The 120151-nt window shown below is 35.5% G+C and overlaps 2 protein-coding genes across 2 annotated transcripts in view; both read left to right on the top strand.

Moving 5' to 3' along the window:
* The first annotated feature begins 25687 nt into the window (after nt 1–25687).
* Nucleotides 25688–96723, top strand: DYNC2H1 (dynein cytoplasmic 2 heavy chain 1). Its single transcript, XM_082843969.1, has 34 exons — nt 25688–25905; nt 30644–30814; nt 31248–31383; nt 38497–38615; nt 39613–39757; nt 40510–40742; nt 43074–43208; nt 43314–43427; nt 43545–43656; nt 43993–44117; nt 45130–45305; nt 47637–47832; nt 58703–58798; nt 62916–63068; nt 63903–64001; nt 65056–65195; nt 65272–65500; nt 66383–66510; nt 70431–70546; nt 73514–73641; nt 78986–79135; nt 79924–80129; nt 81120–81275; nt 81365–81479; nt 82022–82192; nt 83172–83554; nt 85268–85400; nt 85501–85618; nt 87208–87320; nt 89079–89198; nt 92219–92369; nt 94093–94298; nt 95500–95682; nt 96244–96723. The coding sequence occupies exons 1-34, from the start codon at nt 25711–25713 to the stop codon at nt 96430–96432; spliced, it is 5340 nt and encodes a 1779-aa protein (XP_082700095.1). The 5' UTR covers nt 25688–25710; the 3' UTR covers nt 96433–96723.
* Nucleotides 96724–118913: 22190 nt separating this feature from the next.
* The window catches only part of LOC309964927 (cytoplasmic dynein 2 heavy chain 1-like), a gene marked incomplete at its 3' end in the record, with an annotated part of 13398 nt that continues 12160 nt past the window's right edge, over nt 118914–120151 (top strand). The window contains exon 1 of the mRNA XM_082844101.1: nt 118914–119508. Within this exon, the coding sequence (XP_082700227.1) occupies nt 119242–119508 (267 nt within the window). The 5' untranslated portion in view covers nt 118914–119241. The remainder of the gene's footprint in view (nt 119509–120151) is intronic.

Here is a 120151-nt window from a genome sequence, read left to right as displayed (position 1 = left end):
CCCCTTAAATACATGTTTCTTTATGGGCCATCGATCAGCCTCCCACTTACCCATCCCCACTTCTCCGTCGTCCCTGACCTCTGCTTATTACTTTTTCTCTTATTAAAACTTAGCTCCACCATTTCTGTTTCACAGAGCTCACCTTTCAGAGAGTAGGTGATCGCTGACCTAGTAAAGAGGAATTTGAAGGACAATTCTAAGGGATTATGCAGTTCCCTGTTACTTAGCATCAAAAGAATGTTGTTCTAGAATTCCGTAATCCTCCAACCCAATTAAAAGTGCATGAGGCAAAAAAAAATTTTCTTTTAATAAGATCAATTCTCTAAAAAGAAATAGCATCTGTAAGTAGAGGACAGAGAACTGTTAAAACTCAGTGCAATCAGCAAAATCTAGACTGTCAGAAGATCTACAAGAAAAATGACGAGATTCCACAACAAATTATTAGAAAGAGGGAGAGAGAAGGAAATTTTTAGAAGGTACTTTAAAAATAGATCAATCACTTTTTGTATGTGGTTCTTCTTTGAATCTTTATTCAAATGGCATAAACAATGTTTTGGCATTTATGGGACAATTGGAAAATTGAACATAAGCTGATATTTGATAAAAATCTAGAACAGTCAAAATTATGTGTGACAGCTATCAGTGATGCTTGGGGTTTGGGTTGGGGTGGTGATGGAGGGGGAAGACTTGACTGCAAGAGGCACAAGGGAACTTTTTAGATAATAGTAATATTCTATATCTTGATTAAGGTGGTGGTGTATATACTTGTCAAAACTCATTGAACTGTACAACTAAAAATGTATGCCTTTTATTGTATGAATGTCATTCCTCAGTAAGGTTGATTTAAAAGGTGCCTAAAAAATCCCACAAAACAAAACAAAGGACAATAACAAAACCCTATTAGACATAACCAAGCTTATTTCTTCAAGAAGTGAGCTACAAAAGCTAAACATCCCTTTTCCCAAATGGGACAAAGGAAATGGGATAAAAATCTAAAGGAGAGGCACGAAGACCTCAGAGGACAATGTTCAAGGGATATCCTTACAGGGAGCAGAATGAAGGCCTATTTGAAGGATAAGAAACCCTCATAATGCCTGTCTAGCAGGATACCAGCATTGTTACAGACCCGGGACTATTGCACATCTTCTTTTCTAAATAGGAATATTTATTGTGGTTATCGTGTCCCTTCTCCACTGTTGTTTATTGCATGAGAGTGGGGAGCAGATAATTGTCTCTGAGTTCACAGGTGACTGGACCATAAAGAGCCACTTCCAGATGTAAGGAAGAAGACCCCATCACACCTGGATATTCTGGAGATTCAGCTGAATGCACTGACTGAATAGGAGCCTGCCTGCATCTATAGAATTCTCTGAAAAAAAAATACAATTGTGAGTCTATGTATGATATTCACTCATTCAATCTATTACTCAAACAATATTTAGTGATCACTTAAACTAGGAACTGCTGGAATTAGGGATATAAAAGGCAGGTATGACTCTTGCATTCATGATGCTTACAGTTTGGAGGAGGAAATATATGTAGCCTATTTACGTTTAAAAGAACATTATGAACAAAGAATAGGGTCAATAATCTATGCTTGTTAGTGATATTAAAGGGAAGGTGATTTCCCTGGAAATCACTTAGATCATTTTCTTCATTGCTTTCCCTGATCAGTACATAATGCACCACTATACCTCCATTCTCAAAATAAAGCATTCCATTACTCCAATTGCTCTAATAGAAGGGGCATCACTGTGAGCAGTATAGAATTGCCTAGTTAAGTGGTTTTAATCTTTTCTGCTGTTCACCAACACACAGATATACATTATTTTTCATCAAGAAAGCACCTAGGGCTTCCCTGGTGGCGCAGTGGTTGAAAGTCCGCCTGCCGATTCAGGGGACATGGGTTCGTGCCCCGGTCCAGGAAGATCACACATGCCATAGAGCAGGTAGGCCCGTAAGCCATGGCCGCTGAGCCTGCGCGTCCGGAGCCTGTGCTTCGCAACGGGAGAAGCCACAACAGTGAGAGGCCCGCATACCGCCAAAAAAAAAAAAAGAAAGCACCTAGAATGGAGAAACAAACTATGACAGAGTACTGTGGTTCTTTGTTGTGTGCTATAATTTTTTTTTAATAAATGTAAATTAGAAGGAAAGGGAGGGATGAAGCATTTACCTTAAATAGAAACACATGTGTTCTGGTTTCAGCTCCAAAGACACTCAGTGACTTTAGGTAAGACACAAAGCTTCCTTTCTCTTTCATCTTATTTTACTGTTACATGAAGTTTATAGAAAAAATAACTAAATAATATCCATCCATAAAGACAGAGGACATATATTTATGCCAAATGGGGCAGTGGGCAAAAGGACTGAAACTGAGCCATAGCTTTGATCTATTTGACATTTTGGTTGTATATTCATCCCTTAGCTTGGGGGGTGGGTTATAGCATGAAGCTATGAAAAAGATCGTTTAAAATTGTTGTATCTATATCAAAGCAGCCAAAAATAGTGCCCTGAAATATATTAATTCATATATCCTGTACATAGTCTATTTTTTTCTTAACACTTCTTTAAAATAGGGCATTTCAACTTGCCAGAAAAACAAACAATACAAAAATTAAGTGATCTGTGGGATGCCACTTATTATTGGGGTCCTGGATCTATACAAATACTCTCCTTTCCATACATTAACATTGATATTTTTCAAAATAACCTTATAGGTCAAAATTTTGTAAAATACTTCCATATATATAAACCCAGAGATAGAAGACTATGGAAATATCCTGGCAGTCCAGTGGTGAGGACTCTGTGCTTTCACTGCCACGGGCCTGGCTTCCATCCCTGCCTTGGGGAACTAAGATCCCTCAAGCCACGTGGGGTGGCCAAAAAAAAAAAAAAAAAAAAAAGACTATAAGAGACAAATATGGAGAGACAAATAACAGTAGAGAGACAAATAACAATGAAAACACAACAATCCAAAACCTACCTGACACAGCAAAAGCAGTTCTAAGAGGGAACTTTACAGCAGTACCATCTTACCTCAAGAAACAAGAAAAATCTCAAACAACCTATCCTTACACCTAAAGCAACTAGAGAAAGAAGAGCAAACAAAACCACAAGTTAGTAGAAGGAAAGAAATCATAAAAATCAGAGCAGAAATAAATGAAATAGAAACAAAGAAAACAATAGTAACTATCAATGAAAGTAAAAGCTGGTTCTTTGAGAAGGTAAACAAAACTGATAAACCTTTAGCCAGACACATCAAGAAAAAAAGAGGTCTCAAATTAATAAAGTTAGAAATGAAAAAGGAGAAGTTACAATGAACACCACAGAAATACAAAGGATCATAAGAGACTACTACAAACAACTATATGACAATAAAATGGACAACCTAGAAGAAATGGACAAATTCTTAGAAAGGTGCAATCTTCCAAGACTGAACCAGGAAGAAATAGAAGATATGAACAGACCAATCCCAAGTAATGAAATTGAAACTGTGATTTAAAAACTCCCAACAAACAGAAGTCCAGGACCAGATGGCTTCACAGGTGAATTCTATCAAACATTTAGAAAAGAGCTAATACCTACCCTTCCGAAACTCTTCCAAAAACCTTTAGAAGAAATAACATTCCCAAACTCATTCTACGAGGACACCATCACCCTGATACCAAAACCAGACAAAGATATCACAGAAAAAGAAAATTACAGGCCAATATCACTGATGAGCATAGACTCAAAAATCCTCAACAAAATACTAGGAAACTGAATCCAACAACACATTAAAAGAGTCATACACCATGAGCAAGTGGAATTTATCCCAGGGGTGCAAGGATTCTTCAATATACACAAATTAATCAGTGTGATACACCATATTAACAAATTAAGGAATAAAAACCATATAATCATCTCAATAGAAGCAGAAAAAGCTTCTGATAAAATTCAACACCCATTTATGACAAAAAAATCTCCAGAAAGTGTGCATAAAGGTAACATATGATGGCCATATATGAGAAAACTACAGCAAACATCATTCTCAGTGGTGAAAACTGAAAGCATTTTCTCTAAGATCATGAATAAGATAAGGATGTCCACCCCCACAACTAGTATTCAACATAGTTTTGGAAGTCCTAGCTATGGCAGTCAGAGAAGAAAAAGAAATAAAATTAATCCAAACTGGAAAAGAAGAAGTAAAATTGTCACTGTTTGCAGATGACATGAATCTATACATAGAAAATCCTAAAGATGCTACCAGAAAACTATAAACAATGAATTTGGTAAAGCTGCAGCATATAAAATTAATACACAGAAATCTCTTGCATGCCTATACACTAACAACAAAAGGTCCGAAAGAGAAATTAAGGAAACAATCCCATTTATCATTGAATCAAAAAGAATAAAATCCTTAGGAATAAATCTACCTAAGAAGGCAAAAGACCTGTACTCAGAAAACTATAAGATATTGATGAAAGAAATCAAAGATGACACAAACAGTTGGAGAGATATATCATGTTCTTGGAAGAATCGATACTGTGAAAATGACCATACTACCCAAAGCAATGTACAGATTCAATGCAATCCCTATCAAATTACCAATGGCATTTTTCACAGAATTAGAACAAAAATATTTACAATTTGGATGGAAACACAAAAGACCCCAAGCCACCAAAGCAATCTTGAGAAAGAGAAATGGAGCTGGAGGAATCACAGGCTCCCCAACTTGAAACTATACCAAAAACTACAGAAATCAAGGCAGTATGGTACTGGCACAAAAACAGAAATATAGATCAATGGTACAGGACAGAAAGCCCAGAGATAAACCCATGCACATACGGTCACCTAATCTATGACAAAGGAGTCAAGAGTATACAAGGGAGAAAAGATAGTCTCTTCAGTAAGTGGTGCTTGGAAAACTGGACAGCTACATGCAAATGAATGAAATTAGAACACTCCCTAATATCGCACACAAAAATAAACTCAAAATGGATTAAAGATCTAAATGTAAGGCTGGATACTGTAAAACTCTTAGAGAAAAACATAGGCAGAACACTCTGACATAAATTGCAGCAAGATCTTTTTTGATCCACCTCCTAGAGTAATGAAAATAAAAAGAAAAATAAACAAATGGGACCTAATTAAACTTAAAAGCTTTTGCACAGCAATGAAAACCATAAACAAGATGAAAAGACAACCCTCAGAATGGGAGAAAATATTTGCAAATGTAGCAACCGACAAGGTATACAAACAGTTCATGCAGCTCAGTATCAAAAAAAACAAACAACCCAATCAAAAAATGGGCAGAAGATCTAAATAGACATTTCTCCAAAGAAGACATACAGATGGCTAAAAAACACATGAAAAGATGCTCAAATCACTAATTATTAGAGAAATGCAAATCAAAACTACAACGAGGTATCACCTCACCCCAGTCAGAATGGCCATCATCAAAACATCTACCAACAATAAATGCTGGGGAGGGTGTGGAGAAAAGGGAGCCCTCCTACACTGTTGGTGGGAATTTAAACTGGTGCAGCCGCTATGGAGAACAGTATGGAGTTTCCTTAAATAACTAAAAATGGAGCTACCATATGATCCAGCAATCCCACTCCTGGGTATACATCTGGAGAAAACCATAATTCGAAAAGATACATGCACCCCAATGTTCATTGCAGCACTATTTACAATAGCCAGGACATGGAAGCAACCTAAATGTCCATCAACAGAGGAATGGATAAAGAAGATGTGGTACATATATACCATGGACTATTACTCAGCCATTAAAAAGAATGAAATAATGCTGTTTGCAGCAACATCGTTGGACCCAGAGATTGTCAAACTGAGTGAAGTAAGTCAGGCAGAGAAAGACAAATATCATATGATATCAGTTTTATGAGGAATATAAAAAGAGGGTACAAATGAACTTATCTACAAAACAGAAATAGTTACAGATATAAAAACACACTATGGTTACTAGGGGGTAAGGCGAGGGAGTGATTAATTGGGAGATTGGATTGACATATACACACTACTATATATAAAATAGATAACTAATAAGGACCTACTGTATAGCACAGGGAACTCTACTCAGTACTTTGTAATGAGCCTATATGGGAAAAGGATCCAAAAAAGAGTGGATATGTATTTATATATGTATAACTCACTTTGCCATACACCTGAAACTAAGAGAACATTGTAAAGCAACTATATACCCGTAAGAAAAAAAAATGAAAAAGAAAACAGTATAAATGGGATGTTAAAACAGAAATTCCTACCTTGGAGCTTTAGTAAAGCCTACAAGAACTCCTAGTGTTTTCAAGAGGCCCAGCAGTGCAGAACTATGTAGCATATGCCATGTTCCCCTTACATCCTAAAGCAGTGTGCTAGAGCACATCAGTTACAGCCTGACACTGGCTATCATCCACTCCAGGACTCAGATTGAGAGAGTAGCCACTACCTGGAACATTGTTTGTCATGATGACAGAGGGAAAGGAAAACATGGTGAACATGTGTTTTTGGATGGGTGGCAGAGAAAACCACAAGTGAGTGCAGGGAGCTTGTGTTTAGGTATTTTCTTATAAATATTTTCACAGCCTTAAGCATACATGGATGTCGTGTTTTTGTCTCACTATATATACTTCCCAAACTTGATATTAGAAAGTTGGCATAGTGGAAATGGTTTCTTAAAATAAGAACCACGATTAAAGTGATGTATTTGCCGTTTTTAACTTTGCAACCTTGGATAAAACACTTAATTGTGTTGTGATTCAGTTTTGGCATCTGTATAATATAATAATAATATATGCTTTATCTAGACATCACAGCATTGTAATGTTGAGAAAGTAAGGGACTTCCCTGGTGGTCCAGTGGTTAAGAATCTGTGCTTCTACTGTAGGGGGCGTGGGTTTGATCCCTGGTCGGGAAGCATCCCAAACAAAAGACAAACAAAGAAAACAGTAAGAAAATACGAAGGTGCTATCAAAACTTCTAAGGGGAACATAATTATGTATCAGCTGGAGTCCTTAGTGTACAGCCAACCAAAAGTCAAGTTCTACTAGTCTAGAAAGGATATTTACTTAAGATAGTCCACATAATCAAAGAAGGATTGCAAAGAAGGAGGCGTGCCCCGGTCCGGGAAGATCCCACATGCCGCGGAGCAGCTGGGCTCGTGAGTCATGGCCGCTGAGCCTGCGCGTCCGGAGCCTGTGCTCTGCAACGGGAGAGGCCACAACAGTGAGAGGCCTGCATACCGAAAAAAAGAAAAAAATAGCGTGATCTACACAGGGCAGTTTGACTAGGACTTAGCAAGTTCTTCGGCTTTGGTTAGGCATCACTTCTTTGGAAAGTCCACAGGTGACATGTGGGCATTTACTGAAGGCCCTCCCTACTCAGCACTGAGCAGATTAGTTCACATGACTCTGCAGCCTAGTCAGCGAAGGCAGTGATTCCTAGAAAGGCAATAAATGATCTGCAAATAGTCTCAGACATTTACTTCGCACCCACACTGCTCTGGGCCCTGAAAATGACGATGTTGGCATTTCTTATCATTGAGTCTGATCCTCTCCAAGTGTTCCTCACAGATCTACTCCTTTATCTCTAGCCTCACAGAGACCTCATCCGAGATCAACCTCTATCCAACTCTTGAACCGACTCTAGCCAATTGTTATGGCATAAACTCTATGCTCTGCTTCTTTCAGGGCCTGGACTTTTAATTTGCAAGGGCCTTCTTGTCTCTAAGGAAAATATGGCTCATAAGAAACAAAAATTTTGTCTTTCGAATGCATTTTATTTATTTATTTTGTTACTATCATGAGGTTTCAAGAGCATATTTTTAAAGTAAAAAAAATTAAACATTAACTGATTTTCATTTCTGACTTTACCATCGTATTTCTCCTCGAGGCAATAAGAATGACACTGATTAAAATGTTCATGAACAAGAATGTTCAGAAAAGAAAAGCACACAAAAATTTTTTCAAGATATTTTCTCTCTATGGGCTAAACAACCAGAGAATTCTCAGATATGCTCATGGAGCCAGCCCTGTACACACCTTAAGAGAAAGTCAAGGCCTGAGCGACCTGCAGATTCATTCAGTGGAGCTCCAGGTTACTGTGTCAGGGAGTGCTATGTGTTCACTGAAAGTCATTCTTTCTTATCCTGGAGACATAGTAAGATTATATTTCCTGCCCTGCCATGAAAATCTCCTGCCTTAGGCTGCTCTTTACCTGCCAGTCAGCCAGATTCAAATCACTCAGGAGAGGATTCTATCATCCCAGGGAATAGTGGAGCCCCAAAATGGAAGTAGTCTAGATCCCTCAATCATCACATGGAAGATTGCCTGCCAAATACCACACTGAGCTGTCAAGTGAAGGAGAAATATGATTCTGCTACGTTAAGCCACTGAAATTTCAGGGTTGTTTATTGTAACATTTGCAATACCTTGACTGTATTTGTCAGGACTAGGCTATGTTACAATAACACCAAAATCTCAGCATCTTATCAAATGAAAATTAATTTTTTGTTTACAGTATGCCATCAAGAAGACTCTAGTCATCATAGCTAGGCTGATAAAAACTTCATCTTGACTTATGCTTCCATGATCACCACAGCAGTGGAAAAGAACTATGGTAAATCATACATTGGCTTTTAATGTTTCTGTGCATATGTGACATATCACTTCTATCAAAACAAGTCAAATGGTCATGCTTATCTTTAAAAAGAACAAAGAAATGGAATCCTACTATGTGTCAAGAAAATGGAAATCCAGACATATTTGGTAAATGACAGTAATGACTACCACATGAATACAGACATTGGTGTTTGGAAGGAGGGTGCAGGAACATAAAATATGTTGTATAGAATAAGTAGGCAGCAGGCAAGAAAGAAGCAGAGTAGCAGGCTGGTTAGCTGGACAGCCCTACTGTGCCTTGGCAAAATATTTAGTAAAACTGACCCCAATGAGAAGTAGAAGTTAACCATGAACCTAGTGAGACTCTAAATCTATGGGAAGTAAATGGAGGCAGAGTGATAATGTGTCAGTTACAGTTATCTGCCTTTAGCAAGATATTATGTGAAAGAGGGGAGCTCAGATGAGAACTGTTTGGTTTTTTTTTAGGAGAGATAGAAGAGTACTAAGGAATTCTAGAGATCAAGGTCCTTTCAGGATTAGAAAAGCTGACTGCTCCTAGATCCTAAGTAACAAAAGATAAGACTGGAAAAAATTTAAGTGACAAAGGCACTAAAATATCTCTCAGTTAAAATAAAATGTGACTCAATCTTTTTGCAAAGATCAAATTAAGGTTTTTAATCTTGCCATCCAAACTTGTTGCTGCAGATAGCCTCAAGATAGCCATCCTTAATTAAGTTGAGAGTGAGGGGCATATGTATGAGGAAGCATCATTCTCGAGAATTATATATGTATAAGAAAGAACTAGAAAGTGGAATTTAGAATATGGAAGTAAAAGCAAACATGTTAGAAAGTCTGCTAAGTTTAAGGGAATTGTGTTGTTCAAGAAACTAGGTACCTGGACTAAAAAAGACTTTGAGCCTTAAAACAACCATCAAGCTCCTAGAATTTCCCCAGCAGGAAGACTGGATGTCTTATTTTTTTTGGTTTATAGGTTGCTGGGCCATGCGGAGCCACATTTGAACCTGTTGGAAAGGACTGTGCATCACATGGAAACCTTAGATCCCTTTCCTTTCTCTAATAAAGGAGTCCCCAAAATATATATTCATTGACTTCACAACTCAATTCCTGACAAGGACACTAGATATATGATAGGAATAACTTCACTGGTGCTGAAACCACGCATCTCGGATTGGGACTTGAACACATGGGCTGGGACTCGAACCTAGTCAAAACCCAGATTGGGGCTTGAACCCATTGTCTTTCAGTTGAAATCACATACCTGGTCTCAGGGCTTAATGAAGCTCAGGTTCTTTATGTCTCAGCACAGAAGGAATTCAGTGAGAGGCAAAGTGATAAGTAAGAAGTGGATGTATTTAGAGAGATACATATTCCATAGACAGAATGTGGTCCATCTCAAAAAGCTTGAGAGCGGCCCCAAAATATGCGGTGGTTGGTTTTTATGGGCTGGGTAATTTCACAGGCTAACAAGTGGGAGGATTATTCCAACTATTTTGGACAAAGGGCAGGGATTTCCAGGATTTGGGCCTCCTCCCACTTTTTGGCCTTTTATGGTTGGCCTCGGAACTCTGTCATGGCACCTATGGGTGTGTCATTTAGCATGCTAATGTATTACAATGGACGTACAATGAGGCTCAAGGTCTCCTGGCAGTCAAATCTTCCACCATATCGTACCTAGTTGGTTCTACCAGTTTTTCTCCTGTCCTCAATGGCTATGTCATTCCTTTAAAGGTTGTGCCCTGCCCCCTTCCCTCCTGTTTCAGTTTCAGTGAATATATTTCTTAGTGGTGTAAAATTTCAAATTTTATATTTGTTAGATAACTCAAAGGTGCCAAGGCAATGCTTGAAAAATGGGAATTGCTACTGTTACCTAAAATCTGGGTTCACCTTCTGGTGGGTGTCGAGCCAATAGATACAAACAAGCCAAAGATTGAGAGAAGGAAGTATTTATTACTTGCAGCAAGTAAGGAGAACATTGGGGATCTTTCCCAAAGCAGTGTCTCCCCTAACAGCAAATTCAGGGAAGTTTTAATCTAAGGGTACATGCATATTCATGAGGGGCCTTGAGCAGAGGAGAATTCAGCATAGAATTGGGGCAAAGCTTGACAGAGTCCAAGTTTTAGTTGATTGAAGTCAGGAGGGTCAACATCATCATTCCACCCTCTACCTGGATGGGGGCCTAAGTTTCTGCAGAACTCAAAGATATGTTATTATGTGTATCACTTGAGGAACCAGGACCCTGCCCAAGGCTGCACTATTTTGTCTTTTTTTAAAAAAATAAATTTATTTATTTATTTTTGGCTGCATTGGGTCTTCATTGCTGCTTGTGGGCTTTCTCTAGATGTGGCAAGCGGGGGATACTCTTCTTTGCAGTGCGCAGGCTTCCCATTGTGGTGGGTTCTCTCGTTGTGGAGCACAGGCTCTAGGCACATGGACTTCAGTAGTTGTGGCTCCTGGGCTCTAGAGTGCAGGCTCAGTAGTTGTGGCACATGGGCTTAGTTGCTCTGCGGCATGTGGGATCTTCCTGGACCAGGGCTTGAACCCGTGTCTCCTGCACTGGCAGGCGGATTCTTAACCAGTGTGCCATGAGGGAAGTCCTGCACTATTGTTTCTTGACTGTTTCTCCCTAGTTTCTGCATTCCATCCCTGAAGATCATTAATTACTGATACTTGTTCAAGGGCAAGCATTGCCACCTGGCTTAGATCACAAAATGGCTTAGGCCAAAATGGGTTCCTATGTCAAGAAAGCCATTCCTGGTTCTCTTTCTCTGAGGACCCCCTACCCTCTCTGCTTACATTACTTGGCCTCTTTTCTTTAAATTTATCCTAAGCTACCCTGCTGAGTAAACTGTTGCTGCCAATTATTTGATGTTCTATTCTCAGAGCAACAGGCTGTGATGTCACAGTGTTATTCTATCATAGAATTTATTCAAAACAGATGCTAGACTGTGAAGCAGAAAGCTCTGATTTAATTGCATGTAATTTAACAATCTTTCTATGTAAATAAAAATGGAAATAGAAATAGAAGCTAAAAGACTCAAAATAGCAGTTTATGTGAACAATTTTTCTTAATAGTTACCATGGTACAGGGCGGAGTCCAGATGGCAGAGTAGGAGAACTAGGAGTTTGTGTCCCGTCACAACTAGGGCACCTAGTAGGCACTGGTGGGGGGCCTTGGACCCCTAAGGGGACAGGAAGAATCCCCACGCGACCTGGTAGGATGTGTGTTGGGGGGAAGGAGGCGGGGAGGAAAGGTGGAGGTGTGATGGGACCAGTGTCCCTGAGGGGCAGCAGGGGGAGGGGAGGGGTTCCCACCCTTGGAGGGGACCACTCACAGGGAGGGGATAAGCGGGGACAGGGAGAGACCTTCGGGGGTAGGGGAATTGGAGGGGAATATGGCCAGCGTCTCCCCCACCAGCTTGGGCCCCAGTGAGCCTGCTGGGGTCCTGGGTCTGAACCTTCGCCCTCTGTGGCCCCTTCCGGCTGTGCAGGTCCTGGGGTCATGGGATGGAGGGAGGGAGGAAGAAAAGTGGAGGCAGGATGAGACTGGCACCCCTGAGGGGTGGCTGGGGGAGGGGAGGGGCTCCCATGCTTGGACGGGCCCACTCACAGTGAGGGGATTAGCGGGGACAGAGAGAGACCTTCAGGACATTGGGGGATCAGAGGGGAACACGGCCATGGTCTCCCCTACCCACTCGGGCCCCTGCGAGCCTGCTAGGGTCCCATGCCTGAACCTCTGCCCTCCAGGGCTCCCTCCTGCTGTGCAGATCCTGAGCTTAAATCCTGCACCCCATGGCAGGGCCTTTTCCAGCCTCACAGGTCCTGAGCCCAAGCCCTGCCACCCCCTGCCCCCTGCAAAGGCCTTTTCCAGACACAAGGGTCCTGGGCCCTGGGGGACCCCACTCCACCAAGGCTTCTTCCGGCTACGAGAGTCCCGACATGAGCCCTGCCCCACTCCCCACCCCCCCACCAAGGACTTTTCTTTTTTTTTTAGCTGTTGTGGTTCTGCCTTGTTTGTTATTTCATTTTTCTTTTTTCTAACACTTCTTAAGTTTTCTAATTTTATTTTATTTTTTATTCTTTATTATTGTTCTGCTCCTTTTTGTTTGTCACCTTTTTTTTTTTTTTGCCATACCGCGAGGCTTGTGGGGTCTTGGTTCCCAGGCTGGGGGTCAGGCCTGACCTACTGTGGTGGGAGCACCAAGTCCAAATCACTGGACTAACAGAGAACTTCAGACCCCAGGGAATATTAAATGGTGTGAGCTCTCCTGGAGGTCCTCATCTCAGCACCAAGACCCGGCTCCACCCAACTGCCTGCAAACTCCAGTGCTAGATGCCTTGGGCCAAACAATCAGCAAGATAGGAACACAGCCCCACCCATCAAAAAAAAAAAGAGATGACAAAAAAATATTTTACACACGAAGGAGCAAGGTAAAAACCTATAAGATCAAATAAATGAAGAGGAAATAGGCAACTACCTGAAAAAGAATTCAGGGTAATGATAGTAAAGATGATCCAAAATCTTGGAAATAGAATGGAGATAGGGATTGAGAAAATACAAGAAATGTGTAACAAGGGCTGAGAAGAACTAAAGAACAAACAGTGATGAACAACACAATAACTGAAATGAAAAATACACTAGAAAGAATCAATAGCAGAATAACTGAGGCAGAAGAATGAATAAGTGAGGTGGAAGATAGAATGGTGGAAATAACTGCTGAGGAGCAGAATAAAGAAACAAGAATGAAAAGAAATGAGGACAGGGCTTCCCTAGCAGCTCAGTGGTTGAGAGTCCACCTGCCGATACAGGGGACACGGGTTTGTGCCCTGGTCCGGGAAGATCCCACATGCTGTGGAGTGGCTAGGTCCATGAGCCATGGCCGCTGAGCCTGTGTGTCTGGAGCCTGTGCTCCACAACGGGAGAGGCCCGTGTACTGCAAAAAAAAAAAAAAAAGAAAAGAAAAAAAGAAATGAAGACAGTCTCAGAGACCTCTGGAAAAACAGTAAATGCACCAATATTCGAATTATAGGGGTCCCAGAAGAAGAAGAAAAAGAGAAAGAATCTGAGAAAATATCTTAGCCACCCAAGCCCAGGAAGTGCAGAGAGTACCATATAGGATAAACCCAAGAAGAAACATGTCAAGACACATATTACTCAAACTAACAAAAATTAAATTCAAAGAAAAAATATTAAGAGCAGAAAGGGAAAAGCAAAGAATAACATACAAGGGAATCTGCATAAGTTTATCAGCTGATGTTTCAGCAGAAACTCTGCAGGCCAGAAGAGGGTGGCAGGATATCTTTAAAGTGATGAAAGCAGAAAACCTACAACCAAGATTACTCTACCCAGCAAGGATCTCATACAGATTTGACAGAGAAATCAAAAGCTTTACAGACTAGCAAAAGCTAAGAGAATTCAGCACCACCAAACCAGCTTTACAACAAATACTAAAGGAACTTATCTAAGCAGGAAATACAAGGAAAGAAAAAGACCCATAAAAACAATCCTAAAACAATTAAGAAAATGGTAATAGGAATATACATATCCATAATTACCTTGAATGTAAATGGATTTTGTGTCCATTAGAATGCACACAAAAATAGGACCTGTGTATATGCTGTCTACAAGAGGTCCACTTCAGACTTAGGGACATATACAGACTGAAAGTGAATGGATGGAAAAAGATATTACATGCAAATGTAAATCAAAAAAAAGATGGAGTAGCAATACTCATATCAGATATACTAGACTTTAAAATAAAGACTACTACAAGAGACAAGGAAGGACAGACACTACATAATGATCAAGGGATCAATCAAAGAAGGAGATACATCAATTATAAATATTTATGCATCCAACATATGAGCACCTCAATACATAAGGCAAATGCTAACAGCCATAAAAGGGGAAATTGATGGTAACAAAATAATAGTGGGTGACTTTAACACCCCACTTACACCAATGGGCAGACATCCAGACAGAAAATAAGGAAACACATGCTTTAAAAGACAAAATAGACCAGATAGACTTAATTGACATTAATAGGACATTCCACCCCAAAGCGGCAGAATATACTTTCTTCTCAAGTGCTCATGGGTCATTCTCCAGGATAGAGCACATCTCGGGTCACAAATCAAACCTTGGTTAACTTAAGAAAATTGAAATCGTGTCAAGCATCTTTTCTGACCACAGTGCTATGAGATTAGAAATCAATTACAGGAAAAAACCTGTAAAAAACACAGGCACATAGAGGCTAAATAATTCACTATTAAATAACAAAGAGATCACTGAAGAAATCAAAGAGGAAATAAAAAAATACATAGAAACAAATGACAATGAAAACACAACAACCCAAACCTACGGAGGCAGCAAAAGCAGTTCTAAGAGGGAAGTTTATAGCAACTCAGTCTCACCTCAAGAAACAAGAAAAATCTCAAATAAACAATCAAACTTTACACCTAAAGCAACTAGAGAAAGAAGAACAAAAAAACCCCCCAAAGTTAGTAGAAGGAAAGAAATCATAAAGATTAGAGCAGAAAAAAATGAAATAGAAAAAGAAAACAATAGCAAAGATCAATAAAACTAAAAATTGGTTCTTTGAGAAGATAAACAAAATTGATAAACCTTTGGTCAGACTCATCAGGAAGAAAAGGGAGAGGATTAAAATCAATAAAATTAGAAATGAAAAAGGAGAAATTACAACTGACACCACAGAAATATAAAGGATCATAAGAGACTACTATAAGCAGCTACGTGCCAATAAAATAGACAACCTGGAAGTAATGGACAAATTCTTAGAAAGGTACAACCTTCCAAGACTGAACCAGGAAGAAATATGAACAGACCAATCACAAGTAATGAAATTGAAACTGTGATTTAAAAACTCCCAATGAACAGAAGTCCAGGACCAGATGGCTTCACAGGTGAATTCTATCAAACATTTAGAGAACAGCTAATACCTACCTTTCCGAAACTCTTCCAAGAAATTGCAAAGGAATGAACACTCCTAAGCTCATTCTACAAGGGTACCATCACCCTGATACCAAATCAGACAAAGATATCACAAGAATGAAAATTATAGGCCAATATCACTGATGAACATAGACTCAAAAATCCTGAACACTAGCAAACTGAATCCAACAACACATTAAAATGATCATACACCCTGATCAGGTGGGATTTATACCATGGATGCAAGGATTCTTCAATATATGCAAATCAATCTATGTGATAAACCATATTAACAAATTAAAGAATAAAAGCCATATGATCATCTCAATAGATGCAGAAAAAGCTTTTGACAAAATTCAATACCCATTTATGATAAAAACTCCCCAGAAAGTGGGCATAGAGGGAACCTACCTCAACATAATAAAGGCCATATATGACAAACCCACTGCAAACATGATTCTTAATGGTGAAAAACTGAAAGCATTTCCTCTAAGATCAGGAATAAGACAAGGATGTCCACCCTCACCACTATTATTCAACATAGTTTTAGAAGCCCTAGCCATTGCAATCAGAGAAGGAAAAGAAATAAAAGGAATCCAAATTGGAAAAGAAGAAGTGAAACTCTCACTGTTTGCAGATGATATGATACTCTACATAGAAAATCCTAAAGATGCCACCAGAAAACTACTAGAGCTAATCAACGAATTTTGTAAAGTTGCAAGATAGAAAATTAATGCACAGAAATCTCTTGCATTCCTATACACTAACAACAAAAATTCAGAAAGAGAAATTAAGGAAAAATCCCATTTACCTTTGCAACAAAAAGAATAAAATACCTAGGAATAAACCTACCTACGGAGGTAAAAGACCTATAGTCAGTAAACTATAAGACACTGATGAAAGAAATCAAAGATGACACAATCAGATGGAGAGATATACCATTTTCTTGGATTGGAAGAATCAATATTGTGAAATAGACTACACAACTCAAAGCAATCCCTATCAAATTACCAATGGCATTTTTCACAGAATTAGAACAAAAAATTTTACAATTTCGATGGAAACACAATCCTGAGAAAGAAAAACAGAGCTGGAGGAATCAAGCTCCTTGACTTTGGACTATACGACAAAGCTAAACTATTCAAGACAGTATGGTACTGGCACAAAAACAGAAATATAGATCAGTGGTACAGCATAGAAAGCCCTGAGATAAACCCATGCACCTATGGTCACCTAATCTATGACAGAGATTAGAGGACAAGTCTATGACAAAGGAGTCAAGAATATATAATGGGGAAAAGATAGTTGCTTCAGTAAGTGGTGCTGGGAAAACTGGACAGCTACATGTAAAAGAATGAAATTAGAACACTCCCTAACATTATACACAAAAATAAACTCAAAATGGATTAAAGATCTAAGTGTAAGACTGTAAACTATAAAATTCTTAGAGGAAAACGTAGGAAAAACACTCTTTGACATAAATTGCAGCAAGATCTTTTTTGACCCACCTCCTAGAGAAATGGAAATAAAAACAAAAATAAACAAATGGGACTTAATTAAACTTAAAAGCTTTTGCACAGCGTAGGAAACTGTAAAAAAGACAAAAAGACAACCCTCAGAATGGGAGAAAATATTTGCAAACGAAGCAACTGACAAAGGATTAATTTCCAAAATACAGAAACAGCTCAGGCAGCTCAATATGAAAAACAACAACAAAAAACAAAAACAAAAAAAGCTCAATTGAAAAATTGGCCAAAGGCCTAAATAGACAGTTTTCCAAATAAGACATACAGATGGCCAAGAGGCACAGGAGAAGATGCTCAACATTACTAATTATTAGAAAAATGCAAATCAAAACTACAATGGAGTATCACCTCACCCCAGTCAGAATGGCCAACATAAAAAATCTACAAACCATAAATGGCAGAGAGGGTGTGGAGCATATGGAACCTTCTTGCACTGTTGGTGGGAATGTAAATTGATACAGCCACTATGGAGAACAGTATGGAGGGTCATTAAAAAACTAAAAATAGAACTACCATATGACCCAGCAATCCCACTACTGGGCATATACCCTGAGAAAACCATAATTCAAAAAGACACATGTACCCCAATGTTCATTGCAACACTATTTACAATAGCCAGGATAGGGAAGCAACCTAAATGTCCACTGACAGAAGAATGGATAAAGAAGATGTCGTACATATATGCAATGGAATATTACTCAGCCATAAAAAGAAATGAAATTGAGTTATTTGTAGTGAGGTGGATGGACCTAGAGTCTGTCATACAGAGTGAAGTAAGTCAGAAAGAGAAAAACAAATACCGTACGCTAATGCACATATATGGAATCTAGAAAAATGGTACAGATGAACCTATTTGCAGGGCAGGGATAGAGATGCAGACATAGAGAATGGATGGGTGGACACAGAGGGGGAAGTAGACGGCAGGATAAACTGGGAGATTAGGGTTGATATAAATATAGTACCAAATAGATAGCTAATGGGAACCTACTGTTCCCATTAGGATCTCAGCTCGGTGCTCTGTGATGACTTAGATGGGCGGGATGGGGGGGTGGGAGGGAGGTCCAAGAGGGAGGGCATATATGTATACATATAGCTGATTCACTTCATTGTACAGCAGAAACTAACACAACATTGGAAAGCAATTATACTCCAATTAAAAAATTCTAATAAAAAATAGTTACCATGGTATAAAGCTTTCTCTTCAGCACTTTACATTAGTGTTATGTATTTTTTAAAATAATATTAAAGGGTATTTAGTTGCAAATCTAAGGAAGACTGTTTTCTTTTAAGCTAGATCATGCACATGGTAAAGAAAGCATCATCAAAGCATCTAAAAGAATAACTTGCCTGAATTGTCTCATAAAAGGAGATTCCAATAAAGAATGCAGTGCTGCCACCAAAAACTAACCAGGAGAATTCAGGAGGCACAAAAGGAGGAGGGAGGAGATGCCAACCCAAACATCCTGTCAACTTCCTAGAAACCTTCACACTGGAATCTATCTTGCCTGAGAGATCTGCACACCACCAGGATAGACTTTGATTCAGTCCAAGTATGGGCAACAAGCAAGATGACTGGCCAAAGACAACCTGGAAAGCAAAATCCGTTATCATAAAACGTGAGACTGCAAGCCACGTGGCAGAGCAGCTCTCCTGGGCTCCCTTATCCTACTGCTCTCCACCTGGGTGCCCCTTCCCAATAAAGTCTTTTGCTTTGTCAGTACATGTGTCTCCTTGGACAATTCATTTCCGAGTGTTAGACACTCTTGGGCCCTGGAAGGGGTCCTCCTTCCTACAACAATTATAGAGGAAAAGATTACCTATTATAGTAATACGTTTTGAAAGTTTTTTTATACTGAGAACCTTAAAACAGTAGGTACACTGGCATACTTCATTACACTTATACGTTTTGAAAGTTTTTTTATACTGAGAACCTTAAAACAGTAGGTTCACTGGCATACTTCATTACACTGAAAATTAAAAGCACTATATTTATTAGACAAATGATTATCATGTAACTAGTTATAGGTGCAACAGACTTTATTAAGACAACATACTGTAAAACAGCTTTACAAACTCACATGCTTACAGGGGCAAGTAGGCTATGTAAATTAGTGAAATGGTCAGGGTGTGAGACAGTGGGGTGGGTGAGTACACATCTTATCTGTAGCAGTCTGGATGGGCTAGATTAGGGCAGAGAAACAAAGTCAATTGTTCAATTGTTTAAGACAACCAAATTTGTTTGTTGCTCACACTACATGTTGGTCAAGGGTCAGCTGGGGACCCTGTTCTTTGTCATTAGAACAAATCTATCTAGATTTGACGTATCTATCAAATGTCACTATCTAGAACATTATTGGTTACTACGGCAGAGGAAAAAGAAAGCACACAGTTTATCTTGCTTAGTCCAAGCAACAATTTTTCCTTAATTTGAAATATGTTAGAAGGTATGGTAGTCATTAGAACTGTTCTCAGATATTTTATAGCTTTCTTTCTTTCTGTGCACAAGGTACAATAGCACTTTCCTGCCTACTTGCAATTAGATGTTACTATGTGGCTTGGTTGGCCAACAAAATGTAAATGGAATTGATGTGCATAAACTTTAAGAGCCACAAGGTTTCTTTTCACTCAATACCAATAAGATATATTTTCAACTACAACAATTGTGACTATTCAAGAGAACTCTTATATAAGGTAATTTAAAACAAAGCTCAAGAAGTAGAAACAGTTACCAAAAAGTTTACAATTAACTTTGATATTTAATTTTTAATATATAATGAAGCACCAGCATTCAAATAAATAGTATTTAACATCTGATAGAAGACTCAAAATATTTATTTAATCATAGTGTCTGTATTTTCTTATAGTGAAACCCAAGAGTATTGTCTGCAAGGAGCTCCACACTTTGATTTTGTTCTCCACCAATGTCTGTTTCTGATTCTCTTTGTTAGTGGAGATTGGGGAAAATCATCCCCACATTACCACATTTCTGGCCCATTCCCCCACCTCCTCAACCATGTCCAGGATTAGTCTGGGGAATGGAAGCAGACAGAATTGCAAATGCAAGAATCATCTTCATTTATATGTATGAACTGATAAACACTAACTCCTTTATTTACATGGCTCCTTCCTCTCCCCCTATATTTTCAGTACAATTGACTACAGGAAGTATTGGGTCCCTATTAGAGTCAGGTGTAATGGTTAATGGCTATTTTCTGACTTAGGAGCAGAATTTGGAGAAATAGACTCCCTATTATTCCACAGGGACACATAAAAATGTATAGAGGTAAACATATTTAAGTATTTGAGTTGAACATTAAATGTCATATTAGAATATATATTTCATTGTACTGGTGATTGAAATCTGTAAATACTATGCCCTAGAGTAAGTTTCAGCTTCTCTAAGTGTGAAGAAGAGGTTCCGAAATTACATTCTTTCATGTATAGCTCCCCCAACAGTGTCCAAGGATAGTAATTAGATGACTATTCTTTTTTTTTAAATTTTGTAATCTTTGGCTGTGTTGGGTCTTCGTTTCTGTGTGAGGGCTTTCTCTAGTTGCGGCAAGTGGGGGCCACTCTTCATAGTGGTGCACGGGCCTCTTCACTATTGCGGTCTCTTTTGTTGCGGAGCACAGGCTCCAGACGCGCAGGCTCAGTAGTTGTGGCTCACGGGCCTAGTTGCTCTGCGACATGTGGGATCTTCCCAGACCAGGGCTCGAACCCGTGTCCCCTGCATTAGCAGGCAGATTCTCAACCACTGTGCCACCAGGGAAGCCCAAGATGACTATTCTTTAATATGAAAAATGATATTATAACAATCCTATGGTATTTTTTCTTTCAATTGAATAAGAGTATAAAGAGTATATTTAATAAGTGGGGCAATATTTTTTAACCATCATTATGTTTTTAATATAATTTGCCCAATATTTGTCAAACATAATGGATAAAACAGAAAACGTTTTTTTTCCTCTATTCACTTTCATAAAATAGATACAGATAACTTAGAGATCATCTAGAACGGTGGTACCCTGGGGAAACTTGAGTTATTTTTGGGGGTCTGTGAGGTCAAACTATTTCCACAATAGTAAGACATTTTGTGCCTCTTTCACTGTGCTTGACATTTGATGGTGTAAAAGTAATGGCGGGCAGAATTCTAAAACAGCCCCGAGGTTTCACTCTCTTGTGGGCACACCTTGGATAACCTTCTCATCTTGAATGTGGGCAAATCCTGTGAATATAGTGGGCTACCACTTCCATGCTTTAGTTTACTACTCAGTTAACTCTGAGTTATTAAAGGAGATTATTCATTGGGCTTGATCTAATCGGGTAAAACCTTAAAAGGAATGGGGCCCTTTGTGTTATAAGAGATTTGAAGCACAGGAGAGATTTGATGTGTAAGAAAGTTCTCCATTGTTGGCTTTGAAGATGCAGGTAAAGAATGCAGTGGCCTCTAGTTGCTGAAGGTGCCTCCAGCTTATAGCCAGCAAAGAAATGGGGACCTAGGTCTTGCAACTTCAAGGAATCTAGTTCTGTCTCAGCTATATGAACTTGGAAGAGGACCCTAAGCTCCAGATGAGAACTCAGCCTGGCCAACATGTTGAACTAAGCCTTGTAATACCCTTAGCAGAGGACCAGAGATGCAGTTCCCAGACTACTAATGGACAGGACTTCAAGCTAATAAATGGGTAGTGTTTTAGACCACTAAGTTTGTAGCAATTTGTGATGCAGCAATGGAAAACTAAAATAGTGGCTAAACTGCTGACACCTTGGCACAAATCAAGGCACCAAAATGTTTTAGTAGTCATCCATTCTTCACTTCCATGTACTCACAGGAAAAGATTCCAGTTTCACTTACGAATGTCCTCAATGATAGAGTAAATAATTTTATCAGATCTCAAAACTTGAGTACAAGTCATTTTAATATTCTGACTGATGAAACACCATAAAGCACTTCTGCTGCATACTGAAGTACAGTTTGCCTTAAAAAAAAGAACTTGTGTGACTGTTCGAATTGTGATCAAAACTAGCAGCTTTTATCACTGAAGGCAATTTTTACTTGAAAGAATGACAAACTATGATTATTAAGATTTGGGTATTTGGCAGACTTTTTTTTCCTCAAAAATGAATGAAATAAGCCTATCATTTCAAGGAAAAAACTGACAGTATTTGTTGACAATGATGAAATTCAGGCTTTCATGCAAAAATTAGAATTTTGGAAAACTTAAACTCTCTACTGTAAGTTTGACAACCTCTCCATACATAAAGACTTTTTCTTATGATATCAGTATTATTTATTAATGAATGTAATTTTTAAATATTGCACAGTAAAAGGTATCAACATTTAGAAGATCTGCATAGCTCAAATATTTTCCAAATGATCAATGCATGATGTTACAAAATTATGCATGGGTAAAATATCCATTCAGAGTGCAAGTGACCAATGGATTTTAATGTAGTTGAGTATGAAATGTTGATTGATATGGTTCCAGATTCCAAATTGTAACTGTCCTTTAAGAAACTACCATTTGTGGAGTTTTGGTTTAGTAACAAAGAAGAATACTTACAGTTATCTGAAAAGATTATAAAGTTCTTTCTGTTTTCCAACTACATTATCTGTGTTTTCTCCATATACTTCAACTAAAACAACATATTGCAAGAGATGGAATGCAGAAGTAGACAGAGGATCTCCCACTAAGGAATATATTAAAGAGATTTGCAGAAATGTAAAACAATACCACTCTTCTGACCAAATTTATTTTTGTTTTGGGAATTATAATTATTTTCATAAAATATGTTATTTATGTTAACAAGTCATGGGCTTATTATTTTTAAATTGATGAATAAATGAATATTTTAAAATTTGTCTCACATTGAATGACTATTATAGTAAATGTTGATAGAAATAATGCAGAGAAACAAAAATTTTCTGGAAGCTTCAATACTTTTTTAAAGTATAAATAAGTCCTGACACCAAGAGGTTTGATACATGTAAATACCGAAAAAAGTTAGGAATCCTTGGTTCAGAAAGGTTTTGTGCCCTGGCTCACATTATCTGTTTGCATGCCACCTGCTAACCAACTTTTAAACAAATGCTCCACATTAATTTTTTTTAAACAGCACACTACTGCTGATATCAGTTACTCATTGGTTAGTGTGGCCTAAATTGCGATTAAAAAATAGACCCACACATGTATAATATAAAATGGTTCAAACACAATAAAGGTTACGTGGGCCTCTCACTGTTGTGGCCTCTCCTGTTGCGGAGCACAGGCTCCGGACGCAGAGGCTCAGCAGCCACGGCTCACAGGCCTAGCCGCTCTGTGGCATGTGGGATCTTCCCGGACTGGGGCACGAATCCATGTCCCCTGCATCGGCAGGTGGACTCTCAACCACTGCGCCACCAGGGAAGCCCAATAAAAGTTATTTCTTGCTTAACAATTGCTGGCTTTATGCCACACTGTGATTCAGAAGCCCTGGTTCAGACTCTTTCATGGTTCTGCCATCTCTTGATGCTTTGTTAGCTGCATCCAGCTGGCAAAGGGTAAAAGTATACTTACTTCTTTAAAATCTTGCCTTGGAAGTGGCACACACTACTTCTGCTCACATTTCATGGTGAGAATTAGTTAACGTCCACACCTGGATGGCAAACACTTCTTAGCTGCGAAAGGGGAGATATGATGTTAGTGGTTAGCCTGCTGCTACCACTGTGAAATAGTGTCTAGAGATTGAGAATTGGATTTGGGTATGAATCTTCATTCTATAACTTACCACCTCTGAGATTCTTTCTTCTTTATTGAAGCTTCATGAGTACAGGGACTTTATCTGTCTTGTTTTCCACTCTAGGCCTAAGTCTGGGTATATAGCAGTGAACAAGATACACAAAATCCCTATCCACATGGGGTTTACATGTCAACTGGACATCTAGGTTAAAATGTTTTTTGACATCTGGGTTAAAATTGATGAAAACACTCAAATTTCATATCTTGTGGAAGTCCAAAGCCCATCCAAGATTTCTAAAAATTCCTGGGAGGATGAGATTCTCATGATTTCAGCTGCTTTCTAGACTCATCTCCCTACATGTGTTGCCTTTTTATTCACTTTTATTCACATTGCCATGGATGCTTAATTCAGCCATTTCACACATCTCCACCAAAATAACTCACCCAGACTAAGCATTTGTGAGTAATGGAGACTTTCCTTAAGACCCTGGTAAGGATCATAATGCTCATTGCAGAGCAAGAATCTCTGTATCCATATTAGCCATTTTTGCTTTCAAAATCCTTTTTCGCTATCCAGTCACCCTGGGTTGCTATTTGGATTTTTTCCCATCCAGCTGCCAGCATTCTACCTCACTGACTCCCTTCCCATCTTTTGGATGATTTCGTAAGAATTTGAATTCATTTCCCTTTATAATTTAAAGCACTTCAGCTTTCTTTAGTTTCCATTCCTCAAACTTAATCAAGATGCTCAGCAGATAAAAAGACTTTCTTTCTAATTCTAAAAGACTATAGTAGTGATTACTGAGTGCAAATAAAACAATTGGTATGTGTTTATTTTCCCTAGGATAATGGCTCAAATCAGGGTTGAGATGATGACTGATTATGAGGGCAGAGACTATGGTCTCCAGGGCCTAGTTCACTACTTGGCATATAGCAGCATGCGGTAAATATTTTTAGAAGATAATTATTGAATTCGGAGACTCTTTGATGAATATTGGGATAAATGACCAGCAATTTAGTAGTTTGTAGTGATGCCATGGGGTAGAAAATGATGAAGGCTGATTTCACGTCTGTATTTCTTCAGCATTTGGTTATGCTTGTTATAAAACAAATTAACAAGTATCACTGCCTGTTTTGGTTATTTTACAATATGGCTGTGTGTTCTGATAACGATTGTGATGAAAAATTGGAGATATAATAACATTTTTCTGAAATAATAGGATAACAAAATTAAAATAATGGTGGGAAATTAACACAGAAACGAGAAGAGTAAGATGGAGAAAGTAAATTAACGTTGTATTGAACTCCTATTCTTTATCAGCCTCTTTAAAAAGCGGTGTTTAAGTAGTAATCTCTTAAAGTCCTCATTATAACCCAGATAGTATTTCCCTATTTTACAGATGTGGAACTTGACGTTGACAGAGTGGTTTGCTAACGAGTGAAGGGGAAGAGGGAGCACTAGAACCCCAGCCATCCTAAATCCTTGTCATATTGCTGCACTTGAAGACTAGAGGTATCTCTTCTAATTATGCGTTATAAGAAGTCAGTAGAAAGCATTAAAGGCAGATTTTGCGACCTGACACAAACTTGCCTGAATCCTTTGCAATCGAGGACCGCGGCGAGCAGCTAAGGAGCTCCTAGATGATCGATCCTCTCCGAGAGCTTTGCGTGCGCGTGCCCGAGATGGTAACGCCCACCGCACGTCGCCGTAGTGCTCCGTCGCCATAGCGACTGCCCGTGGCAACCGCGGAGCTCCGAAGGCCCGCAGGCGAGCTCCGGATTTGGGCTGAGTTCTCATCTTCTCTTTACTTCTGTGCCGACTGTTTTTTTCCTCCTTCCCTCTTTGCCTCCCTCCCTCCCCTTTCCCCTTCTCTAGAATCATGGCGGGTGGAACCGGGGACGTTCGGAAGCTTTTCATCTTCACTACTACTCAGAATTACTTTGGACTGGTGTCGGAATCCTGGGACCAGCCGCTGCTGTACAACAGTCCTGAAATCAACAACTTCTTGGACGACGGGAACCAGATGCTCCTCAGAGTGCAGCGATCCGACGTCGGAATTTCCTTTTCCAATGTGGTATGCTTCCCTGCACCCCTGCCCTGACCTACCTTTACGTCCTCGGGCTCAGCCAGAAGGATGTCGGGTCCGTTTCTGCCTTCCTGTTTGGATCATCTTAGAGGGCCCAGTGCTGTCCCCGCTTGATGAGCTGCGCTGGCCTCGTGCTTCAGCGTGTAGTTTCCAAGCTTGGATCCCCCCTGACCAAAGGAGGTTCCCAGTCCACGCACCTGAAGAGAACAATTCTAGTCTTTCTAGTTTTTTTTTTTTTTATACTACAGATAGGTTATAGTTAAAAATAAAATATTTACCTTATTTATTTAAACATTTTTTCTTTCTCCACCCTTTTGAGGTTCTTCGAGGCAAATCCTAGTGTATCTTTTTTGGATTATATACGAGTTTAAATTTACTCTAGGGAAAGAATAGTTAGGAATTCAAATCTTTTAAGAAATGATAAGGCAGAAAGTTTAAATTCTTTTTGTTGTGCCACATATGATGTATTGATTTATTCATTATTATTTACTGCTGCCTCCACTGGCAAGATTGTTTAAGAAATGGTTGCATTTGCAACCAGGAGATACACACACACACACACACACACACACACACACACACACACACACACACACACATTCAGAGTAATACATAGAAAAAAAATTGCCTCACACATTACCCCTGCCTCACACTGAGGCCCTGCTCAGTAAATGGAGGAAAATTAACAAGTGATAGTCATATATTAAACCTTTTCCTCTTGTGTTCATGGGTGTCCCTAGGTCTAACAGAGTATTTGACGCACAGCAAGCACTGAATGCGTTTTTTGTAGGATGATTGTATCATTCACCCTATTATGAATTTTTGGTCTTGGATTTCACTCAATTCTATTCAATCGATGTATTTTGAACTCAATATATGCAAGGCACTTTGCTAGGTTTGGTGAGTTTACAAAGATGTAAAAAGCATAGATAATCATAGCTAACGTTTATTTTCCCTTTACTCTCTGTCAGGTGCTGTTCTAAGTACTTTGTGTGCTTTGGCTTATTTAATAGTCACAACAACACTATAAGATAGAAACTTTTGATTTCCATTTTGTGGCTGAGGAAAGTAAGGCACAAAGGTTACACCCTAAGCATTAACTACTCCACTTCTCTAATAGGTTAATATAATTCAGAACAGGACCCCCTGTGTCTGTCTTCTAGAGCCTCACTGCAGTGGCCTAGATTGACATATACTCAACAAGTTATAAAATCAGGGCACACAGTTGTAAATGCCACCGAAAGTTTAGATAGAGTGTAATGGGAAATTAAGATCCCACAAGCTGTGTGGCCAAAAACCAAACCAAACCAAAACAAAACAAACAAAAAAAGAAAATGGAAACTATAACTTTTAGTTAAGCTAGTAGAGTCCAACAGTATATTTTATCTTTAGTCATACATCACACTACAGATTTTTAGTCATATTTGAAAATGTTTTGTTATATCTTAAGTTGTACTTTAGATATCTAAGAATCAGCATGATTGAAGAAATTAACAATTACTGAGTACCTACTATGGGTCTGGCATTGTCCTGGGTGCTGGGGATAAAGTTATGAACATGTCAGGGTTTATCTCCAAGGAGTAACATTCAAATGGACAAAAATGGGCTAAACACATGCACACAGGTATATAATGTAACATAATTTTGGGTATTGATAAGTGCTGTTAATAAAAATAGAGTAATGTTAAAGTAGTGATGGGCATGGGGAGGGGAAGTGCATTAAAATAAAGAGGGAGAGAATACCTGTCTGAATTAGTGACTTTAGAAGTGAGATTTAAATGATGACTTGTAGGCAGATTTAGAGGAAGAGTTTTCTAAGGAAAAGAAATGATAAGTACCAAGGCCTTGAGCTGGGTCTTATCTTGGTTTTAAGGAGCTGGAAAAAAAAAATCCAGAGTCATTGCTGAAGTTTAATGAATAACCAAAGAATGTGAAAGTTACAGTATGGGCTGATCATTTAGGACCTTGTACACCATTTAGGTTGAAATAGGAAGTCGTTGGTAATCTTAAGCAAGAGAGAGGTATGATCTGTTTTATGCTGTAGAATAGAGGTTGGCAAATTTTTTCTATAATGGGCCAGATAATAAATATTTTGGGCTTTGCAGGTCATAAGGTCTCTGTCACAACTCCAGCTCTGCCATTGCCATGAGAAAGCAGCCATGACAATATGTGAATGAATGAGTGTGGCTGCATTCCACTTTATTGATGGACACTGATACTTGAATTTCATATCATGAAATATTATTATTCTTTCGGTTTTTCAGAAAGTGTGGAAATAATTTTTAGCTTGTGGCCTGTACAAAACAGGCAGAAAGTTGTGGTATGCTGATCCCTGATCGATCCCAGTAGGTGATAGAGGTATTTTGCAACCTCAAAAAAGAACCAACTTTACACCTTAATAATTATCAAATTATAGTCAGTTAAGAGGAAATAGCAGTTGCCAATGATAGGGAAACTTGGAGGAGATGTGGCTAGGAGTGCTCATTCTCAGTTTTTCTTTACTCAGGGAATGATGAGCAGCTGTAGCCAACTTATCCTTTGCTTTAACTCTGACTTTGGCTAGGGCAAAGCTCATTGTCCTGATGGATGCCCCAGGATGGCTTGGACAGTGACTATAGATACTGTTTTCAAAGTATGATGTTAAAAGATGTATTTTCTGGGGCTTCCCTGGTGGCGCAGTGGTTGAGAGTCCGCCTGCTGATGCAGGGGACATGGGTTCGTGCCCTAGTCCGGGAAGATCCCATATGCTGCGGAGCGGCTGGGCCCGTGAGCCATGGCCGTTGAGCCTGCGCGTCCGGAGCCTGTGCTCCGCAACGGGAGAGGCCACAACAGTGAGAGGCCCGTGTACCGCACAAAAAAAAAAAAAAAAGTATTTTCTGAATATTCTTTCTTCAGATAGGTGGGAGGAGGGAAATTTAAGGGTATGGTCTATTTAATTACTAAGGAATGAATGTTTCAAATCTACTTATCTGCAGCTTGTTATTCTCGCTTGTAATTGGAATAAAATGATCATGCTAGCAATAGAATTCTAATGCGTGAAAATGAGAGTTTGAGAAAAGCAGCAATACTGAGTAAATGCCAATTCCTTCCTAGTGGCTAAAAAAATACAATGATTAGGATAAAAGAAAAGTAGCACAAAAGCTCACTCACCCTTTTTTTTTATTGGAGTATAGTTGCTTTACAATGTTGTGTTAATTTCTGCTGTGCAAGGAAGTGAATCAGCTATATGTATACCTATATCCCCTCCCTCTTGGACCTCCCTTCCACCATCGCACCCCCTCTATCCCACCCATCTAGGTGTCGAAGAGCACCGATCTGAGCTTCCTGTGCTTTATAGCATGTTCCCACTAGCTATTTTACACATGGTAGTGTATATGTCAACCCTAATCTCCCAATTTGTCCCACCCTCCCCCTCCACCCCGTGTCCACATGTCTGTTCTCTAAGTCTACGTCTCTTTTCCTGCCCTGCAAATAGGTTCGTCTGTACCATTTTTTTAGATTCCACGTATATGTGTTAATATACGATATTTGTTTTTCTCTTTCTGGCTTACTTCACTCTGTATGACAGACTCTAGGTCCATCCACATCTCTACAAATGATCCAATTTCGTTTCTTTTTATGGCTGAGTAATATTCCATTGTATATATGTACCACATCTTCTTTATCCATTCATCTGTCGTTGGACATTTAGGTTGTTTCCTTGTCCTGGCTATTGTAAATAGTGCTGCAGTGAACATTGGGGTACATGTGTCCTTTTGAATTATGGTTTTCTCAGGGTATATGCCCAGTAGTGAGATTGCTGGGTCACATGGTAGTTCTATTTTTAGTTTTTTAAGGAACCTCCATACTGTTCTCCTTAGTGGCTGTATCAATTTACATTCCCACCAACAGTGCCAGAGGGTTCTCTTTTCTCCACACCCTCTCTAGCATTTATTGTTTGTAAATTTTTTTTTTTTTTTGCGGTACGCGGGCCTCTCACTGTTGTGGCCTCTCTCGTTGCGGAGCACAGGCTCCGGACACGCAGGCTCAGCGGCCATGGGTCACCAGCCTAGCCGCTCCGCGGCATGCGGGATCTTCCCAGACCAGGGCACAAGCCCGTGTCCCCTGCATCGGCAGGTGGACTCTCAACCACTGCGCCACCAGGGAAGCCCTGTTTGTAGATTTTTTGATGATAACCATTCTGACCAGTGTGAGGTGATAATCTCGTTATATGACAATTTAGTAAAAAGTTTGATCTCAAATACTTTAAGGAAAAAATGTTTGTTCACATAAAGATGATTTTAGGAGATGGACAACCTAAGTTTGTTTTGGTAGTTCTGAGTTTATATTGAACTTAGTTTCATGTAAGAGGGTAATTAGCATCCTTGTTATAGAGTTTCTGGAGTGAAGAAGTATACTACTCACCAGTGTGTACCTGGGGCACACAGCTTTGATCTGTAGTATTACTGAATCTGTCTGGAGTGGATGTTAACAATATTCATATAGTGCTTTTTGTTTATAAACCATTTATCAAAGTAGCTTTATGATACAATCACATATAAGCGGGGATACATTTTTAAAACCCAGGTTTTTTTAAGAATTGGTTGTAATATACTATAATTATTTCTAAAGTATAGTTTTTCCAAGGGGTAAAATTACAGTAATATAACATTTTAGGGAAATATATAAATTTTCAAGTATTAACTTTATGAAAATAACATTAAAAATCATTTGTTTATCACTTTAGATTGATTTTGCCGACACAAAAGATAAAGTGCTGGTGTTTTTCAAGCTGCGACCTGAAGTAATTACTGATCAGAATCTACATAAAAACATTCTTGTTTCATCTATGTTAGAATCACCTATAAATTCCCTTTACCAAGCAGTACGGCAAGTATTTGCGCCAATGTTGTTAAAGGTGAGTAAATTAAAGTAGCTTGTATGGTGGTTGTTGTTTTTAGCCTAAGTATTTGGGTAAATGCTTTCATACACACAAAAGTAAATATTTATTATTTTATTTACTGGTAATATCATTAGTATTTTAGTTTTTAAGTTAAAACATTTTTTCTTTGTAATTAAAAAAATTTTAATGTAGCCTTTATTGGCAAATAGAGAAATTGGAGAAAGATATAAAATGCAATCTACATCAGCTCTTAAATTGCTGTAGTAAATGATCTTTATAAAGTTTTAACTGTTGAAAGGACTTTTTTCCCTCCCTTATGAGATGGAGGTAGTGTCAGGCTTTGAGTGAAACAGATATATTTGGACTTAGTTCTTTTGAAAGTGTTTTAGGAAACCAATTTGATTGGCAAGATTTTGAACATTGTATGCTCTTGTCTGTTTTTATTTAGGATCAGGAATGGAGCAGAAACCTTGATCCCAAACTTCAGAATCTTTTGAGTGAACTAGAAGCAGGCTTGGGTATAGTTCTACGAAGATCAGATACTAACTTATCAAAACTGAAATTTAAGGAAGATGACACACGAGGTATTTACCCATAGTTTTGTCAAAGAAAATCAAAACAATTGCCTTATTAATACATTAGTAAATTAATATACTTCTTCAAAGATTTCTTCCCACACTTTGGATCTTCTCTGAGCTTGAACTGCTTTTAAATAAATAGATTTACATATGGATTTGGAGAAGAGGAAGATGTGATCTTTAATAATGTGCAGTTCATGGAAATAGAAAGTATAGTTGATTCTCATTATTTGCAGTAGTTCTGTTCTATAAAGTCACTGTGAACACTCAGTTAGCGAATACTGAAGCATTGCTCCTAGGGTCCCGTGAGCCTCTGGTCATGAGATTTTCACCAACTGCTCAACACATAACCTTGTTTTAGGTGCATTTGGTTTGGACACGTTATTTAATATATATTGTTGATGAATTGTCATTGAGCTTAAGGGCAACAGCACTGCAACTCTTGCCTGAATGAAGCTCATCTAACACAAGTATTTTCTCTGTAAGGGACTTCACAGTGTTCTTGTGCTAGGAACACTAGACAGCACTTCACAACCATGCTTGGGGGCCATTTTAAACAGCAAAATCACCAACAAAAGCACAAAAATGTGAAAAACATGGTATTACATAGACTACAGAAAAGACATTTGTTTACAGTAGGTGATAGAAAATAAGAAAGCAGTGTTGCTTTGTTCATCCTTAGCTGGGAACATATGCGTTGGGCAACTCACATTTTTCACAGCTCTGTGCATGTCTGCAAATGACCACAAAAACATTGAGAGTATTGTATTGACTTTGGATACATATAAATGTTAACAAGTAGGTGACTTCATAAATCCAGAATCTGTGAATAATGAGGATTGATGCTAATTGTATATTTGTGAAGATAATAAGCCAATGACTTTTATTTTAAAATGTATTTTTTTCCTGAAGCTAATTGTAATTTTGTGGCTATAGATAAATTATTTCATAAGAACAATTAAGATGAAATGCCTGACATACACAAATCATTAGTTTAAAATATTAGTTGTAGTTTTATACTTTGAATAGTAAAATAGATGTTTTTTGAATCTCATACAACCAGAAAGAATAGTGAATTTACTTCCAGCATGGGATTAAGCAGCTAGAGGTTGCGTATTTCATTGGGAAAAATAAAACTATTTTAACTTGCTTATTTTTTCTTCCAGTTTTACTGAGATATAATTGACATACAGCACTGTATAAGTTTAAGGTGTGTAGCATAGAGATTTGAGTTAAATACATCAAGCAATGATTATCACAATAAGTTTAGTGAACATCCATCACCTCATATGGATACAAAATTAAAGGAATAGAAAAAAAGTCTTCTTTTCTTGTGATGAGAACACTTAGGATTTACTCTCTTAACTTTCATATATAACATACAGCAGTGCTAATTATATTTATCATGTTGTATATTACATCCCTACTACTTATTTATCTTTTGGAAGTTGTACCTTTTGACCACCTCATACAATTCCCCTTCCTCCCATCCCCCACCTCTGGTAACTACAAGTCTGATTTATTTTTGTTTGTTTGTTTGTTTGTTTTTGATGTATAATTGACCTACAACAGTATGTTAGTTCCTGTTACACAACATAGTGATTTGGTATTTCTGTACATTTCAAAATGATCACCATGATGAGTCTAGTTACAGTGTGTCACCATAGAAAGATACTGCATAGTTCTTGACTGTATTCCCCACAGTATACATTTGATACCAGTGACTCCTTTATTTTGTAACTGGCAGTTACAAAATAAATCTTAATCTCCCTCACCCATTTCTTTCCTCCCCCACCCCCCTTCCCTCTGGTAAGGGGGGTTCTCTATATCTGTAATTCTGCTTTTTTTTTTTTTTTCAAATATTTCTCCTGCACAGTGGGCACAGCAGCTGTTGCTTGGACTTCTTCAGGAACTTGTAGTGGAAGCTGGGCATGGTGGCTGGGCACTGGTGAGCACATGGTGGCCCTACAGCTTGTGCCTCACTCCAACCACAAGCTGGGTTTGGCTCCTGGTGGTGCCAAATCTCTATAACTCTGCTTTTGTTTTATTTGTTCATTTGTTTTGTTTCTTAGATTCCACATATAAGTGAGATTATACAGCATTTGTCTTTCTCAGCCTGACTTATTTAACTTAGCATAATGTCATCTAGGTCCATCCATGTTGTCACAAATGGCAAGATTTCATTCTTTTTTACGGCTGAGTAATATTCCATTATATATATATATATATATATATATATATGTACACACCACACACACACACACACACACACACACACACATACATATGTATATATATATATATACACCCCACATCTTCTTTATCTGTTCATCTGTTGATGGGCACTTAGGTTTCTTCCATATCTTGGCTACTGTAAATAATGCTGCTATGAACATAGAAGAGCATATATCTTTTTTAATTAGTGTTTTTGTTTTTTTAAGATAAATGCCCAGAAGTGTAATTGCTGGATCATATGGTAGTTCTATTTTAAATTTTTTGAGTAATCTGCCTATTGTTTTCCATAGTGGCTGCTTTACTTTACCTTCCCACCAACAGTGCATGACGGTTGCACATCCTCACCAACACTTGTTATTTGTTGCCTTTTTGATAACAGTCATTGACAGTGTGAGGTGGTATCTCATTGTGGTTGATTTGTATTTTGCTGATGATTAGTGATGTTGAGCATTTTTCATGTGCCTGTTGACCATCTGTATGTGTCCTTTGGAGAAATGTTTATTCAGATCCTCTGCCTATTTTTTAATTGGGTTGTTTTTTTTTTGATACAGAGTTGTATGAATTCTTTATATATTATAGATATTAACCCCTTATCTGATATATTGTTTGCAAATATCTTCTCCCATTCAGTAGGTGGCCTTTTCATTTTGTTGATAGTTTCCATAGCTGTGCAAAAGCTTTTTGATTTTATGTAGTCCCATCTGTTTATTTTTACTTTTGTTTCCCTTGCCTGAGAAGCCAGATCCAAGAAAATATTACTAAGACCAGTGTCATAGAGCGTACTCCCTATGTTTTCTTCTAGAAGTTATGGTTTCAGGTCTTACATTTAAGTCTTTAATCCATTTTGAACTTAATTTTGTGTATGATGGGAGAGAAAAGTCCAGTTTAATTCTTTTGCATGTAGGTCCAGCTTTTCCAACACCATTTACTGAAGAGGCTGTCTTTTCCCCTTTGTATATTCTTGCTTCCTTTGTCATAGATTAATTGCCATAGGTGTGAGTTCATTTCTGGGGTCACTGTTCTTTCCATTGACATATGTATCTGTATTTGTGCTAGTACCATACTGTTTTGATGACTGTAGCTTTGCAGTATAGTTTGAAATCAGGGAGCATGATAACTCCAGCTGTGTTCTTTCTCAAGATTGTTTTGGTTATTTGGGTTTTTTTTTTTATGTTTCCAGACAAACTTTAGGATCATTTTTCCTAATTCTGTGAAAAATGCCATTGGTATTTTGTTAGGGATTGCATTGAATCTATGGATTGCCTTGGATAGTATGCTCATTATAACATTATTAATTCTTCCAATCCATGAACGTGGTATATCTTTCCATTTGTTTGTGTTGTCTTCAATTTTTCCATCAGTGTTATATTTTTCTGCATACAGTCTTTTTACCTCGTCAGGTAGTTTTATTCGTAGGTATTTTATTCTTTTCGATGTGATTATAAATGGGATTGTTTTTTTAATTTCTCTTTCTGATAGTTTGTTGTTAGTGTATAGAAATACAACAGATTTCTGTGTATTAATTTTGTATCCTGAAATTTTACCAAATTCATTGATGAGCTCTAGTAGTTTTTTTGTGGCATCTTGAGGATTTTCTATGTATAGTATCATGTCACCTGCAAACAGTGACAGTTTTGCTTCTTCCTTTCCAATTTGGATTCCTTTTATTTTTTTTCTTATCTGATTGCTGTGGCTAGGACCTCTAATACTGTGTTGAATAAAAGTGGTGAGAGTGGCCATCCTTGTCTTGTTCCTGATGTTAGAGGAGCTGCTTTCAGCTTTTCACCATTGAGTATGATGTTAGCTGTGGGCTTATCATATATGTTATTATGTTGATGTATGTCCCCTCTATATCCACTTTGTTGTTGAGAGTTTTTAATCATAAATGGATGCTGACTTTTATCAAATTTTTTCTGTATCTATTGAGATGGTCATATGATTTTTATTCTTCAGTTTGTTAATGTGGTATATCACATTGATTGATTTTTGGATTTGAATCATCCTTGCATCCCTGTGATAAAACCCACTTGATTGTGGTATATGAACCTTTTAATGTATTGTTGAATTTGGTTTGCTAATATTTTGTTGAGGAATTTTGCATCTATATTCATCAGTGATATTGGCCTGTAATTTTCTTTTTTTGTGTGTGTGTGTGATATCTTTGTCTGGTTCTGATTTTAGGGAGATGCTGGCTTTGGAAAATGAGTATGGAAGCATATCTTCCTCTGCAGTTTTTGGGAATAATTTGAGTATAATAGGTGTTAACCCTTCTCTACATATTTGGTAGAATTCACCAAACCATGTGATCCGAAGCCATCTAGTTCTGGACTTCTGTTTTTTGGAGTTATTTTTTACAATTACTAGTAATGAAATGATTCAATTTCATTACTGGTAATTGGTCTACTCATATTTTCTATTTCTTCCTTGTTCAGTCTTGGGAAACTGTACATTTCTAGGGATTTTGTCCTTTTCTTATAGGTTGTTCATTTTATCGGTGTATAATTTTTCTTAATAATATCTTATGATCCTTTCTATATCTGTGGTGTCAGCTGTAACTTCTTTTTATTGATTTGGGCCCTCTCTCTTATTTTCTTGATGAGTGTGGCAAAGTTTGTCAGTGACGTTTAATTTTTTAAAGAACCAGCTCTTAGTTTCATTGATCTTTTCTATTTTTTCTTTTTTTTTAGTCTCTGTTTCATTTATTTTTGCTCTGATCTTTATGATTTATTGCTTTCTGCTAACTTTTGGTTTTGCTTGTTCTTCTTTTTTCTAGTTCCTTTAGGTGTAAGTTTAAGTTGTTTATTTGAGATTTTTCTTATTTCATGAAGTAGGCTTGTATTGCTATAAACTTGCCTCTTAGAACTGCTTTTGCTGCATCATGTAGATTTTAGATTGTTGTGTTTTTATTTTCATTTTTCTTCAGGTATTTTTTGATTTTTCCTCTGTGATCCATTGATTGTAGCATGTTATTTAGTCTCTACATATTTGTGTGTTTTTTGCAGTTTTTTCCTTCTAGTTGATTTCCAGTCTTAGAGCATTGTGGTCAGAAAAGATGCTTGATATGATTTCACTTTTCTTTAAATTTGCTGCATCTTATTTTTGTGGCCTAGCATGTGATCTGTCCTGGAGATGTGCATTTGAAATAAATGTATATTCTGCATTTGAAATAAATGTATATTCTGCTGCTTGTGGATGGAATGTTCTATATATATATATATATATAAAGTTTATTTCATCTAATGTGTTGTTTAAGGCCATTGTTTCCTTATTGATTTTCTGTCTGGATGATCTGTCCTTTGATGTAAGTGGGATGTTAAAGTTCCCTACTATGAACTTATTACTGTCAGTTTCTCCCTTTATGTCTATTAATATTTGCCTTATGTATTAGGTGCTCCTATGTTTGGTGGATATATACTTACATTGTGTTATATCTTCTTAGATTGATCCCTTGATCAGTATGTAATATCCTTCTTTATCATTTGTGAAAGTCTTTTTTTTTTTTGACTGTAATTAGGCAAATTTACTTTATTCCAACTCAGATTTTCTTATAGAGATAATTTTCCACATAAATAAGAGTTAAAATCAGTGTTTTAATATTTTTTTAAAATAAAAAGTTAAAAGGGGGCTTCCCTGGTGGTGCAGTGGTTGAGAGTCCGCCTGCCAATGCAGGAGACATGGCTTTGTGCCCTGGTCTGGGAGGATCCCACATGCTGCAGAGCGGCTGGGCCTGTGAGCCATGGCCACTGAGCCTGCGTGTCCAGAGCCTGTGCTCTGCAACGGTAGAGGCCACAACAGTGAGAGGCCGCGTACCGCAAAAAAACCCAAAAAAGTTAAAAGACATCAAGTATTCCTTTTGCAGTGTTTTTATTTGTCCTTGTAGGGACGCTTTTTAGTAATTAATTGGACTATAAGAAAAGCCATACAGAAAGTTTGTACCACAACATCATGTGTGATAGTCTTTAAAGTCTTTTTTTATCTGATGTAAGTGTTGCTTTTTGATTGCCATTTGCATGGAATAGGTTTTCCCATCCCCTTTCAATCTGAGTGTGGCTTTAGATCTGAAGCAGGTCTCTAGCAGGCAACATATATATGGGTTTTGTTTTTGTATCCATTCAGCCAATTTAAAGTAATTATTGATAAGTGTGTACTGATTGCCATTTTGTTAATTGTTTTGGGGTTGTTTTTGTAGTTTGTTTTTGTTCATAGAAATTGTAAAAATTATTTTCTGTGCATCCTTAAGAATACAGAAATGTGCAAAATCAGCAAATGAAACCAGTGACTTGCTGGCTTTTCATTTTCATATGATTCTGTTCTTTTTTTTTCTTCCTTCCTTCCTTCCTTTCTTTCTTTCTTCTTCTAGTTTTATTGAGATAATTGACATACAGCCCTGTGTAAGTTTAAAGTGTACAGTATAATGATTTGACTCATATACATCATGAAATGATATTCACAGTAAGTTTAGTGAACATCTATTATGTCATATAGATACAAAATTAAAGAAATAGAAACAAAAATTTTTTCTTTATGAGGAGAAATCTCAGCATTTATTCTCTTAAGAACTTTCATATATAACATAAAGCAGTATTAATTATATTTATCATGTTGTACATTATATCTTTAGTACTCATTTATCTTATAACTAGTAGTTTGTTCCTTTTGAGCACCTTCATCCAATTCCCCCTCTCCCCACCCCCACCTCTGTTAACCAGCAATCTGATCTCTTTTTCTATGAGTTTATTTGTTTGTGAGATTTTGAAGTGTAATTGACTTACAAAACTATGTTAGTTCCTGGTGCACAATATAGTGTTTCAATATTTCTTTACATTTCAAAATGATCAGCATGATAACAGTTGATATTTCTAATTTTTCCTTCTCACTTTTCAGGTATTCTTACACCAAGTGATGAGTTCCAGTTTTGGATAGAACAAGCTCATCGTGGAAGTAAACAGATTAGTAAAGAAAGAGCCAGTTATTTTAAAGAATTATTTGAAACAGTTGCAAGAGTACGTGATTCATACATAGTTATATATCAGGTTTTGATAGAAGTACCTTAGCATTCAATTTTTACTAGATTTATCTCTGTTTTAAAATCATTACTTGATGGTTCTGGACAAAATATATTCTTCAGATGTAGCAGGGTTTACTTAAGATATGTATTTAAACTGAGTGCAACTTAGAAGTCCAAACTTTTAAAAAAGTTAAATTCTAATCTCTAGAAAATATTTTTCTCAAAAACATAATTACTTTCCTGCAGGTAGATAGGAAAAAAACAGAAACCTACTACTAACAGAGGTTTATCCTGTGGAGGTAATATGTCCTTTGGAAAAATTGTTTACTTTATTCAAATTAGCATTTTGGAGGAATCTGAAATATAAAAAGTCTTAGTTTGATACTTATTAGATTGATTATTCCTTGGTGTATCTATGGAGAGTTTAAATAAGTGACCATTTTGAGTGTTTTTTACAAAATCTATTCTTTTCAAAATAAATATTTAGTAATTTTTTATTCATTCCCAATATTATTTCTATTTCATTAATATCATTTGAATGAAGTGTTTGAAATGGTTTAAAACTTTTTTCCTAGCAGTGATATACCATGTACTATGTTTGTATTATTGGTAACATTGTGCAACCCAGGAAATGAATCAATAAAGATATGTGAGGTGAAATGGGTAGTGTACATATGGTGTTAAGGCCATTTCTATTAGGTAAATAAAAGAAATGTCCCAAATTTAAAAGAAATTAGGCCAAGGGTAAAAATAAATTTATAGAGTTTATGTAATTCTTATTTTTCCTTCTGGCTTTCATGAAATTTATGTTTGTGAAGGAACTTACAGGGTATTTGCTTAAAGAAGTAATATATCATATGATAGAAGAAGAGGAGAAAATAATATGGCAGATATTAGAGATGTAGCGTTTGAAAAAGTCTGAGAACATTTTGACTATATTGCCCAAGGTACAAATATGATTATGTTTAAAAATGAATGCATTTTGGTTTTAGGAGTTTTATAACTTGGATGGTCTGTCCTTACTGGAAGTGGTTGACTTGGTGGAGACAACTCGGGATGTTGTAGATGATGTGTGGAGACAGACAGAACATGATCATTATCCTGAGTCACGAATGTTACATCTCTTAGATATTATAGGTACTAGTAAAGAAATAAACTTTTGCAATTTTGGAAGCCTGACTTATTTTGTTTTCTGTTTTTTCCTAAAATGTTCCTGAATACAGTAATTGTTGCTTAAAGTAACTCTTAGAGCAAATCATATAGGATTATTTAAGTCGATATTTGTACATAGTTGGTTAATTTAAATCATAGTGTCAGATTCTTTGACTATAATATAACTAAATTAACATAGATTTTTCGTCCCTATCTATGTATTAATTTAGACTTTACTTTGTAATGAACTGGAAAGTTTAATATACATTGGGTTATCTGTTGACATTAAAAATACGTATACTTTTTGACCCAGAATATACCTTTCTCATTGTTATCCTAAGAAAATGTTAGACAAGTACATAAATGTGTATGTAAAAGGATATTTATTACAGCATTGTTTGTAAAATGAGACTAGGAATAAATAGCAATTGAGAATTGGTTATGTAATGCTACATACTGTGGGCTCTGCAGCCTTTAAAAAAAATGTGTATATATTTCTATACTTCAAAGAAATGTGTGATATATTGAAAGATGCAGAAATACAAATATGTGTGTGTATGTGTGTTTTTAAAAAATATTTGTTATTAACAGTGCCCGTCTAAAGATGTGGATGTGGTATTTCATAGATCCTTGGTTTGCTAATTTGTGTATTATTTTAATTTTGTAAAAAGCATATGTTTCATAATTATTTGGTAAAAAGATATGTTCATTAAAAAGTTTGTTTTACGTGTTATTAGGTGGCTCCTTTGGAAGATTTGTTCAGAAAAAGTTGGGAACTTTGAACCTATGGGAAGATCCTTATTATCTTGTGAAGGAAAATATGAAAGCTGGGATTTCAATTTGTGAACAGTGGGTTATTGCCTGTAGTCATCTAACAGGTCAGGTGTGGCAGCGCTATGTACCTCATCTGTGGAAAAATGAAAAATATTTTCCTGAAACACTTGACAAACTTGGCAAACGCCTTGAAGAGGTATATTTGATTATTTGGATCTTTGTTTTAAGTGTGAAGTAGGTCCTCACTTGTTTGAGAATGTGTTTTATAATTAATAAGACCTACACATCTGATAGAACTTGTTTAAACTTTTGGGAGAGAATAAGAGGTAAAGTTCATATGAGATGACTTATGAGGTTGTGTGGTACAGTACCAGGTGCCCAGTGGGTACTAAGTGCTGGTTTCCACTTCCTTTCTTTTTTTTTGGTTTGTGGCTATTCAGTTTGTAAGTTGTGAACTTTTATTTTGTTCTTCTTTGTTGTAAAAAGACAGTCAACCCACTTGTCTAGGTATGGAAGCTCTCAGACTTTCTCTTGGCTATTGAAATTTTTACAAGCGGAGACAGCTTTTCAGGGAGTACTCAGTGGAAATATTTGAAACAGCTGTTTAATTTATATAAGTTATGAGTTTCAGTATAGAACTTAGATGTTTAGCTTGAAGGGGCAGGCAAAATGAGAATATGTGAAGATTGCAGAGTGACTTTTTCCCTTTGGGCTTAAGGGAACCATTTTTCTTGGGGATTTTTTGTTGTTGTATTTTTTTTTTTTTTTTTTTTGGCCATGCTGTCCAGTTTGGGGTATCTTAGTTCCCAGACTAGGGACTGAACCTAGGCCCAGGCAGTGAAACCACTGGACCAACAGGGAATTCCTGTTGTTGTGTTTTTAAACCTTTTCATTATGAGAAATTCCAAACATACACAAAAGTAACATAGTATAGTGGATGTCAGTGTATCCATCACTCAGTTTCAGCAGCCACTGACAATGTTCAGTTCCTGTTCCATCTTTGTCTCCCCTGCTTTCCGTTTTTTTGCTGGAGTATTTTTAAAGCCAATCCAAGAAATCTTATACTTTTACCCTTAAAACACAATCATAATACCAATATCACCCCCAACAAAATGACAATAATTTCTTAATATCATTATGTATCTAATCAATATTCAAGTTTCCTGATTGTCTCAGAAATTTTTTTAGTTACTAAATGTTGGTTTACTTGAACCAGGTTGCTTCACAGGCAGTACTATATAGTTCTTATACATTAGAGGAGGCAGGTAATGTCTGGTTTTCCCACTTTCATGAGTTAAGTTTGATCTGTGGGTTCATGTATGATTAGCCTGATCCATCTGTTATAACGTTCTTCATCAGCTTTTTCTGAATGATTTATCATGAGGAGTTGGAAAATGATGATTTTCTAATTCTGTTGTTCTTTCTGCATTTATTAAGTGATGTTGGAAGAACTTGTCTTCATCAGTTTTTTAGCGACCCTGAAACATAGTTTGTATAGGAATGGTAGTATAGACAATTAGTTTTTATTTATCATTTTAGTACAATGAACAATAAGTTAGTATCAGTAAGTTCCATAGGCAATCAATGAAATGCTTTTTTAATAGTATCATTATGAACCTATGATTTTTTATATTTTATGAGTTTCAACCCAATGTAGTTTTTATCATAGTTATTATTACTATATTCAAATTGTCCCATCGTTGGACAGTGAGTACCCCTTTACACTGGCTCTGTGTCATTTTTGACATGCATCCAGTATTTCTTTGATAACTTCCTTACATTCTGGCCCCTCAAAATGTACTGGCCCATCTACATTTTCTGTTTCATACCTGGTTAGTCATTTCTCCAAAGGTCCTTGTCCTTATCAGTGGAAAATGGTATTTAGCAACAACAATCTGGTTGAGGAAGTGGTAAATGTTATTTAATTATCAATGCTTTTAGGCTGTCTCAGTAGACAGCATTGTTAAATTGGTACTTTTGTTTTTATCAAGAGAAAAATAAATCATAAGTTTGTTCTGATATTTTCAACTCAAATGGAAGATTATAGCATTTTTACTTAGCCTTTTTGATTACCTTTTGATGGTTGGTAGAAATTTTAAATACAAAATGAAATAAATTGTTTTCCAGCTGTTAATAGATTATACATAATGGAGTTGTTAACATTGTTTCATTATTAGAAGTGCAATTTAAGGCAGAATAATGGAAATCAGAAATTTTTACTATAGTAAGGAGAAACTCTAAAACTTTACCTAAATGAGCTTTAAACATAGTTTAAAAATACTTAGATTTTATATATGTTAACTAGATTTGAGCACACTGATTGATAATAGTGTGATGATACAGTATGTCTTTGAGTATCACTTTGATTATTGATGAGTAGTAATTACCAAGATTACAGTTCAGATTTGTTGTTCATTTCAGAGAATCTAGGTTAAAGAAATTCTTGCCCAATATCTTTAGATTTTAGACTATTTGTGCTGATGTATTGATTTAAATAAATTTGTTGTTTTAATATTTTATGTTTTAGGTCTTGGCTCTTAGAACAATTCGTGAGAAACTTCTCTATTTTTCACCTGCCAGTGATGAGAAAATCATATGCTTGGCTCGAGTATTTGAACCTTTTACTGGCCTGAATCCTGTGCAATATAATCCATATACTGAGGTTGAATATATATGTGTTTGTCTATATAATTTCCTGTTTGTGTTGTTCTTTTTAAAGGCCGATTTTAAAAATATTAAAGTCTAACAATATTGTTAATTTGTTTAGCCTTTATGGAAAGCTGCAGTGTCTCAATATGAAAAAATTATTGCGCCTGTGGAACAAAAAATAGCAGGAAAATTAAAAAATTATATTTCAGAAATTCAGGATAGTCCACAGCAGGTAAAATATTGAAATATTTAACTTCTAATATTTCCCTTAAGCTATTTGAGGAGATACTCATGTTTTTACCTAGTCGATTCACTTGGGATGAACATATACTTATTCGTTTCATATTAGCTTCTTCAAGCATTTCTGAAATATAAAGAGTTGGTGAAGCGTCCAACCATAAGCAAAGAATTGATGCTAGAAAGAGAAACTTTATTGGCGAGACTTATGGACTCAGTTAAAGGTAAAAGTGTATCAGAGATTATAGTGTTTGCTTGAAAAAATATTTTTGTAGATTGCTTTTTCCTTTGTTTTATACCACTTAGGTTTAAGATATTATATTTTATGACATCTGTATGTTGAAGGTTAATTTACTATTTCTGTAATAAATGACAGGTTTCTTGAATTAACTGGTTATTTTCTTTCTCTCACTTGATGTGTGGTGAGGTCCCTGAGGGTAAAGGACCAACTGTTACTATTTTTCTATTCACAATATTTGACATAGTGTTTGGTACATGGAAGGCATTTAGGAAATCTTTGCTGAATGTGTGTAATCATTTATTTGATTTAAATTTTATAGACTTTCGATTAGATTTTGAAAACCGATGCCGTGGAATTCCTGGTGATGCATCTGGACCACTTTCTGGCAAAAACCTTTCAGAAGTTGTCAATAATATAGTTTGGGTTCGTCAGTTGGAAATGAAGGTATTAGTTTTAATAAATGTTGAAGAATACTAATTGTAAAATGTGCTAAATTAATGTAGAAGATACTCTAGAACTGTAGTGAAAACATTAAGAAGACATTCTCTGTTTTCCTTGCATTTTCATCTAATTTTCATGTGAAAATGTAGAACTCTGAAAAAGTGAAAAATATATAAATTTCAAAGGATTTTTTAATTCTTTGAAGTGTATCTGTAGAATTTTGGTACGTACAAAGTCTATCTGCAGGTATGTTTATGTAAATACATCATCCTACGTTGAAAGGAAGTTAACAGAATGGTGAAAGGTAATTATGGTATTGCCTAAGGTTGTGGCAGCAATTTATAGAATTAAAGGACTATTATTTTAATATTATCAAAGTTGATCTAAGAATCTTATGTGCTTACTAATTAGTATGTGGTACACTATCTTGCATTCGACTCTTGTAATAAATATTAATTGGTTTTAATGTATGATTAAGAGCAAGCAAATATAGAGTGTTATAAAGGCTAGCATGTTTGAGAGTTCTATTTATTCAAGTTTATATTTTGATTTTTTTCTGTAATATTCTGCCTAACTTTGTTAGTCAGCTTTCCAAGTTGCGACAATCTTCTTCGTATACTTGTGGAGGAAAGGCATTTCTCTTTAATTGGCATCCAAATTGGCCTAATTATTGTTTGAGCTGTTAACCACAGCATTTAATAAAGGGCTCAAATTATTGCATAACATATTTAGGAGTATTGCTGAATTCTTGGAGTTTCACCTGAATTTCCCTTATTGTACCCTTCAAATTATGCCTTGTATGTGTTATCTTCTGTGTTTTGCTATTCTGAGGTTGTATAATTCAGAAGTAAAGCAGGGGTTGATATTCTTAAATTCACTGGCAAATCTTCTATTTTACTGTTTACAGATGAATGGGAAAATAATTTCTGAATCACAGAACAGAGAAGAGAGCTGATTTTATGCTAATTTTGTTAGAATTTAAATAATAAATATTCTTGTAATTTGGCTTTTTAAGGCAGATGATACTATCAAGATTGCAGAGGCTCTTTTATCTGACTTGTCAGGATTTCGATCTTTCCATCGAAGTGCTGAAGATCTCTTAGACCAGTTTAAACTATATGAACAAGAACAATTTGATGATTGGTCCAGGGATATTCAATCTGGCTTGTCTGATTCCACATCCGGTTTGTGGTAAGTATAAGTATACTAAACAGTAAAATCTACACAAGAATCTTTTTTCTTGTGTTATTAATCCAAATGACAAGGTGTAATTAATCATCTCTACTCCTCTCTCCTTTCTCCAAACTTGCTGATGCTTTTAGAATTTTTTTTTTTGTTTAGTTTTTTTTTTTTTTTTTGAGGTACGCGGGCCTTTCACCATTGTGGCCTCTCCCACTGCGGAGCACAGGCCGCGGACGCGCAGGCTCAGCGGCCATGGCCCATGGGCCCAGCTGCCCCACGGCATGTGGGATCCTCCCGGACCGGGGCACGAACCCACGTCCCCTGCATCGGCAGGTGGACTCTCAACCACTGCGCCACCTGGGAAGCCCTTGTTTAGGTTTTTGTTTTTGCGGTATGCAGGCCTCTCACTGTTGTGGCTTCTGCATTGGCAGGTGGACTCTCAACCACTGTGCCACCAGGGAAGCCAGTTTAGGTTTTGATGATCAACTTTTAAGTCATTAAGGTTGGAAACTTTGACTGCCTTCCTTTGGCTTCTCATATCTATTCCCCAGAACTGCAGATTCTTATTTTGGAATTAGGCTTTCATGCTCCCATGTTTTTTTGTTACTGGTATACATATGTTTTCCTACCTTTTTACATTAATATTATATACCCCCCGTACATATTGTAAACTAAAATTTTGTTATTTTTAAGCTCCTTGAGATGAAGAATATTTCTTCATGTTGTCCAACATAATAAGGATTTGGTAAATATTTATTAAGCTATATTGAATGTAATTTAATAGGTTAACCTAATTATTCCAATGGGTATTTAAAATGGATGGCCTAGAAAAACCATTGTTTATTTATTTGACCTGTTGCTGCAGGTCAACTTTCCCCATTATATTATTGTCTGTAGTTTTAGAAACTTGCCATGTTTTAGTTTTTAGAAACTTGTTACTTTTTAAAAGTAACTTTGGCCATAATATGAAATTCTGTTTGTTTTCCCTATACTGCTGCAATGAATAATTAGGCCAAAAGTGGTAGCTTCCTAAACTGAATGAATAATTTTTTTTCTTTTATCTTGCATTTTGGTTTTGGAAGAAGAATGAAAGAACCAAAGGTGATAAGGCATAATGATTATAACTTTATGTCATTTAACTCTTTCCCTTTCTACCCTGAACCTAAAATACTAGAGATGATCCACCGCCCCCCCCGCCCCCCCCGCAAAAAAGTAAAGAGTTCTATAGTCAATTAATTTTGGAGAATTGGCACGTTTATCACTACGGCTCTGGTGGAGATCCACTGTGTAAGACAGAGTACCGAAAGGACTGAGATCTGCAGTCAAAAAAGCTGTTTAACTTTATTCAACCTATTTTTTTCTCATTTGGTGATGAAACTTCTGACTCTCACTTTTTTTGGGGTAAAACCCATCATTGTTGCATAGAATCAAGAGTGTTTTGGAACACATTTCAGGATATGCTGGTATGTAGAAACTAATTGTGAATATTGGTTTCAAATAAAGGCAAAAAGTGTCACTGTTACAATTTTGTGATAGGCTTTATGTTCTTATAGGACAGTTTGGGCTAAATTATTATTTTAAGACATTTTAAAGTATCTGCTTTTTATTATGCTTTGTTTTATGCATTATTAAGTAGGCTGAATAGATTTGTTCTTTGCTTTTCAGTAACTTACTTTCTAAAACCTGCAAGTTCTCCTAATTGTGAAAGTGATTTGAAAGAAAGCATTATATAAACATGATCTTGAAAGAAGGGTCATGAAAACATAATGCTTTTAATTTCCCACAGCATTTTCACAGTCCATGGAGACTTGAGTGCCCCAATGTAAAATTTGCTATTGTGGCTTTTAGAAGAAACACAAAGAAAAGACAGTCTTTACATAGTGAAAGGAAGAGTAGACGAATGAAACATTTGAATATCTCTACTCCTAGTATTTTGATGTTATTTATTATTGATCCTTTAATGGGAGTATTAAAGAACCAAGTAGGCTGACTAAAAATCTAAGATACCTTTTAGAAAATGAATAAAAGCCTTTTCTCTTTATGATGGATTTGATGTCTATTTTGAGTCTTAGCTGAAGGTTAAGAGATTGATTTTTCTGACTTCAAAAGCTGCTTGGTTGAAATATCGATATGATGGTATATTTTGGATATTGTAGTTTGCTATCAAGGTCTGAATTGTGAAATACTGTGTGAAAAAAATATAACTTGAAAACTATAATTAAAATCTTATTTTTACTTTCAGTTAATAGTTTTTACAACTTCTCTGTAAGTATAAAATTATGTTTTTCGTCAAAAGAGTGAGAACATGAAATTTAAAAAGTTATTTATTTTGTATTGTAGTATTGAGGCTAATAGTCACATTATGGAGTTGGATCCTAATGATGGATCATTAAAAGTGCATTATTCAGATCGGTTGGTGATTCTTCAGAGAGAAGTTCGTCAGCTTTCTGCACTTGGCTTTGTTATTCCTGCAAAAATACAGCAAGTTGCAAACATTGCACAGAAATTCTGCAAGCAAGCAATTATTCTGAAACAAGTAAGAAATGACATTTTTGAAAACATGGCTATTCTGAGTTCATTACATTAGAGTATTTTAAGGGCTTTGCTTTCTGCTTTTGATTTTGTTAGGCTACTAGAATAGCACAATTAAGTCTTGTGAAGTTACGGTTTGCTAAATGACTGCATTACAAAATTTACTTTGTAATCCCCTATATTTTTATTTTTAAAATATATTGACTTTTATTGACTTTTTTATTGACTTTTATTGACTTTTATATTGACTTTTATTGATTTGAGGGATTACTGTTACTGCTTTTCATTCTAAAGTCATTTAGAAAAATAGAATATTATTTTCTCTTTTATTCTTCTTTTATGTTACTTTGCTTTCTGCTTTTGATTTTGTTAGGCTACTAGAATAGCACAATTAAGTCTTGTGAAGTTACGGTTTGCTAAATGACTGCATTACAAAATTTACTTTGTAATCCCCTATATTTTTATTTTTAAAATATATTGACTTTTATTGACTTTTTTATTGACTTTTATTGACTTTTATATTGACTTTTATTGATTTGAGGGATTACTGTTACTGCTTTTCATTCTAAAGTCATTTAGAAAAATAGAATATTATTTTCTCTTTTATTCTTCTTTTATGTTACTAGATCTTAAAGGGCTTTCTAATTAAGGGCCTCTGTCTGCCTTCTAGGGGCATATTCTTAGAAAATTACTGAGCTGATGGACTGGTCTTTATTGTGTTCATTTCCTTGGTCTACCTGAAGCACACTGCCATCAAATCATTTACCTGTTTAAAACCATTTTTCTTTTTTTACATCTTTATTAGAGTATAATTGCTTTACAATGGTGTGTTAGTTTCTGCTTTACAACAAAGTGAATCAGTTATACATATGCTCCCATATCTCTTCCCTCTTGCATCTCCCTCCCTCCCACCCTCCCTATCCCACCCCTCTAGGTGGTCACAAAGCACAGAGATGATCTGCCTGTGCTATGCAGCTGCTTCCCACTAGCTACCTATTTTACGTTTGGTAGTGTATATATGTCCATGCCACTCTCTCATTTTGTCACAGCTTACTCTTCTCCCTCCCCATATCCTCAAGTCCATTCTCTAGTAGGTCTGTGTCTTTATTCCTGTCTTACCCCTAGATTCTTCATGACATTTTCTTTTTTCTAAAATTCCATATATATGTGTTAGCATACGGTATTTGTCTTTCTCTTTCTGACTTACTTCGCTCTGTATGACAGACTTTAGGTCCATCCACCTCTTTACAAATAGCTCAATTTCGTTTCTTTTTATGGCTGAGTAATATTCCATTGTATATATGTGCCACATCTTCTTTATCCATTCATCCGATGATGGACACTTAAGTTGTTTCCACCTCCAGGCTATTGTAAATAGAGCTACAATGAACATTTTGGTACATGACTCTTTTTGAATTATGGTTTTCTCAGGGTATATGCCCAGTAGTGGGATTGCTGGGTCATATGGTAGTTCTATTTGTAGTTTTTTAAGGAACCTCCATACTGTTCTCCATAGTGGCTGTACCAATTCACATTCCCACCAGCAGTGCAAGAGTGTTCCCTTTTCTCCACACCCTCTCCAGCATTTATTCTTTCGAGATTTTTTGATGATGGCCATTCTGACTGGTGTGAGATGATATCTCATTGTAGTTTTGATTTGCATTTCTCTAATGATTAATGATGTTGAGCATTCTTTCATGTTTGTTGGCAGTCTGTATATCTTCTTTGGAGAAATGTCTATTTAGGTCTTCAGCCCATTTTTGAATTGGGTTGTTTGTTTTTTTGTTATTGAGCTGCATGAGCTGCTTGCAAATTTTGGAGATTAATCCTTTGTCAGTTGCTTCATTTGGAAATATTTTCTCCATTCTGAGGGTTGTCTTTTGGTCTTGTTTATGGTTTCCTTTGCTGTGCAAAAGCTTTGAAGTTTCATTAGATCCCACTTGTTTATTTTTGTTTTTATTTCCATTTCTCTAGGAGATGGGTCAAAAAGGATCTTGCTGTGATTTATGTCATAGAGTGTTCTGCCTATGTTTTCCTCTAAGAGTTTGATAGTTTCTGGCCTTACATTTAGGTCTTTAATCCATTTTGAGCTTATTTTTGTGTATGGTGTTAGGGAGTGATCTAATCTCAAACTTTTACATGTACCTGTCCACTTTTCCCACCACCACTTATTCAAGAGGCTGTCCTTTCTCCACTGTACATTCCTGCCTCCTTTATCAAAGATAAGGTGACCATATGTGCGTGGGTTTATCTCTGTGCTTTCAATCCTGTTCCATTGATCTATCTTTCTGTTTCTGTGCCAGTACCATACTGCCTTGATTACTGTAGCTTTGTAGTATAGTCTGAAGTCAGGGAGCCTGATTCCTCCAGCCCCGTGTTTCGTTCTCAAGATTGCTTTGGCTATTTGGGGTCTTTTGTGTTTCCATACAAATTGTGAAATTTTTTGTTCTAGTTCTGTGAATAATACCATTGGTAATTTGATAGGGATTGCATTGAATCTGTAGATTGCTTTGGGTAGTAGAGTCATTTTCACAATGTTGATTCTTCTAATCCAAGAACATGGTATATCTCTCCATCTATTTGTATCATCTTTAATTTCTTTCATCACTGTTTTATAATTTTCTGCATATAGGTCTTTTGTCTCCGCAGGTAGGTTTATTCCTAGATATTTTATTCTTTTTGTTGCAATGGTAAATGGGAGTGTTTTCTTGATTTCACTTTCAGATTTTCATCATTAGTGTATAGGAATGCCAGAGATTTCTGTGCATTAATTTTGTATCCTGCTACTTTACCAAATTCATTGATTAGCTCTAGTACTTTTCTGGTAGCATATTTAGGATTCTCTATGTATAGTATCATGTCATCTGCAAACAGTGACAACTTTACTTCTTATTTTCCGGTTTGGATTCATTTCCTTTTCTTCACTGATTGCTGTGGCTAAAACTTTCAAAACTATGTTCAATAAGAGTGGTGAGAGTGGGCAACCTTGTCTTGTTCCTGATCTTAGTGGAAATGCTTTCAGTTTTTCACCATTGACGATGATGTTGGCTGTGGGCTTGTCATATATGGCCTTTATTATGTTGAGGAAAGTTCCCTCTATGCCTACTTTCTGCAGGGTTTTTATCATAAATGGGTGTTGAATTTTGTCAAAAGCTTTCTCTGCATCTGTTGAGATGAACATATGGTTTTTCTCCTTCAATTTGTTAATATGGTGTATCACGTTGATTGATTTGAGAATATTGAAGAATCCTTACATTCCTGGAATAAACCCCACTTGGTCATGGTGTATGATCCTTTTAATGGGCTGTTGGATTCTGTTTGCTAGTATGTTGTTGAGGATTTTTGCATCTATGTTCATCAGTGATATTGACCTGTAATTTTCTCTCTTTGTGACATCCTTGTCTGGTTTTTGTATCAGGGTGATGGTGGCCTCATAGAATGAGTTTGGGAGTGTTCCTCTCTCTGCTATATTTTGGAAGAGTTTGAGACGGATAGGTGTTAGCTCTTCTCTAAATGTTTGATAGAATTCGCCTGTGAAGCCGTCTGGTCCTAGGCTTTTGTTTGTTGGAAGATTTTTAATCACAGTTTCAATTTCAGTGCTTGTGATTGGTCTGTTCATATTTTCTATTTCTTCCCGAGTCACTCTTGGCAGGTTGTGCATTTCTAAGAATTTGTCCATTTCTTCCAGGTTGTCCACTTTATTGGCGTAGAGTTGCTTGTAGTAATCTCTCATGATGTTTTGTATTTCTGCAGTGTCAGTTGAAACTTCTCCTTTTTCATTTCTAATTCTATTGATTTGAGTCTTCTCCCTTTTTTTCTTGATGAGTCTGGCTAATGGTTTGTCTGTTTTGTTTATCTTCTCAAAGAACCAACTTTTAGTTTTATAGATCTTTGCTATTGTTTTCTTCATTTCTTTTTCATTTATTTCTGATCTGATCTTTATGATTTCTTTCCTTCTGCTAACTTTGGGTTCTTTTTTGTTCTTCTTTCTCTAATTGCTTTAGGTGCAAGGTTAGGTTATTTATTTGAGATGTTTCCTGTTTCTTAAGGTAGGGTTGTATTGCTGTAAACTTCCCTTTTAGAACTGCTTTTGCTGTATCCCTTAGGTTTTGGGTCGTCATGTCTCCATTGTCATTTGTTTCTAGGTATCTTTTTATTTCCTCTTTGATTTCTTCAGTGATCACTTCGTTATTAAGTAGTGTATTGTTTAGCCTCCATGTGTTTGTATTTTTTACAGATCTTTTCCTGTAATTAATATCTGGTCTCATAGCGTTGTGGTCGGAAACGATACTTGATACAATTTCAATTTTCTTAAATTTACCAAGGCTTGAGTTGTGTCCCAAGATATGGTCTATCCTGGAGAATGTTCCATGAGCACTTGAGAAAAATGTGTATTCTGTTGTTTTTGGATGGAATGTCCTATAAATATCAATTAAGTCCATCTTGTTTAATGTATCATTTAAAGCTTGTGTTTCCTTATTTATTTTCATTTTGGATGATCTGTCCATTGGTGAAAGTGGGGTGTTAAAGTCCCCTACTATAAATGTGTTACTGTCGATTTCCCCTTTTATGGCTGTTAGTATTTGCCTTATGTATTGAGGTGCTCGTATGTTGGGTGCATAAATATTTACAATTGTTATATCTTCTTCTTGGATCGATCCCTTGATGATTATGTAGTGTCCTTCTTTGTCTCTTCTAATAGTCTTTATTTTCAAGTCTATTTTGTTTGATATGAGAATTACTACTCCAGCTTTCTTTTGGTTTCCATTTGCATGGAATATGTTTTTCCATCCCCACACTTTCAGTCTGTATGTCTCTAGGTCTGAAGTAGGTGTCTTGTAGACAGCATATATATGGGTCTTGTTTTTGTTTCCCTTCAGCCAATCTTTTGGTGGGAGCATTTAGTCTATTTACATTTAAAGTAATTATCGATATGTATGTTCCTATTCCCATTTTCTTAATTGTTTTGGGTTCGTTATTGTAGGTCTTTTCCTTCTCTTGTGTTTCTTGCCTAGAGAAGTTCCTTTAGCATTTGTTGTAAAGCTGGTTTGGTGGTGCGGAACTCTCTCAGCTTTTGCTTGTCTGTAAGGTTTTAATTTTTCCATCAAATCTGAATGAGATCCTTGCTGGGTAGAGTAATCTTGGTTGCAGGTTTTTCTCCTTCATCACTTTAAATATGTCCTGCCAGTCCCTTCTGGCTTGCAGAGTTTCTGCTGAAAAATCAGCTGTTAACCTTATGGGGATTCCCTTGTGTGTTATTTTTCCCTTGCTGCTTTTAATATGTTTTCTTTGTATTTAATTTTTGACAGTTTGATTAATATGTGTCTTGGCGTGTTTCTCCTTGGATTTACCCTGTATGGGACTCTCTGTGCTTCCTGGACTTGATTAACTATTTTCTTTCCCATATTAGGGAAGTTTTCAACTATAATCTCTTCAAATATTTTCTCAGTCCCTTTCTTTTTCTCTTCTTCTTCTGGAACCCCTGTAATTCGAATGTTGGTGCGTTTAATGTTGTCCCAGAAGTCTCTGAGACTGTCCTTAGTTCTTTTCATTCTTTTTTCTTTATTCTGCTCTGCAGTAGTTATTTCCACTATTTTATCTTCCAGGTCACTTATCCATTCTTCTGCATCAGTTATTCTGCTGTTGATCCCATCTAGAGTATTTTTAATTTCATTTATTGTGTTGTTCATCGTTGCTTGTTTCATCTTTAGTTCTTCTAGGTCCTTGTTAAATGTTTCTTGCATTTTGTCTATTCTATTTCCAGGATTTTGGATCATCTTTACTATCATTATTCTGAACTACTTTTTCAGGTAGACTGCCAATTTCCTCCTCATTTGTTAGGTCTGGTGGGTTTTTATCTTGCTCCTTCATCTGCTGTGTGTTTTTCTGTCTTCTCATTTTGCTTATCTTACTGTGTTTGGGGTTTCCTTTTTGCAGCCTGCAGGTTTGTGGTTCCCGTTGTTTTTGGTGTCTGTCCCCAGTGGCTAAAGTTGGTTCACACTGGGTTGTGTAGTCTTCCTGGTGGAGGGGACTAGTGCCTGTGTTCTGGTGGATGAGGCTGGATCTTGTCTTTCTGGTGGGAAAGTCCACATCTGTTGGTGTGTTTTGGGGTGTCTGTGGACTTATGATTTTAGGCAGCCTCTCTGCTAATGGGTGTGGTTGTGTTCCTGTCTTGCTAGTTGTTTGGCATAGGGTGTAGCTTGCTGGTCGTTGAGTGAAGCTGGGTGCTGGTTTTGAGATGGAGATCTCTGGGAGATTTTCGCTGTTTCATATTATGTGGAGCTGGGAGGTCTCTTGTGGACCAGTGTGCTGAAGTTGGCTTTCCCACCTCAGAGGAACAGCACTGACTCCTGGCTGTAGCACCAAGAGCCTTTCATCCACACGGCTCAGAATAAAAGGGAGAAAAAGTAGAAAGAAAGAAAGAAAGAACGAAGAAAGGAAAGAAAAAAAGGAGGGAGGGGGGGAGGGAGGAAGGAAGGCGGGAGGGAAGGAAGGAACGAAAGAAATAAAGAAGATAAAATAAAATAAAGTAAGGTAAAATAAAATAAAGTTATTAAAATAAAAAATAATTATTAAGAAAAAAAATTTTTTTAAAGAAAAAAAAAATGGACGGATAGGACCCTAGGACAAATGGTTGAATCAAAGCTATACAGACAAAATCTCACACAGAAGCATACACGTACACACTCACAAAAAGAGGAAAAGGGGAAAAAATAAATCTTGCTCTCAAAGCCCACGTCCTTAATTTGGGATGATTCATTGTCTATTCATGTATTCCACAGATGCAGGGTACATCAAGTTGATTGTGGAGCTTTAATCCGCTGCTTCTGAGGCTGCTGGGAGAGATTTCCCTTTCTCTTCTTTGTTCTCACAGCTCCCGGAGCTCAGCTTTGGATTTGGCCCCGCCTCTGTGTGTAGGTCGCAGGAGGGCGTCTGTTCTTAGCTCAGACAGGACAGGGTTAAAGGAGCAGCTGCTTCGGGGACTCTGGCTCACTCAGGCCGGGGGTGGGGGTGGGAGGGAGCGGTAAGGAGTGCGGGGCAAGCCTTTGGCGGCAGAGGCTGGCGTAACGTTGCACCAGCCTGAGGTGCGCTGTGCGTTCTCCCAGGGAAGTTGTTCCTGGATCCCGGGACCCTGGCAGTGGCGGGCTGCACAGTCTCCCCGGAAGGGGGGTGTGGATAGTGACCTGTTCTCTGGGGTCCGCGCTTTTAGCTGCGGCTTGCGCCCGTCTCTGGAGCTCCTTTAAGTAGCGCTCTTAATCCCCTCTCCTCGCGCACTGGGAAACAAAGAGGGAAGAAAAAGTCTCTTGCCTCTTTGGCAGGTCCAGACTTTTCCCCGGACTCCCTTCTGGCTAGCCGTGGTGCACTAACCCCCTGCAGGCTGTGTTCATGCCACCAACGCCAGTCCTCTCCCTGCCTCTGACCGAAGCCCGAGCCTCAGCTCCCAGCCCCGCCCGCCCTGGCGGGTGAGCAGACAAGCCTCTCGGGCTGGTGAGTGCCGGTCGGCACCGATCCTCTGTGCGGGAATCTCCCCGTTTTGCCTTCCGCAACCCTGTTGCTGTGCTCTCCTCCGTGGCCTCGAAGCTCACCCCTCCGCCTCCCGCAGTCTCCGCCCACAAAGGGGCTCCCTAGTGTGTGGAAACCTTTCCTCCTTCACAGCTCCCTCCCGCTGGTGCAGGTCCCGTTCCTATCCTTTTGTCTCTGTTTATTCTTTTTTCTTTTGCCCTACCCAGGTACATGGGGACTTTCTTGCCTTTTGGGAGGTCTGAGGTCTTCTGCCAGCATTCAGTAGGTGTTCTGTAGGAGTTGTTCCACGTGTAGATGTATTTCTGGTGCATATGCTGGATCTTTCTGGAGAGTCCAGGGCAGGCACAAGGCAGTCTGGTGGCTTGAACAGTATTGGAGTGAGTCAGAACCAACTATTATTACCTCATTGTCTCTCTCCTTAGCATGTATACAACACCCTTCTTAATCATACCCTAGCTGACCTTACTGATTGTGGTCTTCACTCCCTATACCTTCCCTCTCATGCTGCACCCTGTGCTTTAGTAATATGAAACTTGGTTCCTCTCTGAACTTGTCATTATGCACTGATACCTCTTCCCTCTGATTGAAGAACTCCAAGTTATCCTTTAATTCCCAACTCACTTTAATTGTTGCATCTTCTTTTAATTGATTGTTCCTTATTTTGTGTGCAGTGTGAAAATCACTCTTAGAACACTTTTATGTAGTATTGGAGTTTTATATTTTTTCTCTCATTTGATTAATAGATCTCAGAGGGCAGGAACAGTATCTTGTGAGTATTTGGTTTCTCATTCTTTCATCCAATAAAGATTCTTTGAGCACTTGTACTGCCAGGCACAGTGTAGTGAGGATATAAAAATGAATATATTACTGCCACACTCTGGTACAGGGTTTCTCAGCCTTGGTACTTTTGGACCACTTCTTTTTGTGGGGGATGTCCTGTGCATTGTAGGATGTTTAGCAGCATCCCTGGCCAGTAGCACGTACCTAGTCCTGACAATCAAAAATATCTCCAGACATTGCCAAATGTCCCCTTGGGTGCAAATCAGCCATGGTTGAGAACCACTGGTCTAGTGGGAGAAAGCAAACTAAACATTGAGTTCTCGTTAAATATCAGGGCTTCTGGTAGATACTGTATTTATGTTATTTCAATTACCCCCACCCCCATTTTTCACTGATCTAATTGGGGATCAGATTTGTAACATAGTTTTCCCAGTACTACACAGCTAGTAAGTTATGAAGTTAGGATTTAATACCAAGTCTCCCTGACTCCAAAGCCCATATTTATTCCATTACAATTCATATAGTGATGACAGATAGTCAACAAGTAGATACAGTGTTTAATGAATACTATATTGTAGATAGATGTTCAGAAAGTCCTGTGAAAGCATAGAGGTGGGAATTTTCAATTATTTTCCTGGGTAGGGTAGAGATAGTATCAGATAAATCTTTACAGAGGAATAATGTTTAATATGAGTTTGAAAGAGCATACATATGTTTTCTCAAGAGCACAAGGTAGTGTGAGTGATCATTTCAGGTAGAGGGACTATATATTCCAAAGCAGAGAGGCTTGCTGACTTTTCTATCCTAAGCATTTAGTCTAACAAAATAAAAGCTCAAAAGATGCTTGAATGATCATATAGTATTTGTATTTACCCCTGGAAGAGCAACTGGGAGAATGTATTGTGTATACCTTTACTTATGAGCACACATTTAGTTAGAGTGGGGGCTATGAAGTAGGATGTTGGATAGAAAACAGTATGGCCACATTGCTATAATTTTATGTATTATTTTGTTTTAGTTTTCCTGATTGGGCTTTTTCTGGGACTACTGTTGTGGTACAGAACAAATAGAGTGGTTATTCCCCACGAAATAAAGTATATTTTTATGCATACTAGTGGAAAGAAGTGACTTGCTATAAAATTAGTTAAGAAACATTTTTAAGCACCTGCTCTGTGCCAAGAATTTTTGACATGCTAGGGATATAAAAATTAAGACAGTCTTCTTAAAGTCCTTAATTAAACTCACTCCACGGTGTCCACTTGATCTTCTTCCCTGAACCTGTCCTTTTTCCCTGACAGAGTTGGCAGTGTCCTCTTTTGTCCACCATGGTACCTTGTAGGTATCTCTATTTTTTGATTCATTGATTAATTCAATGAATGACGTTTACTGAGTGACACTATTACGGGACGTAGATAGCAAATGCATGAATAATACAGTGTTAGGTAGTGATAAGCACATATTTGAAGAAAATGAAAACAGTAATAGGACTGTGACAAATACTGCTATTTTATACAGAATGGCCAGGGGAGGCCTTAATGAAAATGTAATATTTGAGAAGAGACATGGCATAAAATGAGCGAAAGAACCATGCAGATATCTGGAGGAAGACTGTTGCAGGCAGAGGGAATGAATGACTTTCAGAGTTTCTTAGGGAAGACTCTAGAGTTAGGTAAACAGCAAGGAGGCCAATTTCACTGCAGTGCAATTAGGGAGGGGTTTGTGCAGGGCTAAAGGCCAGTTTATGTATAATGTGCCAAGGTAAGGATTTTAGAGTTGGATTTCATTCTTAAGTGTGTTGGGAAACCATTGGAAGGTTTCAGGTAAGAATTTTAGGATTTTACATTTTATTCTCAAATATTTTGGGGAGTCATTTGAAAGTTTTGAATAGGCTAAAGGTATGATACTATTTACGTTTAAGAAAAGACTATTCTGGATACTCTGAATGCTTTGAATAGACCATAGGGCCACAGTTGGAAACAGACCAGTTCTGATACCGTTGCACTGGTCTTGCCAGGAGTTGAGGGTGCTTGAATTGGGGTGGGATTGATGGAGGTGGGTGAAGTGGTTGAATTCAATATATGTTTTGAAGGCACAGTCAATAGACTTCTACTCGTGTGGAATGTGAGAGAAGCGTTAAGGACAACTCAAAAGTTTTTTTTGGTCTGAGAAATGGGTAAATCATTGTGTTATATACTGACGAAGGAACAGGTTCTTAGAGTTGCAAGAATAAGTTCACTTTTTTAGCACTTTAACATGCTTTACTGGTTTCCTTTGTGTTCCCTATGAGGCTGTGAACTTCTTGATTCCAGGGACTAGGTTTTATAGTCTTTGTTTAATCACCCACCAGAACATGACTTGGCAGATTATAGGAACTCAGCACATACTTACACTTGCTGCTTTTGTATGTTAATACATGCGTAAGTGCTCTATTGGAGATGAAAAACTAATTTTTTGCTAAATTTTATAATTGAGAAGAGTTAATATTTCCATTCAAATAATTAAAATTGAAAAATTTAAAATTAAGTTGCTATTTATTATTAATTATTCCTAATTGGAATTTTACTTTGTAGGTGGCACATTTTTACAATTCTATCGATCAACAAATGATTCAAAGTCAGAGACCAATGATGTTACAATCTGCCTTAGCGTTTGAACAGATAATTAAGGTAAATGGACTTTTTATGCTATTATAATTAGATTTTACATGTGAAGTGTTTCTTATTTCTTAGTTTTTTCGTATACCCTTCAGCTTAACACAGCCATTGATCTAAGGCTTTATTTTGCTCCCCAGTGACTTCCTTCAGTCTTAACAAGTAACATTTTTTACAACTGTAGATTTAAACAGTTATAATGTTTCACATATTTTGGTGCTGATTTTGATCAATTGAATTTATATATATATATATATATATATATATATTTATATATATGTAGTACAGTAAGTCCCCTACACATGAACCTTCAAGTTGCGAACTTTCAGAGATGTGAACGTGCGTTCCATCAACATCAGGCATGAGTGAAACTGCAGCTTGCCTTCCGGCTCCTGTTGCTGACGATCCTTCAGCTCTACCATCTCCCACCCCTTCTGCCTCCTCCAGTCAGTAACTCTTCTTGCCTGATCACTCGATGCCAGCCCCTTTATGCCAGCTGTTGTACTGTACTAATGTACTTTTCAAGGTACTGTACTGCTAAGATTAAAAACGTTTTTTTAATTTTTTGTGTCTGGTTTTATGTATTATTTGTGTGAAAGGTATTATAAGCCTATTACAGTACAGTACAATATAGCCGATTGTGTTAGTTGGGTACCTAGGCTAACTTTTTTGGATTTGCAAAGAAATTGGACTTATGAATGTGCTCTCGGAATGGAACTCGTTCGTATGTAGGGGACTTACTGTATACAAACTTGTATGCTATTATATTTACTTATTCACTGAAGTGCGAGGTCCTTATATACAAGACTCTTTAGTGCTTTTCCATCATCTCCTGATTTTATAATTTAAGTTTTATTTGCTCTTTATCTATGCTTATTTAAATATCCACACATATGAAATTAGAAAAACCCACACTAGTTTTTAAACTGTTAGTATGTGACTGCTCACTTTTTGAAATAAACATTTTTAGTCTTCAGAGACATGAAATATTTTAAAAGATAAGTAGAAGAGGGATATACCCATTAATTCTTCTTTTATTTAAAGTGGATAGCTAGTTGTGTCATGGTTCTCAAGACCACCCCCAGGTTCTGTGATTTACTAGAAGGACTCATAGGCCTCAGGGTATAGTTGTACTCACAGATGATTTACTTATGATTTATTACAGTGAGAGGAGGCAAAGCAAAGTCAGCAAAGGAAAAGGTACATGGGGTGAAATCCTGGGGAAACCAGGTGCAAGCTTTCAAGAGTCCTTTCCCAGTGTAATCACCCAGGGCATGCTTAATTTCTCCAGCAAGAAGTAGCACATGTGAAATATTGCTTTTCTAGGAAAGATCATTGCCCAGGCTTTTATCGGGAACTGGTCATGTAGGTATCTTCTGCCTTAATATGTACCAAAATTCCAGATTCCCAGAAGACAATCAAGTGTTCAGCATAAACCATATTGTTTAGGTACAGTGAGCCACTCTTAAAAATTAGAGTGGTGGGAACTCTTCCAAAATCCAAGTTCTCAGATGCCAGCTAAGGGCCAATCTTTTAAGCAGACCTTTTAAGGGATAACAGTCAGACCTGCTAAGATAACTTTTTAATGCACACTAGTTCTCAGGCTTAAAATTTACTAGAATTTATATAATTCATATTATAGATGTTATTAAATTTTTTTTCTTATTACCAGAGCTCAATATGAGTTTATGATGGAAAATTTCAAAAATATAGGTAAACAGAAAGAACAAATGTTTTATGATTGTACTACTAAGAGTTGGCCATTCTTAATAGTGTATATGTCATTTTAAACTTTTTTTTCTGTGCATGTTTACAAGTGTACTTTTTGAAAATGGGTTAATACTTTATTATTTTTAAACTTTTTCACCTAATAGATAATGTTTTAAATCAGAGTGTTCAGAGCCCTTTCTTCTGTAATAAATGTATTCAAAATTACATCTGTTGATATTTCTAAAGAGGAAGCTTATTTTGAGAAATTGGGTTGCGAGAAGTAAATAATTATATTTAACATATGTTAAATGAGACATAGTAGGGGACAAAAACTAAGATAGGAGGAGAAGGAACACTAAAGTTCTTAATACTCCCCTGGCCACTCTCTATATTGGAGAGCAGGAAGTCTTAATTTATTTATTTTTATACACTAGTAATACAACAGTAAGTAGTGTGTAGTAATTATTCAGTAAATTTTTTTTGAACTGATTCACAGAGTATTTTATTGAATTTATTATAATTGTTTAGTTTCATTCATTCATCACCTGTTTATAGAGGGTCACAATATGCCAGAGACTTGCTATGCCTTAATATATACCAGTTCAAGTGAAGTATAGAAACCTCACTTGTAGTTAGGTCTCTTTATCCTCTTCATTTTTATATATTTGTCTTAAATATTTAGTAACCTTTACATACATGAAACACTGCATCAGATGGGGTTTGCTTCAATCATCAAATATGATTTAAGAAACTCATGAGAAGGATAGTTTATTTTTTATTTACATTTTCCACATCCCAATGTTCTTTTTTCCTTTCTAAAGTTCCACGCTTTTTTAAAAAAATCATTTCCTTCTTATTGAGAAAACTTCCTTTAGCCATACTTTTAAGAGTAGGTTTGCTAGTGACAGATTCTCTTAGTTTTTGTTTAAGAATGTTTTTATTTTCCCTCATTCCTGAAGGATAGTTTCACCAGATATATAATTCATGGTTGACAGTTGTTGTCTATTTTCTTTTTTTTTTAGAGAAATTGTTTCTAAGTTACTTTATTTTTTTAATGTTTCATTTATTTTATTTTATTTATTTATTTTTGGCTGCATTGGGTTTTCCTTGCTGCACATGGGCTTTCTTCTAGTTGCGGCGAGTGGGGGCTGCTCTTTGTTGTGGTGCGTGAGCTTCTCATTGCGGTGGCTTCTCTTGTTGTGGAGCATGGGCTCTAGGCTCATGGGCTTCAGTAGTTGTGGCTCATGGGCTCTAGAGTGCAGGGTCAGTAGTTGTGGTGCACGGGCTTCGTTGCTGCATGGCATGTGGGATCTTCCCGGACCAGGACTCGAACACGGGTCCCCTGCATTGGCAGGTGGATTCTTAACCACTGTGCCTCCAGGGAAGCCCAACAGTTGTTTTCTTTTAGCACTTTAAAATGTTGTTCCACTTCCTCCTGGCCCTCATGGTTTCAGCTGAGAAATCCACTGCCATTCAAATTTGCATTCCTTTCTAAGTGATGCGTTGTTTCTTTCTGAAACAGTGAGGTACAGCTTGAAGACAGGGTGAGTGTATATGTTAAAATTTCTGCTGGGCTCTGCAGATACTATCCTGACAAAAATGGAACACTGACTTGCACTGCTTCCTTTTCAGATGAGTGGAGTTGAAGTTTAGTGACCCCTTTTCCCCTACTGACACCTTCCCATGAAAGTGGGACATCAATTGGCAGTGTCTTGTTGCCTCCAAGTAGAGTGTAAGCGTAGCTCCCTTCTAAGCTCTGTTGACATGATTGGGAGGATGTGGAGGGCTGATTCACACTGCTCTGTTGCAGCGTAATGGGGGTAGAGGCTCAGCTCTCTGTTAAGCCCCACTGACATAAGCAGGGGATGGAAGATCAGCTCACTTCCTGGTCCCAATGAAACTGAAGAAGGGGGTGGGTTTCTATTGGTGTTAAGTTGGAGTAGGGTGCGTATTGCTAAAAAGGTTTTCTGTCATTAGGCCACTGTTTTTCTGGTCCTGTGGACAGAGGGAACAGGCTTCTTCTGGAGGTTTTTTGTCTGTCTCTGGGGGGTGGTTCCAGGTTGGAGGCTTCTCCAGCATACTGTCTGGGATATAAGGGAGACATTAAGGAAACACAGGTGTGTTGTTCCTCAATTCCCAAGGTTTCTAGGCTGTCCACCTTCTTATTTCTATCTTTTAGTATTCCTATGCTTGTTTGTTATGTTATGTCCAGGGTATTTTAGTTGTAAGAGGGAGAACTTGGAAGGAATGGGGCTACTCAGTTCTGGGCAGAATGCCTTATCATTTATAAAATGGAAAAAACTATTGTGTGCTCTTTTATTGCACGTCAATATTAGGGATAATTGGACTAATGATATAGAATATTGAATCTTTTCAAAAAAAGAAGTGTGTTAAATACTAAATGTCATTTGTTGTACCTTAGAATTCAAAAGTAGGAAGTGGGGGAAAGTCACAGATTACTTGGAATAATCCTAAAGAATTAGAAGGCTACATCCAAAAACTCCAAAATGCTGCTGAACGACTTGCCACTGAAAATAGAAGACTGAGAAAATGGCACATTACATTTTGCGAAAAGGTATATTTTATTTATAAAATTTAATAAGCTATGAATAGTATTATTTAAAAAGTAATTAGGTTATAATTTTAAATAACTTCCTATTTGGAAATAATTTGAGACTTTAAGTTGCAAAAATAGTTTAAAGAGTTCACACTTGCCCTTCACCCAGCTTTCCCTATTGTCATCAACTTATGTAACCATAGTACATTTATCAAAACTAGGAAATAAACTGTTTTGAATTTTATAACTTTTTCCACTGATGTCCTTTTTCCTTTTGAGTGTCCAATCCAGGATCCCACCTTGCATTTAAATGTTGAGGCTCTGTAGTCTCCTACTCCTCAGTCTTACCTTGTTTTTCATGACCTTGATACTTTTGATGAGTACTGGTCAGTTATTTTGTAATGTCTCTTTTTTTTTTTTTTTTTTTTTTTTTTTTTTTGTGGTACGCAGGCCTCTCACTGTTGTGGCCTCTCCCGTTGCGGAGCACAGGCTCTGGAAGTGCAGGCTCAGCGGCCATGGCTCACTGGCCCAGCCGCTCCGCGGCATGTGGGATCTTCCCGGACCGGGGCACGAACCCGTGTCCCCTGCATCGGCAGGCGGACTCTCAACCACTGCGCCACCACGGAAGCCCCTGTAATGTCTCTTGATTTGGTTTTATATGATGCTTTCTCATTTTAGATTGAGATTATACAATTTTGGTAGGAATACCACAGAAGTGATATTTTGCCTTTCTCAGTACATTGATTAGGTATTGATATGTCTTATTATAGGTTGAGTTAACCTTTATCACTTGGGTAAGGTGGTACCTGTCAAGATTTTCTACTGAAATTATTATGTTCTAATTTTTAATAGGTGGTAATTCTTATGGACATTGATTTGCTTCGGCAGCAACAGCGGTGGAAAGATGGATTACAAGAATTAAGAACTGGCTTAGCAAGTGTAGAAGCACAGGTAAAGTGTGTTTTACTTTGTGTCTACACTTTGTAATATGACCTTTTCAGAATGTGAATATATGAATTGATGAAAAGTTCATAAAGGTTATCTGTAAATCTTTACTAATGAATTCCTCATAAATTTAGAATTTGACTGAATTATATATAAAGACCATAAATAAGCAATGCATTTACGTTTAAAAATATGTTTCTGTTTGTCTTACGGAATTCCAGATCCCTCAATTTAGACTTTGTAAATAGTTTCTCTGACATGGTGCTAAAATATCTATCATTTGTTAGTTTTCTTTTAGGTGATTGTTACGTCTGTTGTGACAAAGTTAAGTTTAGGCAGAAGCCTAATGACTGAAATAACTCTGTTTCAGAATTTTTTCTTTTTTTTGGGTAAAATGTCAGTTCCACATGCATTTTGATATGAGATGATCTGTACAAAAGTAGTTTGCACAGAGTCTACCTAGTAGGTGATAAAGGGATCTTAGTGGAATATGAGGTAAGTATCTTAAACATTTACATATATTTTTCAGCTCTTAGAACTTCAAGAAAAAAATAAAAATGAAAGTATTAGGATTGATATGTTTATGGTTATATGGAAGCAAAAAAGTATGTAAACTATACTGTGCATTCTTTTGTTTTAAATGTATCATGTTTTTAAATGTGCAATGGATTATTTAGGGAGTGAAGGGAATAGAAGAGTTATACTTGATGGGAATTTTTGAAAAAGGACTAAGAAATATACAAAATAAACTATTGTTCCTGTTATTGTTGTTGTTTTAATAGGATCATAAAATAAAGTCCATATGTAAAATGCATTTACTATTAACTTGATTTTTAAAATTTTTCTGATCTTTTTGTGTACTATTTATAAGCACTAAGATTAGAGATTTTCATATTTGACTTTATATATACAAGTAGCAATTAAGGAATTACATGTTTTAAGATATTTAAGATGAGGGTTTTTTTGCTTATAATTTTACCAAATGTGATATGAAAGCATTAAATGAAAACCCATTCTACCACCTAATTATTAAATAAAAAATGTGAATATAACATATTAGGGATTCCAAGCAAGTGACATGCATGCGTGGAAACAGCACTGGAATCATCAACTGTACAAAGCTCTGGAACATCAGTATCAGATGGGCTTAGAAGCACTTAATGAGAATCTGCCAGAAATAAATATAGACTTAACATACAAGTAAGATTTTTTAAACTAATTTTCAATCTATACTTTTCCAATAATTTATATGTTAAAGTTATTTATTTGCTTTCAGACAAGGACGATTACAATTCAAGCCTCCTTTTGAAGAAATTCGGGCTAAATATTATAGAGAAATGAAGAGATTCATCGGCATTCCTAATCAGTTTAAGGGAGTGGGTGAGGCAGGAGATGAATCTATTTTTTCTATTATGATTGATAGAAATGCAAGTGGATTTCTGACTATTTTCAGCAAAGCAGAAGATCTATTTAGGAGATTGTCAGCTGTTTTACATCAACATAAGGTATGGAACATGTAATTTTCTGTCCTACTGTAATATTCATCTGATTGATTGAATTAGTATTAAATGTACAAATCAACAAATTATCTTGTGTGGCATAAAGTAAAAATATGCAAGCCAGAGAGCCAAAGTTTAGAATTCATATACAATCTAGGTTTATGCTATAGATGAGAAAAATGTTACCCTAAATTTTTTTTCTCTCTTTTTGAAGATTGAGAAGCTAGTTTCTCTTTCTTTTCTTTTTTTGAATGTTGTATCAACTTGGAATTTGACGTGACTCTGTTGTGTCATTTTTAATTCCTTTCAGGAAAATATATCCTTTTCTTTATTCTTTGGATTGAGAGCAATCCATGGAGGGAAGCCCTCAACGTTAATGAAATTGAGATGATTTAATTTCTTACTTTTGTTAAGGTGCATCATACTAACTCTCCAGAGATAAACCCCTATTGCATTTATTGCTCGTTTGATTGATCCTGAGGCATATGACTGAGAATTCATCAAGTTTCTTAACTGCCGCTGCAGTGCTTCTTCTGCATTTTATTTTTCTGGAATTAATTGAATCTGGATACTTGCGGATTTGTTGCCTATAGTAGCTCTTGGCTTTGCAGAAGTGATTCTGTCTTTGACACATCAAACTTGAGAATCTAAAGAAAAGTTTTTTGCAGTCTCTTCAAAAAAGTTTTATGATCAGTATATTTTTATGTATTGTTTTTTTTTCCTGTTCATTCTTTAGGCTATGTGATAATGATTACATTTATATACTTAAACTGAAATTTATTTGAAACCTCACATTTGCCCCTTTTTATTGTTTTTAATAGTTGGACTCTAATCTTTTAAATGGTAACTTATTCTATTCTTTTAATAATATGTTTTCCATTTATACAGGAATGGATTGTAATTGGGCAAGTTGATATGGAAGCTCTAGTGGAAAAGCATCTTTCTACAGTACATGATTGGGAGAAAAATTTTAAAGCACTGAAAATAAAAGGGAAAGAAGTAGAACGACTTCCAAGGTATGATACAGAAGTTAAAGTAGTACTTATGTATCATAGCAGTTCTTGCCATGGGATAGTATGGGTACTCTTCATTTAGTGGTACTGAAGTCCAGTCATTGGTCTTACCTCCTCTAGAGCTCAGCTATGACACTTGAGAATCATCTGAGTAGAGAATTGCTGAGACTAAGAAAACCTCTTCTAGAGGTTCGGCTGGCTGAGACCTAGTTGGATAGGACAGACTGGGGGAAGAGGCTTCTTTCCAGATCTGGTGTGAGGATCTAATATTTGATGTGCACGGGCACAGTCTAAGAATGGTAAGAATCTACTACTGAGAGCATACTGGAGGACATTTGACTCCAATTTTGTATGGCTCTGCCCCCTTTCAAAATGCCCTGGGAGGCACACAAGATAGTGCTGCCTCTGGGTATTGCCCTAAATGTGGAGGAGGCCTTCTGAGGGGCATTTCATAACCCAGAATATCCCCTTCACTGTCTGGAATTCCGATCACTGAAACCATTCTATGCAATAAGCCCTGGGAAGGAAGGAAGGGCCTTGTTTAATTGTGTATATATTACCTATAAAGTATAATATCACTTTTATTAATCCATTTGTTCTTTCTTTCAATAACTATTTGGTGCTCATTTACAATATGCAAAACCTTGTCCTGTGGGAGTAGAAAGATGAAGACAGAGTTCCTGAGATGAATTTGCTTGCTCTCTCGTAGTGCAATAAGACAAGTATGTTTGATGATTAAGTCAAGTACACGCAGGCGTTGAGAGAGTGGGCTCTGGAGGTAGATGGCTCTTACTAGCTGCATGAGTTTGACAGTCATTTCAACCCTGTGAACCTCCATTTCCTCAGCTTTAAAGCAATTACAACTATATTATTTATCTCAGTGTTTTGCCGATTAAATGAGTAATTTGCATGTAAATTAATGGTAGAGGTTAAGTTCTCAATAAATGCTAGTTGTTATTAATTGTTATTAATACTAGATAGAATAATCTATATTCCATATTAGAGACTGGACTAAAGGCTATGGAGATTTACAGGATGATATCCCATCCATTTGTGGCAAAATCAGGGAAAGCTTCATTAAGATAGAAATAGTTGAACTAGGATTTTGATGGGTAGAAATGAGAATTGGAGGTTAAAGCAGAGTCTCTCAGGAGAGGGATTTATATACTGAAAACAGAAGTTGGTTAATTGAGAATTTGATTAGGGTTAATGTTTTATTAGGGACTAGAGGAGATATTTCTGGAAAGGAGTAGATAAAGTACAGATTTGGGAGAGTCTTACATTCTAAAACAGGGAATTTGGATGTTATTCGTGTTAGAATGATTAGTTGTTGAAGGTTTCTAAACAGAAGCGTGTTAGTACCAAAGCTATACATTAGGAATGTTAATCTGGAAATAGAGTTGTATGGTGGAATCAAGAGATCCTGGAGGAAGAGAGGTTCGTCTGTCTTCATCCAGAAACCCAGTAATAATTAATTGAATCAAGTTGTTGGTATTCAAAATGTGGAGGAGGAAATATTATGAGGTATTAAGGGGTCTTACTTTTGAAGGAAGATGAGGGATGAGGAATAGAGAAGAGACAAATGGCTTGAAGGTTTGAACTTGGATGACTAGGATAATGATAGTGCCATTAACGTTACTTTGAAGTAAGGAAAAGACAGTGTTTTTGTAATGTTTGAACATGAGATTTCTCTGTTGGATACTCTATTTGAGCCCATTTTTGTTTGACTTTATGCTGTTACCTGACTGCCCAAGACCTCTACTGCTGCTACTGCTATTTGTTTGTCCTTTTCTATAGACGGGGTTTCTATTTATACTTCCCTGCCAAAGCTAAACAAAACAAAAAGAATGCCTGTCCTACATGCCATATTTCATTTTTCTGTTTCTTGCTTATAAGTTAACATGTATTCATCTAAGCTAATATACACACATATATACACACAGATAATTATTTTATGGGTACTTTTGGGAAATATGCTGTAAGATTAGAAAATCCATATCCTGAGGGTGTATTTCAGATACTGCAGTAAGGATATACTTTTTGGGTAGGCCATCTATGTCCATCCCATTCTGTCTATGGCTGAATGGAGCCTCAATTGCACATTAACAATATTTTCAATTGAAAGGTGAACATTAGTCTTGTCCACAAGATTCAGTGTGTACAACTCTGCTGTAATCATATCACTTTATGTATTAATTCATTAGTAAAATATGGTATAATGTTTTTAGGTTTACCAAAATCATCTATTTTCATATATCAAATGTTAGAAATTTAGACATTTTGTGTCAGGATTTCAAAAATCAAATAACTTCATGTATAAGACAAATTGACTCTTAGGTTTTGGTGGTTAAGAACTGGAGTTTAAACCTCTCCAGTTAGTGGGTGATTGAGAATAAATAAAACTGTAAGAGAAAATTGTATTTTTATAATGAAACTTTAACGCTTATAACTTGCTTTCTAAGAATATCACCTGGTTCTATGTTTTTTTTTTTTTTTTTTTTTGGCTGTATGCGGGCCTCTCACTGTTGTGGCCTCCCCAGTTGCGGAGCACTGGCTCCGGACGCGCAGGCTCAGCAGCCATGGCTCACGGGCCCAGCCGCTCCGCGGCACGTGGGATCTTCCCGGACCGGGGCACGAACCCGCGTCCCCTGCATCGGCAGGCGGACTCTCAACCACTGCGCCACCAGGGAAGCCCTGGTTCTATGTTTTAAAAAGAGTCTTTCTAAATAATTTTTTAGACCAAAATTTCCAGACTTTTTTTACTTTATATAATTTACGATAAATATGAGGTTTACTCAGATGAATGATTCTGGTTCAACTTCTGTTTGTTTAGAACATTATAATTTGCATTCAGAGTACCATGCAAAGAATTAATGTTCTTAAAAATATATGCCTTTTTTCTGATTGTTAAAATAGTACATTTGTTTTATAAATTTTTTAAAATATAAAAAGGCATAATGACAATTGCTGTTAATATTTGATGTTTTGGACATATTAGTACATCTGCTTACAAAATTTGGATCATACTGTATCCTGCTATTTATTTAACACTAATCATTAGTATTTTACCATGTCATTATCTGGTCCTCAAAAATATGACTTTAAATTGTATAGATATATAATAATTTATTTAGCCACTCTGGTATTTAGTTTACTTCTATTTTTTCACTATTATAATTAATACTTTGAAGAAGATACCTGTATGTAAATCTTGGAGTCTGCCCTGAAAATCTCCTTAGGATAAGTTCTAAAAGTGAAGTTACTAAGATAAAAGAATATACCTATTTTAAAATTTGATATAGGTAAATTGCCCTTGCAAAAGTTGTATTGTTTTATACTCTGACCAACAGTTCTGAGAGTTCTCTATTTGCCCACATGATTGAAGATATGAATTAACAATTCATTGCATTCTTGTGAATTAGATAGGTAGAAAATGGTATGTTTTATTGCTTTAGTGTCTTTATAATCTATATTCACTTTCTATGTTTGTTTTATTTTCCCTATCATTATTGCTTGTACTTTGACTACAGGATAATAATTTATTTTATAAATCTTTAAATAAGTATGTTACATACTGTGACAAGTAAAGCATGTAAAAATTTAAATATATTCATGTTGATACTTTAGTAAATTCATAATGTGCTGCTTTTTTTTAAACTGATACATTGGATTATTAAAAACTGTAGAATTATAACAAAATCATTGTTTAATGAAAAACTTCATATTAGTATGTGTTAGTATTAGTATGTGTTAGTATTAGTATGTGTTCATTTTTGCTAAATGAAATCTAAATGTGCTTAAAGATCACAATAATATGTTTGGATGATATTGTAAAATGTATTACACAAACTCATATTATAATGAGACTCTTTTCTTGTGATTAGTCTTTTTCATGTCAGAATATGTCCTTTGGCATTTTTCAGTACTGTCAAGGTAGATTGTTTAAATATTAATTGTAACCCTGTGAAGACTGTGATTGATGATCTCATCCAGAAGTTATTTGATGTGCTTGTTCTTTCTTTGAAGAAGTCCATTCAGGGTAAAGACACTTTTACATTTTTATAGTTATGAAATATGAATCTCAATGATGATTAAAATAAAAGATAATCTAGAAAGTAATATGAAATAAAATATGCTTAAAGTAGTTTTAATAAAGTAGGAAACTCCATATTCAACTCCTGAGAGGTCTAAAAATTGAAGGCATTTTTTATTATTTGCAGTGTGAGCTAGTATCAGTTTGTTTCATATGCTACTGAGAAAGGAGGTAATTCTGGTATAATGTATTTATCCTTATCTCTTCAAATGACTACAGGCATAACTTGGAGATATTGTGGGTTTAGTTCCAGACCACCGCAATAAAGAATATTGTGATAAAGAGAGCCGTGGGAATCTTTTGGTCTCCCAGTGCATATAAAAGTTATGTTTACATATACTGTAGTCTGTTAAGGTTGCAGTAAGCATTATGTCTGAATAAACAATTTACATACCTTAGTTAAAAAATGCTTTATTGCTAAAAAATGCTAACCATCACCTGAGCCTTCAGTGAGTCATAATCTTTTTGCTGGTGGAGGGTCTTGCCTTGACGTTGATGGCTGCTGACTGATCAGGGAGGTGGTTGCTGAAGGGTGGGGTAGCCGTGGCAGTTTCTTAAAATAAGACAACTCTGAAGTGTGCTGCATCGATTGACTCTTCCTTTCTCTGTAGCGTGCAATGCTGTTTGATAGCATTTTACCCACAGTAATACTTCTTTCAAAATTGGAGTCAGCCTCCTCAAACCCTGCTGCTGCTTCATTAACTAAGTTCATTCAGTATTCTAAATCCTTTGTTATCATTTCAACAATCTTCACAGCATCTTCACCAGGACTAGATTCTCAAAATTACAAGTAACCACTTTCTTTGCTTATCCATAAGAAGCAATGCCTCATTTGTGAAAGTTTTATCATGAGATTGCAGGAATTCATTCACATCTTTAAGCTCCACCTCTAATTCTAGTTCTCTTGCTATTTTTATCTTATCTTTAGTTACTTCCTCCACTGAAGTCTTGAATCCCTCAAAGTCATCCATGAGGGTTGGAATCAACTTCTTCCAAACTCCTGTTAACATTTATATTTTGACCTCTTTCCATGAATCACGAATGCTCTTAATTGCATCTGGAATGGTGAATCCCTTCCAGAAGATTTTCAATTTATTTTGCCCAGATGCATCAGATAAATCACTCTCAGTTGCAGCTATAGCCTTATAAAATGTATTTCTTAAATAATAAGACTTGAATGTTGAAATTACTTATTGATCTATGGGCAGCAGAATGGATGTTGTGTTAGCAGGCATGAAAACAACATGTATCTTGTACATCTCCATCAGAGCACTTGGATGACCAGGTGCATTGTCAATGAGCAGTTGTATTTTGAATCTTTTTTTTCTGAGCAGTAGCTCTCATCAGTGAGCTTAAAATATTCAGTAAACCATATTGTAAACAGATGTGCTGTCATCAATCTTTGTTGTTCCATTTCTGGAGCACAGGCAGAATAGATTCAACATAATTCTTAAAGGTGCTGTGATTTTTTTGAATGGCAGATGAGCATTGGCATCAACTTAAGTTACCAGCTGCATTAGCCTCTAACAAGAGAGTCAGCCTATCTTTTGAATCTTTGAATCCAGGCATTGACTTCTCTCTAGCTGTGAAAGTCCTCGATGGTATCTTCTTCTAATAGAAGGCTTCTTCATCTCCATTGAAAATCTGTTGTTTAGTGGAGCAGCTTTCATTAACTATCTTAGCTAGATCATCTGGATAAGTTGCTGCAGTTTGTGTATCAGCACATGCTGCTTCATCTTATACTTTTTATGTTGCGGAGATGGCTTCTTTCTTTAAATCTCATGAACCAACCTCTGTTAGCTTCAAACTTTTCTTCTGCAGCTTCCTCACCTCTCTCAGTCTTTACAGAATTGAAGAGAGTTGGGGCCTTGCTCTGGATTATGCTGTGGCTTAAGGGGCTGTTGTAGCTGGTTTGATCTTCTATTCAGATCACTAAAACATTCTCCATATAAACAGTAATCCTGTTTCGCTTTCTTACCATTTGTGTTCACTGGAGAACAGCATATTAATTTCCCTTAAGAACTTTTCCTTGGCTAACTGTTTGGTGCAAGAGGCCTAGTTTTTGGCCTATCTCATCATTAGACATGCCTTCCTCACTAAGCTTAATCATTTCTAGCTTTTGGTTTAAAGTGAGAGATGTGTCACTCTTTCTTTCACTTGAATACTCAGGGGCCATTGTAGCCTTATTAATTGGCCCAATTTCAATATTTTTGTGTCTGAGGGAATAGAGAGGTGAAACAGCCAGAATATATACAACATTTGTCAGTTAAGTTCACTGTTTTACGTGGGTGTGGTTCATGGTGCCCCAAAACAATTACAACAGTAACATCAAAGATCACTGATCACAGATCACCATAACAAATGTAATTAATAATGGAAAAGTTTGAAATATTGGGGGAATTACCAAGACGTGACACAGAGACATGAAGCAAGTAAATGCTGTTGGAAAAATGCCACTGAAAAACTTGCTCCATGCAGAGTTGCCACAAACCTTCAATATGTAAAAAATGCACAATCTGCAAAGCACAATAAAGTGAAGCACAATGAAATGAGGTATGCCTGTACTATTTTCCAAAATATCAGTGTTTCCTTTTTCCTTTAAGCTGTGGTGTTTTAGCATATTATTTAAAAGACTGAAAAAGTTACCAATTTTGAGTAAAATTTACTGAGTACATTTTAAATTTCTTCTCAAAAATTTTAAGTGTCATGTAAAACAATTACAGTTTCATGAGAAGAAATTTCTTTGCTTATTCTACATTTTGAATTTTGCTTTATGAAAGCAAATGACTACTTAGGATTTAATGTATTTCATATAGTGATTACTTCTAACATTCCTTGATTTAGAAATTATGTAATTAAATATTTTTCGTGATAATAATAATTTTTCTTATATTTCAATGTTACCTATTTCAGCTCATTTACATGAAATTGATACATTCGTTACTGAAGCTATGGCAGTCTTAACAATTATGCCGCAATCTGTGGAAGCGATAGGTAATGCAAATTTACAATATAGTAAGCTACAAGAACGGAAGCCAGAGGTGAGAATCACAAAGCAATTTATTTATTCTTTTACTGTACTGGGGATGATTAAATTAGGTAATTTTATGTGACTATTTAGAAATATCATATAATTGCATTATAAGGAAGTCTATAAAATCTAGTCCAATTGATCAGTTCATGACTGGACTCTTGATGTTATGTTGTTGTAATGAAACAGTAACAATAATGCTTATTATTATTTTCAGAAGTATTTGTGGTCTCTTTTATGATGTGGCTTATTAGAATAAAACTAAACATAAATAATTCATGCTGTTACTTCCAGGGTTGTACTTTTAAGATGCTGAAGTATGAAGTTAGAGCAGAATTAGGAGCACACACACACACACACACACACACACACACACACACACACTCACATATGATGGAGGAGCTCATAATTAGAGACAAAGATAAAAAAAAGTGAATGATTCATAAAAACAGTATCTAGAAGGCTAGAGCCTAGAATAAGCAAGTCAAAATTTTATAGAACATATTATAGATGATCTTAGTTATGTTTAGAAGAAGGAGGAGAAATAATTCAAAATAGAATACAAAGTTTTTTATGCTCCTATTATGTGATAGGCTTAAAATTATTAGATAGATTAGAGGTAAATGAAATAATACACCTTCATGGTGGAAGGAATTATAAACTTTTATATGGAAAGCTTAAAGGTATAAAGAGGATTTAAAGGCAAATAAAATAATGTACTTGTCTAGTAGAAGGAAATAACTAAAGAAGGAATAGCATTATGAGCTGTGGCAGTTAGCTTGATTTAGCAGAGGCGTTCATTCATTTATTTATTTGACAGATACTTATAGATCACCTGATATATTCTAGGCATTGTGCTAGGAGTTGTGGTTACAGCTATGAACATGCTCTATTCTCATGAAATTTGCATTCGTGTGTGTGTGTGTTTGTGTGTGTGTGTGTCAGAGAGAGAGAGAGGGAGAGACAGAGACAGGACAGAGAAAAGAGAGGAGCAAGAGGAGCTAGAGCAGTGCATGATAATCTGGGGGATGTTTCTTAGAGTGGGCAGTTGTGGATACCTTATCAGATAGATGACATCTATCTGCACTGAGACCTGAAAAACTTAAGGAGGCAACCATTCCGCGATTTAGGGGGCAGATAGAACAACAAATACAAAGATCTTAAGGTAGAGAAGGAGTTTGGTATGCTTAAGGAAGATAGGTGAAAATATTGTCAAGAAACTTATGTATCAAGAAAGCCATATTATTCAAGGAAAAAATGGTTTGAGGTGAAATTGGAGAGGTAGGCAAGGGCCAGATTATGAAGGTACTTTTAAACAATCATAAGGATTTGGGGTTTTTTTCCTAAAAGTAATAGAAAGTCCTTACAGGGATTTAAGCAGGGAAGGGATACAGTCTGGTTTACATTTTGAAGTGATTACTCTGGCTGCTCTGTAAAGAATGGATTGGAGGGAGACAATAGTAGCAGAGAGTCCAGTTAGTAGGATATTGCAACTGGTATACAAGAGGTGATGGAAGCTTGTACCATGGAGTAGCAGAGGAGATGGAAAGAACCGGAGAAATTGATGATGCACTTTAGAGTTAGCACCAAGGTCTTCTGATGTATTAGAAGTAGACGGAGCTTAGAAAAAAAGCAATAAACATGTCTCCTAGGTTTTTGGCTTGAGCAGCTGGAAAGCTAATGGTACCATTTACTGAGATGAGGATGACTAGAGAGGGGAGTTGTTTGGAGATTGGAAGTGGTGGGGATTGAGATGTCAGGTAGAATAAGGAATAAGGAAGTTAGAGTAAAGTTGAAGACTAGAGATATAAATTTGGAAATCATCTTAATATTCATGATGTTTAAAGCCATAGGATTGAACTAGATCATCTGGTTGATAACAAACTGTAGAGGTTATAGGATCAGCTTTGAGCTTTCCGAAATTTAGACTTCAAGCATAGATGGAGGCAGCTAAGGAGATTGATAATGAAGTGGGATGAAAGTGTGTCATCACAAAAACTATGAGAAATAGATGTATGTTGGGAACAACATGTGAGGCAGGAAGTGGCACGAGACAGTATAAAGACCTAGGCAGAATCTAGGTCATGTGAGTCACATTAAGGATCCTAGGTTTGATTTTGTGGGCACTGAGGAGTCGTTGCTGGGTTTTAAGCAGCAAGATGTTACAGAATTGTGTTTTGGTATGTCTCTCTGTTGGCGTGTGGATTTGAAGAAGTAGGAATGCATGCAGGTGGACTTGAAAACTGTTTTAATGTCTTCACAGGCTAAGTTCTGTTCACATACAGGAAATTAGAATCCTGCTCTATTTTTTCTCTCACTGATTTTCCTAGTACAACATGGATTCTTGGTCCATTGTTTTTCTGTTTCTCAGGTGAAACTGATCCTGCCCAGAAATTGCAAGCTGGTCATTGAGATATGTTTTAATTTTTTTTTTTTGCCTATTATATATGCACAGTGATTTTAAAATACTTTCAGTGGATTTTATTGCTTTGTTGAGTAGTAAAAGCACAGGTATAAATTATAGGACACTGTTCTTTTATGGTGCTTTAAAAGGTCTAGAAGCAATTTGAGTAGTTTAGCACTTACTGACCTACACCTAGACTGTGTAACAGACTGCTCATTATACACAGCTCAGGGCATTTCAGGTAGAAGCTGAATACAGGAGCTTGGTTCTGATTCTTCAGTTTTCCCTTTCTTAAGTACCTTTTTTTTCATGACTTACCCTTCTCTGTTAAGTAGGATAATTTAGTCAATCTATGCTTTTAGATAGTCACTAATTTTAGAAGCCTCTTTAGCATTTTCTTATGAATGGAACTTTTATAATAAGAACTTCACTTTGAACAGCTATAGTATTGTCTTCCTATATTCATGATTTAATTAAGTTTCACATTACCACTTTTATTATCCTTTTTAACTTTTGATGTTTAAGTGTCTTAGTTGAGTTTGCATATAATAATAAACGTTAGAAACTTTATATCCAGGATATAACAAATTATGTACAGTCCCTTCCATCAGGAAACTTGCACAAGCCTCTTAGATAGCCTCATACACCAGAGAGCAGAGAGCAGAAGCAAGAAGAACTACAATCCTGCAGCCTGTGGAACAAAAAACACATTCACAGAAAGATAGGCAAGATGAAAAGTCAGAGGGCTATGTACCAGATGAAGGAATAAGATAAAACCCCAGAAAAACAACTAAATGAAGTAGAGATAGGAAACCTTCCAGAAAAAGAATTCAGAATAATGATAGTGAAGATGATCCAGGACCTTGGAAAAAAAATGGAGGCAAAGGTCGAGAAGATGCAAGAAATGTTTAACAAAGACCTAGAAGAATTAGAGAACAAACAAACAGAGATGAACAATACAATAACCAAAGTGAAAACTACCCTAGAAGGAATCAATAGCAGAATAACTGAGGCATAAGGATGGATAAGTGACCTGGAAGGCAGAATGGTGGAATTCATTGCCGCAGAACAGAATAAAGAAAAAAGAATGAAAAGAAATGAAGACAGCCTAAGAGACCTCTGGGACAACATTAAATGCAACAACATTCGCATTATACGGGTCCCAGAAGGAGAAGAGAGGGAGAAAGGAGCCGAGAAAATATTTGAAGAGATTATAGTCGAAAAATTCCCTAACATGGGAAAGGAAATAGCCACCCAAGTCCAGGAAGCACAGAGAGTCCCATACAGGATAAACCCAAGGAGAAACACGCCAAGGCACACAGTAATCAAATTGGCAAAAATTAAAGACAAAGAAAAATTATTGAAAGCAGCAAGGGAAAAACGACAAATAACATACAAGGGAACTCCCATAAGGTTAATAGCTGATTTCTCAGCAGAAACTCTACAAGCCAGAAGGGAGTGGCATGATAAAGTGATGAAAGGGAAGAACCTACAACCAAGATTCCTCTACCCGGCAAGGATCTCATTCAGATTAGATGGAGAAATCAAAAGCTTTACAGACAAGCAAAAGCTAAGAGAATTCAGCACCACCAGACCAGCTCTACAACAAGTGCTAAAGGAAATTCTCTAAGTGGGAAACACAAGAGAAGAAAAGGACCTACAAGAACAAACCCAAAACAATTAAGAAAATAGTCATAGGAAGATACATGTCAATAATTACCTTAAACGTGAATGGATTAGATGCTCCAACCAAAAGACACAGGCTTGCTGAATGGATACAAAAACAAGACCCATATATATGCTGTCTACAAGAGATCCACTTCAGACTTATGGACACATACAGACTAAAAGTGAGGGGATGGAAAAAGATACTCCATGCAAATGGTAATCAAAAGAAAGCTGGAGTAGCAATACTCATATCAGATAAAACAGACTTTAAACTAAAGAATGTTACAAGAGACAAGGAAGGACACTACATAATGATCAAGGGATCAATCCAAGAAGAAGATATAACAATTATAAATATATATGCACCCAACATAGGAGCACCTCAATACATAAGGCAACTGCTAACAGCTATAAAAGAGGAAATCGACAGTAATGCAATAATAGTGGGGGACTTTAACACCTCGCTTACACCAATGGACAGATCATCCAAAGTGAAAATAAATAAGGAAACAGAAGCTTTAAATGACACAGTAGACCAGAGAGATTTAATCGATATTTATAGGACATTCCATCCTAAAACAGCAGATTTACAATTTCTTCTCAAGTGCGCACGGACATTCTCCAGGATAGATCACATCTTGGGTCACAAATCAAGCCTCAGTTAATTTAAGAAAATTGAAATCATATCAAGCATCTTTTCTGACCACAACGCTATGAGATTAGAAATGAATTACAGGGAAAGAAACGTAAAAAACACAAACACATGGAGACTAGACAATATGTTACTAAATAACCAAAAGAAAAAGAAAAACAAAACAAAACAAATTGGGCTTCCCTGGTCGCGCAGTGGTTGAGAATCTGCCTGCTAATACAGGGGACACGGGTTCGAGCCCTGGTCTTTGAGGATCCCACATGCCACAGAGCAACTAGGCCCGTGAGCCACAACTACTGAGCCTGCGTGTCTGGAGCCTGTGCTCCACAACAAGAGAGGCTGCAATAGTGAGAGGCCTGCGCAGCGTGATGAAGAGTGGCCCCCGCTTGCCACAACCTGAGAAAGCCCTGGCAGAGAAACGAAGACCCAACACAGCAAAAATAAATAAATAAGTTAATAAACTCCTACCCCCAACATCTTCTTAAAAAAAAACAGAAAAAAACAAAACAAATTATGTAAAAGCAAAAATCTTGATTTAAAAAGCAAATCATGAAACAATTTTAAATAAATGGAATCTTAATAAATTTGATAAAATATGTTGGTTTTCACATGTCATTTTTTAACCTTTAGATTTTGCCCTTATTTCAAGAAGCTGAAGATAAAAACAGACTTTTACGGACTGTGGCAGGTGGAGGTTTAGAAACAATTAGTAATCTGAAAACTAAGTGGGATAAATTTGAGTTGATGATGGAAAGTCACCAACTTATGATTAAAGATCAGGTAAGAACATTTTGGTCATTTTGTTAAAATGGAAACAGTTTTTTTTTCTCATTTAAGATTTCTTGCTTATCTTTATTCCGTTATAGGTCAGGTTTGTAAGAATTTATAAGCTCAGGTTTTCTGTGACATCTTATGGAAAAACCTGAAGAAACTTTTTGGCCAACGCAATATATTGCTGATGAAATTGACCTCCCTCAGTACTTCCATACAGTAAAACACTTTGTATAAATGATGTTCATGTCATATAGTTTATCTTTGTTTCCTATTGTACCAGGAATGTATGTGACATTATTTTCAGTCTTTCTTATGAATAAATTTATTTACCTACTGTGTATGGTATCTTTTAAGGGTATAATCTGGAAGTTGTACACATCTATTGCACTCATATCCTATTGACCAGCACTTAGTCTTATGGCTGTTAGCTGCATGTGAGACTGGGAAATGCCCTCCTTTATTAAACAGCTGTATAATCAGGTAGAACAACTGGAGGTCATTGATCAAATTTTTTTTATCACATTGATTTTGTTGATAGTTATGATGGATGCTGTTAATCACATGAATGATTTTGTAATGATGATGTTTGCAGTATATCTCTTGTTTTTGTAAATTTATGGTCTAATTTATTTTTGAGTTATTTTAGTGTACTTGAAATCAGTAGTAAAGAATAATCTTTGAAAAGCTGATACTGATATTTTTTGACCTTTAAATTGAAATGTTGGAAATAAAAATGTGAATATAAAGTAAGATTTTACTTTGAATTAAATTATGTAAACTCTATTGCCTTATAGATTGAAGTGATGAAAGGAAATGTGAAATCACGTCTTCAGATCTATTATCAAGAACTGGAAAAATTTAAAGCTCGTTGGGACCAACTAAAGCCTGGTGATGATGTTATTGAAACTGGCCAGCAAAATACTCTTGATAAAAGTGCCAAGTCAATAAAAGAGAAAAAAATTGAGTTTGATGATCTTGAAGTCATAAGAAAAAAGCTGGTGTATGTTTATTCTTTAAAACTGGTAGTACACATTTTGGAAAAGAGAGTTTTGTATTTATATATTAAGCTAGTAATGTTCTTATATTTATTATCTTAATGTCTTTCCTTATAAACTTCAGCAGTTTTAAAAATACCAGTATTAAGTGCTCATGCTACTGCTTTCTTAGGAGTTGTTGAATTATATTAGGATTTTAAGAGAAAAGCAGATTTCTGGTTAGGCTTAGGAATAGAAATAATAGAAGTTATAATAGCGAATTAAATAATAATAATAATAGAAAATTAAATTTACTTAAAAGTTAAATTAGGGAGTTGGAATATTGCTTTATGTGATCTCATTGTACTTAAAAATGGAATATATAAAATTAATGGACAATTACTTTTAGAGCTTCTGGAAAAAAAATGAACCTAGCAAAATGATGAGACTTCAAAGAAAAATATTTGTTGTTTTATGTTATAATAATACAAATATTAAGTTTAATAATTGTTTTAGGTTTGGTCCATTTAGGTAAATGCATCCATAAATTAATTGGCTTCATAGGTGAGTGGAGGTTTTAGTACCACGTTTATTAAGTGACATTACATTAATTAGATGAAGAATATCTTATGTTCTAGAAGCTAATTCTTTCAACCTAGAAGAATATTAATGGATATTCTTTAATCTGTTCTCAGATTAATCCATAAATTTGTGCAATTCTGAATATTTATATATATGACATATATACATAAAATATATTTATATATATTACCAATTTTACTTTGACTCCTTTGGAAAAAATGCATATTAATGAATTTGGAAGAGCTCGTTCCTAAGTAGTTAAGTAAAATTCTTATGTAAAGTAGACATAGCCTCCCACTGTCTACCTCTGCTGTCAGATACATGCACACAAACACACACAGGGAATGCAGTTAAATATTAATTAGTTAAACTTATTGATATTTAACAGTTTTTCTTTTTAAAAAATTAATGATATTTGCTACTTGTTTCTATAGTGATGATTGCCATCATTTTGGCCTACAAGAGCCCAACTTCTCCTTGGCATATAGCATCTCTAAGGACATTGAGAGCTGTGCACAAATTTGGGCCCTTTATGAAGAGTTTCAGCAAGGATTTCAAGAAATGGCCAATGAAGATTGGATTACTTTTAGGTTTGATTCATAAATAGTATTTAGATTCTGATAGTTTTGTGGTATTTTTTGGGATGTAAAATTTAAGGTATGTTTCTGGTATTTTACAGGACTAAGACATATCTGTTTGAGGAATTTTTGATGAATTGGCATGACAGATTAAGAAAGGTTGAAGAACATTCAGTAATGACAGTGAAATTACAATCAGAGGTTGACAAATATAAAGTAAGATAGTTTTACTTATCTTACTATTTAAAAATGGTGTTTGGAGCTTTCATGTATCATTTTATTATGTAGTGACTGAACTGTAATTTTAGTTTATATATTTTTAATGATTCCATTACATGAAAAAAATAGAAAGTATAGAGTAAACCATAGAAGTTACTGATATTTCTGCTTCAGTTTGAAAGTTATAACTAAGAAATTTATGGTTAAAGTTATATAGTGGAGTATTTATAACTTAGCAATTAGGATATGGGTCATTTAGCATATTTAGGATGTAGGTCATTTCCTAAATTTATAAAAATAGAAATATTTTAGGTCATGTTTTAAAATATATCAAGCTACCAAGGGAAATTTGCATGTATCCACAGCAATGTTTAATAAAAAGTTTTATACAATTCTTTTTAAGAATTTGATTTAAGATTGTTAAATAAGATAATACAGTAATTAAAAATCTTATAGATAATTATAATAAAATCAAATAATAATTTACATTTTGCTTGTATATATACATACATAAGTCTTCTTGTCTTCTTTTTAAACAGATCGCAGTCCCTATCTTGAAATATGTGAGAGGGGAGCATCTTTCTCCAGATCACTGGCTTGACCTTTTTCGTCTACTTGGCCTTCCTCGGGGGACTAGTCTAGATAAATTACTGTTTGGTGATCTGCTTAGAGTAGCTGATACAATTGTTGCCAAAGCTTCAGACCTTAAAGTAAGAATCACTTTTATAAATATCTCATAGATCTGACCTTTGTTGACATATTGCTTTATTTTTTATTTAAATAAAGCAGCAAGTTAAATTTCTTTCTTCCCTTAAAATAGTGACAGTGTTCCATTTTTCCATTATTCTTTCATTAGTAATACATCTGAATCTATCGATGGGGTTATAGAAACAATATAAACCCCTTCTTTGAGAGAAAAAATCTGAAATAAAATATGTCTTACTTTAAGAAGGAAGTCAGCTTTAATCAAAAAGCAAACAAGTACAAAGCATTTTATAAAATACATTTAAAATCATAGGGTATATTATAAATAGAAGCTAAGGGGTACAAAAATACAGAGAACTAAACAAGGAACCAATTTGCTAATCAGTTTTAGCATAGGTCTCAGGTGAAAGTAAAACTTGTACAATTATATCATAAGTAGCAGACTTTCTATTTTGTGTTCTGCCCATTTAATGTAAAAAAATAAAAGGACTTTTGATGTCAAATTGTTTTATTTTCTAATATATTATCTAATATGTATACTTTCATCTTTGCTGATAATCCTGGAGCATATGTAGATAATCATAAGGTTATAAAGCATGACTGCTGTAGGAGGTAATTCTAGATGGTTGCTAATCATTTTAGATGTATTGGAACTTACAGTTAAATTACAATAAAATGGCTGAGTTCTGCAAAATTTTAAATATTTTTGTGGTTTGCAGTGGATGCTTAAATTTTGGGGTTTTTTTTAGAAGTAAAAAGCATAAGGCAGAACTCTGTATATATTTGACCATGTGAACTAGATATCTGATATCCCTTAATACATTTGCCAGTAATTCTCTTGGATTTATGAAAATAATCCACTTAAAATTTTTTTTTTTCTTTATGGTGCAAAGTCAAATAAAAATATATCTTCTTATAAAATAGATATAACTTATTTATATGATAATGTTGAAGTAATAAATATGAATATTTTGTGTTAAATAGGATTTAAATAGTCGTGCACAAGGTGAAGTTACAATCAGAGAAGCTTTACGAGAACTTGATCTTTGGGGAGTTGGAGCAGTATTTACATTGGTTGATTATGAAGACAGCCAAAGTCGAACTATCAAGCTGATTAAAGACTGGAAGGATATAGTAAATCAAGTTGGAGATAATAGGTGCCTTCTTCAGTCCTTAAAGGATTCTCCTTATTATAAAGGATTTGAAGATAAAGTGTCAATTTGGGAAAGAAAACTTGCAGAGTTAGATGAGTACCTACAGAATTTAAACCACATTCAGAGAAAGTGGGTATATTTGGAACCCATTTTTGGCCGTGGAGCATTGCCAAAGGAACAGATGCGCTTCAACAGACTTGATGAAGATTTTAGGTCAGTACAACTACATAAGACAAAGACACATATGCTGGTTTTTATTCATATGGTGAGGTACTTAATACAAGCTAATTACTTTTACATTATTAGCGTCATCTGTGTCTTCAACTTTTTTCCTACTGGATCCTTCTGAGAAGTGAGTTTCTCTCATTCAGTTATATACTTGAATCATTTTGATCTGGTTTCTATCTTTACCACTCTACCTATGTTAATAATATTTCTATAGTATAATAGTAATAATAATATTACTAATATATACCTAGTATTTCTTAAAGTTACCAATTACTTTCCCATTGTAAATCTGATGGGCATTTTTTATTTTTCATTTTACTTTATCTCTGACTAGTATCTAATAGAGTTGAAAATTTCTTCTTTCTTAGAAAGTCTGTTCTTTTGGCTTCTGTGATCCTGTCCTTTTTGGTTTTCTGCCCATTTCTCTGGTTCCACTCCTGATTCCTAGTCCTCAGCCCTTTCTAAACATTTAGATGTAGACATTCTCCACCTTTCAGCTTTAGGTTTTCTCACTCTATGTTCTCTCCTTAATGATCTTAACCACTCTCAGAATCAATTCTCATCTATTTGCTGAGGTCTCCTCAACTTATTTATTGAGCTCATATTTCTTTTCTGAGCTCCAAATGTATTAAATATCCTCAACATGTCAAAACTAAATTCATGAATTTACCCCCAGTCCCTTTCCTACAGTCCCTTTTCTTTTCTCTCTGGTTTCTTCCCGATAAATGGTACCACCTAACTGCTCAAGGCAGAAGCATAATGGATATCTTTGACCTCTTCCTCCATTTCCAAATCCATTTGTTACCAAATTTTGTTGATTCTAACCTACTAATCGATTTTATTATATCTTTTATATCTCTACTTCTTTGATGTTATTCTGAAGTATTTTTGTTGTCACTCACTTGTACTACTGGCTAATCTTTTGACTAATTCTTATTCTTGTCTTCTCCAGTAAGTTTTTCACACAACAGCCAGAGTAATCTTTTAAAAATGAAGTCCACATTACTTCTTTCCTTTATTCCATTAAGTAAAACTTTAAAATGACTTTCTATTGCTCTGAGGATAAAGCAGATCTAAGGATCTGCTCCTTGTCCATTTCTCTAGCTTTTTCTTGTGCTGCGCTCTCTCTCTCTCTCTCTTTTTTTTTTTTTTTTTTACTTTAGTGACTCTAGCCTTTAGTTTCTCTAACATACCGCGCTCTTTCTCAGGGTCTTTGCCAGAAACTGTTTCCCTCCTATTCTTTGCCTTTTTCTTTTTCATTATCATTCAAATCTCAGCTTAAATTACTTCCTCAAATAAGTCATAGGTTAGGGATTTCCGCATTAGCCTTTTACTAATTCTTTCTTAGTACAAAACAGTCCTTTGTGCTTTTTTTTCTTAGCATTTATCATAATTTTATTTGAATATTTGGAGAAATTATTTAATATCTTTCTCTGTCACTGGGCCATTATCTCTATGAGGTAAGGCTTAATATTTGTTTAGTGAGTGAATGAAATAAGAGAATGTGCAATAATGGAGGTTAAAAATGGTAATGGAGTATTATTAACTTTGAGGATTATTTATTAGAAGTATAATAATGTATTGCTGTTATACTGATGTTACTAGTTTGTTTTAAGCAAGCAAAAAAAAAGTCTCCACATCCCTGTTTCAGCCAAAAACTGTTAAAATAGATGTGAAAATAACTTTTTTCTTCTGCAGATCAATAATGACTGACATCAAGAAAGATAATAGAGTCACAACGTTAACTACTCATGCAGGAATCAGAAATTCTCTACTAACGATACTTGATCAGCTTCAAAGATGTCAGAAATCATTAAATGAATTATTGGAGGCATGTTTTTAAAAACAATCTTATATAATAAATTATAAAGTACTTTAATATCTTAATTATTTGAAAAGAGATTATTCTTTTTTTTTTTTTTTTTTTTTAGGAAAAACGCTCAGCATTCCCAAGATTTTACTTTATTGGTGATGATGACTTATTAGAAATACTGGGCCAGTCTACTAACTCATCAGTGATTCAGTCTCACCTTAAGAAACTGTTTGCTGGTAAGATTGAACATTTATTCAACAGATATTTATTGAGTTTCAGTTATCTGCCAGGCATTATGTTAGGCTCTTAGGCAGACTGTTGAATAAAATACAGGTCATACACTCAAAGAACTCTAGTTTAGTGGACGAGGCAAGTTAGTAAGTTGACAAATATAATATACGACAATTTCTATGGTCGACATAAGTATGTGGTGTTATAGCTGCATCTGTGAAGACATTTAGCTCAGTTTTGGGTATGTAAAGATGACATCTCATGTGAGATCTGAAGAAAATATAGGTCTTAGCTAGAGGAAAAATGGGGAAACAGAGGGAATAGGATGTGCAGAGGTCTGAAGTGAAGGAGAACATGTCCATTCATTATTGAGTTTAAGGTCTCTTGAGTGATGTCCCAGTGGAGATACTCAGTAGGCAATTATTGTTAGCAGAGATACGTGGGATGGAGATGTAAAATTGGGAGTCATCTGTGTATAGATGATAATTAGGCTATAGGAAGAGGTGAGATTACCTGGTAAAAAGTGTAGAGTAATAGTGCCATATGCTTCGATGTTGTTGAATCATTTTAGTTGGGTAATTGCATTCAGAATTGGTTTGCTACAAACACGATGATTATTATTTTCTTGAAATATTATTTGTTGGAAAAGAGCTGTATTTTTCAAATTAACTTTAAGAAGTAAAAAATTTTCATCATCTTCACTTGCAGTCAGGGATTAGCAAACTGTAGGCCCACAGGCCAAATCTGAGTAGCTCTCTGTTTTTTTTTTTTTTTTCAATAAGGTTTTGTTGGAAGGAATACAGCCATGTCCATTATTGTCTATAGCTGCTTTTGTGCTACAAGCAGAGTTGAGTAATTGACACCGAGACCTTATGACCTGTAAAAACCTAAGATATTTACTCTCTGGTGCTTTACAGAAGTATTTATTAACCACTGTATATCTGAAGCGTTAGAGTGCTTATATCTGTAACTGTGATTTTGCCTGTGGAAGATAGTAGAAAGAGCTCTTGGAATCAGAAAGCTTGCTTTCGAGCTCTACCTCTGCTATTTATTAGTTATTAATTTACCTCTCTGAAATCTAGTTTCTTTCTTTAAATTGTAAATAATAACTTACAGGGTTTTTCTAAAGATCAAAATTAGGTAATGTGTTTTTTTATATACTATAAAGTGAGTGCAAATTTTGGGGAAGGGAAATCTTGTTTGCTCTCCCCCTTCCCTATTATCTTTTTGTCTCATATAATGTAAGTGGAATCATTGGTACGTATTCTTATGCACTCATTTGTGCCTGTTTTTTTTCACTCATCATAATGGTTTCAAGATACCTAAAACTATATTTTATTCCTTTTTATTGCTTAGAATAGTCAATTGTTCAAATATACCACAGTTTCTCTATTCATCTGGTGGGCATTCGGTTGTTTCCAGTTTTGGATTATGAAAAGCTGTTCTATTTCATTATATAACTGAATTAATATAATTCAAATATATTCTATATTATGAAGTATACTTTATGTATTATGTGGTAATCATATATACTGTCTAATAATTATGTCTTTAATGAAACTTTTGCATATAAATTGTTGCTTTTGTAATGTAGGCATTAACAGTGTGTGCTTTGATGAGGAATCAAAACATATAACTGCAATGAAATCTTTAGAGGGAGAAGTTGTACCTTTTAAAAACAAAGTTCTTCTGTCAAATAACGTAGAGGTAAGTAATTCTTTTTCAAGTGTGAAAGTATAAAGAATTAACGATATGAACTTTGTATCAAAATTAATTCAGTCAATTTGTAGAGTAAGTTGGTTAATTTAGGCCTTTTGGAAACTTATATCTTAAAAACTAATTTATTTTGTTAGGTTCAGAATGATTTGATATTAAAGAGAGTATGTATTTTTAGTCTTTGGAAGGCAGCATGTAATTTTGAAAACAACTTTTGCTTTGGAGTCAAGAAGACTTGGATATTAATTGTAGCTCCACAACTTATCAGCTATATAATTTAGAGTCTCAGTTTTCTTAACTGTAAAATGGGAGGCCTACTAGCAAAGACTTTCTGTTGAAAATTAAATGAGATACTTGGCTTTAGGTACACTATAGTGTTTGGAACATAACTGCTCAATAAGTCTTTGTTCTTTTTTTTTTTCTTTAAAATCTGAGTTGTATGAGATGATTTAAATGAACAAGTAAACTTGAAACTAGTGCATTTATAGTACAACTATTGATTAATTGGTTCTGCAGGACTAGAAGTGAACTGTCAAAAGCCTATTACAGTTATACAGCTAAAGCCAACAGCAATAGGATGTAACACATTGAATTGTAATTTTTAAGTTCTAAAGGTATCTTTCAACTGCAAGTCAGGGCCATGCCTTATCATGCATGTATCTACAGTTTAGTAAAAAGTCCATTCCTGGTTAGGCCTCAACATTTTATTGGATGTTGAGTATATAAATCAAGTGGTTGAAAGGATAGAAGGTTTGTTAAGTAGCTCCCATATTTGGAAAAGAGATTTGTTGTTTTTGCTGTTGTTTTCCTTTCTTGTGATTTTATTAGGACTGGATGAACAGAGAGAGAAAGAGCTTTTAGCAGCTGGGTGTAGTGCAGCGCTCCGGGAGCTCTTGTGATGATTAGCAGAGTAGGTGTCTGCTGCCGTGCACTGAGAGCTTCTTACTCTTTAGCTGCAGTGGCTTTTGAACTGGGCAAAAGTTTGTGCTGTTTTTAATACTGGAAAGTGCTCTAAAGATAAACAGTAAAAAGCTAGAACTTAAAAAAGGTAATGATGAAAAACTATTTAAGATTGTAGTTTTTGCTCTTATATTTTATTGCAAATGATACAGTTTTTAAAAGTTAAGTAGTGATCCTTAAATATTCATGCTATTTTTATTAATCATCATTATTATTTTAACTTTAGTTTAAACTTTTGTTATTTTATCTATAATCAAATGAGTGAAAAATGTATTGTTTTGACCTTGAAACAGAATTAGTTTTGTTTGAAGAGGGATCTTAACTCCTTAAATAATATGGTTCACCTTAATGAAGCAATCCCTTCCTATGGTTACAGCTTTCTGAATATAAGATCATCAGGATAGTGTGAGCCAGGGGACTTACCTAGTCATTGTGACTCTAATTTATTGGCCCAGCTATCTAGTTTGATTTATCATAATGATGAAATGAATGGGTTAGTTTTTAAATGTTCATGTTTTTTTGGTTTGTATAGATGGTGATAGTGATAACTAACTACAAATTTTTGAGTTTTCACACTTAACATTATCCCAAGAGGTGAAAAAATAGTTTTCTTCATTTAAATCATTTATTAATAAAAAATTATATACCATACAACACATTTTGGGAGTGTGAGAGTCAATAAGAAATTATAACCTTCCTCCTGAAATAAAAGAATAGAGTCATTAGCTTGTGTTTTTGTTTTATGACTTGTGTAATAAGAAATAATATATTTTCTAATTTTATTTTCAGACTTGGTTAAATGATTTAGCCTTGGAAATGAAGCAAACTTTGAAAGAGTTGTTGACGGAATGTGTTACTGCTGGACGAAGTTCTCAAGGTGCAATTGACCCATCCTTTTTCCCTTCACAGGTAAGGGGGCTTATGTCTAGAGTACAGGTAGGCATGGTGTCATTGGAAGATCCCTGACCTAGAGGTCAGGAGGCTTAGACAACTGGGATCTTTGTTTTCTCTTTATCTAACAATTAACATTGACTAATTGCTTAATATCTGAGTCTCAGTCCCTCAGCTGTTAAATGTGAGGGAGGAGCAGCACAATAGTGAAATTCTCTTCTAGCTCCATTAGTTTGCCATAATTCAGATGCTTACAAGCAGAAGGCCTGCTGAGATCTAAGCTACCCAGGCCATTGGGGAGTGGAACTGGGAGGCAGAATTAGTCATGTATTAGTTTCCTGGTTCCAGATGATTAGTCCATCATTGATGGAGAGGCACAGGATCTCTAACATTGTCTCCCACCCTTCCCATGGACTCATCTAGGAGGTTGGAGCTGGTGGGAATTTAGTAGTGTTAGTGTTGGTCTGAAACATAATCACAGTACTTAACTAGAACTTTGGCAGGGAAGAAGAGCACTAGGTTTCATGGTTGTTATAGAGATTGCTACAGGTCAGTGTTCATAGGAGCTCATTCCTGAAACACTGGATGCTAGATATGTGTCTTACAAAACTTGTTCTGGGCCTTATTAAAGTGTAGCACTAAGACTTGGGTTAGATATCCTGCCTTGTTCAGGATTAGTTTTATTGCTGGTTGAGACTAACACTACAGAGGTAAGACATCAGGAACTTTAGTTCTTAGGGACTATGAAAGGCAGGCATTGAGATGTTCTATGATTTCTCACAGGAAAATCTACCTAACTATTTTTTGCTTTTCAGATTAAAACATTTAGTAGCTATTGGAACAGGGTTTTATGTTGGTTCTTTTAAAGCATGAGAAATTAAATAGGAAACTTGGAACATTCTGGATTCTTAGCCATTTTATCACTCATATCATTTTGTATCTTTTAGCTGTTTAAGTCAAACTAAAATATGTTTAAAAACTCTTGTTCTTAGAGAAAAATAAAAGTAGTCATTGATGAATAATAATGCCATTGAAAGTCAGAGTTAAAATGCTTTATTATCTCTGGAAATGTTTCCTAGTACTCTGTCAACTTCCAGGTAGGATTTAAATTGACTTAGAGTAAAAGACACAATATTAAAAAATATACAAAAGTAAGAATTGCATAATAATTAGATTGAGTAAATGACAGTTATATCAGGAGATATACTGGGAGCTACAGGCTAAAGAATGTTGCTGGATTTGAGCCTGAAACTTAGTTCTGGGCTCTGAGCAGTCAAGTAAAAATATGAACTACTAAACATGTATACAGTTCATAATCTATCAAAACAAAGAATTCTAGTTTATTAGCAGTTAATGTTAAGAAAAAATTATCTCAAGAGCATTTATATAAGGGGATTGAATAGTATAACTGGTTACATGAATGTCTGGTACAGGTTACTGTGTACTATTAATTCAGTTCTCTAAAGACATCTTTGTAAGGACCTGAAATAATGTAGAGAAAGCACTTTCTGGTCTGGGAAGGAGGCAGCATGATAAAGTAGAAAAAATCTGACAGACCTTGGTTCAAATCCTACCTTTTCCAGTTATACTTTGAGTGATTCCTTTTGACACTTAGTTAAGAGGGTATAATAATACCTCCACGGCAACTCATTTTGAAGGTTAAATTATATAATGTTTGCAGAGCACCCTTAACGACCGTTACATTTTAGACAATGTTAGTGTTTGTCCAGGTATCTTAATGGTAATGTGACACGAGAATTAGGTAAGACTGTATCTTGAGCATCATTTCTGTTAGCCTCTCATAGAAATCGTATAGCAGACTGTTAAAAATTGAGATATCGATGTGCATTATTATTAAAATTTATTTATAATACAGAAATTCAGTAGTATTGCCTGAATGGAAATCCATATATATGACTATTAGTTTCAAGGTGGCAAGTGAAGATTTTCATATGAAAATTAAAAAGCGAAGTCTTTTCTCACAAAGCAGATTTGGATCTGTTTAAACACTTCACCATATACTTGATTAAAGAAGCTGGTGAGTTTTGTACTACAAAGTATGAGAGGTGACTTCGCCCTGCAAAGTTACTAATTGGCTTTCTCTTTTGTTAAAGAACTTAATGTGGTATTTGTACAATGTTCTAAGAGCAAACAGCAGCTTAGCCTGCTATATTAAGTATTAAAATTATATATAGATAATGGATTAATCTGATAAATAGAGGCATTTGATGATATTTTCTGGATGCTAAAAGGTATATATAAGAAAAAAACAATCTGTTCAGTAGTTAATTGGTCAGTAGGTTTAGTGTTTTTATACAATGATGGATCATGTCTTTAGTTTAAAGGAGGTTATTGGTTTTCCTTGTTCATCTAAGAACTGTATCAAAGTATTTTAATACAAGTTTACAAAATCTGGTGTTTAAATGTATCATTTGCTTTATCAGTAACCTTGCTATATTGATAATATTATAGAAATCCTCTCAAATGGCATTAATATTTCATATTTTATGTAAACATGAAGTTGATCTGTATTTAGTTTCTGTTTATGGGTATTAGACTGAAAGATTAAGACAGACTTTAATTTAGGATAAAATTGGTGTTTTGAAATTGTAGACTTCAGTAGTATACTGAGAGATTATTTTGGAATGCTAGAAGATTACTCTTTTTATTAAATAGAATGCATCATACTCTGTTATCTTTGCATCTTACTGGTTAAAAAGAAGCCATTTATGAGGAGAGTCATGGGAAGAAAGTACAAAGCACTTAGGTTATAATAAGCTTGGTGGGCTCTAAGACCCAAAAATAGGCCTATAGGAGAATAGTAAAAGATGAGCTCTGAGAAGTAAGCTTGGGCTGCATCACACATGCTTTTTCTACAAATGTATTGCTCTATTAATATATGAGGTGCCAGTAAGACATTCAGGTAGAGAGGTCCAATATGTAATTGGAAATTTGGAAAAAGGTATCTTTCCTTAAATTTATAAAATATTTCTAAGTAAATTCAGCTTTAAAAAATAATTTTTCTCTTTATTCATTAGATATTATGCTTGGCAGAGCAGATTAAATTCACTGAAGATGTAGAAAATGCCATCAAAGATCATAGTCTTCATCAGATTGAAACACAACTGGTGAATAAGTTAGAGCACTATACTAACATTGATACAAGTTCTGAGGATCCAGGGAATACTGGTATGGGAAAATATTCCATTTTCTGCCTACTTTTGGGTTATTTGAACATTTTTTTAGTATTCTATCTTAATTTATCTATTGTGCTTTTGTCTGTCAATCAATCATCTGTGTGTCTATTTTGGAGGTTACTTTAGGAATTACAATATACATACTTTTATATTGTACTTAGAATCAATAATTTACTATTTTAAGTGGAATGTAGAAACCTTACCACCATATGGGTTTCTTTATCCTCCCCTTTTTATGTTGTTTTCAATGTCTATAGATATCTATAGACATTGAAAACTCCATGAGATTATAATTTTTTTCTTTAACTGTCAAATGTATTTTAAAGGACCTGAGAATAGTCTATTATATTTATCTAGATGCTTACCATTTCTGTTGCCCATCCTTCAACCTCCAAGTTTCCTTCTGCTGTCATTTTCTTTCTTTGAAGAATTTTCTTTAGTGTTTCTTTTAGAGCCCATTTACTGACTATGAATCTTACAGATTTCCTTCTCTTGAGAATGTCTTCATTTCACCTTTATTATTGTCTTTTCTGATGTGAGTTGATTTTTTTGGTTCTTTTCATGTTGAATGATTTTGGATTGTATCCTGGACATTTTGCATATTGTGTTATAAGAGTCTGAGTCTTATTTAAATTTGCTGGATAATGTTGATATTTTTCTGTTAGCAAGTGATCTTGTTGGGTTCAGGCCACAAGTTTCAGCCAGCTTTCTGTGGGTTGTGGTTCCAATGTCTGTTCTGTCTTTGCTACACTCTTGAGATCTTCCCCACATGTGTGCCACCTAGTGGCCAGTTATCAAAGTCTTTGGTTTAATGTTTAGGATGAGGTCTGCACAGCTCAGGCTGAGCTCAAGAGTTCATAAAGTTTATAGGGTCATTTTCCCAATCTTCTCCCCTTCCATGGTCTTAGCAGTGATTTTGTGGTTCCCTTGGGCTCCTCTTTTGGTCCTCTGGCCAGAAAGCTGGAGTTTCATGTACTGTACTCTCCTTCACACTTTCTGTGACTGTGCTCATGTCTTGGACCAGTTGATGGGAGAAAAGAGAGAAAAAGAGCAATTTGAGTTAGTCCCACTGTCTTGGGATCATAGCTCCTCTGATTTCAGAGGACAGTTCCCTTCCTTCAGAGTTTTAGGCATTTCTGGGTCTCAGCTGCCAGCGCTGAGACTCCTTTTCTGCTTTTCAAGTCTGAGTTAAAAGCCTTCTCCTGGACCTCTCTCTGTCTACACCAGTATGGGTTTCTGGCAGCATTGAATCCAGGCCCATGGATATAAGAGAGGAAAAAGAAAAAGAAAAAAGGTAAATTTACCACTGGTTTGGTGGCACTTCTAATTCTTCCCTTCCCCAATTTGCCTGATACTCTTTACTTTTTCAGAGTCCTAAACAGCAGTTCAATGTATGTTGTCCGTGTTTTATACCTGCATTCAGAGGGAGAAACAGGCTGAGTGTGTTTACTCCCTTGCATAAGGAACCAGAACCCTGGTTTCATTGAATTTTAATATCTTAGTTTTCACACACACAATTCTTATTGGTGGATTTGACATTCTTTTGACTTGCATGATATATATTACTATACTATTCAAATGTATCATGAAATTACCATTTAAATTCATTTATTGAGAAATCATGTGTGTGTGTGTGTGTGTGTGTGTGTGTATAAAGTCATAAAGTACATAAATCACAGGCTAACGTTTTCCCCAATTATTTTAATTGTATACAGAATCTGGCATTCTGGAGCTTAAACTTAAAGCACTTATTCTTGATATTATTCATAATATTGATGTGGTGAAGCAGTTAAACCAAGTTCAGGTTCATACAACTGAAGACTGGGCTTGGAAAAAACAAGTTAGATTCTATATGAAAAGCAATCACACATGTTACGTTCAAATGGTGGATTCTGAACTTCAGTATACTTATGAGTACCAGGTATGACTTGTGGCAGAAATGTTTAATTTTTCCAGTTAGAAATTATTTACTTTAAAGGAAATTTGCTATTGGATGAAAGAGTTATTTTAGCTGTAACTTTTAAGAATTTTTTTGTGTTATTGTCTTCTATTTCATCATAATTAAAAAGATGTTATATTGGAAAAAATTCTATATACAAAAAAAGTTAACATAGTGGCAGTGTTGTGCTGAATTCTCTAAATGTACCTTTTCTTAGAGCAGTATTTATTTATACAGATTGAAATATAGTTTTAATCTAAAGAGAATTGAATATTAGGCAACCTCAATGGAAACAATTTGGTTTGTGCCTCCTTTTACAAGGCCAAAATTAGTGCAATTGTTAATATGTCAAAGTACGTTTGTTAAATATTCTCAGTTTGTAAGGTAAAAGAATTTTCAAGCAAATAACCTAGCTCATGTAACGTGTTCTCAAAAAATCCAGCTGTATCCTCTCTGCCTTCTTCCATCATAGTGAGTCAATCATAAGGATATATTTGACATTTATATTAATAAGCATATGTCAAGAGAGTTGCCAGCTAGCTCTTTCAAAAAGGAAATGTATTTTGAGACCCAAATCTGTCCACCTAAATTAAAGAAAAACTCTATAAAATGCAGGTTGAATTGGACTCTATTTGCGCTAAAATTTAGTAGCAATTTTGAGAATTATTTGATAGGTTAAGATTATTAATTTCATAAGGAGTTTTTCAAATTAATTATACTTTGAGGTTTCCAAAGTAGTTCTGATTTTTGAAGATTGTAAGATTCCAGGAAGTAATTTACATGAATTTTAAAATACAAAATAGGCTGATTATTGTACATAATTATATTGAATTGTATTGGAAAGTGTATAATTGTATACAGTTTCTGGATTTGCCTGCCTTAGAGGTATATCTTTGTGACATTATCAAGAACTTGAGAGACTATTTGGAAAACCTGACAGTATGTCAATTGAGGATAGAATAAAATACATGCTTGAGAAATAACTAAGTTTAATTCCAGTTTGTGCTTTAGAAAGTTTCTTGAATTACTAAAAAAATTTTTGTATATTTTTTCTGTTAACAACTTTAAACTATTTTTTGCCTTTTTAAATTTTTAACTAGAATTGCTATTTAACTACACTATATAATATTTGCACATATTGAATAGAATATGAATATTTGAAATTTATATTTCTCTTGTGTAGGGTAATGCTCCCAAGCTGGTTTACACTCCACTGACAGACAAGTGCTACTTAACTCTCACTCAAGCCATGAAGATGGGACTTGGAGGAAATCCGTACGGACCAGCTGGAACTGGAAAAACTGAATCAGTAAAGGCTTTAGGTGGACTTCTTGGAAGACAAGTTTTAGTTTTTAATTGTGATGAGGTAGAATAAATAATTATCAAACGCTATAATAGTGTCTTAGATGTTTGGAATAGTTTTCACATACTTACATATGAAATGCTCTATTTTAAAATCACTCTTCTTTTAAATCACTTGAAAGTGGATTTTATTTGAGAAGTAAAATGGAGAGAGGTTGCACATAGTGTAGTCCAAAAACTTTTCTAAAGAGAACTATTACATAGAAATAATTTTAAATACAGAATGAAGCTTTATATTAGAGTAGAGGAAAAATCTTAAATTCTTATTAAGTTACCATTTTCAAAACATTGTGTGTATTTTGACTTAAAGAATAACTGAAACAAAATCTTATACTTGTTTAGTTCTGTGTACTTTTCAGAACACTTTCACATGAATTATTTTGTTTACTCCTTGAAACCATCCTAGGTTTTGAAAGAGTAGCTATTTAATCTCTGCTTAAAAAAGAACTAAAGAGGTATAGATGGGTGAAATGATTATCTTCTCACTAAATGACATAAAGTATTAAATTATTATTAGAGATTTTAATTATTTTTATTGAATATAATTTTTATTGTTATTTTTAAGGGCATCGATGTGAAGTCAATGGGACGAATATTTGTTGGTTTGGTGAAGTGTGGGGCCTGGGGTTGTTTTGATGAATTCAATAGACTAGAAGAATCTGTACTGTCAGCAGTTTCTATGCAAATCCAGACAATTCAAGATGCTTTGAAGAATCATAGAACTGTATGTGAACTGCTTGGCAAGGAGGTATAGCATATATTGGGAATTTAAAGAATTAAACTATTTTATAAGACTTTGCGTTACTCATACTCAGGCAAACAGTCTATCTTTATTTCTCCTGGCACCTCTGTTGCTAATTTGTGACCAGTGTGTTAAACCTTTTTACCTGTGAATTGTCTCTGAGTTTCTCACCCTTTTTGGGTCCCGTTTCCACCATTTATCTTCAAACTTTTTTTTTTTTTTTTTTCTGCGGTACGCGGGCCTCTCACTGTTGCGGCTTCTCCCGTTGCGGAGCACAGGCTCCGGACGCGCAGGCTCAGTGGCCATGGCTCACGGGCGCAGCCGCTCCGCGGCATGTGGGATCTTACCAGACTGGGGCATGAACTCGTGTCCCCTGCATCGGCAGGCGGACTGTCAACCACTGCGCCACCAGGGAAGCCCCATCTTCAAACTTTTGATATTGAATAATCCAGTTATAATAATATTTGCTAACATTTATCAAACACTCTATGCCACTGTGCTTAGTGCTTTTATGCATTGTTTCATTTAGTACTCATAACAATCCTTTGACTTAGGTACTATTATATTTTTTTAACTTTATGGATGAGGAAACTAGGGCTTGATATGTTAAACATAAGAAATGGAGCTGGAAATTGAACCCATGTCTGTCTAATTCTGAAATTCATGTTTTTAATCACTATTCTGTATGAATCTTAAAACAATAAATACTTAACTATTCTTCTGTTGCTCACTTCTCCCCATAGGAGGTATACATTCATGTCATTAGAACTTAAACTTATTTGTATGTAAAACATAGATTTCTCTATATAATGTGTAATGGTGAATATACTGAAAGTTGAAAGAACTGAAATTATCCTCTTCCCCATAATAACATTTTCCCAATACAAGTTTTTCAGGGTAGACCAAGGAAGTAGGACCCCTTCTAACTTGCCTGTTACTTACATGATGTTTCAACTCTTTCTTAACAAAGAAAAGAGAAATTCTTCAGTTTTTACCTCTCTGTCATCAAAATTTATTTTCTACCCTGTTCATTTTTTGTCAGTTCCTCCTCTTAGAAAGAAAAATTGTCCTTTTTCCCAACTCAAACTAATTTTTCCATCTATACTTTGGAATCTGCTTCCAAGGGACCTTCTCTTCAGAGTTATCTCTGTCCTTCTACTCATTTCTCGTTGGCTTTTAAACATAATCACATATTTTCCTTCTTAATAATGTATTATATTATATTAGATATAATGATACTGTAATATAATATTTAGTATAATAAAACATAAGCGAACCTTCCCTTAATTCATCTTTCCTTCCAACCACACTTTTTGTTTTCTTTCCTTTATAGCCAGGTTTTTTACTCTAGGTATTTCTACTTCCTGATTGCCCATTCATTGTTTATACATTATAATTCTGCCTTTCTATTAGTGCTTTGTTGAAAATGCTCCTATTAGATACTCTCATGATATTTTGCTCTTATAGCATTTATTAACTATGATTGCTTCTTTCAAATATTCAATAGACTATAAACTCCAGAAGGGCATAAACTATTACTGACTTTTAGTTCAGAGTTATGTTGTCTCTGTGTACTTAGCAAAGTGCCTAACACAAGGAAGGCTTTTAGTAAACATATGCTGAATGAATGAATAGACATTCAAACTAGTTACCATCACTTAAACTTTCAGCCTCAAAAAACTGATTGTAAAGAGCCTCTATAAAGTAGTGTAGTTCCTAAGGAGTTTATTATATGTTGAGTAAGGAGATGTTTAGCACACTAGTGGTTGCTTTTTGCTAAGGTATAAGATGTATGTGTAGAAATATGTCACAATAAAACTTCTATTTGCAATATGTTTTATAGTTATAGTTTCAAGTATTTGATGCCTATGTTTTAAATTAATATTCCAGGTAGAAATAAATTCTAATTCTGGAATTTTTATCACTATGAATCCTGCTGGAAAAGGTTATGGAGGAAGACAAAAACTGCCTGATAACCTTAAACAGCTTTTCAGGCCAGTAGCCATGTCTCTTCCAGACAATGAGCTTATTGCAGAAGTTATTCTCTATTCAGAAGGCTTTAAAGATGCTAAGGTGTTGGGCAGAAAATTGGTAGCTATCTTCAATCTATCCAGGTGAGTTTTCCTGTTTTAAATATTTTAATATTTTATAGTTCCATGATTGATCAGGGTTATTAATGACCATTTTCCACATTTGTCCAATTTACCTATTCAGTGATTTTCATATTGGTGATTTTCATAAGTACAATTTTGTATTGTACTCAAGGTGTTGGTAAGAAAGATTTTAGTTTGAATAACAGAAACGTCTGGCTCAAAACTGCTTGTTTTTCATAAATACTATTAATTCAATTTCACGTTTTTTCTGCAAAATATTTTTATTGGAGTACTCCAGCTAAATGATACTTACTAAACTAATTTACCAGCTGACCACTCAAAGCCTACTGTTGTTTGGAGGGAATCTTTCACATTTTTTTTTTTTTATGTCTGATTTCTAGTAATAGAGATTGACTTTTAGCTTCTTTGGACAACCTAGAATTCTGGTCCATATTACTTAAGAGACAGTGAGAACTAGAGTGTCAGAGATTGAGAGCAAGATGGATTGATTAAAGACTTTAGGAATAAAAGTAACAGGTGGTTATCATTTAGTGTCTTCATTAAGATGATAGCCAGTTTGTGAAAGGTTTATCCTGATCCTTGAGAACCATCCATCTTTAACATTTTACTTGAGTGATTATTTTGTGTTGCTTGATTCATTTTTATAAACTAATGTAATATTAGGAATTATTTCTATGTGTTAGTAGTTAGATTCTGTATTTCTTTTAATATGATTACAAAAATAATTTCTTATAGCTATTTGATGATTTATGATTTCCATGTCTTTACCTAAGAGAACTTTTGACACCTCAGCAACATTATGACTGGGGTTTGAGAGCTTTGAAGACAGTTCTGAGAGGAAGTGGAAATCTTCTTAGACAGCTGAAGAAAACTAGTGTTAAACAAAAAGGTATGATTCATTATGCCAATTATAATCTTATTTTTTAAAATAAGTTTTAATTTATTATAGTTTTAGATTTATATAAAAGTTATACATATAGTATAGAGGGTTTCTGAATATTACGTTCTCCCAGTTTCTCCTGTTGTTAACATCTTACATTAGTATTGTACATTTATTGAAACTAATGAACCAACATTGATTCATAATTTTTTAATAAAGTCCATAATTTATTGAGATTTTTCCTAATTTTTACCTATGTCTCATCATAACTTTTAAACATGCATTAAATATTTAATAGTTGTGGTATATAGAGGAATAGTCTAGTCCACTTGTGCTCAATCTTTAACAGGCATTAGAGTCACCTAGAGGCTTGTTGAAACACAGATTGTTGGACCCCACACCCAAAGTTCCTAAATTGGTAGGTCTGGAATAGAATCTGAAAATTTGTCTAGTCTTGAAACAAGAACAGAAACCTTAGAAACACATGAAGATTTTCTCTTTCAAAGATAGTATACTAAACAAAATTACCCTTTTACTTTTTTTTTTTGAATTTTTAAATTTAATTATATATTTATTTTTATACAGCAGGTTCTTATTAGTCATCAATTTTATACACATCAGTGTATACGTGTCAATCCCAATCTCCCAGTTCATCACACCACCACCTCCACCACCACCCCCAGCCGCTTTTCCCCCTTGGTGTCCATACGTTTGTTCTCTACATCTCTGTCTCAACTTCTGCCCTGCAAACCGCTTCATCTGTACCATTTTTCTAGGTTCCACATATATACGTTAATATACGCTATTTGCTTCTCTCTTTCTGACTTACTTCACTCTGTATGACAGTCTCCATATCCATCCACAGCTCAAGAAATGACCCAATTTAGTTCCTTTTTATGGCTGAGTAATATTCCATTGTATATATGTACCACAACTTCTTTATCCATTCATCTGTCGATGGGCATTTAGGTTGCTTTCATGACCTGGCTATTGTAAATAGTGCTGCAGTGAACATTGGGGTGCTTGTGTCTTTTTGCATTATGGTTTTCTCTGGGTATATGCCCAGTAGTGGGATTGCTGGATCATATGGTAATTCTATTTTTAGTTTTTTAAGTAACCTCCATACTGTTCTCCATAGTGGCTGTATCAATTTACATTCCCACCAACAGTGCAAGAGGGTTCCCTTTTCTCGACACCCTCTCCAGCATTTGTTGTTTGTAGATTTTCTGATGAAGCCCATTCTAACTGGTGTGAGGTTATACTTCATTGTAGTTTTGATTTGCATTTCTCAAATAATTAATGATGTTGAGCAGCTTTTCATGTACTTCTTGGCCATCTGTATGTCTTCTTCAGAGAAATGTCTATTTAGGTCTTCTGTCCATTTTTGGATTAGGTTGTTTGTTTTTTAATATTGAGCTGCATGAGCTGTTTATATATTTTGGAGATTGACCCTTTGTCCATTGATTCATTTGCAAATATTTTCTCCCATTCTGAGGGTTGTCTTTTCATCTTGTTTATGGTTTCCTTTGCTGTGCAAAAGCTTTGAAGTTTCATTAGGTCCCATTTGTTTATTTTTATTTCCATTACTCTAGGAGGTGGATCAGAAAAGATCTTGCTGTGATTTATGTCAAAGAGTGTTCTTCCTATGTTTTCCTCTAAGAGGTTTATAGTATCCAGTCTTATATTTAGGTCTCTAATACATTTTGAATTTGTTTTTTGTGTATGGTGTTAGGGAGTGTTCTAATTTCCTTCTTTTGCATGTAGCTGTCCAGTTTTCCCAGCACCACTTATTAAAGAAACTGTCTTTTCTCCATTGAATATCCTTGCCTCCTTTGTCATAGATTAACTGACCATAGGTGCATGGGTTTATCTCTGCGCTTTCTATCTTGTTCCATTGATTTGTGTTTCTGTTTTTGTGCTAGTACCATATTGTCTTGATTACTATAGCTTCGTAGTATAGTCTGAAGTCACGGAGTCTGATTCCTCCAGCTCCGCTTTTTTCCCTCAAGACTGCTTTGGCTCTTTGGGGTCTTTTGTGTCTCCATACAAATTTTAAGATATTTTTTTCTAGTTCTGTAAAAAATTCCATTGGTAATTTGATAGGGATTGCATTGAGTCTGTAGATTGCTTTGGGTAGTATAGTCATTTTCACAATATTGATTTTTCCAGTCCAAGAACATGGTATATCTCTCCATCTGTTTGTATCATCTTTGATTTCTTTCATCAGTGTCTTTTAGTGTCCTGTATACAGGTCTTTCGTCTCCCTAGGTAGGTTTATTTCTAGGTATTTTATTCTTTTTGTTGCAATGATAAACGGTAGTGTTTCCTTAATTTCTCTTTCAGATTTTTCATCATTACTATAAAGGAATGCAAGAAATTTCTGTGCATTAATTTTGTATCCTGCAACTTTACCAAATTCATTGATTAGCTCTAGTAGTTTTCTGGTGGCATCTATAGGATTCTCTATGTATAGTATCACGTCATCTGCAAGCAGTGACAGTTTTACTTCTTCTTTTCCAATTTGTATTCCTTTTATTTCTTTTTCTTCTCTGATTGCCGTGGACAGGACTTCCAATACTATGTTGAATAATAGTGGTGAGAGTGGACATCCTTGTCTTGTTCCTGATCTTAGAGGAAATGCTTTCAGCTTTTCACCATTGAGAATGATGTTTGCTGTGGGTTTGTTGTATATGGCCTTTATTATGATGAGGAAGGTTCCCTCTATGTGCACTTTCTGGAGAGTTTTTATCATAAGTGAGCGTTGAATTTTGTCAAAAGCTTTTTCTGTATCTATTGAGATGAACATATGGTTTTTCTTCTTCAATTTGTTAATATGGTGTATCACATTGATTGATTTGCTTATAATGAAGACTCCTTGCATCCCTGGGATAAATCCCACTTGATCATGGTGTATGATCCTTTTAATGTGTTGTTGGATTCTGTTTGCTAGTATTTTGTTGAGCCTTTTTTGTTTTTTTTGCGGTATGTGGGCCTCTCACTGCTGTGGCCTCTCCCGTTGTGGAGCACAGGATCCGGACGCGGAGACTCAGCGGCCATGGCTCACAGACCCAGCCATTTCATGGCATGTGGGATCTTCCTGGACCAGGGCATGAACCCGTGTCCCCTGCATTGGCAGGTGGACTCTCAACCACTGTGCCACCAGGGAAGCCCTGTTGAGGCTTTTGCATCTATATTCATCAGTGATATTGGTCTGTAATTTTCTTTTTTTCTAGTATCTTTGTCTGGTTTTGGTATCACGGTGATGGTGGCCCTAAAGAATGAGTTTTGGAGTGTTCCTTCCTCTGCAGTTTTTTGGAAGAGTTTGAGAAGGATGGGTGTTAGCTCTTCTCTAAATGTTTGATAGAATTCACCTGTGAAGCCATCTGTTCCTGGACTTTTGTTTTTTGGAGGATTTCATTACTTGTGATTGGTCTGTTCATAGTTTCTATTTATTCCTGGTTCAGTCTTGGAAGATTATACCTTTCTAAGAATTTGTTCATTTCTTCCAGGTTGTCCATTTTATTGGCATAGAGTTGCTTGTAGTAGTCTCTTAGGTTGCTTTGTATTTCTGCGGTGTCTGTTGTAACTTCTTCTTTTTCATTTTTAATTTTGTTGATATGAGTCCTCTCCCTCTTTTTCTTGATGAGTCTGGCTAATGGTTTATCAATTTTCTTTATCTTCTCAAAGAACCAGCTTTTAGTTTTATTGATCTTTGCTATTGTTGTCATTGTTGTCTTTCTTTCTATTTCATTTATTTCTGCTCTGATCTTTATGCTTTCTTTCCTTCTGCTAACTTTGCATTTTGTTTGTTCTTCTTTCTCTAGTTCCTTTAGGTGTAAGGTTAGATTGTTTATTTGAGATGTTTGTTGTTTCTTGATATAGGCTGGTATAGCTATAAACATCCCTCTTAAACTGCTTTTGCTGCATCCCATAGGTTTTAGATTGTTGTGTTTTCATTGTCATTTGTCTCTAAGTATTTTTTGATTTCCTCTTTGATTTCTTCAGTGATCTCTTGGTTATTTAGTAATATATTGTTTACCCTCCATGTGTTCGTGTTTTTTATGTTTTTTTCCCTGTAATTCATTTCTGATCTTATAGCGTTGTGGTCAGAAAAGATGCTTGATATGATTTCAATTTTCTTAAATTTACTGAGGCTTGATTTGTGACCCAAGATGTGATGTATCCTGCAGAATGTTCCATGTGCACTTGAGAAGAAAGTGTAATCTGCTGTTTTAGGATGGAATGTCCTATAAATATCAATTAAATCTCTCTGGTCTATTGTGTCATTTAAAGCTTCTGTTTCCTTATTTATTTTCATTTTGGATGATCTGTCCATTGGTGTAAGTGAGGGGTTAATGTCCCCCACTTTTACTGTGTTACTCTTGATTTCCTCTTTTATAGCTGTTAGCAGTTGCCTTAATGTATTGAGGTGCTCCTATGTTGGGTGCATATATATTTATAATTGGTATAGCTTCTTCTTGGATTGATCCCTTGATCATTATGTAGTATCCTTCCTTGTCTCTTGTAACATTCTTTATTTTATAGTCTATTTATCTGATATGAATATTGCTACTCCAGCTTTCTTTTGATTACCATTTGCATGGAGTATCTTTTTCCATCCCCCACTTTCAGTCTGTATGTGTCCCTAGGTCTGAAGTGTGTCTCTTGTAGACAGCATATATATGGGTCTTGTTTTTGTATCCATTCAGCAAGCCTGTGTCTTTTGGTTGGAGCATTTAATCCATTCACGTTTAAGGTAATTATCGATATGTATGTTCCTATGACTATTTTCTTAATTGTTTTGGGTTTGTTTTTGTAGGTCCTTTTCTACTCTTGTGTTTCCCACTTAGAGAAGTTCCTTTAACATTCATTGTAGAGTTGGTCTGGTGGTGCTGAATTCTCTTAGCTTTTGCTTGTCTGTAAAGCTTTTCATTTTTCTATCAAATCTGACTGAGATTCTTGCTGGTAGAGTAGTCTTGGTTGTAGGTTCTTCCCCTTCATCACTTTAAATATGTCCTGCCAATCCCTTCTAGCTTATAGAGTTTCTGCTGAGAAATCAGCTGTTAACCTTATGGGAGTTCCCTTGTATGTTATTTGTCATTTTTTCCCTTGCTGCTTTCAATAATTTTTCTTTGTCTTTAATTTTTGCCAATTTGATTATTATGTGTCTTGGCGTGTTTCTCCTTGGGTTTATCCTGTATGGGACTCTTTGTGCTTCCTGGACTTGGGTGGCTATTTCCTTTCCCATGTTAGGGAAGTTTTTGACTATAATCTCTTCAAATATTTTCTCGGCTCCTTTCTCTCTCTCTTCTCCTTCTGGGACCCCTATAGTGTGAATGTTGTTGTGTTTAATCTTGTGCCAGAGGTCTCTTAGGCTGTCTTCATTTCTTTTCATTCTTTTTTCTTTATTCTGTTCTGTGGCAGTGAATTCCACCATTCTGTCTTCCAGTTCACTTATCCGTTCTTCTGCCTCAGTTATTCTGGTATTGATTCCTTCTAGTGTATTTTTCATTTCAGTTATTGTATTTTTCAATCTGTTTGTTTGTTCTTTAATTCTTTTAGGTCTTTGTTAAACATTTCTTGCATCTTCTCAATCTTCGCCTCCATTCTTTTTCCGAGGTCCTGGATCATCTTCACTATCATTATTCTGAATTCTTTTTCTGGAAGGTTTCCTATCTCTACTTCATTTAGTTGTTTTTCTGGGGTTTTATCTTGTTCCTTCATCTGGTACATAGCCCTCTGCCTTTTCATCTTGTCTATCTTTTTGTGAATGCGGTTTTTGTTCCACAGGCTGCAGGATTGTAGTTCTTGCTTCTGCTGTCTGCCCTCTGCTGGTTGAGGCTATCTAAGAGTCTTGTGCAAGTTTCCTGATGGGAGGGAGTGGTGGTGGGTAGAGCTGGCTGTTGCTCTGGTGGGCAGAGCTCAGTAAAACTTTAATCCACTTGTCTGCTGATGGGTGGGGCTGGGTTCCCACCCTATTGGTTGTTTGGCCTGAGGCGAGCCAGCACTGGAACCTGCAGGCTCTTTGGTGGGGCTAATGGCGGCCTCTGGGAGGACTCACACCAAGGAGTACTTCCCAGAACTTCTGCTGCCAGTGTCCTTGTCCTCACGGTGAGCCACAGCCACCCACCGCCTCTGCAGGATACCCTCCAACACTAGCAGGTAGGTCTGGTTTAGTCTCTCCTGTGGTCACTGCTCCTTCCCCTTGGTCCCGATGTGCACACTACTTTGTGTGTGCCCTCCAAGAGTGGAGTCTCTGTTTCCCCCAGTCCTGTCAGAGTCATGCAATCAAATCTCGCTAGCCTTCAATGTCTGATTCTCTAGGAATTCCTCCTCCCATTGGCAGACCCCCTGGTTTGGAAGCCTGACGTGGGGCTCAGAACCTTCACTCCAGTGGGTGGACTTCTGTGGTATAAGTGTTCTCCGGTCTGTGAGTCACCCACCCAGCAGTTATGGGATTTTGTTTTATTGTGATTGTGCCCCTCGTACTGTCTCATTGTGGCTTCTCCTTTGTCTTTGCATATGGGGTATCTTTTTTGGTGAGTTCCAGTGTCTTCCTGTTGATGACTGTTCAGCAGTTAGTTGTGAGTCTCATGTTCTCGCTAGAGGGAGTGAGAGCACGTCCTTCTACTCCCCCATCTTGGTTCAGGCTCCAAAATTACCCTTTTAAAGAAATATTTTAAGATTATAAAAATACCTTTTTTTAGATTAATTAATTTATTGAAGCTGCTCTGGGTCTTAGTTGCAGCACGCAGGATCTTCGTTATGGCACGCGGGATCTTTTCGTTGCGGCATGTGGCCTCTTTAGTTGCGGCACGTTGGCTTCTTCGTTGTGGCATGCGGGCTTCTTAGTTGTGGCATGTGAACTCTTAGTTGCGGCATCCATGTGGGATCTAGTTCCCCGACCAGGGAATTATCTCAGGCCTCCTGTGTTGGGGAGTGTGGAGTCTTATCCACTGGACCATCAGGGAAGTCCCAAAAGTACCTTGGAGCAAAGGATAATTTTAGATTTATTACAGTAAAGTTGCGAAGTTAGCATTTCCATCATTTCCCTCTTATTTGCTGTGGTACATTTGTCAAAACTGGGAAACTGAGGCTGGTACATTACTATTAACTAAGTTCCAGACTTCATTTGGATTTCACCTGCTTTATCATTAATGTCCTCTTTCTGTTCCAAGATTGAATCTAGGGTGCCATGTTGTATTAAGTTGTCCTGTCTCCTTAAGTCTCCTCTGCTCTGTGACAGTTTCTCAGTCTGTTTTTGTATTCATGACCCTGACAGGGTCCTAGTCAGATATCACGTAGACTCTTCCTCAGTCTGGGTTTTTTTTCGATATTTAACTCATGATTTAATTGAGTTGTGAACATTTGGAAAAAAATACTGCAGAGGTGGAGTGCCCTTTTTAATTCATTTTAGTGGGTACATAATAACCTTTTGACATCACTGGTGATGTTCACCTTCATTACTTATGTTAATGTTTTCCAGGTTTCTCTACTGTAAAGTTGTTATTTTCCCCTTTCCTGACTCTCTTCTTTGGAAGCCAGTTACTAAATCTAGCTCACCTTGAAAGTGGGGAGGCAAGGATTAAGCTCCATCTCTTAGGGGGGGGAGTATCTGCTTATATAATTTGAAACTCTTCTGTAAAGAAGATTTGTCTCTTCTTTTCCATGATGTATTTATTAAATCATTTATTCAGATCAGTATGGACTCATGCATATTTTTTTATACTTTACCACTTTTTTCCCCATTTATATAAAGTAAGTTATTATCCCCACCAATTGATGTTTGCCTTCATGAAAGGCTGAATATTCAGCCTCTAGGTTGCTATCCAAATTTAAGTTAAATCACCATGAAAATAAGATAACATAAGAAAGAAGACTACATGAAATTACCTATTTGGACTTTAAATGGTCAAAATATACATCTTAAAAAAGGAAACTACAGCTTTTTTATTAGGTTGGCATATACCAGGGCAGATAAGGTATTTGTTGAAGTACTTAGATTACCATTTTTCAGTTGTCTATCTCTGGTGATTTTCATGAAATATATAAACCATACCTGTAGTAAATAAAGATGGCTTACTTATGAGTTCAGTGCTTTAAATAAACTCTAGTGCAGCCAAGCCTCTTTATATATATTTAAAGATAGAAATATTAAACAATTATAGAGAAATACCATACTAAAAATAGTTTCTTGCCTTTATATAGGTGTCTGATCAATTAATAGCTAATATCCTTGAAAAAATAAGAATCTGACGATATTAGTATTTACATTTGGTTTAAGAATAGATTTATGAACCAGTTTTGAGCAACACTGATCAAAGAGTTTTGCTCAGTTTGTTAGTTTTTAGTTTTAGGACAAAAATCTCTGCGAGGCAAATATGCTGGTATATTTGGAAAGATACCTAAATCTGGAATTAAATGCCACCTATAATACTTAATGCTGAGCTCTCTCAGATAAGTCATTTAAACCCTTAGAGACTTAATGGTCTCGTGTAAAATTGGAATAATAATAGAAATACTTCCTTACTCTATACAGTTGTTATAAGGATTACATCAGAATGGTAAAGTACTATGCAAAGAAATGTGTTAATGATTTTTATTATTAATTAAAGTCTGGGTACCCTGGGATTCAAATTCTATGAAAAATAGTCCAAAACTCAGTAATACTTGTTTTTCAGCAGTTAAAAGATAGTTAAGTAAGCTTGCCAGTTCGCATGATAGCATATGTCTTTAAATGTTACTAAATTCTAGTGCATCATTTAATTACTAATAATGCATATCAAGGCACGTAAAGACTTTTTATAGTCATTAGATTCATAACTAATAATTTTAAAATGAAACTTTTTCTCTAGTTAATGAAAGTCATATTGTGGTACAAGCACTGAGGCTTAATACAATGTCAAAGTTTACATTTGCTGATTGCACTCGGTTTGATGCACTGATTAAAGATGTGTTTCCTGGAATTGACTTTAAAGAAGTAGAATATGATGAACTGAATGCTGCATTAAAGCAAGTCTTTGAGGAGGCCAACTATGAAATCATATCCAATCAGGTAACTGTCAAGAATACTTCATAATATATTGATCCTTTCTCCTAGTTAATTCTTTATTAACTATCTTTATCTTTTATCTTTCAACTTATCTTTCATCTTTCAACTTGAATCTTACTCACTCATGAAAGCCTTCCCTAATTTTCAAGTCCAAATTAGGTCCCCTTGCTATGTGCTTTCCTTACCTTTGTTGTATATACATATTTAATGTTAAGTTGCACACTTGATTAATATTTGATTAATATTAATATTTGATTCTCCCCCACCAGATAGTAGTCTCCATGAAAGGTGGGATCCATGTCTGTTTTACCATTTTATTCCTAGTGCCTGTTACAGAGCCTGGCATGTAATAGATCCATCATATGTGTCTTTGATAGTTGATTATGTATGATTTAGTTTAACTTTGACAATTTCTTAGGAGAACTTCACTTTCGTAGGTCTTTCTATGTAGCACAAATACATGTTCAAAATGAATACTTTTTCCTCAGGGGTATAAATGAATGAATGAATTAGCAAAGTGAATAAAATATTTAGTATATTTTATTTGAATAAATGAGTGAGTGAAGACAATAGTGAACATATTGTATTGTCAACTTGGAAAGCATACTTCTTTTTTTTAAAGAAATATGAATTTAAAGATCATGTTGTAAATATATTCAGATTTGTTTAGTAATTCTTTTATTTAAGGCTTTATCTTCCACTGAAGAAATAAAAGGCTTAATTTATGTTTGAAATAGAACAACTGTTGTCGAATGAGAGTAGAACTGTGTTTGATTGTACACTATAAATCATATATGAACATGTTTCTTTTCTACTAGATCAAGAAGGCTTTAGAATTGTATGAACAATTACGCCAGAGGATGGGAGTTGTTATTGTTGGTCCAAGTGGTGCTGGAAAATCAACTCTTTGGAGAATGTTAAGGGCAGCACTTTGTAAAATTGGCAAAGTGGTAAAACAATATACCATGAATCCCAAAGCTATGCCTAGACATCAATTATTAGGCCATATTGACATGGATACAAGGGAATGGTCTGATGGTGTTTTGACAAATAGTGCTCGCCAAGTAGTTCGAGAACCTCAAGGTTGGTCTCTATTGTGTGATTTATTGATTTATTTAATAATTTTTAGAGGATGATAGAGGTTGTCTATAGTGCTATCCTTTTCAAGTCTTATACATGACCATAAACTGCCGTATAGTGATCTACTTTGATATTTTACTTTGGAGGGGTGAAGACATGCTATCATTTTTACCTGTTATTCCATAGCAACTTTTATTATAATAGAAACTCAGAGTAATCTGGGTGAAATGTAGTTTACAGCTAGATTAATCTACTGAATAAAATAATATCTTTGATTGCTGAACTGATATTATAATACCTCATAAATAAGCAAGATAAGTTTTTATTTAGGATTAAAATTGGTATGTGTGTCTGAACTTATCAGTTTGAATACAGTGCTTTCAATAATTTTGAAAATTTGAGTCATAAAATAGTAGACTTTCTGGTCTAAATTTTTTGACTTGGTGTTTAACAGAATTCTTGGTCAGACTCCCTACTTTTTGTTAGATCATAATTTAATTAATAGTTGTTTTCCTAAGCCAGTGAATGAAAGGTTTAGAATGTCTTAAGACATTGGAAGGAATTTTCAGTGTATAGTGTCTTCATTTTCAATGTAGTTGATATTATCACACTAAATAAAAACCAGATATACCTGTTTCTCACACTTTTATGGGGGATATTTTCTTCTTTGAATTGTTTCAAAGGTCCAAGAACAACTTGAAACCACTTTCGTCTTAGGAAATATATATTAAAAACAGTTTGTTTTGGAAAGACTTGTGTACACAACTTGTTCACTGCTTCTCCCCTCTGAAGTCACCTTTTTATATATCAAAGAAATTTGATGGTGGTGTATTTTTTAGTTCTCATGTAGGACACTAAGGAGTAGGTTTCTCATATTTTCTAAAAGTGCTATTACACAGCAAGCATTCATACATTCTAATGACATGGTAGAAGACAAAAGTCTAAGGAATATCTCACAAGCTTGTGGAAATAGAAATACCTAGGTCTTGCAAACCATGTTTTCTTTTACTGAGAATCCAGTTCTGTATGTTCATAGATCAATAGAGCCTTATTACAGGGTATATAACTGGGTCTCTGACCAGCTGAGCCAGGATTGCCCATGGGTTCTCCACACATTTGTATTGTGTTAATTCACATGAAAAATTTCAACTTGTTCAACTTTTTGTTCTTTATATTTGGCTTCAGAAGTATAAAATAATATGGAAATTACTTCTGAAGAATAAGTGATAATTATTTTATTCTTTATTTTTAATTATTATCATTGCATTTATTTTTATCTCTACTTTTTTTGTTTGAAAATAGATGTCAGCTCATGGATAATCTGTGATGGTGATATTGACCCTGAATGGATAGAATCTCTGAATTCTGTTCTGGATGATAATCGATTACTCACTATGCCCAGTGGAGAAAGGATTCAGTTTGGCCCAAATGTTAACTTTGTATTTGAAACTCATGATTTAAGTTGTGCCTCACCAGCCACAATATCTAGAATGGGAATGATCTTTCTTAGGTGAGAGCATTTGCATACACTGTATTAGAATATTCTTCAATTATTATTTTGGTTTTACAGCTAAGTGAAATAAGTAATGTATGGGTAATGTGTGAATATTTGTTTTCCTCATTCTTATTAACTTCTTTTTGTTTGTTAGGTTTTAATTCATTCAGAGAGTTCCTGTTTATTGCAGTTGAATTATTTCAGCAGTGTAGTTGTATCACAATTACTAAATAATTATTTTTTGTTTACTTAAATGAAACAGCAAGTATTTGTTTTCTTCTTTTTTCTATAACTTTTATTTAAATATTATGATTGAGTTCAGAGAAGTTTTACAAATTGGAAACTTCTTTACTTAATATTTTCTTTCTTCAGTGTATTTGGAAGAAGCTTGAAGAGCAAAAATAAATAACAAACTGATTTTAGATTTCATATACAGTAGTCACATACTAAAACATGGATATTTGAGCCAGTTTCTTCCCAAAATGAGTAATTAGAAAGTTTTCTTTTACCTTTTGAATTTATGTTTTAGAATTTCATATTTATCTGTCTATATAAAGTTCTCTACTCTTTTAGAATCATTTGAAACCATTTTCGATGTTATATGACACATGGTAGGGTTATCAAGTTCATTCAGATTGTTTCCAAAATTATTTAATTGCTTACTTCTTTGATAGTATTATAGGAAACATTTATATTAAACTAGCCATAAACTCCCAATTAATATTTTGAGGTATTATTTAAAAAATAATACAGCATTGGGTTTATAGCTTTTACAGCAGTATCTCACACAATTTATCTTATTTATTCAATGTATTCTTATAATCTTGTGAGAAAAATAGGATAAAAGGGATGTTTATCACTAAATTTTAAAATATTTATTGAATGCCCATTACCTATATGATGTTAAGTTAGGCATTTTAGGAGAGACAGCAAGAAAGGAGTAAAGCTAACAGTTATGAAGGGCTTATATTTATGAAGAGCTTGTCTTTATGGAGCATACGTTCACAAAGGAGATAATATAAATATAACAGCAATTATAAGCTAGAATATAAATGAAATAAGGGGTAAGTAGAATGCCATATTGTAGAGCAATATGTCTGTATAGCTGCATGTTGCTGTAGAGGATTTGAACATTGTTGGTGAACCAGATATTGTTTGTGAGAGGCATAATGAATATATATGATTTCATGTAAAATACAAAATCATATTAATTATTTTTAGTTGCCTTTTGATTAGATTGTACCTTAGTTTTAGGTTTTATTCATTTCTTCAGCAGATATTTGCACTTGCTATGCAATAGGCCAAATGAAGACCTTTTAATAATGAAAGAGAATGCTATTAATTATGCTGGGATAACTGATATAAATCAAGATTGTCTTAGACAAACCAAGACATGTAGTTGCCATGGGCACTGAGGAGATACTGTGACAACAAAGTCTTTATTCTGAAGGAGTTTAGCATCTTTGCTTTGTCTGTTTTGAGGTTATCAAATGTAATTTAAATATTTACCTTTGATCTTTTCATTTTTTCTTTTGCTTATTAAACTGGATAGAAATATGGGAGGAGAAATTCAGGGACTCAGTATTTACTCGTGTTGCTATGAAACACTGGTAGAAGATGGGAAAAATGATAAAATTGTGAGCCCTTGTAACTTCTAAAATTATTAATTATGAGTTGTTTTTACTATAATTTTTATAAATATGCAACATATAATTTTGAATAAGATGTCTATATTATGTTTAATTTCAATCATTGGTTGTTACTCATATAATTAAATGATTTGCTAAAAAATTATATTTTACTTTAGGATGATCTTCTAGTTTCAGTAGTGGCATGGGAATTTAGGTGTTTGGCTTTTTTGGGGACAGAAAAAGAAAAAGTACTTTTAAAGATCTGCATTAAGATGCAGTGCAGCTTGAAGTTTAATGTGCATTTGAATCACCCAGGGATATTGTTAAAGTGAAGATTTTGCTTCATTAAGTCTGGGGTGGGACTTGGGATTCTGTAGACCACACTTTGGATAGGAAGGGTTTAGACCACTTTTTGGCTAACTTGTAGTTGTGTAATTCTGCTTTAATCTATACTTATAATGATATAGATGAAATTTATTTGCTTTATTTTATAGAAAATGACATACATATAATATATATATACCTGTATATGTGTATATATGTAGAAGTAATGTATACACACAATATGTATATATATGTAGAAGTAATATATACACATATACATATACGGAAGTAAATAAAGTGAATTCTCACATACTATCAGACAGAGTACATGTGTAGAATGTTTACTGGAGCAGAAATTTATTTTGAAAGTAAATTCACAATTTCTTTCTAACTAGTTTCTTACATGTTCGTTAATGTGTTTCAGTGATGAAGAGACAGATCTTAATTCTCTGATAAAATCTTGGTTGAGGAACCAACCTCCTAAATATAGAAATAATCTTGAAAACTGGATTGGGGATTATTTTGAAAAGGCTTTACAATGGGTTCTAAAGCAGGTAAGATAATTATAATATTTCATAATTATTTAGGCAAGAAGTATAATGATTGAGTGTTGCTTACATTTAACTGCATTTTAGTATAAGAGCTCTGACAGAATCTGAGGGTGGAGTGAGGGGTAGATGTCTTCATTGCTGTCCCACTGTATTTCATGGTATAACTTTTTATTGTGTTAGTCTTAAAACACTTTAATTCTTCCATCCACGATAGCTTGCACTGCTTGCCTAAAAATCTTGAACATTGGAATGCCTTTCTAAGTTTTACTAGCAAACCCATCTTGCTGTCACATTTTACTGTGTCAATAAATATCTGCATATATGTCATGCTAAAAATAATGACAAGTTAATACTAAAGTAGAGAAAGAATGGTGAGTTATTTATAACATTATTAAAACATTTGTTTATTCAACAAAAATTTATTGAATATCTAATAGACGCCCTAGACAAGACTTTGTGAGGTGAACATTAACAGGACAATCACTATCCCTGCGAAGGGTTTGTCTCATGGAGGAAAATGACATGTAAAAAGATAATCACAATATAACAGGATGAAGAGAGTATTGCTGCCTTCTAGGAGAATTTTAAAAAAGGAGATCACATTTAATTTTGAATTTGAAGCATGAATAGAAGTTTAGTGTGCAAAGAAGACAATTTTCATGTATCTACATGATTTTTTCAAATTTTCTTGGTTTTTCTTTTATGTCATTGCTTTTATAAAAAACATGAACATATAAAAATAGAGGAAATAAATAGCAATGAGGATTTTTTTTTAAGTATCCGATTATTAATCTGAACTTGATTTAGAGGTCAGTACTTGGGGTTGAACAAATCATGTAGAGAAATGGCAATCTCACGTTAGTTTTCTAAACTTTTTTTGTAAGGATGAATGATGGAGGAGTAGGGATTTGGGAGGAAATGATGCAAATGAGATAGGTTTTCCTGGAGACTTCAGGGAAGAACCACTCCCACCAGCCCTCAGTATGACTGAGCTGTCTACCTCTTTGTGCTTCTGCAGCAATGTACTGTGTCCTTCAACTATATTATAATTGCTTTCATTCAACTATAAGCATCTTGAGGGCAAGGACTAAGCCTGTTATAGTCCTTGTTGTATCCCCAGAACCAAAGTTTGTTAATAACAGAGTAGTGAATCAGAGTATATGAGCTTAATTAAACACCTGATGCCTATGTTTGTAGCACCTGTTCAGTAGGTGTGTTGTTATTTCATTAATATAAAACATACAGAGCCTAACAGGACTCTCCAATGCAAATACCTTGAGGTCATTTACTTGCATGCTGTTAGTGTTAGAATGAGAAATGTAATACTAGATAGAATGTATTTTAAAAAAGGGGTTTGTGACTATAGAAATGATAACAGGATAAGACTATTAAACCATAGAGTGGATACCAAAGATTCAGTTAGAAAATAAACTAATTCTGTTCTGAGGTCAGTTCCCTGTTATTTTTTGAATTTTTTTTTATGTGTTGAGTGTTCCTTCTTTCTTTATTCTGTGCTTTGTTCACCATGTTCAGATTCTGAGAGATATACTATAATGAATGCTCTAGTCAAGTGCTGATTTTATTTATAACTAGAGCTTTACTTTCTTGTATTTAGCAAATCAGGCAATCTAGAAGAAAATATGTACGTTTCCTTTATCTTGCCTTTAAAGCCTAGAACTCTTAGTATGGCCTAAGCCATTGGATTTCTACTCATCTCCTCCCTTTTTCCCATTTTTCCACCTATTTCTCCATTCTTTGAAAAATATTTATTATGCAGGCAGAGTGCTTTTTTAAAAAAATTTAAATTGGGTCGTTTTATTCTCTTAACGTTTAAAGGCACTGAAAATAAAATTTGCACTCCTTACCACGGCTTGTACAATTGCACATACCCTGGCCCTTGCCTACCTTTCTGACTTGAACCGCTCTTCCTTTGCTTACTCAGGCATAAGCGTCTTTTAAGTCCTTAACTACGCCAGTGGCTTACCATTGCATATGCTGTGTTCTCTGCATGTCAGATAGATCTCATTCTTTTAAATGTCACCTTTTTCAAAGAGACCTTGAGCCCGCAATCTGAGTTATCCTTTCTCAGAATACACTCTTCCTCTGCTCTATAGCTTCTGCCACAATGTATTAACCATCTCCTCTACTAGACTTGACTTCCATTAAGACAATTGCTCTGTTTAATTCACCTTTTAAAAAAAATACCTAGCACCACATACAGATCCTAATGCATAATTGGTTCTCAGCAAATACTTAGAGAAAGAATGAGAACGCTTTCCTCTTCTAACTCCCTGGCAGTTACACAGGGCCCCAAAGGCCCACAGATCAAAATCATCTACACCACCAGAGTCCAAAAGTTTCATTTTAAAATTCTGTGTAGAGAAAAAGTTCCAAATTGTTTTTAAGCCTGCTTTTACTTTTCTTTCTTGTCCAGAGCCATTAATCTAGCCCTTGCCTCTAGCTTCTTTTCTATCAGCAAGAGGAAATGAGGGACTATTACTTTTAGACCAATGCTCATTGATTTACCTTATTTTTTAAAATATTCTTCAGGTTTAGGAAGTAAACAAACAGTGTATCTATTTGAGGAATCCAGCACTTTCAGCTAGAAATACACAATTGTGTTTTTATGATTACTTTTTATTTTCAAAGTTTATGTATATAAATTGAAATCTAAACATTCTATAACTTGAGTAGGGGGATTAATTTAAAGATGATCCGTGAAAAGATAAGTAAACATCAATCTGTGTATGGTTCTAATTTACTGGTTAATATTTACCTTTTGTCTGTAACATGGATTTCAATCAACAGAATGACTATGTGGTAGAAACAAGTTTGGTTGGGACTGTGATGAATGGTTTATCACATCTCCATGGATGCAGAGATCATGATCAATTTATTATTAATCTCATAAGGGGGCTGGGTGGAAATCTGAACATGAAGTCACGTCTGGAATTCACCAAAGAGGTAATACACATTTAAAGCCTATGTTTAGTCAACATTTTTTGTCAATTTTCATTGATCCTTGGTATAGAACTTTAAAATTTTGAAATTATGCATTTAATACAATAATAATGCATTTATATACAGATCTTCCTCGAATTATGATGGAGTTACATCCAGATAAACCCATCATAAGTTGAAAATATCCTAAGTCGAAAATGCATTTACTACACCTAACCTATCAAATATCATAACTTAGTCTAGCCTGTCTTAAAGTGCTCAGAACACGTACATGAGACTACACTTGGGCAAAATCCTCTAACACAAAGCCTATTTTATAATAAAGTGTCAAATAGAATGTAATTTCTTGACTGTTATACAGAAAGTGAAAAATAGTATGGTTGTAAGCATATCAGTTGTTTACCCTGGTGATTTTGTGGCTGACTGCCCGAGCTGCAGTTTGCTGCCACTCACTGCCACTGCCCACCATCACAGGAAGGTATCTTACCACATTATCGCTAGCCTGGGAAAAGATCAAAATTCAAAGTACGGTGTTTACTGAATTCATATCACTTTCGCCCTATTGTAAACTTGAAAAATCTTTAAGTCGAGTCATTGTAAGTTGAGGACCGTCTGTATAAGTACATAGGTACATGTATACTTATTTTCTCCTTTGATTGAACTAGTTTGTGATATTTTATGATATTAAAATTTTATAAAATATTTAATAGGCTAAAGTTCTGACTATACCTTTTTTGTTAGATATTTTTGATACTTAGCTATGTAAATAAATATAATTATTTTATTCATTTTTAATCTTAAAATAACATATTTTTAATCATTTTTTTTAACCAGAAGAGTTTTAGCAGTTAGGAATGCTTGGATGGAGTAATCATTATAAATCTTTTCTTTATTAAATGCAAAGGTATATTTCAGCCACGTTTATAAAACTAAATTTTACATATTAAGGAATTTCTTCCTATTGGCCTCTGTTGAAATACTTGAACACATATTCCTTTGGGTTGGCTCCAACATTACGTTCTGCATTTTTATCACTTTGTTTCATTGATATCACCATTTATTGCTTTCTCTGTTCTGTTTTTCTTTCCATGGCTGTTCTGTTGCCTCTGTTACCAGATGCTTCTCATTGCTACCACTCAATGTCATATTATATGCTGCTTTTAAGCAGACATTTTATTGCCAAAGTTTAGAATAAAGCTGTTGAAGAGTGGCATTAGGGGCTAACTCTCTGCTGTGTATCTGTGCAGATAACAGTTTTTTTGTGTAAGAAAGAAGAACAAGTTGAGAGCAGTGGTGGTGACAGTGGAATGTTCAGTACCAAAATGTACTGGAAATTAAAGGTCTAGGAGTCCTACATTGTACAATTTGTAATTTAGTGTTCATAAGAATTCAATTAAAAGTTGAATATATTTATACAACATATGTGTGAACCAGATGACTTTTATTTGCTTAAATGATCATTCAGAGAGTAATATTTCAGATAAAGTGTTACTATAATTATTAAGGATATTAGGTGAGTTTAATGCATGTGAACTTTTTTATTTTTAAAGTAAGATGATTCTCTTTGGAGGATTTACTTTAAAGAATTAAAATTTCACATACTCTGTTTGGAGCACTGTATATGAAAACCTATCACAACTTTTTCCTCTTAAGGTCTTTAATTGGGCACGAGTATCTCCTCCGGACCCTCACAAACCAATGGACACCTACTATGACTTGAGTAGAGGACGATTAGCATCTTATGTGCTGAAGAAGCCAGAAAACTTGTCTGCTGATGATTTCAGTAATAGCCAAACTCTTCCAGTCATTCAGACTCCTGACATGCAACGAGGTCTAGATTATTTCAAACCTTGGTTAAGTTCTGATACTAAACAGCCATTTATTCTTGTCGGACCAGAAGGATGTGGCAAAGGGTAAGAGGAGAAAAATGTTAATCGAGGTGCATATTGTGGATTTATGCTTCTCTCCTGTTTTAAAATGATTTAACAGCTTTTGTTACTTTTTTTTGGTTAAAGTAGCATTTACATTTTCATGAAGGACTCTTTATTGTCACTACTTGTAAAGATAATATGACTATAGAGAAAAATATGTCCTTTTTTTCTGCCGAGTTATGTGTTTTCCAATGGAATTAGAAGAAGATACTCTTAAAAAGAATCTGTGCGTACAATCATAAAAAATGAATACCTGATGTACTCGCAAACTACTATATGCTGTAGTTATAAAAAATGAATCTTGAAGTTAGCTATTTAAAAATAGCTTTTAATTCAGTGGAATTCAACCTATTTTTAGTGCCTCCTGAGTGTAGTTTTTTGGAAATAAAGGAAATATGGATTATTATTTTCACATTTCTAGTAATAATTAAACAATTCTGTAAAGTCATAGTAATTTTTTTTTAACTTGGAGAACTTAATATTTTAAAATCTTTCCTTCAACTGTGGGGAAACAATACTTTTTATGTGTACTTTTTCAAACTGAATTATTTCTTGAACTGTGATTTTTTTTTTTTTTTTTGCTGAAAGAGTCCCAAGAATGCCTTAAAATATGAATTAATTCTTTTTCCAGTCTAAAAATTAGAAAGCTTACCTTCATAGCTATGGATAGTTATGGAAACCATATCTATTTTTACCACTTTTCCCTTAAACATCATACGTAATTTAGAAACTAAAATATTTAAAAATAGAAATTTTGTATTGAATATAGAAAGTATTTTATTGGTTGCATTTGTGAAGTCAAATGTTTTATATCTTTCTCAGGATGCTGCTCAGGTATGCCTTTTCCCAACTCCGGTCCACTCAAATTGCTACAGTTCACTGTAGTGTGCAAACTACTTCTCGGCATCTCCTGCAGAAACTAAGCCAGACTTGCATGGTAATCAGTACTAATACTGGTCGAGTGTATAGACCAAAAGACTGTGAGAGACTTGTTCTGTACTTAAAAGATATCAACCTACCCAAGCTTGATAAATGGGGGACCAGTACTTTGGTAGCTTTCCTGCAGCAGGTGGGTCTTATCACTTGAAGTGTTTTGATATAATTGGAAACAATTTAATTTCATTAACTTTTTTTGTAGATAGAAAATCTGCTTTCCTTTTTAGGGCTAGTTTTATCTAGCATGTGTCATGGAAATTAAACTCTTGAAGCGTCTCACACTTGTTCCAGGGCTACTTTCTTTGATCTTCCTCCATCTAAAGATTAGTATTACATCAAGATGATATATGACAGAAAGAGTAAAAACAACCTTTACCCTACACCAGTTACCTACCCTTTATTCCTAAAAAATGGAGAAAAGCAGAAGCTGGGGATGGTGCTGGAGCTGGGGAAGTTTTTGCTTCATTCTTTTAGGTATGCATTCTTCTGAGAGCAGTTAGACTTCCTCAGTCATGCTTCAGTCACTGTGGAAGATTTTTTTTCTTTATGTGATTTACATCACATTAGAAACTCTAAATTCTGAATTAGAGCTTAATATACTCATTTTGGTTCACATTTTGCTTTTCTATATAACTGAAGAATATAATAAAATATTTACAGAAAAAATATTATCCTTATATTTCTCCTGATTTCTTTCACTTTTTTTTTTTTTTTTTTGCCATACGTGGGCCTCTCACTGCTGTGGCCTCTCCCGTTGCGGAGCACAGGCTTCGGAC

This window comes from Leucopleurus acutus, assembly GCF_964270905.1.
Source record: "Leucopleurus acutus genome assembly, chromosome: 8".
NCBI lineage: Eukaryota > Metazoa > Chordata > Mammalia > Artiodactyla > Delphinidae > Leucopleurus > Leucopleurus acutus.
This window is presented reverse-complemented; position numbering and strand designations above follow the sequence as displayed.

Bases quoted from the DNA above. Each gene is read 5' to 3' on its own strand.
- DYNC2H1 (XM_082843969.1), top strand. From the start codon at position 25,711: ATGGCGGGTGGAACCGGGGACGTTCGGAAGCTTTTCATCTTCACTACT. The intron at 30,815-31,247 runs GTGAGTAAATTA...GTTTTTATTTAG, and splicing joins TTGCGCCAATGTTGTTAAAG to GATCAGGAATGGAGCAGAAA. The intron at 85,401-85,500 runs GCATGTTTTTAA...TTTTTTTTTTAG, and splicing joins CATTAAATGAATTATTGGAG to GAAAAACGCTCAGCATTCCC.